At 42.3% G+C, this 144,179-nt stretch overlaps 2 protein-coding genes across 6 annotated transcripts; both read right to left on the bottom strand.

The window, feature by feature from the left end:
• Positions 1-85,531: 85,531 nt before the first annotated feature.
• Positions 85,532-132,466, bottom strand: tet3 (tet methylcytosine dioxygenase 3). Of its 5 annotated transcripts, none has more exons than XM_035910642.2 (11): positions 132,010-132,466; positions 122,202-122,261; positions 103,659-106,593; positions 100,871-100,961; positions 96,419-96,512; positions 94,902-95,110; positions 93,840-93,990; positions 93,558-93,647; positions 93,177-93,314; positions 92,702-93,056; positions 85,532-92,570 (listed from the first exon to the last, which is right to left on the bottom strand). In XM_035910642.2, the coding sequence occupies exons 1-11, from the start codon at positions 132,382-132,384 to the stop codon at positions 90,772-90,774; spliced, it is 6,297 nt and encodes a 2,098-aa protein (XP_035766535.2). In that variant the 5' UTR covers positions 132,385-132,466; the 3' UTR covers positions 85,532-90,771. The 5 variants fall into 5 exon arrangements, with proteins under 5 accessions (XP_035766535.2, XP_006797538.2, XP_087705065.1 ...); XM_006797475.3 differs by lacking the exon at positions 132,010-132,466 and adding an exon at positions 123,023-123,347; XM_087848939.1 differs by lacking the exon at positions 122,202-122,261.
• A 3,888-nt stretch (positions 132,467-136,354) lies between these two features.
• Positions 136,355-143,598, bottom strand: ap3m2 (adaptor related protein complex 3 subunit mu 2). The gene is made up of 9 exons (XM_006797473.3): positions 143,439-143,598; positions 142,459-142,743; positions 142,192-142,363; positions 141,841-141,978; positions 141,344-141,429; positions 139,473-139,606; positions 138,952-139,159; positions 138,650-138,794; positions 136,355-137,996 (listed from the first exon to the last, which is right to left on the bottom strand). The coding sequence occupies exons 2-9, from the start codon at positions 142,729-142,731 to the stop codon at positions 137,896-137,898; spliced, it is 1,257 nt and encodes a 418-aa protein (XP_006797536.1). The 5' UTR covers positions 142,732-142,743; positions 143,439-143,598; the 3' UTR covers positions 136,355-137,895.
• Positions 143,599-144,179: the final 581 nt, after the last annotated feature.

Below are 144,179 nucleotides of genomic sequence, written 5' to 3'. Positions count from 1 at the left end.
GGTAGCCTAGCATTCGGCAAGGAGGCTGCAGCGCTGCATTATGGGCTCTGTAGTTTGTGTGTTATTAGCGCCTCATATCGCCGGGCCATGCATAACAATAACAATAAATCTATAGAAAATGATTTCGCGGGCCAGATATAAATGTCAGATGTGGCCCGCGGGCCTTAAATTTGACACATGTGCTGTAGAGTCATACAAAGGTGGTCCAATAACGCAGGCATCTCTGTAACACCTGGGTGTGGGCAGGGAAACACTTGCCTTTTGAATGTGAAACCAATTAATGGCAAAGTGAAAAAAGTATTCTTAAAGTTGTGTTTTTGCTTTGTGACGCGGTTCTGTGACACAGCAGTGTCAGTGTTTCACCCACAGTATGATGCAGCCTGCACCTCAGACGAGAGGACAGAAACAGGAGCCAAGGAGTGTAGCGCTTATGTCTATTTAAAAATCTGTAATACAAAATGTAATTGTGAGCAAAAGCTTCTTTAACACACACAGTGTGCCCCTTTGGAAGCTGATGGCCACAAAATGTATTTTTGCTGTTTTGGGTTTGAGCATACGGCGGTTTTCATCGTGTCTTTCAAATGAATTCTTCTGTTTCAATAGACTGACAGTGAGTGCTGTCTTTTCTAAGAATTTTCTTTTACTTTATCTTTTTCTTTTACAAGATACTAACCCCATGTTTGCCTACTGGTGGTGGTCAGAGGGCCCGGTGGCGCCAGTGTCCGGTAGCCTCGCCTCTGTCAGTGCGCCCCAGGGCAGCTGTGGCTACAATGTAGCTGCCATCACCAGTGTGTGAATGTGTGTGTTAATAGGTGAATGACTGAATGTAGTGTGAAGCGCTTTGGGGACCTTAGGGACTAGAAAAGCGCTACACAAATGCAGGCCATTTACCATTTTACCATTTTAATGTCATTATGTGTTTTTAGATGATTCATTTGAATCAGTCCAGTCAGGGGAACAAAAGCCAGCAAAACTGATCAGAAGAACAATATTCTTAAAGTCTGTTTGAGAATAAGCAGAACTCATAAATGTAACTGAACGCTCCACATGCAAATTTGGAGTAAAGGACCACTGAGGGGTTTTAGGACTGATGTTTGTTAAAAATGATGTCATGTAACCAGTGACTTGGTTGTAATAAATGTTGTGTTGGATACCTGACTCTGATTTTATTTCACATCTTGGTTAACTTTGAATGAACAGCATGCCTGGTCTCACTAAAAACACAATTAAAATGAAAATGTTAGCCATCTGTCAAAGCAACAAATTCAATCTCATGGAATTTAAAGAAAACACATAATTGACTGATTTAACTGAGTGATTAGTGATTGAATCATGGTTTCAGCTTGATAAGCTGAACAGTCTGGAGTCTTCTCCTTGCACCCACACATACTACAAAGTGCATTTTCAGGAGAGTATGTCTGTGAAGGTTCTCAGTCATCCAGGTCATCGTAGTCAAAGGAGCTTGCAAAGAAAAGCGTCTGGACTTCTTTAAGTTACTTGAAGACGTTTCACCTCTCATCTGAGAAGCTTCTTCAGTTCTAAGGTCAAATGGTGGAGAGTCCCAGATATGGCAAACAGTCATCCTTTGTGTCTTCCCTGGTGGACTGATAAAAACATCAAGTTCACCAGGGAAGACACAAAGGACGACTGTTTGCCTTTCCTGGACTGCACTGTGCACATTGAAGAGAATGGCAACCTCAACATCGAAGTTTACCGGAAGCCCCCACACACGGACCAGTACCTCCTGTTTGACTCCCATCACCCTCTGGAATACAAACTTGGAGTAATTAGGACCCTACACCACCGGGCAGAACATGTTCCCTCTAAGCCTGAAGGGAAAAAGAAGGAACACACACATGTAAAGGAAGCACTCAAAACGTGCGGCTATCCTAAATGGGCGTTCTTAAAGTCAGCAAAGAGGCACAGAAAAGAAGATCAGACACCAGCGAGGGAGGATAAGAAGGACAGACGCAACAACATTGTCATCCCCTATGTAGCCGGTGTATCAGAAAAACTCAGGAGGGTTTTCTCCAAGCATGACATCCCGGTGCATTTCAGACCCAGCAACACACTCAGACAAAAACTGGTTCACCCGAAAGACAAAACGCCAAAACACAGACTTAACAATGTGGTGTATGCTGTACAGTGCAGCGAGGAATGCCCAGACCTCTACATCGGAGAGACCAAACAGCCACTTCACAAGCGCATGGCACAACACAGAAGAGCCACCTCCACAGGACAAGACTCAGCTGTCCATCTGCATCTTAAGGATAAAGGACACTCTTTCGAGGATGCCAATGTTCACATTTTGGACAGAGAGGACAGATGGTTTGAAAGAGGAGTGAAAGAAGCCATCTATGTCCACTGTGAGCGACCATCTTTGAACAGAGGCGGTGGTTTACGACACCAACTCTCTGCCATCTATAATCCAGTTTTGAGATCCCTCCCCAGACGCCTTAACGCCCACTCACACCCTGGGCCATCTGACCTCAGGAATTCGCATGATAAGGTGGGGCCAGGTTTCACAATGAGCTCACCCGAAACAAGTTTTTACTGCTGATTGGGACCCACACCCAGTTTCACACCTTGGCTCAGGCGATTAGAGGATCATCAGGGGGTCCTTTTGTCCCTCTGTGGGGGGAAACTCCCACTAGGTTTATATCTGGGACTCTCCACCATTTGACCTTAGAACTGAAGAAGCTTCTCGGATGAGAGGTGAAACGTCTTCAAGCAACTTAAAGAAGTCCAGACGCTTTTCTTTGCAAGCTCCTTTGACTTTCAGGAGAGTAGCATTAGCTCCCCAACCCATGATGAATAAATAATGATCATTGCAATGCGTATCACATCGTTTTCAGAATGTGCAGCATTATCTAAGACAGATTGTTTTCTTTCTCAGCATATTTTCCAGTATTCTCCTTTTCCACATTCCTCCAGGTGGGGCAGCAGCCAGACCACAAGCTTTCAAAAACACACATCACATTGTTACAGTCGTTACAAAAGGCTGACAATCAATCAAGCACTAAATGAAGGCCTGGACATTGAATTGGACAAACCGTACTGATGGTTCAAAGCATCACAGTGGCTACAAGTTAGGTTTAAAGTTAAGTTATGTGAGAGAAAGACTCTCTTTGATCAGCTCTGTTCTCTTGTTCTCTAGTGTTCCCTGAAAACACAAATTTAGTATCACGCTTCTTCTCATTAATATTCAAAGTGTTTGCTAACACAGGTGTCTGCCTAAAGGCATGGAGCTAATTCAAGCTCTCCCTCTGGAAGTTAGAAATGTCAAACTCAGAAGGAAGCAGAGTTACAGCCTCGCAGTTGTAGCTCTTCTAATATATGAATTGGAGAGTGAAGACATTTAATAGGTGGGCAGCAAAGATAAATGTTACCATGATCAAAAAAACTTTCTTTTGTTTTTTTCCCCCCTTGAAGAATCATCAGGAATTTGACCTTTGAAACTGAGCATCATCCTCAGAACTGTGATAACTCTGAAATAAGAAAACTAATAATATATTTGGTAAATATTTGGTGTATGTATTTTAAAATAAATCAGGCCATCATTCAAACAACGTGGTATCTGTTTTTTTGTGAAAGCTATTCAGAGGAACGAGGAAAGGCAAGCTGCTGCCAGACTGGAGCACTAGGGGTGGGTTTTTATAATCGATTTATCGATTAAAATAGATTCTGGCTTGGATAACTCAAAATCGATTCATTAAAATCCTGAATCGATTTTTTAATATAAATTTATTTTGCCTGAAATGCCACAAAATTTCAACAACCACCAAACAGCTAAGACAGTAAATGAGAGCAGGAACACAGATTCTGCACAAAGATGTCGCCTTTCTCACGGTCGGGCTGAAAGCCGACAGCTCGCTGATTCTGATCTGTCGGCGGGTCCGCGTTTTGTGTTCACGCCCTTAATGCGCTGATTCTAAAGCTGTTAGTTTGATGTCTCTCCAAACAATATTGACCGAACCAGCAGCAAAAGAAGATCCAAACTACGCTTCACATAAACATCGTCATGTATTCACTCTGACTTTTACTGTTTTGCTTTGACCATGATGCACAGCTCTTTCTCTCTCTCTCTCTCTCTCTGTACTTCAAGAACAGTTTCCCGTCTAAAAATCTGTTTTCTTCATTATTTGCTTGCTTGTTATGCATAAGTCTACCGTTGTTTACAGCGCTGTCGGCCAACGTTTTTTTTTTTTTATATATATATACTTCCGAAAAGAAAACCTAATTTCTGCCGTTCAATACTGAACAAATTTAAACTTTTTAAAATTATGCAAAATGCAAAACGCTTAGCCGTGTCTCTAATAAAACCTCTGTAACTTCAGAGGTAATGTTCATGTGTTGATTAATGGTTTTCTTTCGTTTTTGATGTACTGCAGAATATTTTTATAAAATCCCAGGCCAGGAAAATCGCCTTCATGTTTTTCTGTGTTTTATCCTCAGCTACTTTGACACAAAGGCATCTGCTGTGACGCTCACACCTTTGATAAAGTGTGTCAGCTTCCTTTTTATAGATACAAAAATATGTAAATGTACTGATCTGAATTATAATATTTCTGACTGTCAAAATTTCCCAGATTCAAATCGAATTGAATTGAATCGTGGATCAAATAGATTCGGGACCTTGTGAATCGGAATTGAATCGATTCTAGAAATCAGTGACGATACCCAGCCCTATGGAGCACCCTAAGTAAATATGAGCAGGTACAAAATTAATATGTAAACCAGAGGATTATAGAGTTTATAAAATAAATAAATTAATTAATATATACATATATCAGTGCATACAAAGGTTGTTTCAATGCAGTGCAGTAACACAACATTTCCTAATTTGATTTGCTTTCTTCTCACTCTCAGTGACAGACACTGTGATAATTGTGTCTCCCAGATAATAGTAAACCCATATGCTGCTCACTGAGAGTCTTGGAGCAGCTGCTGGGTTACTGTACGAGTAGCCGTGGCAAATTAAATGAAATATGTATGCAGTTGTATACCCGGCAGTGATATTTGACTAATTTGTATGTAAATCTATGTAGCTCTTTATGAGGACTTGATGTGGATTTTGTTTTGTGTTGGATTTTTTTCTTTAGAGTTGAATTTAAATTTGAAATCTTCTATTTTACACTTATTCATGCAATAGTTTGTGATGCAGTCTCATTTAAGGAACAAAAGGGTGTCACACAAAGTGGAAAATAGTGGCAGGTTATCCTTTAAATAAATAGGAAAATCAGATTAACACACGTTGTGTCATTTACTGTCTGTTTGTGTGTGTGTGTGTGTGTGTGTGTCTGGTTGTATTCCAACAGGTTGTGCACATCCATGCCATGTGTAGTTTGTAATAATTAAATTTTGGTTTTCTCTACCACAGCACTGGAAATGAAATGAGAGCCAAATCCTGTCATTTTCTCCTGATACAGCTTGTGCGGTACCAAACTGGGAGCGCACACTGTGTGTAACCTCTGTGACTGCCACTTACTGTTGTGGAGCCTGTTTGAGGGCAGGGCACATAGAAGCTACAAACTCACAGGACTGGAGCTGCATCCAGCAATTAATGTTTATTCACATATGCTGTCTATGGAGGCTGTCAAAGCTGCTGTTTGTATGTATGCTTGAAATGGGTATAAAACACAAAATACACAAAACCCTTTACTGAGAAACACTCCAGTTCACCCCATTCACCTCTTCATTCTTCCTTTTTTCAAACTGGAGAGTGTTTTATAATGAGTTTCTTTTTGGGAGTACATAACGTTTGCAGTCGTCACTGGTCCCATATATTCTAGTTTATCCCGAACTTTTTCACATTATAAAAGATAAATGGGTGACTCAGTTTCATACAGGAGAGCTTGAGATTGACACTGCACTACCATCCACAAGTGCACACCCGTCTCTGACTGAATTGTTTGTTGATGAATTGATGCAGGGACTGAATGTTGGACAAAAAAGGAGGAAAATGCAGGGAATAGAAAGGGTGGAACTTCTAGCTGGGCTGCTTCTGAGTTGTTTTCAGCTCTGCACTGTGAGCACATAAATGCTCATAAGGAACGAGAAATCAGTGAAATCAAAATCCTGCAAAGGCAGTGCATTCAGGGTGCATCTTGCAGTCTTTTTCGTTGTCCAAGTGCAAACACGACTCTGAACAAGTTGGGACGATGTGTAAATGAAAATTGAATGCAGTGATTTGCAAATCTCATAAACCTGCATTTGATGCATAAAAGGATGTAGAACGTTTAAACAGGGAAAATGTACAATTTTAAGACATTTGTTGTAATGTACTGTAGATGATGACATGTTCAAAGTCTTTGCAATTGATCCACAATTTGCACATAGTTCTCTGCAGGTTGGTAAGCATCTGCTCATCTTTACTTCTTTAAAACATCTTCTGGATGCTCTTTTTATACTCGATCATGTTACTGAACTGTTTCCAGCTATTTGCTGCTCCCATCAGCAGCAAGGAATTGAACATCAAATTTTAAATAAGCTTTTCATGAAATGGTAAAATGTTGCAGTTTAAACATCTGAAGCATTTTTGGTGTTCTAATTGTTTTTCATTCAGTTTTTAATTATTTTTTTTTTTTAAATATTTTACACAGAATCCCAACTTTTTGAATTGAGGTTGTGGTAAACGACAACAACAAAACAGATCGCTCGCATTGCTGCATTAAACAGACTTTTCTTTTCAACCTTCTGGCTGTCCCACTTTTATGGATTTTCACTCTACTTTTGCAAAGAATTCATTATTGAAATTCCAGTTAAAATGCCTCAACAGTGATTCTTAGAGGACAGGCAAGAGACCAGACAGTAGAACAGTCCAATGTCAGCTTATTGTCCTTTACTTATGTTTATGCTAACATGCTATTGGCCAAGCACGAGTGAAATGATGAGGAGTTCCCTTGAAGTGTCAAAACAACAACTAGAATTCAATATTAAGGCTGCACTGGGAATCTATTATAATCTACAAGTGTTCACCACTGGTATAAACCTGTTAAGCAACAGAACAGCTTATAAGGTATAAAGTAAAAAGCTTTATAATGTATCACTGAAAAATCTCTGCCCAGCCAGAAAAGTCACATACTTATATTTTGTTGGAAGACAAACTTTGATGGCAACTAATTTCAATAAGTTTATGTAATGTCACAACATGCTTTTCCACCCAGAGTTGCACTAGAGCTTGTACTGATGATTGGAGACTTGGACCACTTCACAAGTCTTCTCCAGCACGTCTCACAGATTCTCAATGAGGTTAAAGGGTGAGAATTTCTTTCAGAGTGTGAGCCTGATGAATCCTGCCATTGTAGAATATGCTTGTGTGGTCCCCTCTGCTTATGCAAGGTGCCCATTTACCTTTTTCCTGAATTTATGATCAAGGTTCAGTCAGTGGGAACACAATATTGACAATAATATGTTATTTAATGTTAATTTAACAAGATAAAAAGTATGAGCTTCAAACTAATACCAATACCCTAAAAAATCAAAGTGATCATCCTGTAGACACAATAAACTTTGGTCTCCAGAGTCCTTGGAGAAAATGGAGATGCTGACTGATTCTCACACAAACAGGTAGTGCTGACATCGACTACAATGCCTCGACTAATGCCACAGCCATGAACAGCAACAGAGCTCTGATCTTCAGCTGTAACATTGTTTCTTCACTTTTTCAGAAACAAATATGCAAATGAAGCTCATCACACCAGTTCACAAGCCTGTTCACCTTTATAACAGGAAATGTCAGAGTTACTGTGAGTAAGATAAGAATCACCGTGTTTAGGCAGAATTACAAAATATATTGGTTAGCATGGGAGCTAGCAGTTTTGTTGAATAAAGACAATGATGAGCTGACACATCCTTGCTGCAGTGCTTACCATTGGGTCTAATTTATTTTAATTTGTTGTGCTCCTTCTCATAAAAGGAGTAATGCCACTTACTTACTAAAGGATTAACCTTCAGCTGGACTCATTTTCTAGAAGGAGCATGTGGAGGGATTATATTAAAAACAAGAACATAAAAAGCAGTCTGGCATATGCAACAGGTTGCTTCAAAAAAGTGCAGTACTGGGGAGATGGTATCATGGTATCAGGAGATGGTATCATCTGTGAAGTGTTTTCTGCTACAGGCAAAGTGAAGCAGCTCAAACAGTTAAGCTAATGGAGTCAATGGATTTTGACTGGGGAGCGTGGCAAGAACAGATGCAGAGCTTTGCTGGGACAACGGGCTGTGCTGCCTCAGCTTTAAAAGATTTACTCACCTGGCACTTGATCCTGGTAATGCCTACTGCATGGGCTACAGCACGGAGGATGTTTTTCTCTGTGTTAATGTCTCACTGGCTGGACTTCTTCTGGCCTTAAAAGATCCAAAGAAGAGAGAAGGCCTTTAGGTCTGCGCTCACAACATTGCATGCAACAGGACCCACAGCAGCTGTGACGATAATCTCCCAACATGTCAAATCAGTGTAACTCTAAAGAAGGAGGAAGAACTCACAACACGGTTCTTTTACTCACAACTTCAGGTAACACAAGCATTTCTGCCATTGGCACAAGCTTCATTAATTATTCATAACTTTTAATTAGTGGAAACAGGAAGGATCAGTCAGCAGAGACTCACAGTGATGTTACAGTTTAAACATTTGTTGCACAGCAGCTGTCTTCAGGAAGATGGGATGTTTTTATTTAAAGGTCTGATGTGTCGACTAAAGTCAAGAATATCATTCTTGATATGTGTTTTTTCCCCCCAATCTGCTGCCATAATTACTGTGCTGTTATTGATGACCTCATCAGTAACTAACAAAACATGGCAACGAGTATCTTGGTAATTCGTTACTAATTAGTTGTCTGGGCTATTAGTATTGTGCTGCCGGTTCTCCTAAAATGTACATCAGTATTCCTCTCTGGGCCGACTGGAAGCTGACAGGCTTCTAGGCAAACATGATAACATGATACATGCCGTTCATTCCCCTCCACAGCCCACAGTGACCATTTTTAGGAAGCCATCATTCCACTTTAAGTTAACCAGAGGGAAGTAGAGATAAACAGCTAAATAGTGTAAAATAACATGGTGCCACTGGTTTTCCTTTTATCCTCAATTCTTTGAGTCACCAGCTTCCAGCCTCCCCAGTAAGACAGCAGCTTTAAGAGCCTGCATTTATGTTCTTTCCTGCAAAGGTAACCTTTACCCGACTTCTTTTCTTTTTAGCAAACAAGTGCAATTTTGACAGTTCGTCTGTTTTTCCTGCTACTGTAGCAAAATATAGAAAGCCATCATGACAGCTCCTGGAACTTAGATTTTAAGTGTTAAATGAGTAAAATTACACAAACATGTTAACTGAAAATGTTCCAGAAAAAAAAGTTAATGTCGGTAAGAATACTGGAAAAACTGACAGAAAAACAGTTAAAAGACCAGAATTGATTTTCTCCTTATTGTAGCTACTTATTGGGGTTGTTGTAGCTCAGGTCAGCCACTAACCAGAAGGTCGGGGGTTCGATCCCAGGCTGCTCCAGGCTGCATGCCAAATATCCTTGGGCAAGATACTAACCCCATGTTTGCCTACTGGTGGTGGTCAGAGGGTCCGGTGGCACCAGTGTCCAGCAGCCTCACCTCTGTCAGTGCGCCCCAGGGGAGCTGTAGCTACAATGTAGCTGCCATCACCAGTGTGTGAATGTGTGTGTGAATGACTGAATGTAGTGTAAATCGCTTTGGGGTCCTTAGTAAGTAAAGTGCTATACAAATGCAGGGCATTTACCATTTTATTTGCAATTACAAAAAATAACCGTTGGGCGAGTTCTGTTGTCTGAGCTGTATGTTTCACACACCTGATTTAAATACAAGACATTCTAGTCCTTTGTGAAGGAGGAACCTGCCAGTCATGCAGCCATCATGACAAGATAATCACAGCCTACCACAGATTAAGCCACACGTGTGCAGGATATTTAGCTTTGTCAACTACAAGCGAGAAGTAGACAATGGGAAAAAAAAGATTGCCTTTTTGTTTCCGATGAGATATTTAGGAATTGCACCTGTCCTCATCATATCATGTCTCTACTGAACTCCTGCCACTTCATTTACAATGTCTCTCTGTAGGCCCAGTGCACAGGATAAACAAAGTATAGTGTGTTACAGCTATCACACTAGATCCTCAGAAGAAGTGAAGCAACAGTTGTGCGACACTAATATTTAACTTCTAAATAATTTACTTGTCAAAACAAAGACATTCACACCATGAATGAAAAGCAGACACAATAAAGAGATATTTGACAGCGATGAAAAGAAAAAATGGGCAACGCTTCGGAGACAAACAAGAAATAAGAAATAAATTAATCATCTGCAAAAATGAAGAAGAAAAAGAAGCCAAAAAAAAAACCATGACATGTGACAAAGCCTCTTTTGTTCAACTGGATCAAACAAAATCAGTGCATTCACTCAAAATCTTGATATTTATGTACTCAGCATTCCCTTCATCAAGTCGCCTTGATGAAGGGAATGCTGATTCCTGTGAGCATTTTAGTGAATATACTAATCCCAGTGATTTCAGAGCGATTAGTTATGGCACGCCTTAGAGAACAAATCGTTCCCTTGAGAGCATCCTTTCAAAAATTCTCCCCATGATCCATTTAATGCAGCTGCTGGTCTTACTTCTGCTGAAGAGGAGCAGGTCATCCAGACAACATCTGAGTCCATCCTCAGGCTGAGGTTGTACAGAAGTAAATGGTAAATGGACTGATTCTTATATAGCGCTTTTCTACTCTCTCGGAGCACTCAAAGCGCTCTATACAACATGCCACATTCACCCAATCACACCCATTCTCACAAGCACTTTATCTATACTTAGTGCTATTTAACTACATTCACACACATTCATACTCCGATGGATGCATCGGAGAGCAACTTGGGGTTAGTATCTTGCCCAAGGATACTTGACATGCAGACTGGAGGAGCCAAGGATCGAACCACCAACCTTCCGATCAGTAGGTGACCTGCTCTACCTCCTGAGCTACAGCCACTCCACACCAAGTCAGAAGTCTGACTTGGTGTGGAGAAGGGGTATTCACACATAGGACAGAGTACTGTAGGCATTCTGCTTGTGTGTCCCACATCTCCAGCAGCTCCAGGCTCAACACTGAGAATGACCTCAGCAGGCACCGACCCTACTGACCTGTTAATGTTCAGTGAAAAAAACCATCCTTGCAGCCAACGACTGCTACAGAAATACATCTTGAACTCTTGATAAAGGACACTTACTGTTACAATTCTGCCAAAGTCAATTTATATTTCCCTTTTCTCTTTTTGAAAAAGCACAAAGCCCACAGATAAATCTAGATGTAGAAAAGAAACTACTGAAGAACGTGTGCTACAGACATGAGGGAAGCGGGTAATTGCCTGTTTTAGAAGTTTTGCCCTTCACTTGTGAAGAAGTGCTGCTCAGTCGGAGTCATCATCCAATCATTCCAACATGCCAGGTTCTTGAAAGCATGCACTTGCGTTTCGTGAGTACATAATATACTGTGAATGCAGTATGCTGGACAGTTTTAAGTACCTCTGAATTGGCAATTCGACTACAGATTGTGGAAAAGGACAAAAAAACATGTGTGTATGTGTTAGTCCCCATAGGGAAATTGCTCCTCTGCATTTAACCCATTCACTGAGTGAAGCAGTGGGCAGCCACCAATGCAGCGCCCGGGAGCAGTGTGTAGGGACGGTGCCTTGCTCAGGGGTACCTCAGGGTAACGGTTCAGTGGAGTCTAACCCCCGACCTTCCGATCATGGGGCCACCACGCTACCTACTGAGCTATCCCTGCCCCCAGAGCATGTCACGGTTCTGGGTCAGGTTCGACCCAGCATTTTGAGTTCTTATGTTTTGGTGTATTTTTGAATGATTGTTTTGTTTCTCTGATGCTATGATGATGATTATTATTAGAGTTCCATGTTTCTGTTTATCCGTGTTTAAGGATTTGTTGTTTCATGTATTGTTTGAGTTGCATGTGTTATATTCTGTCTGCGTCTTTGTTTAGTGGTTTCTTGTTTCCTGTTTTATTGTGAAGGTCTGTGTCTCATGTGAGTGTGTTCAGTTCTACTGCTCCCCTGTCTCGTTAGTCCAGTTTCTCCCAGCTGTGTCTCCCTCCTGTTGCCCATTCCCTGATTACCACCCTGTGTATATTAGCCCTGTGTTTTCCGGTGCTCAGTTTCGCGTTGTACCATCAGATTATGCCTGTGTGTTTCTGTTCTCAGTGTTCACTTCATGTTTTGTCTTCATGCCAGCAATAAAGCTGAGGTTTTGAGTTGTATTTAGTGTCCGAGTCTCGCATTTGGATCCTCCTCTCCATCCGCCTGCACACAGAGCCCTGACAAAACAGCACACCACAAGTAATGCATGGAGAGATGTACAGCGGAAGCTATCATGGGTACAGTGACACAGAACACACTGATTGAAGGAGATGAAAGACTGCCACTAACTTGTTCAGTCTGAAGCAGCAAAACTTGAGGTGGTTTGGCTACATTAGGTCTGACATTCGATTTTTAGTATGAAGAAAATTCTGGTACTTAACTAAAACTGGTCCCCTGACATCTTTACCCAGACTGATGCTGTCTGGAAGCCTTAGTAATTTTGTTTGTATTTGGCAATCCGTGCTTCCATATTTCAGTCCTTGCAAATGTCAGAGCCCCACAGGCTTCTTTTTTCTTTTATTGGAGCCGTGGCATGTTTGCAGTTATCGGCAGTTCATTTATACAGGATAAAGAAAAAGAAAAAAAGCCATGAATGAGCTAATGAATGATTGAATGGATGCACATATTTGTTGGTAGTCAACGATCTGACTAAAGCCACAAAGGGCTGCTGTTTTTTGAAAACCGCAGATAGGAAGAGAAATAAAAATACCTGCACTCCAAACCAGCAAACTGGAGGTGCTGGTGTAACATCGAACACCTTCAGATCCTTTGGTAAGTCTGTGCTGTGCCTTTTTTTAAAAAGGTGAGGCAGTGAATCCGAGAACCTCCACGTATCAGATCGACGAGACTGTTATTCTTTGCATGCAAAGGCTCATAGTCTATTACTTAAGATAACTGCTTAAAGCCACCATGTAACTTCGCATTCTGTGTTTTTTCCTCTTAAATCTCCTGTACTGAACACACACCAAAAGCAAGAAAATTTCTCTCTGACTGTCCTAAATTCATCATCGAAGAGCATGCACAACAAGCCTGCTGCAGCTCGACTTATATATATATAAATAAAAATTTAAAAAAAGCACCAACCAGGTCCTTTTAAATCGCGCCACCAACTTTAATAACGAGATAGATGAATAGAAAGGTAAAGAGTTTGTATTAAATCATTTGATGCAGTGTTTGAAGGTTCACGTTTGAACAAGTTTAACAAACTGCTTTTTTTTAATCGTTTTTCTTAAGCGCATCGAAAGAAACAGATACAGGCAGTAGCGGTTTTTGATACGGGCGACACGGGCGGTTGCCCGGGGCGGCATCGTGGTGGGGAGCAGCATCACGGGCAAAAAATAAAAGTAAAAAAATTGCTCGTACTCAAGCTGCCCCGATGTCATGCCAGCGCATATTGGGTATGACATAGGCACCAATCGGTTTTCTGCCGCCCATTTGCTGAGAGCAAGGGCGCCCTCCGCTCGCTGCACAGGGAGGAGAGGGGCGGGGCAGCGGGGGATTCTCTGGCTGGCTGGAGCAGCATCTAATAACCAACTCGCAAAATAAAACAAAATAAAAACAAACTAACAAACACGAAAACACCAGACATTATATTACAGACTTATAATTTGCACCGATGTTTTTTCGAAATTCTATACGCGAAAAGTGAGCGCGAGAGCCCTCGGTGCGCCTGCTCGCTGCTGAAGTCAAAGTAAACTTTATTGTCATCTCCGCTACATACAGTCCAGTTTATAGAGAGACGAGGCTCCAGTTACAGCAGTGCAAGTAAACAAACAATATATATAAGAAGAGTAAGAAAATAAATATACACTTTAGGACCAGGGGTAAAGGGATCAATAACAATTTAAAATTCATAATTTACAGTTTGATGATTTAAAGTCTCACACACAACCTGTCGAAAGGGGGGGGGGGGGGGGGGCTGCTGCTTCCAAATAGAGCACATTTTATTTATAATGTTGTAAATCCAAGCCCATTATGTATTCGTGATTTGAATCCTGGGTTGTGCGAAATCCTCGAAATAAACCCTAGACAAAGTGAACTAAGGTGTATGTTTATTAGGTTATGTTGTGGTGATCCCTGAGTTGGGGGATGGGTGTTCATACTGGAGTGTAAAATTAAAAACAAGATGGACAAGAAAAGTTCAAAGCCATCAGGTGCTCAGTTTAGAAAAAAGAGAAAAGAAGAGGAGGAGAAATGAGCAAAAGATGCAGGTAAGCAGATGTATCATTGGATAATGGCAGGTCATCCTGAAACAATCAGAATCAGAATACTTTATTAATCCCTAAGGAAATGATGTGGGTTACAGTTGCTCCAAGAACAAATGGTAAAAATAGTAACAGTAACAGACTAAACTCCAAACAATACTATACTATGCGCACTCTCTCTCTCTTCATGTGTGTGTGTGTGTGTTTTTCTGGTGAAATTCAGTATGGTTCTGACAACAGTTTTATGTTAATGTACAATCCGTAATATGTTTTGTGTGTGTGTGTGTGTGTGTGTGTGTGTGTGTGTTGGGGGGGCGCCAAACAGACTAGGACCGCCAATGAATACAGGGGATGTTATCCCCCAACCCCCTTGCTTTTCTTGGCACTGAGGTAAAAGTAAAATATGTGAAAATGAAAACCTACCTCTGTGGTGTCCGGCTCCACTGCTGGAAAAAGAGTCAATAGTAGAGGAGAAGCGACAGAGGTCCTCAGCGTAGTGCGCGGCGCTCAGACATCTAACTGTTTACATAGTTTTAATAAAGAACCTTCAGTAATGTTCCTTCAGAAAAAAAAAAAGTCCGTCTACAGTTCATAGGAAGTTACCGGCGGTCTGCAGCCACGTACTCCAGTCCGACTGACTGCGCGCAACAGAGACAGCGACGTGTGCCGCGGTGAGCAGCACACCTAGTGTCTCATGCCACGAGGTCCATTTATATATTAAACCCGGTTTATATAAGCAAACGTGGCAAATAGTTCCAACAGATCCTCACGATGAAAAGGCAGACAGCAAATGGATTTTATATAAAGTGTAAATACATTTTAACGCTGCAAGTTAGTGCCAAAGATAAGATCAAATTAGTTTATGGTCTTTCACTGGAGACTTAAACTTCAGTGGTATCGCTGCGGCGTAATGAAAGAATGAATGCAGACTTCTGAATAAATAACAAATGAATAATACTAAAAATAATAATGATATAGTCCACTACAATACATTTCCCAAGTCCGCAAAAAGCCGTGTAATAAAACCCCAAAATAAATGTTTTTTGTTTTGTTTTGTTTTGTTTTTGTTTTTTTGACAGGGCCAAAAAGTGTAAGCTACATCAGAAAAGTGCTCCCCTGCAAGAAGAGGGTGTACTTCACATGGGGCGGCATATAAGTGGAGGAAAGTGCACTGGTGGACTACATCTTACAACGGGCTACTTAATCAGAAGGAGGTGGTTAGATGGAGGAAGTTTAAGACGGACGATTGTCGCACATAACTCACATCCCACTATAAACCTCTTCCTTTGCCACCTCTCTTTGCTGGGCCCGTAGCCTCCCAGTACTCTCTTCATCGCGCTGACTATCCACCAGGTTTCCTTCACTTCTTTCCTTTGTCTAGAACCCAACACCAAACAGCTGACCTTGAATCTTGCAGCAAGAGCTGTCCCGCTGACATAGTACTGATTCCTAATCCTGTTACTGATGATGATGATAACCCGGGTGAAAGCCACAAGCTGAAACACATCTGTCAAGCAATTAAGTTGTTCTTGTACACCACAGGTGTTGTTAGAGCTGCTTCACACTCTTGCGGTTACTTCCCACTCAATTCTTCATCTTTAGGTTTCAGTGTATATATGGATATAGTCTTCTTTTTATTGTTCTATTTTTTTTTTTGTTTGAAAATTAAATATTCTGCCCTTCACCATTTTTCTGTGAGATTAAAAGAAAAAAAGTGTATTTGTCACATTTACTGTTTAAATCGTTGTTACACCTGAGACCAAAGTATACAACAGTAGCAGCACTGCTTCCTCGCGATAGTAGCGAGTAAATAAAGAGCAGAGCTTCTACATTAAGCCTGTGGACTGAGGAAGATGAATTTGTGGAGCATAATAATTATATAAAGACACAGAATTGGAGAAAAGAGTTATTCTTACCAACGTCATCTAGTCATCATTTACCTGAGTTGAATTTTCTTTAGTAGCTAAAGCTGGAGTTCTATCAAATTTTATTTTTGATTTTAAAATTGAAGCTACAAAAAGAACTCGCTGTATTGAAAGATGTATTAAAATACTTTAAGGCATGAGTTAAAGGAGATAAATGAAGACTAAGAGAAAAAACAACCACGTGAGCTTAATCTCAAAATGCATGATGGGGAAAGTGAAACATTGCAACTTCAGTTAGAAAATTCTTGTGTCCACATAGGGGGAAAAAACTCACAGTCAGCAGGACTGAGTAAAAAGGATATGGGACTTCATGGTGTTATGAAGAAGTTCTGGCTAGAAACGCATCAGAAACAAAAGATCTCATAATGGCAACCAATTAAAAAGTGATGGATAAAATTATAAAATACAGTATGGAAAAAAAGAGTATGACATAAGAAATATGTCATAAATATGTCCTTAAAAAATGCAACATATTTCTGTATACGTAAGTGGAAATTTACAGAGGTTTTTATTCCTAAATTCTCTCTTTTGGCTGTAAGTTTTCGTTGTTTACTTTTTGAATCATTCGTCTCATGGTCTTGGGCTCATGTTTTCCTTGTCCTCTGCTACTTGTATTGTTCCTAGATTTGTGTAAGCTATAGCTGGTTTCTGCTGTTTATTGTTCTTCCAGGGGTTTTGTATTCCACGGTTGTCCTGAGCTCCTGTTACTTTACTCCTGTGTAAAGTTTATTATGAGTCTTTGTATTTTTGTCTATTCAGACTTCCCCAGTATCCTTTTGCTTCTTGTCAAGCATTGCTCTTTGTGTCAGGTGTTATTGTCATCTTACTTCCTCTTTGATTTTTACAGTCATTTCTCTTTTGTGGTTTCTTTTTAATTTCCTTCCCCAATTCCTGTAATCAGATTTGGTTAGCTGTGAGTTGTTCCCAGAGTGTCTCTGCTCTGCTCTCATCACTTTACTATTATTTGTAAATTCACTGGTATAATTTGAGCTGTTTGAAAATGACCGCTCATATATTGCTTCTCTCTTCCTTATAATAAATATTTTAAGTTAATCGGTTACAGTGACTATCCGGTCAGTGCTGCCCACACTTGTTGCTGAATTGGTGGAGGAGGTCGCACTCAGTCACCCAGACAACTCTGTGTGGTGGTCCACCCTGCCTCCGGCATTCCTATGGCACGATCTTGATGGGTTGCTGCACTCATGTCATTTTCTCCAGATCTGTGGTGTCTTTTTATAGAGTTGGGTGTGTTTGACACAGCAGTGGTAATCTGGGACTTTGTGGGTTATAAAAGCATTGTGTGTTTTGTGACACATAACTACTGAAAATAATCATTCAGGCATGACTAAACACTCTATGATAAATGAACTGATTCTTATAAAGTGCTTTAGACAACATGTCTCGTTGGCTAAATGCTTCTAACATTCACACTTCAATGAATGCACCAGAAGAAGCTGGGGTTCAGGATGTGCAAAAGGATGATTTAGGATGCAGGCTGGAGCATCCAGTGATCAAACTACCAACTTTTCTAACTAGGTAAATTAAAATGAGGTTCTCTCCCACTTCACTGAGTCTGTATTTTGTTGATGCTTTACTGTAAACCTTTAAAGGACAATATGAACGCTTCAGCAGTTGAATTAAATGAATGTTAATGTCAATTAATTGAGGTGTGTGACATCAAGCAGATGATTTTTTTTCTACACTGCCATCAGAGAGCAGTAATATACAGCAGCATTGCCTAAAAGGCCAAATATGAACTAAACTGGCCTAAACGGCGTGCCTTCTTGAGCATAAGTGAAAGGCAAATTTGGGAATAGCTGCAGAGGCAGCTGTCATTTCCTTTGCATCATCGCCTCAGGCAAACCTCTTGTGTGTGGTTTAATTTCTTCCTAAAAAGTGAACTTGTGTACTGATGCTACAATGAAAAGTGAGACTAACAGCACTACTGTGGCCAGGGTTTTAAAGTCAGGAAAACACTTTTCAAGTGCAACACTTGACCAGCAGCACTTTGAGGGAATCCTTGTTTGTGAATTTATTAAGGTTTTTTTTTTTTTTTTTTTTTAAATATTCATGTCATTGGGGGGGAAAATTTAAAAAAAGGGTAGGAAACACCACCAAAGTATCTTTAAGCTATGTTTCTTTGGTTGTTGAGGGATTTTCCACCTATCCATATACCTTCTACTGCTTATCTGGCGCAGGATCATGGGGGCAGCAAGCCCAGACCTCCCTCTCTACGGTTGTCTCCTCCATCTTATCTGGGGGAACACCAAGGCATTCCCAGGATAGTCAAGAGATTTAATCTCCCTAACGTGTCCTGGTCTTGGTCATCCTGCTCAGAACAACTCACCATTGACTTTTAACCTGACCCTCTGTGAATCCTAGGGGCTATATGTTGTCGGTGGTCTTTTGCCCCCTGGTAGGGTCTCCCATGGCAAATTGGTCCTGGGTGAGGGACCAGACAAAGAAGCAAACAGTTCATCCGGCCTGGGATAGGGTAACTGAGGCCCCGCCCTGGAGCCAGGCCTGGGGAGGGTGCCTAAGGGCCCTGTATGCAGAGCCTGAGTCCATGGGGCTTGGCCAGGCAAGGCTCAAAAGGGGGACATGTGCCCACCCTGCGGTAGGCCATAGGGGTCGGGTGCAGTCTGTGCAGGGCGGTGGACAGGGGTGGAGACCCTGGCAGACCGATCCCCTGCTGCTGAAACTAGCTATTGGGACAGGGGTTTTTTTTTTTGCTTTCAATTAGAAAAATGAATCCGTCCATATGAAAATGCACAAAATGCAAGAACAAACAAAAGCAACTGACCCCACTCTAATACTCACTATAGAGAAATGATGGCCAATTAAAAGCCTACAAACAATAACACAGCACTAAATCTGATGCCAAACAAGGAAATACAGGGGGGCATACAGTGTCTTACAAAAGTTAGTGCACCCCTCAAAGCTTTGTAAATATATTGTTATATCATTTGATGCAACAGCACTGAAGATATGACACTTTGGTACAATGTAAAGTAGGCAGTGTGCAGCCTGTATAATAGTGTAAATTTGCTGTCCCCTCTAAATAACTCAACACACACCCATTAATGCCTGAACCACTCGGAACAAAAGTAGGTACACCCTTAAGAGGTCCTTAGGACCAAGTAAAGCGCTATACAAATACAGACCATTTACCATTGTGGAAGAATTTTGTTCCACTCTACTTTACAATATTGCTGCAGTTCATTAAGGTTTGCTGAAGCTGTATATTAAGAAATCTAAAGAAAATACATCTAAAAGTCCAAAATGTACATCCCCACATTTTCCAAAGCCATGCAGTGGGGCTGGATTGGAGGCTTTGCAGGGCCAATCCTGACCCCCAGGTCTTTTGTTTGACACCCCTAAACTAATTCCTGTGGTAGCAGTAATGGTGTACTTAGTTTTTGACACATTGTTTCTGCATTTTGGCTTAGTTCTTGTTAAATAGCATCATGTTGTTGTTGAGTTTGTGTTAGTCTAATAAAAACCAGACGATTTTTATTGTGCCCTGATAAGTAACACGATTAACACGAGTAACTAACACACAATCATATACATACAAACTTTGCAGAAGAACCAAAAGCATTTTGAAATAATTTACAGTGTTGTTCTCTTGACTGATTAAAACTAGCAGCGTGTCTTGTAAGTAACCTTGACATATTATGAGCTTATGTTATCATCTTTATAAATCCTACAAGGACATTACGATCACCCACACGTTGCTCATTGTAACTACAAAGGTTTGTGCATTTTAAAAGTTTCAACAAACAGCCGAGGTTTGGTTCATTTTTTGTTTGTTTTTTTACATAAACCAATGACGCACGTCATTTGTGTATGTGGAAGGTCTTACTCACACATTGGAGAGCTCCGTAAAAGGGTTGACTTATTATTGGTACATTGCACTTATGTTCTGCCCGAATGGAATGACAGTTGCATGAAAGGTGTGCAGCTTGCGTAAGTAGCTGACAAAGAGGTTAAAAAACAAAAGATCCTCCTGTCCGATGCCCCTGTACGTGGAGCTAAGTCACATCCTCCAACAGATAACAAACTATTTCTCATATCATTGTTGGCGGCTTCCAGTCTGCTCCTTTCACTCGGTCTCCTACTGTTCAGCTCAACTACATCAAACTCTGTAACCCCAGGTAACCGCAGAACTTCACACTCTTTTCTCTTTGGAATCAAAAATCCTAGATGTCTTGATTACAAGTGCACTGGAGAAAACAGTTCTAACTAAGTCTGAGGCTGATTATGTCCAGGAAATACCAACCCAGCAGTCAAACCCTCTCCTTTGGTTTGAACTATTGAGAGAGTCATATGGCTGAATTACCCACTCAGTTTTGTTCCCCATTCACAACCAGCTCCTTCACTCATCATGTCCAAATGTTCAGATTCATGTGTCTGCATGGGTTCTCTCCCAGCTTACTCCCAAAGTCCAAAGACATCCAGTTAGTGGGGTTAGGTTTATTAGTGATTCTAAATTGCCCATAGATGTAAATGCATGTCTATTACTCTCTGGTAGACCTGTGACAAACTGGCAAGCTGTCTACGGTGTACCCTCCCTCTTTCTGTATGTTAGCTGGAATATATTTAAGCTCCCCGAGTGACCTTAAGTTGAATAAGAAAAAGAAAACAGATGGATGACTATTTGAGCGTTCCTTTTCTGAGTTTGTCTTTTGTTTTTACTTTCGTCTGCTCTGCCTTGATTGTATTCACCACGACGTCAGGATACAGCAGCCAGACCTTGGATTTGGAGTCACAGAAACGTGTCTGTTGTTTCCATCGCTAAGCTCGAAGAACCAATTTAAATGACAGGGGATTTCTTAAAATCACCCCGCAATTCTTCAGCTGAGACACTTGAGTTAGAAAGCACAAACACTGCAGTTGTCTTTACTTGCAAGGACAAGTGACAGAGCGCTCCTACACAAAAGAGACACTCACGGACTTGTGCTCTGTCACCGTCTGCGTTCTTTATTTATACAAGAGAAATGAATACATTCGTTCAGTGACATGAGCATGTGCGTATGTGATTGTGTGTGTGTGTGTGTGCAAGGTCAGAACTGCTTGTTGAACTTCTTACTATCGCTGTGGAAAGATTCAGATACAAATATCAGAACACGTTTAAAAAACAAACAATCAGTTCTGAGAAATGAAAAGAACAATCAGTTCTAAACAAGGAAAAGGTCATCATGCAGTATTCTATCATCAATAAACTTATATCACTAAAAGCTTATACTGACTACTCAGTACAATTTTCCATTGACACATATATATAGGCATTTGTTGTAATGTCACTAATGGGAGTATCAAGATGATGTTTCAGATTTATTTAATTCTTCCAGCAGCTATTTAATAGTATCATTTTATTTGCTCTGTAAACAACTTGCATGAATCTCTTTCCAGATCCTGTGTTTAAATCTGCACACCACAGCCCCAAGTGTGCACTTATTAGAGAGGAGCTCACATACAAGGTCTTCAAAAATCAGGCCCCATCTTACCTCAATGACCTTGTAGTACCATATCACCCTATTAGAGCACTTTGGTCTCCCACTGCAGGCTTACTTGTTGTTCCTAGAGTATTTAAAAGTAGAATGGGAGGGAGAGCCTTCAGTTTTCAGGCCCCTCTTCTGTGGAACCAGCTTCCAGTTTGGATTCGGGAGACTGACACTATCTCTACTTTTAAGATTAGGCTTCAAACTTTCCTTTTTGCTAAAGCATATAGTTAGGGCTGGACCAGGTGACCCTGAATCCTCCCTTAGTTATGCTGCAATAGGTGTAGGCTGCCGGGGGATTCCCATGATGCATTGAGTTTTTCCTTTCCAGTCACCTTTCTCACTCACTATGTGTTAACAGACTTCTCTGCATTGAATCATATCTGTTATTAACCTCTGTCTCTCTTCCACAACATGTCTTTATCCTGTCTTCCTTCTCTCACCCCAACCGGTCGCAGCAGATGGCCGCCCCTCCCTGAGCCTGGTTCTGCCGGAGGTTTCTTCATGTTAAAAGGGAGTTTTTCCTTCCCACTGTCGCCAAAGTGCTTGCTCATAGGGGGTCATATGATTGTTGGGTTTTTCTCTGTATCTATTATTGTACGATCTACTGTACAATATAAAGCGCCTTGAGGCGACTGTTGTTGTGATTTGGTGCTATATAAATCAAATTGAATTGAATTGAAATGAATTACTTCTCCACATCAGAAAGACACAATTTAGGTTGTTCTGACTAGAATGCTTTCTGGGAGACGTTTTCTTGCCCTGTCATACCAGGAGAAGGCCCCAGGGAAGACCTCGGATGTGCTTGAGAGATTATAGATCTATAGGCTTCTCAGCTTAAGCTGCCAGCCCCACAATCCCACCAACTGGATAAGTGGACGGACGGACGGACAGATAGACAGATAGATAATTTGATAAACTGCTCAGATCATCTTATTTCACCACACTGACTGCATCCAATTACACGCGGACCCCATAATGTAAACAATGTGACACACAGGTGTAAATACAGAATATATTCCCATAATCAAATGTTTCTGAAACAGGGTAACTACGTGAGAATGCTGTTTGTTGATTACAGTTCAGCGTTTAACACAATAGTGCCCTGCAGACTGTTCACAAAGCTGAGGGATCTGGGACTCAACAGCCGTCTGTGTGCATGGGTGTTGGACTTCCTCACTGGCAGAACTCAGGTGGTGAGGGTGGGTAGATGCGTCTCTAACAGCATCACCATCAACACAGGAGCACCTCAGGGATGTGTCCTCTCGCCACTGCTCTACTCCCTCTACACTCAGACTGTGTGGCCACCCATGGCTCCAACACCATTATGAAGTTTGCTGACGACACAGTGGTGTTGGGTGCCATCTCCAACAACGATGAGGCGGCCTACATGGACGAAGTGAAGAATCTGGCATCATGGTGCCAGGACAACCACCTCCAGCTGAACGTCGGCAAGACCAAGGAGCTGGTGGTGGACTTCAGAAGGAGTCAGCACAGAGACTACAAGCCCATTATCATCAATGGAGCTCCAGTGGAGAGGGTGCAGTCCTTCAAGTATCTTGGTGTCCACATCTCCTCAGACCTGACATGGTCTGCCCACATTCAGGTCCAGACCAAAAAGGCTAGGCAGCGCCTGTATCACCTACGACAACTGAGGAAGTTCAGGGTCTCTCCAAAGATCCTCAGGATTTTCTATACAGGCGCTGTGGAGAGCATCCTCACACAGAACATGACATTGTGGTTTGGGAACAGCTGTGTGAAGGACCAAAAAGCTCTCCAGAGAGTGATCCGTACAGCAGAACGCTGCAGCAGGATTGCTCTCCCCCCGCTTCAGGACACCTACACCAGGAGATGCTGGACTAGAGCAGCGCAGATACTGAAGGACCCGTCCCATCCTGGCAACAAACTGTTCCAACTTCTGCAATCTGGTAGAAGGTTCTGCATCATCCGGGCAAGGACAGAGAGACTCAAGAGGAGCTTCTATCCCCAAGCCATCCGGGCCCTAAACACACACACCCACCCTCTCACATCATCTATAATTGACTGAGACAGGACTCTCTTCCAGACACTCTAAACCCAGGCACAATGTACATTCAAAATTCCTTTAATTTTAAATATGTTTATATTGTCTATTCTGTAAAATAGTCAGATGTCTATTCATATCAATGTACAGAATTCACCTGCTTGCTGCTACTACTGCACATTCACCCAATGTATATACTATATATATATATATATATATATATATATATATATATATACTATATGTATATACAATGTATATACTATACAGTGGGGCAAAAAAGTATTTAGTCAGCCACCGATTGTGCAAGTTCCCCCACTTAAAATGATGACAGAGGTCAGTAATTTGCACCAGAGGTACACTTCAACTGTGAGAGACAGAATGTGAAAAAGAAATCCATGAATTCACATGGTAGGATTTGTAAAGAATTTATTCGTAAATCAGGGTGGAAAATAAGTATTTGGTCAATAACAAAAATACAACTCAATACTTTGTAACTTAACCTTTGTTGGCAATAACAGAGGTCAAACGTTTACTATAGGTCTTTACCAGGTTTGCACACACAGTAGCTGGTATTTTGGCCCATTCCTCCATGCAGATCTTCTCAAGAGCAGTGATGTTTTGGGGCTGTCGCCGAGCAACACGGACTTTCAACTCCCGCCACAGATTTTCTATGGGGTTGAGGTCTGGAGACTGGCTAGGCCACTCCAGGACTTTCAAATGCTTCTTACGGAGCCACTCCTTTGTTGCCCGGGCGGTGTGTTTTGGATCATTGTCATGTTGGAAGACCCAGCCTCGTTTCATCTTCAAAGTTCTCACTGATGGAAGGAGGTTTTGGCTCAAAATCTCACGATACTTGGCCCCATTCATTCTGTCCTTAACACGGATCAGTCGTCCTGTCCCCTTGGCAGAAAAACAGCCCCATAGCATGATGTTTCCACCCCCATGCTTCACAGTAGGTATGGTGTTCTTGGGATGCAACTCAGTATTCTTCTTCCTCCAAACACGACGAGTTGAGTTTATACCAAAAAGTTCTACTTTGGTTTCATCTGACCACATGACATTCTCCCAATCCTCTGCTGTATCATCCATGTGCTCTCTGGCAAACTTCAGACGGGCCTGGACATGCACTGGCTTCAGCAGCGGAACACGTCTGGCACTGCGGGATTTGATTCCCTGCCGTTTTAGTGTGTTACTGATGGTGACCTTTGTTACTTTGGTCCCAGCTCTCTGCAGGTCATTCACCAGGTCCCCCCGTGTGGTTCTGGGATCTTTGCTCACCGTTCTCATGATCATTTTGACCCCACGGGATGAGATCTTGCGTGGCGCCCCAGATCGAGGGAGATTATCAGTGGTCTTGTATGTCTTCCATTTTCTGATTGCTCCCACAGTTGATTTTTTCACACCAAGCTGCTTGCCTATTGTAGATTCACTCTTCCCAGTCTGGTGCAGGTGTACAATTCTTTTCCTGGTGTCCTTCGAAAGCTCTTTGGTCTTGGCCATGGTGGAGTTTGGAGTCTGACTGGTTGAGGCTGTGGACAGGTGTCTTTTATACAGATGATGAGGTCAAACAGGTGCCATTCATACAGGTAACGAGTGGGGGACAGAAAAGCTTCTTACAGAAGACGTTACAGGTCTGTGAGAGCCAGGGATTTTCCTTGTTTGAGGTGACCAAATACTTATTTTCCACCCTGATTTACGAATAAATTCTTTACAAATCCTACCATGTGAATTCATGGATTTTTTTTTCACATTCTGTCTCTCACAGTTGAAGTGTACCTCTGGTGCAAATTACTGACCTCTGTCATCATTTTAAGTGGGGGAACTTGCACAATCGGTGGCTGACTAAATACTTTTTTGCCCCACTGTATATATATATAATATAATGCTCTTCCTCTGTGTGTTATACTTGTATAACTATGCATGTGACAAATAAAGAACCTTGAAATATTCCATTATTCTTCCATGTAATGCTTTTATATGATCAGCTGGAAATACTCAGACAGTTATCCACATAAATTACTTCATCCACATACGCCTCTGAGTTATCTCGCTGAAATAACCTGAAACACATGTGTGCATATCCATAGGTGCTACTTCAGTTGCAAAAATGATACCGGGGAGGGTGCTGTTTGTTAAATGCCTAAATTGTTAAATTGCCCACATGCCTTGTTTTTTCAGACTTCGATCCTCCAACCTGATAAACGACACAAAACAAGAGTCAAAAGCAAAATAAGCCATCGAGCAAGAGAAAGACACTCTGGGTGTGTTTAATTTGCTGTACAGTACCGTGCTCAGGACCCAGGAAAAACTAATTCCACTTATCTAACCAAGTAAACACAAAACAAATGGCCCCCTGATGAGTAATTTGTAATTTGACCAGGTTAGTGCTCAGAATTTAACGTATTCAATCACCTCAGTGAGCACTTCAGGACAATAATATATTTCAAAAAGGAGATATTATTTAAAGGATCTATTTAGTGATTAAACTCTAATGAAGTTGCATAGCAAAGTGGAGTCCCGTGACGATAGGAAGGAAGACCTTTTGTCTCTTAACACCAAGCCAGGTGAGACATAATTTCTAACCCTGACACATTTTTTTATCAGTTACCTTCAGGATGAATCACTCTGCACAGCTGATTTCAACCAACCAACAGCATCTGGCAAACCAAGCACACCATTGTTTTTCTTGTGACATTACCAATAAGTTTGATGTGTCACATGGCCCTCTTCCTATTGAAAAAACAAAAGTTGTATCCAAGATGGCCGACTTCTAAATGGCCACCATGGTCACCACCCATCTTGAGGAGTTTGCCCCCTCACATACGAAATGTGCCACAAACACATACCACCAGCCATTCCCATGTTATTACGGTGTATCCATATAAATGGCCCACCCTGTACTTCATTTGCATTGTATTTATAGTCTTTGAGTTTGTTACAGCACAGTGAAGGTAATGGAAGAAAATTGGAGTTAAAAATAAATGAGTCATCCGACATCGGCATCACGACTTTGTCCTGGTTCCCTGATTGTAAATCCATCACCACACAGCGGTGAATCATACTGTTTCCGATGAAATGCTGTCAACCTTCAGATTGCTGGGATATAATATCAGTTTCACATCATTAGGAACATTTTTGAGTTGTTGTGTGAAAGAACTGCCTTCAGTAACAGTGTTTGATGTCTGCCTTCACTGGATAGCAAAATGAATCACAGGAGGGCTAAAGTGCAAAATATGCTTCACTGAGCGAAAATACATTTTCAAAGAAGACTAAATAAGGCTTGTCAGTGGTGTTATGGTGATAATCTAATAAATAGATTGAAGATACTGAATAGTCAGCTCTTGAAGGACATTCAAAGGTCTTATTGGATTTTTTGTCTTTTGTTCCGTTCAGTGTCAAGTTAATAATAATAATGGATTGGATTTATATAGCGCTTTTCAAGGCGCCATCGGCCCCTCTGGCCAACACCAGTGGGCAATAGGGTAAAGTGTCTTGCCCAAGGACACAACGACCAGGATAGAGAGCCCAGGGATCGAACCGGCGACCTTCCGGTTACAGATACGCTTCCCAACCCCCTGAGCCACGGTCGCCCACAGTTGACTCCATCACTGCTTCAACAATGTCGAGGTTCTTGATGTTTCTTCTGTGGAGGTCATTACATGACTGATAGTGACTTAAAAATTATCATTCATCGCTCCATATGACCGATGGCCACTGATTCTCAGCCCAGTTCTTCTCAGTCCACCCCCCAATGCAGTCTATTTCTAATGAGGCTCTCAACAGTAGATGGATCAATTGAAGGACCACATGGATCTCAGGTCTTCAGTCAGGTCTTTGAGGGTTTGTTTGTTTTGTTTTTTTCAGATACTGCTCATCTGCTATAAATAGGATTTTTAAAATGTGTCTAAAGATAGAGCTTAAAATTGGTTCTGTGCTAAGGTATTTTCTATGTGTAGACACAACACTGGTTTAGCTCACGAGTTAGTTGTCATTTCTATGCTTAATGATTCATAGTGTTTTTTTGTTTTTTTTTTAAACAGCATGGTCAGGTCCAAGAACTGGAAATGAGTTAAAAAGCAGTCAAAGTCCAAAGAATAAAACTGAAAGATCTTCAGAAAGCCTGAAGGACTATTGCTTATGACTGTTCTAAAACCTACGAGAAAGTCCGGCTCCTTGGAAGCAAAACATAAACAAATGATGGGTGCCTTAAGACTTTTGCACAGTATTGTATGTTCCAATAACATTTCAGAACGACTTTACTTTCCATGTTCTTAAAACATTTAAAGAATGTCTTTACTTATCTTGTAGCCTTAGAAAAATCCTCAAATGGTCATGATATAGGGTTCCTTCAAAATCCCTTCCTTTAACTTTGATATATATGACAGTTTAATGCTAAACGTTTGCTTCAAACCTTAAGGCTATTGGAGAAAAACACCACACTATTTGATTTCAGATCTGCAGGAGTGTGTAGGAAGATTTGAATCCTCTAATCTTTTTTTTTTTTTTTTTAAACATCCCAGTACATCACAGCATAGGCTGTCTGACACTTTTTTCAGAGTCTTTTATCTGGGTTCTTTGTGTATGATGTGTATTTGTAACACAAGGCATAAGGAAATGGAGGAGGAGATACTCTCATCTGCAAAGGTTTGAATAATTATACATGGTCGTGAAACAAGTCAAACAGATATACAGCAGAAAGTAAGTATTCAAACTCTGGAATGTGTTCAGCAATGAAAATCCCAAATGTAACAGTAAACATACACAGTGTAACAGTGTATGTCAGCTACACAGCACCTCAGCAGATTCAAAGTGGGAGTGTGCCTCTAATTTAAAGTGAGGGTGGCTAGTTGGACATTTGAAAATGATGAACCTATCACCATAAAATAATGCTTACTTCACAGGTATCTATAAACGTGTTTTTTTTTTCTCTCTTTTTAGCATTAGTTCTTGTTTTGACCCCAAATCCTCCCCGGTTTGGTCCAGGTGTCCTACCTTTTGCTGAGCACGAGAAGGGTAAGACGGCAGGATGGCTCCATTAGAAGTTAAGTCTGGTTTTCAAGAAGAAAAGAGAGATGGGTGGAAAAAAACTTACGCCGACATCCATGAAAGAAACTGCTTTACTTTCCTAGTATTAGTTAGTGTTCTTGGTTTCTAACAGAAAATAATGTGTTTGTGTTATTTTAGCCAACATGGAGTCAGTGCAAGCAGACCCTTTGTACACATCTATATTAAATCACTTATCTGCTGACCTGCTGCCAGGACACACAGATCAAACCTTTGGCTTAGGCTTATCTGTCCCACCCCATCTCCCCACACCCACAAACATGACACTGAACCACAGATATCTGAAAAAGAAGGTGACTTCTTCTATGTCGATAACTTGTCTAATTGCAGGAGGCCCCTTAGGAACTTTTTTTTTATTCTATACAGTGCTTATTTAGTATTAACAATACATTATCACTATAAACCACATAAACAGAGATTTTTTTGGTCTGCATATATACGCACACTGCCTATAACTGCAGGTGGTGCAAGCTTTCAGTAAGCTAAATTATATTAAAATCATTTTGAGTTCCACTGTGTCTCAGGACAGAGACATACAAGTGGGCGATAATTTGTATGAAAATAGATATTCAACTTATTATTCATATTAATATAATAATGCATATAGTTCTATTTGCCAATAGTTAATATTATAAATAAATGTTTAAGCAGTAAAAAATATGTTTACACCACTGAAATTTACTTCCATCCAAAAAATTAACGTATATTTAATTTGTATTTGTATTTGGTGTAAGGTACCAATTAGGGCTGCCACAAACAATTATTTTGATAGTCGATTAGTCACCGATTATTTTTGCGATTAGTCGACTAATCAGATTATGCGTCCATTGGACGTAAAACGTACAGCTTGTTGCACCAGCATCTGCTCTTATATAACTATCATTAGCTTACAGCTTTGAGTGTTTAAGGTATGTGCTAACTAAAAATAAAGACAAGAGTTTATTAAACTTTTAATGAGATATGCAGATTGTCTCGGTGGTTTAATAAACTCAGTCGTCTGCTCTTTGCTCCCTAAAATTTAACAGGACATTGGCGTAAAATCTCTACCATCCCACACTTCTGTTTAATCAGTTTTCTGTTTTGCATTTATTCAGCTGTGTAAAAACTATAACTAATCTCAGCCAAACCGATTTACACAGGAACAAATAAAACACAGAAAAAAGCCAAACAATAACATTTTTAAGTTAAGTGACTTATATATATCATGTTTAACTCGAGTAGCGAAAGATCGCAGGGGGTTATCAAAGGACTATCAAAATAAAACAGGAAACACACGAAAAACAGGAAAGCACGGACTTGATACTAACAGAGGGGAACAAGATAATAAACATGAAGGCTGAACAGAATCTACACTAAACATGAGGGGCACAGGAATTAGAAATACAAAGCAGAGAGTAAACACAGGTTAACAGAAATACACGGAAAGGAAGGACTGAGAACACTAAGCATAAACAAAAGATAATCAAAAACCAGGAACAACAATCATCAAATATAATTAAAGTCAGAACGAAAACACAAATGCTCAGTACCGTGACAAAAATAGCTGAATCACATACAGTAGTACCAGGGGCGATTTTAGCAATCAAAGCACCCCCAAAGATTTCATACTTTTTTTGACAATATTTGCTGTTTGTGTGACACACTGCTAAAAATATAAAAATCATACAGTACTTGGTTGAGACATAACATTTTAACAACAAAAGTATAGAGATTGACAGACCACGTGACTTTTGTGCGTTGCATGCCGGGAACTCGTGGCAAAACAATCCAAGTACTGCATCAAACGCAAGCATTTTCAGCACCGCAAAACGTTCATTCTCCGGTTCCAGTACCTTCTTGCTTTTTCTTTGCCCCCCAAAAAGGTATGTACAAAACAAAGGAGAACAATGCCGGTCCGTACAAACACAGACTTGATGAAAAGTCAAAGAAAAGATACGAGGAAAAAATCAAAGGAGTGAAAGGGTTAGACCCTTACGAGCACACAGAGTGGACAAAATACGTTAGCGTGCTGCCCAACTTTCACCACGCTCATATTTATAATTATACGGTTCTTGGAGTGAGCGCATACACTCATGAAGTTTAGTAACTTCAGGTCACTGTAACAAGCCCAGGTACAGTTTACCGACGGATGGGTACAGGACCATGAAATGCATCGTGTAGAACGAAAGACCATCGTACGAAGTTTACCAGTCTCACAAATCGTCTTCATAAATAAAAATTCGTTAACCGTTTATTAATAGGACCTTTGAGCTCAATGGTAATTAATTAGCAGTGGAAATAATTTCTGGTACGCGTTACAGAAATGTAGCAGTGACAATAATATTGTATGCTGTAATCCTACTGTGCAATTCGTGATACAAAAACACTGTTTTATCCTGTGAATGAAAGTATATGTTTTTGTCAATGTACCATGGTAATAACAGAAGCGAACCTATATCACCAATTATGTTATAAAAAATGACGTATTAACTACAACAGAAGACTGACCTTTGTGGAAATGCTTGGAGCAGACTAACCTGTGAGCTGGAGTGTTCTGGGACGTTCTATTTGGTCTTTGAATGGCTGCAATCCAGGCCATCCGTGGCTCTTTGTTACTTTGGAAACATGGCTCGAACAATTTCTCTTCAACGACGTAATCCGATAACAACCGATCTCTTTACCCGTCGGCTTCCCGTGGCTGTCATGCGACCGGCTATTGCAGTTAATAATACAACAGCTTCTTGCCATTTTTTGTTTTTCTTTTTATCGCTGTTTAACTGATTTCATTTGACATTTGACCGTCCTGTTGCTCCCATTGAAATTTATACAGCCTATTTAAAACCTAAAACTTAAAATTGTCCGTAGCCCACTGTTGTTACCACTGTCCTGTTTTAAATGGATACTAACTAGCTAACTGACCGCATGCCCATTAACCTTATAACTCCTGTTGTGTGTGTGTGTGTGTGTGTGTGTGTGTGTTTTGGGGCCACCCAGGGTGGCTGTGGCTACAATGTATATATAAGGAAGTTGTTTTTTTTTTTTTAAAAAAAGGAGCCACATTCAGGTAAAAGTGTAAAATGAAATGATCCATCAATCAAGAATAATGTTGGATCAGTGTTTCAATATTTATATCTTTTATTAGATGTTCATGTGGTTTGGTTATTTTCCTTTTGGTTGAAAGTACACTGAGAGTGGACTTTTTGTTAGTGATTTTGATAGAATTTTTTTTTCATATTCATGTAATATTTTTATCTAATTGAATACAATCTATTTGTGTATGATTGTCAGTCCAAAGAGGGAGAGAGGAAAGAGGGGAATGTGAGGAGAAAGGGCAAGGTCAGGAAGAACCAGGTAAGAAAACAGACAGGGAACAGTGACAGGCAAAACAGAAACTATTAAACTGACGAAGAGAAAAAAAATGATTTTACTCACACAATCTGGAAGTTGTGTCCTCCCTATAATAAAGCTGCTGTACAGAATCTGCAAAACAAACTGGGTTGAAACATTTTTGACCCTCTTTAACAACATTCCAACATAACATTATCATTGATCGGGGAGATTAAAATTAATAATATATTTTTATGTGGTTCAGCCACAACTCTACTAAAACCTCAGCCAGTAATAGGTAGGCCAACTTTTGGACCGTCCAGTTGTCTGTATGACTGCCGCAGTACGTGCATCACATTTGCACACTATCAGAAAGTGCCAAACGGTGCCCTGGTGGAGTGAGGAGCTGTAAAGAGAAGCAGATGCTCTGTTTCTAAAAATGTTTTAAGCTTGTTTCAAAGATTCTGTACTGCAGCTTTAAATGTTTTCCAAAAGCACACATACACTTATCAGTGTTTCTCAAACTTTTTACAGTGTGGACCACCTGATAAAAATGTCAAGCTCTCCCAAGGACCACTATGAAAGCATGAAAATCATAAATCTTACAACACCAAATTAGTATTATTAAATTAGTCAAATTAGTGTCTGCAGTAAAGATTTTTATTAATAATATTTTTTTCTGTTTTGGGAGTGTTTTTATGTATCTGTATTATATTATACATACACATTAAAAGTGAATCTCTGTCCAAAAAATGCACTCCGTTTACTTTTTACTATGAGCATCATTCATTATTCTCTCCCAGTTTAGGATATGTATTTTTTTTTTTTTTAATTCCAATCCATTCTTCTTTTGAAGCATTTAAATCACCTTTATCAGATTTGATGGTTTTGTTACAGACTTTTCAAAAAAGTGTTTTGCTTTTCTTTCACAAATGTGGGGATTAAATTGTGTTAAAATGTACAAAACAGTGATGTCATGTTTTGAGACGAGGACCCAGGCACAGAGAGACTTGATGAATTTAAGAATCATATGATTTATCGTGCCTGACTGGGCAGCTCTCTGGGTGCTCAACACCCCCAAAGCTCTAATTCTAGAATCGCCCCCGAGTAGTACTAAAGTAGAGGAACTTAAAAAGTTGCATGGTCTAGAGAACCTCACCTCACCAGGTTACAAAAGCAGCTTTGTCAGCAGGTAACTCTTCTCAGCTACCCTGTCAATGATCATGTCGGAGTCCAATGACATGAGAATGTCCTTGTCAGTTTCCATCAGCATAAACATCTCCAGCCTGTTTGCAGACAGCTGCTTTGGAGTCTGCTTTTAATGAACTTGAGTGTAGACAATGTTCTTTCACAGGCAAGAGAGAAGAGGGTCAGCAGGTACAGCCCAAGGAGACGACAGGCATCAGACAGCATGTTGAACCGCCTGAGAATTTGATAGCTGCACAGTCTGCAATTTTTGCAAGAATCACAGCTTTTGGTCACAATTTCACTTTCTTCGTCCCATTCTTCGTCCTTTGCTCTTCTGGTCCTGTAGTCATCTTTATGTGATGTCTTAAGCCTTTCCCACTGTCCAGCAAAACTTTTCAGTTCTGACTAAAGGTTATTTACTGTAGCTCTGCTGTCAAATTGGAGGACACATGTTGCAATTTTGTTACTAGGAAGAGAAACTGTTCTGATCTGGCTAAACGTCCTGGGGTCCAACCATGCCAAATCCACCAGAAAAGGGCCATGTGTGACAAATCGTCTTTGGATTGCTTCAGTAACTGTGTCCAGGATGGTGTTGTGCACTTTCATCTCATTTGATTTCTCAGCACTGATTTGCAACTCATCTTCAGTCATCTCTTCGGCCATGCCTTTTCTCTACTTGGCTGTCTTTTCAGGTAGTCCATCCTCCACTTCCATGTCTGTGTTGTCCTCCCTCTCCTCGAGTTTTTGATTTGTCTCTTTCACAAATGTGTCTGCAGCTGCCATCACAGTTGGAAAGTCTCTTGAGATACTTTTGAGTCTATCTTGTTGGGTAGTCACCATATAATGGGCAGAGAGAACATCCATCCATCCATCCCATGACTGGAGGTACTTCAACAGAGGAGTTGCTCAAACACTCAAACACAAATAAAGTGGTTCCCAAAGTGGAGGGGAGCTATTACAGGGGGGGCGCGGTATTACTAAAAACAAAAAGAATGCTTGGACACTGCTAGCATAATTGACAGGTTTTTGACGGGGCTCCCACACAAACGCAAAGCAGAAGATGAAGCAACTATGTTTCCAAACCAACTTCCTTCCACGCCAAAGACTAGAAAATATGATGAAGCATATCTTGCCTTTGGCTTCACCTGCACAATGGTGGTGCCAAGGTAGGTATCTCCGACAGAATTTGTTTCCCCTGTGTCAGAACACAAGCTAGACTGTCCAAATCACGGGCAAGCAGTATCCCACATTGTTGATTTTGAGTTCACAAACACAAAGACTAACTACTCCTGAAATTTTGGAGATCTTAGCTCTTGTACAATAAAGTTACAGTGGGAAACAAATAATATCAGGCTGATCCTGACAAAGTTTGTTCCTCCTGTCCAAATCACGGATAAACAGTATCCCACAGTTGATTATGTTTTTAAACCCATTTTGGACAAAGAGGCGTTTATTTAAAAAATGTATTGATAGCAATGTTGAATATTATTACACAGGGAAAAAACAACAACACAATAAATAATTAAGCTATAAAGATGTTTGTTTGCTTTTCTGTTACGTCCACACGTACACGGGTATTTTTGAAAATGTGCAGTTTTAAAAAAATATCTCCATCCACATGTAAACACAAAAAATGAAGTCAAACGCTGTCAAGAACATGCCAAATCCTAACTGTGTAGAAATGATGGTGATTCAAAACGCTGTTTACGTGTGGACGAAAGGCCCAAACACATGGAAAAAGCTGCATTTTCAAAAATACCCGTGTAGGTGTGGACGTAGCGGGAAAGAAGTAGTAGTTTATTTTATTCCAGTTTACTTGTATTTTTTAATTGTTTACAAAAGGTTTGAGGTGTGAAATAAAATGCAATGGAGTTTGAAAACAGTAAAGATTTTCTTGTAAAACAAAGGGGGGCCTAGCAAAAAAAAAGTTTGGGAACCACTGTTCTAAGAAATATCTGTGCTGTTAACAGTTTCATGCTTTAAGAGAAACTCTTTAAAGCATTGCACTTTGGCATGAATAGCTGGCTTTTCAGGCCATCATCTGGTTTTCCAAAATGTCCAAAGATTTTTTTGGAGGGCATCACTCTTGGGTTTGTTTCTCCCTGTGATAGGACTCCTTGACAAACACAGCTATGTCATTAAGTAAATTGAAGAGTGATTCATTTTCAATGACACTTGACATGTTGACATGTTGTGTCAGCAAGCACTACATTAAGCATGTGTGCATAGCACCATACATGCACATGAGTTGGATACTTGGCAGTCATAAGTGCCAAAAAGCCTTTTTACTGGCCCTGCATATTTGAAGCACTATCTTTTCCATTTCCAATGCACAATGGCATTGTCCAGATTCAGATGCTTTAAAACTCCACAGAAGCCAGTTTACAAAGTACTGCCCTGTGGATCCTTCGCACCTCACTATGGAGTCAAACCTCTCCTGCACAGCCTCAGTAACATACCTGATGATTACGGAACACGGATCATAACCTGTGATGTCTGGGGTTGTGTCTAGCTGAACAGAGAACATCCCAACTTTCTGGAAATTACTGGCAATGCTCTCTTGTATGAGATGGCCAAGTGCGTCAGTCACTGAGTTGACAGTTGTTTTGGAGAGTAGGGTGATGAGAGACCCTCTAGTTCTTGATCCATTGGACTGATGCAACATTGCTTTTCTCAGTGCATTCAGTCAAACGTTCTCCAAGGCACATATCATACCAAAGCACGTATCATACTTGCACACAATCAGTTCCAGAAAGTTACCATGATCAATGGTGTTATCAGCCAAAGTGTATGCAGGCACATTCTCTACATGCCTATAGCCGAGTCCCCTCTTCCCAAGTACTTTGACCACATCCACTATGACAGGGTCGGCAACCCTGGGCACGTGTGCCACAGCTGGCACGCGAAGGGTTAACTGTTGGCACGACCATAACTGAACTGGCCATCAGGTATACCGGGCATTTATCCGGGCCGATGATTTTTTTTTCTCTTGTAATAGCATAAACAATGAAAGGCAGTGGATTGGCCAGATGCTGGCCAATGTGTATAACTCAGTTGTTTGGTGGTGGCTATGGCGGAGCTTCCACAGAGGCCAGCGGGTGGATGAGGGAAAGGGGAGGCAGGAGGAGGAGAGACCCGAGGCGGCCGACGGTCCGAGTGTCAGGTGAACTTAACTTCAGGTAAGAAGTTATGACTTGCAGTCTATCTGGGTCAGATATAAACCAAGTTTAGGTGTAGTTTATTTTCGTTGTGCTGATTTTTTACATTTTACAGTCAATAACTCGTACTGCATACTAGCTAGCATGACGGAGTTTCTATACAGCTGGGTGGGTGCTATGATGTTCCTGATAGTGAACTTTATTTTATTTATAAAGTTAGTTAGTAGAGTTGCCAACTTTCCCCTAAAGAACTGAATCGTCCCTCATTCAGAGAAAATATTACACGTTTCGTGTTGAGCTGAAAAGGAACACAGATTGTCCCGTACTTCAGCTAGGATGAAAATAAGAGAAATAATACTCTTTAGCATTTATGGAGCCTAACTTCTTCAAAGGGATAGAAAAGGTGATAGAGAGAAGTAAGACGAAAGGGACAAGATAAGAGAGAGCAGAGAGGAGAGCCGGAAGGGGGGCACCTGATCTGGCTTCCCACACCTCCCCACCGGATCGGGCTGTACGCTCTACCTCCCCACTGCCTCACAGAAAAGGGAAGAAGAGCAGAGGGGAGAAGAGCGTAATATTTTTTTTTCTCGTGGTTAGCTGACTGCCTGGTCCTCTCAGCAGTGCTAGCTAGATCTCTTATAGCCTGCCGTTGCGCCTGTCCTCTGATCCCAATCTCTCTAAGCAGTTTTGCTGTTGTACTGGCAACAAAGCCCCTGCACCCCACTTCCACCGGGCACACCTTGATCTTCCAGCCTCTGTCCTCTGCCTCAGCTGCCAAGTTGGCATAGCGCAGCTTCTTACGCTCAAATGCTTCCTCAATTGCTTCCTCCCATGGTACCGTCAGCTCAATGATGTACGCAAGTTTTCGGGAGTTAGACCAAGGGATGAGGTCTGGTCGCAGAGTAGTTGTTACGATCTCTGTGGAAAAAATTAGCCTCTGGCGGAATTCTCTCACCATGGCATCATCGAGAATTGCGGACCGCGGCACACAGGAACGCTCTTCCGGACCCTACCCATCCCAATCCACCAAAAACTGACGCCAGGCATCCATAATGCGGGTGATGGAGTATGCCGGGGCGCCGTCGATAATCTGGGCGGGTGGCGGTGGCCCGGGAGGCGGGCACAGCGGGTTGGTCCGAACAGGTCTCACCTGAGAGACATGAAAAGCATCGTGAGTTCTCATGTTACGAGGCAGGTTCAGCCGAACCGTCACAGGGTTCAACACAGCCTGGATAGAGAAAGGCCCAATGAACCGGGGAGCAAGCTTCTTTCATTCAGTTCTGAGGGGAATGTGTTTGGTCAAGAGCCATACCTGCTGGCCCACCTGGTAGTCCGGTTCCAGGGAGCGGCGGCGATCGGCCAGTTTCTTGCACGCAGCATCGCCTCCAGCGCCTGATTAGCCCGTTCAGTCTGACCGTTGGTTTGAGGATGGAAGCCTGATGACAAACTAACTAACTAAGCCCCTAGCTCAGCACACTCCCTCCACACTTGGAAAGTTAACTCGGGACCCCGGTCAGAAACGATGTCCCAAGGGATGCTGTGGAGCTGGAACACATGCTGGGTAAGTAGTCGGGCTGTCTCGCAAACTGGTGCAACAGCGCATCCACCTTGGCATTGCGGGATCCAGGTCTGTATGTGATGGTGAGATTAAAACGAGTGAAGAACAGGGCCCACCTGGCTTGTCAAGGGTTGAGGTGTTTCGCAGCTTGGAGGTATGCCAAGTTCTTGTGGTCAGTCCACACCACCACGGGGCACTTGCCCCCTTCAATGCAATGTCACCACTCCTCCAGGGCCAGTAGTAGCTCCTGGTCTCCAACGTCATAATTCCGTTCTGCGGACGACAACCGGCGAGAGAAAAAGGCGCACGGGTGCATTTTACCCTCCACCTGCTGCGAGAGGACAGCCCCACCCCGGAATCTGAAGTGTCAACTTCCACAAAGAATGGACGTTCAAGGTCAGCCTGCACCAGCACCGGTGCTGACGAAAACAGATCCTTTAGCCGTGTGAAAGCCTGCCGGGCGTCCGGAGACCAATGAAACAGCAACTTGGGAGAGGTGAGGTTAGTCAAAGGTAAGGCTATCTTGCTGAAGTTACGAATGAAGCGCCTGTAACAGTTAGCAAACCCCAGGAACTTTTGCAACTCCCTGCGATTTTTGGGCTCTGGCCACTCGACCACCACCTTGACCTTAGCTGGATCCGCACGCAGGCACCCCTGTTCCACGATAAAGCCAAGGAAAGACACAGACGGAATATGGAACTCAGATTTCTCGGCCTTCACAAACAGACAATTCTCCAACAGGTGCTGCAGCACGAGCCTCACATGCACCACATGTTCCGGGAATACACGAGAATGTCATCTAGGTAGACAAAGACATGGTTAATGAGATCCCGCAACACATGATTAATCATGGCCTGGAAAACGGCAGGGGCATCGGTGAGCCCAAAAGGCATCACCAGGTATTCAAAGTGCCCAAGGTGAGTGTTGAACGCCGTTTTCCATTCATCTCCCTCATAAATCCGCACCAGGTGGTAAGTATTGCAGAGGTCCAGTTTGGGAAAAGACCGTGGCACCCTGAAGGAGTTTAAAGGCGGAAGCAAGCAAAGGCAAGGGATACTTGTTCTTGATAGTGATCTTATTGCACGGCCGAAGCGTCTTGTCCTTCTTCGCCACACAAAAAAATCCTGCGCCCAAGGGTGACGTGGAGGGTGGAATGATGCCGTTCCATCGACTCCCACTTGGGCTTAGAGATGTTATAAAGCCGACTGATGGGCAAGGGAGTGCCGGGAATTAAATCAATTCCACAATTGTACGGTTGATGGAGCGGAAGCGAGGAGGCTTTGTCCTTGCTGAAAACCTGGGCCAGGTTGTGATATTCAGGTGGGACACCAGACAAATCAAGGGGTTCAACAGGCTCCGCGGAGTTAGCAACTGCCGCACCCAGAGTGGCAAAGCGTAAGCACAAAGCATGACACTGACTGCTCCACCCAGAAATACGGCCCTTTGCCCAGTCAATCTGCGGGTTATGCTGCTGCAGCCAAGCATAACCCGCAGAGCACAAGCAGACCCGCCTAGCACAAGCGGAGCATCAGGAGATTTAAAAAGAAACAAACTAAGCTGCTCCGAGTGATTGCCAGAGAGAGTGAGTGTGGTGGTCTGTGTGCAGTGAGTAACCGTAGTCAGCGGGCTGCCATCAAGAGCTGAAACTTGAAGAGGTTTGGGGAGAAGAACAGTGGGTAAGGTTAATTTACGAGCTAGCGATTCATCCAAAAAGCTCTGCTCAGCTCCAGAGACAATTAGCGCACTACACTGGTGAGTGAGGGAATGAAAAATCAATTTGGAAGGACAGCTGAGATGAGGGACAGAGTTAGCAGTGGCACCCACCAGTATTCCCACCGCTACTGACGGGTGGATTCTTTTACTCGCTTCGGGCATGTGTCGGCCCAGTGTCCCCTTTTCCCACACACAAAGCACTCACCCGTGCACTGTCTCCTCCTCCGGTGGGAAGCACTGAATCGAGCTCGACCCAGCTGCATCGGTTGTTCCTCATCCTCCGCTGGTTCTTCTTCTCCTTCTCTCCACTGAGAAGAAAGCAGTCCGATAGGCGTGCTAGCGCCCCCTGCCGGTCGCCGTACCTCTCCTGTCTGCAGGAGGCAATTCAGGAAGGCTCCCCGGAGCGCGTTCTCCGCCCAGCCCGTCTCCTCGGCCAGGATCCAAAAGTCTATGGAGAAATCCGCCACACTCTTACATCCCAGCTTCAGGGTAAACAAACGGTTAGCGGCACCATCTGGGTCTGTCCCCTTATCAAACACACAAACAAACTTGGTTAGAAAATCTTGATAGGAGATATTAGGTTGAACATTCAAAACAGCTTGCGCCCACTGCAATGCTCAGCCAGTCATTAATTCCACCATAAGAGTATTCTTAGCATCTGAGCCTTAAGCCTGTGTCTGTTGTCTGAAGATTAATGAACATTGCATCAGAAGCCTCTACTCTTAGTCAGGTCCCCATCAAACTTCTCCGGGACCGGTAATGTGTGTTCTCGCCTAGGTGGAGGTGGCGGCAAAGGAGGTAGTGGGTAAGCCGCGGACACACTTACTGATGGAGTGGGTTGTGGATCTTTAGCTGAAGTGCCGGGAGCAGTGAGTAACATACCTTGGAGGTCTGCTAGCACCTGTCGCATCGCCGTTTGTTCCATCATAAAATGCTTCATCATGCTCTCATGGCGGTCCAAAACTTTGCCCTGAACAGAGAGCTCTCGTTGGACAGGATTAGAGTCCGCTGAGTCCATGGCTGGCTGGAGTATTTTGTCACGGTTGTTTACTGAGTGGACTCAGGCGCGGAGCTCAGAATAAAGGCAGTACGTTTATTTACAGTGAAACAAGGTTGACAACAGTTTGAATGTGCAATAATGATTATAGGTGCGTCCTTCTTCCCGTGCTCAGACCGTGCTTGGTAGTGAGTGCCTGTCTCTCCTCCGAGAGCTTCCTTGTGCCAATGAATCCACCTCCCAGTTACCTAGGTGCACACAAACAACAGCAGAGATAAATACGTTGAGCAGTCGACACTGAGAGAACGCAAGCAGCTCGTAACACTACCAGGCTTGGTGCAATACTCCAGCGCTGTCTGCCACTCAGCCACACCATTGAATAGCCCTGCCCAAGATGGTAGATGATTGGCAGCAGCTGGTGAATTGATTGCAGGTGAGGCAGCTCAGGGCGACAGCACTTCCGGGTCAGAGATCCCTTGTTGCTAGGCGACCCCCGTAAACACCACAGCGAAGCCGGAGGGAAAATACAAACCGAGAGAGGAAACACACACACACATATATACACACCGGCAGGACGACCAGTCGGGGCACCGTCCGACCCTGACAGAAAAAGACACAAAGGTGGAGTTTTTCTGTGTCTTTATGCTGCAGCTGCCTCTTCTCCTCTCATTCTCTCCCCCTCCCTCTCCTGTTATTACTTCAATCATGAAACTGATCAGTGATCAGCTGATCGGCTTTTCTCTCTTGTTTGTTTATCGCCCACTTTGCGCCACAAAGAGGAAAACAGCGGATGTTGCGCTAAACAACAGCGGTACGTTTAAGCTTGATCAGCTGTTGTTAGAATTTATTTAATATTAATTTCTAGTGTCAGCTGATGTTTGCTGGAGCCACAGCTGTAAAAGCTGCTGGTCATGATATCGGTTCGGATGAGAGGGAAACATGAAGATGAAACCAGGAGATGTCCTTACTGAATCATCAGAGCTGAACAGGTGATGGAGAAACGGATTTACCTTTTAGGTGACATGAATGAGTTGAAGGGAAGTTATGAACTGTTCCTGAGAGACAAATAGCACCAGGATCCTTTTCTACGTAGCTGACAGCTGGTAACTGTGCAGGGGCGGGTCTAGCAAAGTTTTGCCAGGGGGGCCATGTAGGGCATTAACAGGGTGAGGGGGGCACAAAGAAATACTTTTCTTTCTTATTCTCATTTAAAATGTCTAGCTTGTAATAAATAATGATCTAAATCTTACAACCAAAGTTTTTATCTGATGTAACATGTATAGAAATGAAACCAACAAGACTGTGTACATCACTGTCACAACAGCATCTGTTTTCATTCAAAGGCTTTGTGGCTTTTCCTATAATACCTGGTGGGCCGGTCTCTAGTCAAAATGCCCGGGCTGATTTTTTTGTCCCAGTCCAGCCCTGGGCACGACACGCAGTGAGTTAATCTGAGAAGGTGCATTAAAAAATAAATGGCTGGCCAGCGGTGCACATCGCAAATTAGCTCGCATAAACACATTAATTGTGCCGCTTCTGATGGTATCTTAGCTAACAACCCCAACTACCAGATTCAACTTGTAATTGGCTAAAAATAACTTAGCCCACCTGTGAGAGGGACGTTGCTAGCTGACAGTCTTTTCAAGAGATGTTAAAATTTCCACATTCTGACACTTTCCGTTCAGCGCAGCATCAGCACAACATAAATACATGGATACATCCGAACACTCGAGACAGAATTCACAATGCGTTTTCAGGACTTTCAGGTCTATGGACCAATGTTTTCTTTTCTGATCAAACCAGAAAGCTTTAATGAGCAGCTGGATTTGTCTCGCATTAACTGGCTGAGTTAATGCCAGTTAATGCAACATTGAAATGCAGCTGATTGAAATAAAAACCTCGACTCTGTGGGGGTCAAAGTTTGCAGACCTACAAACGTAGATGGAATCCACAGCTGTGCGTGTTCATGGAGCTTGCATTTTCACCAGCTGGACATCACTACCTGACAAGTTTAACTGTCTTCAGAACATTGCCTTATTGGCCTTATTGACAGTATTTGGCTCTACATCTGTGTGAGCAGATTTTCTCTCACATGAGTGTCCTCAGGTAGCCGTCTGAATGCTGGACACTCGGAGACCTGTGTCTCTGAGTGGGAGACCAGAGATCACATTAACATGTGTATCTCTGTATTAACAAACACTTCTCCGGGACCGGTAATGTGTGTTCTCGCCTAGGTGGAAGTGGTGGCGAAGGAGGTAGTGGGTAAGCTATGCAGATGACACCCAGCTCTATCTGTCCATGAAGCCAGATAACACACACCAATTAGTTAAACTGCAGGAATGTCTTAAAGACATAAAGACTTGGATGGCCACTAACTTTCTGCTTCTTAACTCAGATAAAACTGAGGTCATTGTACTCTGCGCTGAAAAGCTTAGAAATATGGTATCTAACCAGATTCTTACTCTGGATGGCATTACCTTGGCCTCCAGTAACACTGTGAGGAACCTTGGAGTCATTTTTGACCAGGATATGTCCTTCAACGCACATATTAAACAAATATGTAAGACTGCGTTCTTCCATTTGCGCAACATCTCTAAAATTAGAAATATCCTGTCTCAGAGTGACGCTGAAAAACTAGTTCATGCATTTATTACTTCCAGGCTGGACTACTGCAATTCATTATTATCAGGATGTCCAAAAAACTCACTGAAAAGCCTTCAGTTAATCCAAAATGCTGCAGCAAGAGTACTGACAGGGACTAGAAAGAGAGAGCATATTTCTCCTGTTTTGGCTTCCCTTCATTGGCTTCCTGTTAAATCCAGAATTGAATTCAAAATCCTGCTCCTCACATACAAGGTCTTAAATAATCAGGCCCCATCTTATCTTAATGACCTTGTAGTACCATATTACCCTATTAGAGCACTTCGCTCTCGCTCTGCAGGCCTACTTGTTGTTCCTAGAGTATTTAAAAGTAGAATGGGAGGGAGAGCCTTCAGTTTTCAGGCCCCTCTTCTGTGGAACCAGCTTCCAGTTTGGATTCGGGAGACAGACACTATCTCTACTTTTAAGATTAGGCTTAAAACTTTCCTTTTTGCTAAAGCATATAGTTAGGGCTGGACCATGTGACCCTGAATCCTCCCTTAGTTATGCTGCAATAGATGTAGGCTGCCGGGGGATTCCCATGATGCATTGAGTTGTTCCTTTCCAGTCACCTTTCTCATTCACTATGTATTAACAGACCTCTCTGTATTGAATCATATCTGTTATTAATCTCTGTCTCTCTTCCACAGCATGTCTTTATCCTGTCTTCCTTCTCTCACCCCAACCGGTCGCAGCAGATGGTGCCCCTCCCTGAGCCTGGTTCTGCCGGAGGTTTCTTCCTGTTAAAAGGGAGTTTTTCCTTCCCACTGTCGCCAAAGTGCTTGCTCATAGGGGGTCATATGATTGTTGGGCTTTTCTCTGTATCTATGAAGCGCCTTGAGGCGACATTTGTTGTGATTTGGCGCTATATAAATAAAATTGAATTGAATTGAATTGAATTGAATTAAGCCACGGCCACACTTACTGATGGAGTGGGTTGTGGATCTTTAGCTGAAGTGCCGTGAGCAGTGAGTAACATACCTTGGAGGTCTTATTGGAGGAACATTGCCTTATTGGCTTTATTGACAGTATTTGGCTCTACATCTGTGTGAGCAGATTTTCTCTCACATGAGTGTCCTCAGGTAGCCGTCTGAATACACATTAACATGTGTATCTCTGTATTAACAAACATGCCATATTGGCCCAGTTCATTTTTCTTATCATTGTTGTGAGGAGAACATAAATAGCATTTTTATTTTCTGTTGTACAGTTCATTTGCTGTTATGGATAAAGTGTCTTTTTTTGTTTCAAAATAGCTGATAACTATTCGCTGATAGCTGCCAACATCTGCATACAAATATAATTCTATAAAGTTGTTGTAGATAGTGTGTAACTGTTAATATAGAGTGTTATTAAATTTATTGCTAATGCAGTCATATGGCACACTGACTTCTGAGGAAATTTTAGATTGTACTCATCAACAGAAAGATTGCCTACCCCTGCACTATGGGCTCTAAAACTTGCCGTCTCTTTTAACTTGTGCTCTGTGAGCTGACACCTGACTGCAAGCAAACAAACTGCTCATGTTGCCTTTTGAGCACCTTAAGAAAAAACCTTCAGCACAGGTCTGATGTGTAGTGCTCTTTTCATGCTCCTCTGTGCACAGATGTACATGTCGCCAGTCAATCATGCCTGTTATAAATGCGCTGGTGTCAGTCTGCCTTGCAAATCCCAGACACACAAAGCAGAACAACAAATGGCGTTCTTTGCAATACGTAAGCCACTTCCTGTTGGTGCCATCTTTACAGCTATACACCCTCATCACAACTGCACTGCTGGTGTTCAGCTGTGGGTGGTAATAGATAAAATAATCTCAGGTCTCTCCTCCTGCCTCCCTTCTCCCTCATCCACATGCTGGCCTCCACCACTTGCTAATGTTACTGAATCTGTGGAAGCTCCACCACAGCCACACATTTAGCAGCCTCTGTCTGAAGGGCTTGTTTCTTTTTGGCCCTAAATTTTTCTGCACCTGCTTTCCGTTATTTGTTTTCCATTTTCTTCTTCATTTTCTTTCAGGGCCGTTGCCCAAGCAAGGAGGAGGGTACATCCGACCTCCTCACCTTTCATTGTTTATACCGTTACATAAAAAGAGAGAGAGGAAAAAAAACATCAGACCATAAAAACTAAAAATCACCATCAGCCGATGGCCACTCCAGCTGTGGTGTCTGCACAGTATTATACTTTAAGGCTGGCATATTTTGTAATATTAAAGTGGTGGGGCACAAAGTGATTTATTTCTCATGGGGCCCTAAATCCCTGGCAACCTTAACTCTTGTTTTGTGTGATTTCATCCAGGAAGCATTGCGCCTACATTCTGGTTCAGTCTAGTCCTTCAGTCTGCTCAATAAGAATACAGATGTGTCTGACAAAGAGATTGGGATAGTACTTTCCCAGAACTGTGGCAGTTGTTATCTAGACAGATCACAAGATCTTACAGTCAAACATCTCTACCCCTGCCAAGCACCTCAGGTTCTCTTCTCTGGTCAGTTCAGCTTCATCTGCACTATCTTCTAAAAACATTTAACCTGATGATCTCTACTGCCAGCATGATTTAGTGTAGTCGCCCTTTCACTCTGACCCCATTTTTCAGCCTTCTTGCACCATAGCATCATTTTCTTTGAAGACAGAATCAGGTCAGCAGGAGTTTAACCCATTTTTGTGCTGACAGAAAAGCTGTATGTGCTTTGATGTTGGTGAAAGTCCCCAGGACTGTACTGAGGGGTTTAAATGTTACTCTTCCAAAAGATGTTTCTCGTTTTCTTTTAATAATGACTGTAAAGGGTGCTTGCTAATGTGTTAGCCCAGCAGAGTTGCAATATTGTCATTGTACAAGTCATGTTAACATGTTACTGACATACTTACTGACTCCTTGTATCATATGAGTGAAAACATTGTTATATCAGAAGAGACGACTCCCATTATGACAGAAGTCTTTGATCTGAATGGATGTTATTTTGGGACTTTAAGATAAGATAAGATAAGATAAGATAGAACTTTATTAATCCCTCGGGTGGATTTCTCTGGGAAATTCGGTTTTCAAATAGCACAGCACCAACAGAAGTTACAGAATGTGAGCAGAATACTATATATACACATATATAAATAAAGAGTATACAAAAGGGATAAATAGAATAAATAGGAATAAGAACACAAGGGAATTGCATATTTCAAGTATTGAAGTCCATTGCACCGTTGGTTATTAACAAAAAGTATTGCACAGTGAAGAGGCACTGCATCTTAGTTGTCCTCCTGTTTCCCCTCCCTCTCCCCCCCAGAGAGGAGTTAAACAGTTTGATGGCGTGTGGGACAAAGGAGTTTTTAAGTCTGTTGGTTCTTGTCTTTGGGAGAAGCAACCTGTCACTGAACAGACTCTTCTGGTTGTTTATGGCCGTGTGCAGAGGATGCCCAGCATCGTCCATAATGTCCAGCAGTTTCTTTAGTGTCCTTTTCTCTGCCACTGTCATCAGAGTGTCCAGCTTCATGTCGACCACAGAGCCAGCCTTCCTGATCAGTTTTTCCAGCCTGGATGAGTCCTTCTTTGCTGTGCTGCTCCCCCAGCACACCACAGCATAGATGAGAGATGAGATGAGATAGCCTTTATTTGTCAGTTGCAGGTCTTTTGCCCACAACCGAGATGACAGACCTTGCCAACCGTACATACAGTACAAACATCACATTGGGGAGACAGGTCAGGCCAGGTAGCGAGGAAAAAACATCGAAATGTGCAACACAAAAGGATAATACAGGAATGAACAGGTATCAACACACCATAACACAAACACAGACAAGCAACATGGGAAAGTGTTCCAGTGTGTACATCTGATCTGGGAGCGCTGCAATCTTCGGCTGCGCCTCCAACTGACCCGATGTCCACATCATAGACATCTGGGCACTCAGGTTCTCCTGAGCCCAGACTTCTCGTTAAAGGGTGTCAATAGCATTCAGAGACCAGTTGATCTGTAGAAAAGTTCTCCAGCAACCACCGACTGATAAAACATCCTCAGGAGGATCCTCATCCTGCACATGTTAAAAGACCTCAACCTCCTGAGGAAGAACAGTTGGCTTTGAGCTTTTTTATACAGGTGCTCTGTGTTGCATGACCAGTCCAGTTTGTTGTCCACCCACAACCCGAGGTACTTGTACTTGTTGACCACCTCCACCTCCTCTCCCTCTATCTGAACCGGCAGTGGACCTGCTCTGGACCTCCCGAAGTCCACAACCAGTTCCTTAGTCTTTGAGGTGTTGAGTTGCAGGTGGTTTGTGTGACTCCATGCGACAAAGTTCCTCACCAGACTTCTGTACTCCTCTTCCTGATCATCCCAGATACACCCCATGATGGCTGTGTCGTCTGCAAACTTCTGAATATGGCATAATTCAGAGTTGTAGCAGAAGTCAGAGGTGTACAGGGTGAAGAGAAGAGGGGAAAGCACAGTTCCCTGTTGTGCTCCTGTGCTGCTGACCACAGTGTCAGACAGGGGCGATTTTAGCACATTTTGAAAATGAATCAGGGCACCCCCAAAGATTCCTTACTTTTTTTGACAATATTTGCTGTTTGTGTGACACACTGCTAAAAATATAAAAAGCATACAGTACTTGGTTGAAACATAACATTTTAACAACAAAAGTATAGAGATTGACAGACCACGTGACTTTTGTGCATTGCATGCCGGGAACTCGTGGCAAAACAATCCAAGTACTGCATCAAACGCAAGCATTTTCAGCACCGCAAAACGTTCATTCTCCAGTTTCAATACCTTCTTGCTTTTTCTTTGCCCCCCAAAAAGGTATGTACAAAACGAAGGAGAACAATGCCGGTCCGTACAAACACAGACTTGATGAAAAGTCAAAGAAAAGATACGAGGAAAAAAATCAAAAGAGTGAAAGGGTTAGACCCTTACGAGCACACAGAGTGGACAAAATACGTTAGCGTGCTGCCCAACTTTCACCACGCTCATATTTATAATCATACGGTTCTTGGAGTGAGTGCATACACTCATGAAGTTTATTAACTTCAGGTTCACTGCAACAAGCCCAGGTACAGTTTACCGACGGATGGGTACAGGACCTTGAAATGCACCGTGTAGAACGAAAGACCTACACGGTGCACTTATGTTTTCATAAGTTTACCAGTCTCACAAATCATCTTCATAAATACACATTCGTTAACCGTTTATTAATAGGACCTTTGAGCTCAACGGTAATTAATTAGTAGTGGAAATTATTTCTGGTACGCGTTACAGAAATGTAGCAGTGACAACAATGTTGTATGCTGTAATCGTACTGGGCAATTAGTGATACAAAAAAACTGTTTTACCCTGTGAATAAAAGTATATGTTTTTGTCAATGTACCATGGTAATAACAGAAGCAAAACGCAATATTGTGTCAGGACAATTCACTATTTATGCACAATAAACAAAGGAGCATAGCGCGACAATTTCTGTTCAGCGCCAGACTTGCTTGTAACCTATATCACCAATTATGTTAAGAAAAATGACGTATTAACTACAACAAAACACTGACCTTTGTGGAAATGCTTGGAGCAGACTAACCTGTGAGCTGGAGTGTTCTGGGACGTTATATTTGGTCTTTGAATGGCTGCAATCCAGGCCATCCGTCGCCTGTTTGTTACTTCGGAAACATGGCTCGAACAATTTCTCTTCAACGACGTAATCCGATAACAACTGATCTCTTTACCCGTCGGCTTCCCGTGGCTGTCATGCGACCGGCTATTGCAGTTAATAATACAACAGCTTCTTGCCATTTTATGTTTCTTTTTATCGCTGTGTAACTGATTTCAATTGAAAGCCTGCGTGCGCTAGTACCTCTTGCCACGAGTTCCCAGAATTCTTTGCGGTTTTACCCCTGAATGACGTCACATTTTCAATCTCTATAGATAACCCTCCCAAAATGGTTTGTTCCACCTCCCCTCTCCCATACTCTGGCTCTAGCGCCGTTGCTGCCAGAGCACTGGTGGCTGAGACGCAGCGGAGTTAGTGCCTGGCTTAAAACAGGACATATTAGCTGCATTTAACCTTCAGTTACTCTTTATATAGTTAGGTAGGAGTCAGACCATGTTTCTTTTTAGCTGAAAAACATTAAACCCAGGTAACCTGGGTGTAAAAAAACTTGTTTTCCGGCGATGTTTGCTACCCTACAATTCTTCCTACACTGCAAATTATTATTTTCCATCTTTTCTTTATTAAAAAGTTAATTGTAAGTCTGTCAAGACAGCGCGCGTTTGCACTGTGAGGGAGCTACAATTACTGGTACCATCAGAAGACACCTGTTGAGTGTGTTTTATGTCTTCTGCAGGAATAAACCGTGAAAAGCCAACCTTTCTGAGCGTCTGTGATTTTTGAAGACCTGGAAGCGTTACACTATCCTGTGTGAGGCCAATGAGGATCAATCAACCAGGAAAGTTCAGTGGTGTGTTAAGTCTTTATGTCCTATGATAAACAGTCTATTCACAACTGTTAATTTTTAACAGGAGAAATGGCTCCACACAAACCAACACTGTGGTCCTGTAACGAAGTGGAGACGCTTATCATCGGTTTAGCAGCAGGTATCCCATAGTCGTGATGTCCTCCATTGTTGTGTTATTTGTCTGCATACAAATGACATCACAGGACTTACAGCCATGTTGCCATAACAACCCCAAGCACATTGAAGTAGTACTCAAGTCTAATGGAAAATGACAGAAACCATGTAGAATACAGTCGAGAGGAGTAGGCACTAATGCAAAAGAGGCATTAGTGAATACCTCAGGCAGCAGGACCCTAAGAAAGAAGAGGAGCAAGAACAGAAACCACAGTGGAAGGACAGGCCCCTGCATGTACCACCGGTAGATAGAAGAAGTGGCTGATATCGAAAAATCCTATCAATAGCTGGACAAAGCTAGATTGAAGACAGCACAAAAGGTACTAAGCATGGCAGTGGAGGAGCAAACTCTAAACACAAGATCGATAGAGGTTGAGGTCTACCACGCTTGGCATGACCCCAGGTGCAGGCTGTGCAAAGATGCCCCTGAGACACATAGCAGCAGGGTGCAAGATGCTAGCAGGCAGGGTATATACTGTATGGAAAGCCATAACCAAGTGGCCACTAATATGAACAGGAACATTTGTGCCAAGAAATGGCCTGGAAGTCCCATGGTCAAAATGGGATACACACCCTAGAGTGGCTGAGAATGACCAAGCTACGATCCTGTTGGAGTACCAGATGCAGATTGACAAACAAGGCTAAGGCTAACCAACCAGACATAGTGGTGGTGAACAAGCAGATGATGACAGCAATAATGATAAATGTAGGTGTATCAAGTCAAGTGAAGAAACACAAGAAGCTTAAGAAATACTAAGGCCTGAGAGAAGATCGGGAGAAGATGTAGAAGGTAAAGGCAAGAGTGGTCCCCATGGTAACTGGAAGACTTGAGGCAGTGACCCGCAAGCTGGGCGAGCAGATCCCAGGAACGACATCAGATCTGTCCAGTATTCAGGAACAGCAGATATACTGCACAGGACCCTCAAGCTCCAAGGTCTCTATGGCTCATAAGATGCAAGGAGTAGAAGAGGTGAAGTAAGGAAGCTGAAGGCTAAATATTTAAAACAACAGACGGCCCGTGAAGAAAAGAGTGGGCATTGTGGCGACACATGACCGAAGCAGCTGAAACAAGAAGTTACATAAGACTTAAATCTCTGTGCAAGGTACTCATGGCCTTTGATCAATGGTCATGAACATTTGCATATTAATGTTCAAGGAACTGACCTCACAGCCCATTTTTCGTTGAGTGGGTTACTTTGAGTTATTGTGCAAATATACTGTTTTTAAGGTTGGAGAAGCCTGCAGTCAGATGAGTATGAAGATATGACGAAACATTTCTCCCACTTAAAACACTACGTCCACGTGAACAGAATCAACCTTTGGGATTTACTTACCTGAATGACTGAGTATACATCAAGACATAAGACCTAAGGAGAAATAATTAAAGAGTAGTCAATAAAAGCTTACCTTGCTGTAGTAACATAAAGTAGCACTGGGAATTTCAGTTGCAGTTGGGCTACTTCAAAATTCATCCATGAAAAGAAATATCCACAGTTTTATTATTTGAAGTCCATGAGAAAAGTGGAAACATAAAGGTCACGCCAGAGACACGCAGCAGACAACTTTAATGACAGAGCTACAATTAGCAATTGGTGCAATTGCTAATTATGTTGTGTGATGGACCAGTGGAGCAGCAGCTCACACAGAGCAACCAAGAACACATAGAGACAGTGGGGAGGTTACATTGTCACTACCAACATGAACAGAAAAAAGCTGTGGTTATAAGTTTAAGGTTTAATAATCTAGCATGTCTGCTATTCATTTCCAAGCACATCGGTTTGGCTGCTGGCAAACAAAAGGTTGATTACCCTGCTGAGGTAAACATCAGAGCTAGGTGGACTTTTAGAAGGATTTCCTGAAATGACTTATTTAAGCCAAATAACATGTGAGGCATGTTGCTTTATCCTCTCTAATGAAACTTTGCATCTTCTAAAATGTCCAGTAGGTGCTACCTTGATAAATAATAACTCACAATTAGTTTATAAAAGTTTCCTACTTAGACTCCTTGAAAAAGAAGTTACAGCTGGATTTTAGAAATGATAAATTCTTGGTTTTTTTCTACATTTACTTACCTCCTTCAACAAAGTATTGTGTTTTTCATTAAGCACGCACACAAGGAAGCTCCATCTCACTTCCATTTTCCAACCACCTGATTGGGCTGTACCACCGAGGGTAGAAGGAGAGGATCAGACGATTTGTTAAAGTCTTTGTATGATTTGTTTAATTTTTTTTGTCTATTTATTCTAGGGTTATATATGAGCAACTTGAGATATTTATACTGAAATTGTAAATGGACTGCTTCTTATATTCTTATCTCGCAAAACTTTTGCGAGATCTCACAAAACAAACTCGGGATCTCGCAAAACTTTTGCAAGATCTTGCAAAAGTTGAATTCCAACAATGGCGGCAGCTACTTAGTTGTAATATTACTCTTTCTGGGTCACAAAATACACTTTTAAGATATTTTGAGGCGTGAATGTAGTTGTGTAAACGTCAGATACCTGCTCGGTTTACAAGACATCACATATTTGCAAAAGTGCTCCGACGTTTTCGGAGATCTGACACCCACTAGCTCGAAGCTAACGGGACCTACTACAGCCGGGAGTAACAACGCTTTCCCGGCACATCGTGCCTCGACCTCCCGGTCAGCTTCGAGCTGGCAGCCTCCAAAGAATGCGGCTAAAACTTTTGCGAGATCTCGCAAAACTTAAACGAGAGCCCGAGTTTGTTTTGCGAGATCTCGCAAAAGTCCGTCTTCATTTTTTTTTTTCTCCCATGTCCCCTGCGGGGCTCCGTAGATAACACTCTGGAAACCTGGTACAGGTGTTATAAAAAAGTTTAATGGCAGCGTTCTCACAAAATAAATAACCTGAATTCAAGCAACAAATGTGGGGGAGAAAGGGACAGTTAGGTTGTGCCAAAAAAAAAAAAAAAAAACACCAAAAAGACAAAACCAAAACTTAGCTGAGCTATTACCCTAGAAAAACAAACACAGGGGGAAAAGACCCTAAACCTCAACTCAAAATAAGCTCAAAATTACATGGGTGGCACCAACCTACTTACCTAGTGTTTCTAACAAAAAGACTCTACGTGAGTAAGTGTATGGGGTCCCCAAACTTACCTACTCCACTTTACTCCCACCACAACCATCAAACAAAAGAAATACAGCAGAGGCGCTTTACACATGTGCCAAACAATTCGAAGGAGGGAAGAGAGCCGCACCCAGCCACAGGTGAGTCTCCTTATCAAGGGGTGCATTCCTGGTTTGTCCAATCAGAGCCTCCTCCACTCCTCCTCTCCAATTAACTGGAGATCCCCAAATTGACACCAGCCTGCAATCTGTGTACCTGAGGGAATGGCAAATAAAAGGAGAGGGAAAGAAAATATGCAACCTGCAGACACGTAACAGCTATATATCTATAACCTAACTATAGTCTAAATTAGGGCTGCCACAAACGATTATTTTATTATTTTGATAGTCGATTAATCAGATCATGCATCCACTGGACGTAAAACGTACAGCTTATTGTACCAGCATGCATCTGCTCTTATTTAACTATCATTAGCTTACAGCTTTAAGTGTTTAAGCTATGTGCTAACTAAAAATAAAGACAAGATGATAGTTTATTAAATTTTAATTAAATTTGCAGATTGTTTCGGTGAAGTTTAATAAACTCAGCCGTCTGCTCCTTGCTATCTAAAATATAACACCTGAAAATATGTTAAACGTTTATTTTGTGACCCAGAAAGAATAATAAGAGTAATATTAAAACTAACTAGCTGCCGCCATTGTTGGAAACTGAGCAGGGCCACGCTATGAATTCTGGGATAGGTTAGGCCACGAAGCAACCCATCCTTCAAATCTGGGGAAATCAAGGGCGCATTTATCAGTCTTTGAGTTCAGACAGTTGTGTCGCTGTAACGTAAACGGTCTACAAATGCTGGCACAGGAGGATGCGGTTCCTGAATTTGGACACAGCTACGATACCGGACACTGCTTCTTCTTCTTCTCGGGGTTTAACGGCAGCTGGCATCCTTGTACATGCAGTGCTGCCATCTTCTGTTTCAGTCCGTTATTACACTCTTAAATCCTACTACTTATTCCTGCGTCTTTTGGGATCTTACAAAGCTTCAAACAACGTGTCGACTATTAAATTATTCGTCGATGATTTTGATAGTTGACGTAGTTGTGACTAGTCGACTAATCGTGGCAGCCCTAGTCTGAATAAATGTCATTTTGGGGCACTATATATTAAAATGCAGTGTTGACAAGAAGCAAATCTCCCTCCCTTTAGTTGCAGGTCTAAGGTAGATGTGTCTGCGATTGTAAGGGGTTAGAGTCCAAAATAATAAAGTGCCCTTGGGAAAGACACCAATTAATAAAATGTGTGTGTGCTAAAGTGTGTTATTATGTAGACCAGGGGTAGGCAACGCCAGGCCTCGAGTGCCAGTGTCCTGCAAGTTTTAGATCTCACCCTGGGTCAACACACCTGAATCAAATGATTAGTTCATTACCAGCCCCCTGGAGAACTTCAAGACATGTTGAGGAGGTAATTTAGCCATTTGAATCAGCTGTGTTTGATCAAGGACACATCTAAAACCTGCAGGACACCGGCACTCGAGGCCTGGAGTTGCCTACCCCTGATGTAGACAGTAACAAGTGCTATATAACTGTATATAAAAACAGGTGTTTGTGGCTTCAAATGGGCAAAAGCACTACACATAAGTATTCATCATAACTTCAGTGGTTACCCTTAAAAAATGAAAAATCTGCTCTTTGTTCTTCAGAGGTTTGCTGCTGCATTGTGAGCCAGCTGCAGAAAACACAGGGCTGACTGACTTGTTTAGAGAAAACTGCAAGAGACAGAGAGTTAGAATAAAAGCATGAACTGTAGCTGCCAAATCTTTCACAAGCAGGAAAGAATTACATTTTGCAAACAAGATGGAAAGGGGTTTTTTGCCATGCGGTTTTATTTTCAGAAGCAAACTGGATGTAGTGATTGAGTTGTGTGCAGTGTCAAACATTTAAATGCTTGTTTTCATTCAGATGTAGGAAAGTTTTTGTCAGTAACAGCCTCAATGCTATGAAAAAGGGAATAAACCCTGCCTTGATCCTCAGGTTTGAGCGCAGTATTAAGAGCAAAAAAATGGAAGGAGATTTACTTTCTCAGAAACCACCTCAAAGGGTTCATATACAGGCTTCTGTCTAGCCTTGTAGAGAAACAAACTGCCTTTTCAGCTGAAACGTTACTTTGATCTCCCTTTGTGGTAGAAGTACAATGAACAGCACACTTCCTGCATGCCAACAACATCCTTGAGCCAGCCTAGGATGACGGAGTGAACAGCTGTGTCAAAGAAAGAAATGTAAGAATTCAGAATGCAGTTTCCTTGTAGTAAAGATGAGAATAAACCAGTGTTACTTTTAATCATCACTGGAATCAAAATAGTTTATGAATCAGAGAGGAAAATATCTAAAGGCCTTTACACATCAAGTATATTGCAAAAAACGACATGAAATTCCAAATTTCTCAGATTGCTAAGTTGTTGTGTAACGTATGTAAAGTGTGCTGTTTTTGAGAATTCTTTGTCGTCAAAAAATACATTGTAAAGTCCACATCAAGCCATAATGGGTTTCTAAAGGAAGAAACTGGGATTATGGGTTCATCCAGTTCTCAAGAGAAAGCAACAGCAGGGAGAATTTCATAAAAGAGAAATAATTTCAGCGGCCGGTTGAGCTGGAGCAGTTTCTAGATGTGTGTCCGAGGTAAACTTGGTACAAAAAATGAGGGAATTTGTGTTTGTGTGGTTATTTTTTGTTGTTGTAACAATGCTTCTTGGCGATAAATCTTAGACTCATGGAAAATCTGTTTATTCCGCCTTAAATATAATAATATTAACAATAATAATAATAACAATAATAATAATAATAATAATAATGAGGAAAATGTATTTATGGGTTGAGCAGGAGAGTTGAGTTTGTGGGTTGAGTCCATTAAAAAAGTGCCAATTTTTTTCTGTCAATGTTAAACAGTTATTCTGCAATTGACTCTTGTTTGGTGTTGCTTAATGGACGAGATGATCAACGTCTGAACAAGACACGTTGGCACTTTTGACCATTTATTCATTTACCAAACAGGGGCCTCTGTACTTTGTGGAGGAAGAATACAGTCACAGCAGCCTGGCAATTCATGTTGTCATCTTGTCTCAGCTCAGTAATCTCTCTGTACTGAGATTGCCTCCAATGATCGATCAGTTTCATGACTGAAGTAGCAAAGGGAGAGGGAGGGGAGAGAATGAGAGAAGAAGAGGCAGCTGTGCAGCGTAAACACACTGAATAAATCCAGCTTTGTGTCTTTTTCCATTCTAGCTAAAGTAAAAAACTGCGTCCCTTCTCAGCTTAATACGAAACGCGTAATATTTTCTCTGAATGAGGGACCATTCCAATTTTTAGGGAGCCATTGGCAACTCTACTAACTAACCTTATGAATAAAATAAAGTTCACTATCAGTAACATCATAGCACCCAGCTGTATATAAACTCCATCATGCTAGCTAGCAGAGATGGGCAGTAACGCGTTACTTGTAACGCGTTACTGTAATCCAATTACTTTTTTCAAGTAACGAGTAAAGTAAGGGATTACTATTGCAAAAACGGTAATTAGATTACCGTTACTTTCCCGTAGGAACGCTGTGTTACTGCGTTACTAAAACCGTGATTTTCTTGCGAGAATGTCTCATGACAGTGACGTAAGCGAGTGTGATGTTCGTGACAACAGCTGTGTGCAGATCAACAATGGATCATATATCGAGTGCGGGAGAGAGTATGAGCGTGCAGCGTTTAAAGCGTGGAAGTACTGACCTTACTTTGAGTTTGATTCCGTAAAAAGTGACAAAAACATTAGTGTCCGCTGTGCGTGGGAAGAAAACTTCTTTTTACAACGAAAAAAACCCCCTAAACTTCCAAGCTAGCACCGAGTAGCTACGACGTAATGAGAAACTCACAGAGAAACTGCGGTATCCTTCCACTGACCGCTGCGGCACACCTGCACCAGGGTAAACCTCCGCCTACTCTACTCCTGCTTTACAGGTGAAAATAGAGCAACAGGACTGCTAGTCTTTGACTTTATTTATTTTCTACTGTGTTTTACTTGCATCTGAAAGAGTGAGTGTAAACACAAAAAAAAAAAAATGTATATATATATATATATAATATATATATATATATATATATATATATATATATATATATATATATATTATGTGCTGGAATGTGCAGAAAATAGGTTTAAATGTTAAACTAATTTCTTCCAGTCAGAGAATGGTGCATATAATTAAAATTTTGCTTCATGCATAAAGTTAAAAGATTAAAACTAACAAAACAAGTTTTAAAAAAGAGACTTTTCCATTTGATTACATTTTGTATGATGGATTATGTAGAAAAAGTAGAATTGGGCTGAAAGATCTATCGCTTTATCACCTATTCAGGTTGTAAATCATATTTTTAAAAAGTAACTAAGTAACTAAGTAATTAATTACTTTTGAAAATAAGTAATCAGTAAAGTAACGGGATTACTTTTTGGGGGAAGTAATCAGTAATTAATTATTGATTACTTTTTTCAAGTAACTTGACCAACACTGCTAGCTAGTACCCAGTACGAGTGTAACTGACGGTAAAAAGTCAGCACAACGAAAATAAACTACAACTAAACTTGGTTTATATCTGACCCAGACAGACTGCAGGTCATAACTTCTTACCTGAAGTTCAGTTCACCTGACACTCAGACCAGTGCCCGCCTCGGGTCTCTCCTCCTCCTTTCTCCCCTTCCCTCATCCACCTGCTGGCCTCTGTGGAAGATCCGCCATAGCCACCACCAAACAACTGAGTTATTTTTACACATCGTCCAGCATCTGGCCAATCCACCACCTCTCATTGTTTATGCTGATTAGGGCTGCCACAAACGATTATTTTGATAGTCGACTAGTCACCGATTAGTCGACTAATCAGATTGACCCTACTGTGCCTACTGCTGTGGGCAAAATGTGGACTTATTGCTGAACATAATGTTCCTTCATATGTTCAGGTTCTGTACATGTTACTAAAACCAGAGAAAACAGGCCTGGCAGAGACAGGCCTTCAGAGCATCCCTCCTGGCAGCCCCATGAGCCTGCAGATCATCTGTGGGCAGTCAGCAGTGGCGTGTCTAGAAAATTTTTGTTGGGGGGGCCAGGTAGGGGCACAGATTTGGAGAAGGGTGGCAGATGTAATTGGCAGATAATGTTAAAAAAAATCTACCAATCGTTAACCATAATTCAATAACCCTATAGACCTAATAACCGAATGCGCTTTTAACTGTTATTAGAATGAGATTTTAACCACTACGGTGCAAAGTTTTTAGATACTGCACTGATAAAGTACAAGAGATACAATCAGTTTTTTGTCAGTGTTTATTCAGCAGTCAAGGACATCAATATTTGCATAGTATTTTTATTGACATATAGTGCACATATGTTTTGGGCAAAAACATTTTTGAATATTAAAATATGAACATTTTAACATACAACTGCCAAATTAGCCAGTGCAAAATTTTATCTGCCTATTAAAAAAAGAAGATAATCTTCTCACAAACTGGCATTTGATTTTGAAACAGGAAAAAAGTGGGGAAACAAATCAAAGCAAGTAAATACTTTCTATGCTGCCTTATACATTTTACGTCAGATAAAAACGTTGTTCGCAAGATTCAGATAATTATTTAATAAAAGCTAGACATTTTAAATGAGAATAAGAAAGAAAAGTATTTCCTTGTGCCCCCCTCTCCCTGTTAATGTCCTACCTGCCTCCTGGCAAAACTTTGCAAGACCCGCCCCTGCACAGTTACCAGCTGTCAGCTACTTAGAAAAAGATCCTGGTGCTATTTGTCTCTCAGAAACAGTTCATAACTTCCCTTCAACTCATTCATGTCACCTAAAAGGTAAACCTGTTTCTCCATCACCTGTTCAGCTCTGATGATTCAATAAGGACATCTCTTGGTTTCATCTTCATGTTTCCCTCTCACCACATATCCAAACCGACATCATGACCAGCAGCTTTTACAGCTGTGGCTCCAGCAAACATCAGCTGATACTAGAAATTAATATTAAATACATTCTAACAACAGCTGATCAAGCTTAAACGTACTGCTGTTGTTTAGCGTGACATCCGCTGGTTTCCTGTTTCTGGCGCAAAGTGATAAACAAGCAAGAGAGAAAAGCCGATCAGCTGATCATCGATCAGTTTCATGATTGAAGTAGCGAAGGGAGAGGGAAGGGAGAGAATGAGAGAAGAAGAGGCAGCTGTGCAGCAAAGACACAGAATAAATCCAGCTTTGTGTCTTTTTCCATTCTAGCTAAAGTAAAAAACTGCGTCCCTTCTCAGCTTAATACGAAACGCGTAATATTTTCTCTGAATGAGGGACCATTCCAATTTTTAGGGAGCCATTGGCAACTCTACTAACTAACCTTATGAATAAAATAAAGTTCACTATCAGTAACATCATAGCACCCACCCAGCTGTATATAAACTCCGTCATGCTAGCCAGTACCCAGTACGAGTGTAACTGACGGTAAAAAGTCAGCACAACGAAAATTAACAAAATTACTTGAAGTTCAGTTCACCTGACAGTCAGACCAGTGCCCGCCTCGGGTCTCTCCTCCTCCTGCCTCCCCTTCCCTCATCCACCTGCTGGCCTCTGTGGAAGATTCGCCATAGCCACCACCAAACAACTGAGTTATTTTTACACACTGGGCAGCATCTGGCCAATCCACCACCTCTCTTTTTTTATGCCGATACCCAAAAAAAAAAAAAAAAATCATAAATAAATAAGTCATCAGCCCACCGGGCAAATGCCCGGTGTGCCCGATGGCCAGTCCAGCTATGTTAACCTGCAACCAAATCTGCAGCTCCATACAGCAATGTTACGACTTGGATTATATCTTATAACTTATAACTCTTATGCTAGCTCCCCCCAGTTAGGGATGGGTACCGGTATCCGGTGCCATGGCACCGGATAGCAGCGCACATTTCGGTGTTTTTTTTTCCTGAGACGTGATACACTTTGGATTCTAGCCAGTCATTTTACCTTTCCGAGGATAGTAGGCGGGCCCAGGTACTACGTTCTTTTAGAGCAGAGCTACAGATTAAAAATGCCCAAGGTGAAGCGGTCAAAGTCTGGCTGTACTTCACAGCAAAAGAAGTTGCAAACTGAGCAGCCTGCAACAAGTGCTTTAAGGTGATACTGTGCAAAGGAGGTAACTCCTCGAATCTGATGAAACACCTGGCGACGCATAGCGTTTTGTTAAAAGCCGAGAAATGCACCGTATTTGATAGCTTGGTGCGAGACCTCACAACGAGCACATCTACTGCGGGTGGGTTGCCTGTTATCGGACCCGGAGTTAGCAACATCCCCCAAAAACCCGAAGAGGAGAGTCCTGGCCCCTAGCCCTGCCAGTGTAGCAGAAATGATGAGGATGATGATGCAGCAGCAGCCGTTCTTCTCTGCGTGAGTAGCTTAATGTTGTTCGTGTGTAATTTACGTTGAGTAGGCTAACCACGTTATTACATTAATGCAGTAAGGTGAACTAGCAAACACTGTCGTAGCTACATGCGGCTGTCTTCTTGTTTGATGGCGGGTACTCCCGTCACCCTGGCCAAAAAGGCTAAAATGACCAAAGAAAAAGTGGAAAACAGCTAAACATAAGAGATTTTTGGACAAAGTTTGTGTTTTTTCCATTGTTTAAGCACTGCTTCCAGCCAAGAGTGATACCATATATGCCCCGTAGCTGCAGAAAAGGCTAACATTGTTATCTTTTTACAAAAAAACAGCTGAACATGAGAGGTTTTTGGACCAATTTTGTGTTCTCCATTCTTTAAGCACCGGTTCGAGCACCGTTTAAGCACCGGCACCGTTTCAAAAGTACCGGTTTGGTACTGGTATCGGATAAATCCTAAACGATACCCATCCCTACCCCCAGTAGCCTACTGTCTGAAATATTCAACGGTTGCAATAATTCTTTAAGTATTATTTTTTCCTTGGTATTCTAATTTCACCGAAGTTTACTAAACTCAACAAACTTAACATTACTTACCAGGACATTTATTCTCTCCTCATTTTCTTTTGCCAAAAAATTTTCTGTGGTGCCTCTTTCGTAGGTGATGCTCATAGTGCAGAAGCCGATGCTGCATTCACTTACACTCGGATATCTGAGCTTCACTGTGAAAACATAATCGTACATTTGATATTTGATTGAATTTTATTGTTTTAGCTTCGGAGTGGCCAGTCTGGTTGGGGGGGGTGGCCTGTGCCCCCCAGGCCACCCCGCTGGACACGCCACTGGCAGTCAGTTCTCCATATTGTCCTGCAAATCTGTAGAAGACCGCCTGCGGTTCGTAAGTGCTGAGAAGGTGAGGAAACAGTCTTCTTGTGATTCGTTTTCTTGGCATGCTCACTTCACAGCCTGTGTTTGATATCCCCTGTTATATGGAAGTTGGCCTTCAATTTGGTGATGGTATTACGGCTCACTCCAAATAATCCTACAACTTGGTTTTGGAGAACACCAGTTTGAAGTTCCTCTGAGGTACAGGCCACATCCAGATCAGCCAAACGTGGTATACTTGGAACATACAGACCGCTGCAGCAGGGTCCATGCTCATAGCCTGGAAAGCCTCACCAGCGGGTCCTACCCCTCCCTCATCCGGTGCAATGTCACTGACATCAAGTTGCCTAAATGCTCTGGTCCTTGCTTTACTGCACCATGATACACTCTCACCACTTCTGCCTTCTGTGCTCAGTGGACTGATGACTGTATAATAGCTGTAGTTACCTTTTTATTCATTGCCTCCACATCTTTTGAGTACCCAATAACTCTGAAAAATTTGCTTCACTTAGAGTTTAGAACGTATGCTGGTCCATCTATGAGCTATATTTGTAGCAAAACAGTTTGTGCATTTCAATCCGTGTGTCATGTTTACATATCTTTGTGGGGACCAAAAATCGGAAATTTACTCTATGCGTTCGAAGGCATTTTTGAGACTCAAAATGTGGTTTTAGTGTCAGGGTTACAATTAGTTTATGGCTAGGTATTCATTCATTTGGTGGTTAGAGTTGGGGTAAGTGGCTAAAGGAAAGTATTATGTTGGTTAGATGTCCCCAGAAAGATATGAAAACAGCTGTAGGTGTTTGTAGTTTTGTTACAGTAATATTCCCACACCGCTCCACTTCGCCTAACTTCCATCATGGTCAATGTGACCGTCAAGTTCTGTTTATTCTAAACTATTACTGTCATGTACTGTGAGACAAGTAGGAATAAAAATGCAGACTCTCAGACAAAAACTAGACTCAAAAGGCAGCTTTATTGCTGGACTTAAGAATTACAACAACCAGACAAGGTTGGACTGGACACTAAGGAAAGAGCAGAACACACAGTCAAGGAACGAGGGAGACGCAGGCACCAAATACACGAGGGAATCAGGGCAAAGAGGAAACACCTGGTGAACACAGCTGGCAACAGACAGATGGGACAGTGGCAAGCAAAACTGAACATGACGCACAAAACACAGGAAACTATCACAGTAAAACTAGATATGAAGGAACTGAGACGCAGACTGATGGAACAGCATGGGAGGAGAGAGAGGATGAGAGAGCACACAGGGACATGACTGTTAGGCAACATCAGAATCAAAATACTTTATTAATCCCTAAGGAAATACGTGAGTTACAGTTGGATTAAATCATAAAATATTACAATGTTTACAAGTTTAAGAAATAGCACTAATATTTACAAATGCCTCAACTATAAATATCCAAAATATTACAGAGGTGAAATATATATGATTCACATTTAACTTTGTCATTATTGCACTGTGTACTGTGCATTAGATGGAGGAGTTGTACAGGGAGATGGTGGAGTGTAAGCAAACTAAACTAGGAAATATAAGACACACAGAGAACATAACGGACTCCAAAACACTAAAACCATTACAAACTCAGTTCTAAAAGGTCAGGGACACTTGAACTAAAAGCAGAATGCAATTATTTTCCAATCTTGTAAAACTTTATTAAATTCACAATAGAAAATAGAGCACATATGAAATGTTTAAACTGAGAAAATATACAACTGAGATGAGAATTCTCATATTAGACAACAGAACATTAAATAATAGAGAATCGATGTTTTCTGTCCAGTCCATATCAGTATCCAGCATAGATCCAGCATGATTTTCTGATGTGTTTTCCTTTCATTGCTCACTGCTGAATAACACAAACAAAACTATTTCATTGACATAGGGCTCACTTTTTTTGAGAAAGTGTTTCTTGGCTTCGGTAATAAATTCTTAACAAACACTTTATTATCTGATTTCCCTGTGCCAGCTTATCTACATCGTAATACCCACCATTCTGACTAGTGAAGTGTCGGTCGAGAACTTCAGTGAACGACGCGAGCCGGCTCCTTATTGGGAGCTGTGGAGTTTATGGTGGCCCCTAGAGACAAAACACGTACAAAACACAACAGAAGTGCTCCAGGATGCTAGGGCGCAGTGTTGAGTATTTGTTAACTAGTGGCTACACAAGCCAGGAAGTACCAACGACCAGATTTGGTGTGTGGTAGTAACAGGTAAATGAACATTTTTTTTAAATTATTTGAATATATATGAGTGCTTGTGTATAAAATACACAAACAATACACATATGCTTTCAATTGTGTAATTTAAGTGATCTAGGTAGCTCTGTTTTGAAAGTTCAGTTAACGCTAGAAATGTGTTTTGGAGTTTGTACGTGTTTTGTCTCTAGGGGACACCACATATATTTATACATAAACATATATAAATACAACCACAGGTTTTTTTACATTAGTAATTCCTTTTGTGCATAATTTTATATTGTTGTTAATAATAAATTATTTAAAGCAACAAAACAACCTGCAGAGCCGGTTGGGAGCCAAAAGAGCCGGCTCTTTTTAGTGAGCTGAGCTGCAAGAGCCAGAAATCCCATCAGTAATTCTGACCCTCAGGACCTTTCATTCATGCAAGTACAGACAAAAGCTAAATCCTCCTGGCTCGTGTCCAGGAACCAGAAGCATGATGCTGGGACATCATATAGGAGAAGAGAGAAGTCTTCTTGTCTCCAGAACTTTATCTGAATGAAGGAAGTTCAGATTTTGTTGTGGATGTTGGGACTTGTCAAGCACAACTTTGGAGGAATTATTTTACAATTTTGAGAAATGTCTTTATTTTTTACCTTGACTACCTGCTTCTGTTTTTGCTAAGTTATACTAATGCCTCGATATGCAGCCAATATATAGCCAGTTGAAAGAAATGTGTATTCTCTGACCAGCTGGGGAGTGGTTCCTGATGGTTTGTGTTAGGGATGCAACGATACCAATTTTTTCAAACCGATACGATACCGATACTTGAATCTGAGTACTTGCCGATACCGAGTACAAAAACCGATACTTCTACCACACACACACACAAATGCAATGAATTGGAAGACAGGTTTTATTTTATTCTCTGCCGATAATAAAGAATATCTTAATAAAAATGACCACAAAAAATTTCAAGTGAAAAATAAGCACTTCTGTTAAATTATTGCAGAGTCTCCACATTGTAATTTAACAAAATATCACTGAACTATTGGCACTGTCCCGAGCTTTCAGAATAATAAATAAACACTTCTGTTTGGAATAAAATAAATACAAATTAGGTTTGAGAATAAAATAAACTTTTAAATTATTGCAGAGTGTCCATATTATAAACAAACAAACAAAATAACGAAAGTATTTGGCATTGACGAACGAACTCCCCATCTGCCCGTGGATCATCAGTCCACTGTGCCGTTAAACCAAGGACTGACATCGCACACACACTGCTTGTCTTTACCTCTTTAGAAAGTTTTGGCACCATTATCTCCCTGATGTGTGGGCGGCTGGGAATTTCATATCGCAGCTCGAGTATGCTGAGAAGACGGTGCAATCCTATGTTTTCCACGACCGGCATTGGCTGGTCATCCAGAGCGATAAAATGAGTCAGAGCCTCTGTTATTTTAACTGCCCGTGGATTTTCTCTTGACATTTTTCATCGCTTTTCCAAAACCCAAATTAAAGTTGGCTGTTCCGGTCCACACTGCTGACATTTTGTTTAGCCTAGCTACAGCAGCCTCCAGTTTCTCTTTTTTTATCTGGAGCCGCCAGTCTCACTCGCCTAACCCTGTGCCTGTTTAGCGCGGGATGTCCCCCTAGTGGCCAATCTAAAAAACTACAACAAAAATGACAATCCATCCTCTGATTAATGAAATAAGTTAGTATCGGTTCGTGGTATCGGTTAACTTTTACGAGTTAACCGATACCACATTTTACAGTATCGGTCCCGATACCCGATACCAGTATCAGTATCGGTGCATCCCTAGTTTGTGTCTATTGCTGTTGTTGATATCGTAAAGAGGGTTCTGCACCCAAATAAACCTCCTTCTGATCTTTTGGTCACTAGCAGATTGCTGCAGTTTGCATGGAAGACGCAGACTTGTCTAGAAACACTTGTTAACTAACCACCGAACGCAAGCTGACATAATTGTCAAAATATGATGTCAGTTGAAAATGAAGAATTTTCCTCCTTAGAGTAAAAGTTGTGCCTTACAACTGAAACCAGCGCCGTTCAAAAGGTGAAACTTTTGCACTCTTCATGGATTCACTACTGTTTAGCAAGTAGTTGGCATACCATTTCTTCTCCTGATGTTTTCAAGTGCACATGGATATGATGGTAGAGAGGAGAAAGCGCACTGGACCCAGATAATTTTTAAGGTTTTACTTTTTTTTAATCTCGTTGTTTAAATCTAAACTTACAAGATAATTTAAGTTATCAAAAGTGGGAGTAAAAGAAACGAAATCCCAACACACACATCATACCAAAAGTTAAAGTCTAACAAAATAAGAAGAAAACCTAAATGAAAAGAAAAAAATGCATTGAAAAGAAATTAAAAAACAGAAATAACAATGATTTTTTTAAAGACCTTAAAAAAATCAAAAATGTAATGAATCACATATGTAAGTATAATTTATTGTGAAAGATTTATTTGGTTTAACTTCTTTTTTTTAACAACAGCAACCCATATTTGTGTGAATGCTTGTAAAGCATTTCTCTTTATTCTTTATCCTTCATTATTCTAGTTGCTTCCGTACGTTTTTTGGACTTTAACAACTTCCACAATTTTTGTGCTATTTTCACCATTCAAATGTCACAATATTCTGCTATTTCTGCCTCTCTTTTTTTTTTAAACTATTCTTCTTCTTTAAACAAGAATTTCACTTCAACATGAAACATTAAACTCTTATTAATCCATTTTTAGATTGCTACAAACTTTACCTCAAATGTAATCGCTATAACTGCACGTTCATCATTTGTCCCATATACTGAACATATTTTGCAGTTTTTCTACACATAAAGATCTCACACTGCAGTACAGTCTTTCTATGAACATAGGATAAATACATTTACATGTTAACCTCTTAAGCCCCAAGCCTACCTGATCTCCTGCTTTTTGCCCCAGTATCAGGGGGCGTTGGGGCTTAAGAGGTTAATATACTAAGAGCTCAGTCTACTGGTATGTAATTACCATAACAACCTCAGGTGTAGGTAAACCTAACACCCCTTCAGTCCCATGAATCTTCTGTGCACATTCCAAGAGACCACTGCCTTCTCTTTTTCTTTACTCCAAATTATTGTGGTCTGAATAAGAGTGATTTATAAATGCGATTTATAAATGCAGACAGATTGCTGAGGCAGAGCATCTCTTTGCAACAGAGGATACAACAGCTGGTTGTATTTTATGAACAGCCTATAAACAGATTGCATGTAAATGCAACAGGCAGCAACAGATTCTTCGCTTTAATGTGTTTGCATGTCATCCCGGTGCTACACACAATATCTCTGGGAGCTCTGGTTTCTCCTGCCTCTTTTAAAACTATTGTGCACAGCTTCTATAACAATAATAGCAAATGGTTGGGAATAATATCAGAAACGCAACGAGCTGAAGCAGCATGAATTTGAGTTCTGCACAAATTAACTTTTTCTTTTCACAGTTAAACTTAATGAAATCTGTATCAAGCTGGTGTTGCATGTAACATGGATCTTTTTTATGAAAGTTTTACACGTTATATATTATTGTGAATAAAATAAAGCATAAAACATGGCTGCCAGTAAAAATCTGGAGATCTTTCCTCATAGTTGTGTTGTAATAAAACATATGTAATAACTGTCCTTTCCCATCTCTCTAATAATGTTTGGTATGAAGTGCCTTTTAAATTATCCTTTTAAATTATGGAGCTTTTAAATTATCCTTTTATCAATTTAATGTAAATCTACGCTTCATAACAGTAACATCCAGCATCATTATGCTACCTTGGCCTTTCTGGGTCGAGTTATGGAGTCCTGTTTTTCGCTCTAGTGTTTCGTTTACAGTGTGACTGACGAATAAAACAAAAGAGGTGAGTTAGAAATGTAAATCTTGAGATAGCATTTGCCTAGCAAGGACACATCTTGTAAAAGCCACAGGTATATTCCATCTTAATGGTGCCCCAGTGTCAATATGGACTTCAAAAGGTACAATCTAAAAGTCTGATTTATGAATAAAATGCCATAGAGGATTGCATATCAATGATTGCTTTTGAAATTCTGTTCTCTCTCTTCCTCAGGGTAACTCTTAAACTTGAGGCTGTTAGAAAACTAAGAACCTTGATGGATAAAGTCAAAGGAGCTTGCAAAGAAAAAGAGAAAACTTCTTGATGGACAAAGAAGTTTTCTGGTACTTGGGAAAGCATGACGCAGCTTTTGATATCCTTATGAATCTTTCTGTTAATGGAAGAGAACAAAGAACGAAGATTGTGAACTTGCTTCAAGTTTCATCTGTAGTTTGACTTTTACATAAGCATTAGTGTGACAATTCTCTAGTTATTAATTATCATGTGAGCCTCCTTCATGGTCTTAATCATTTATTTCTCATTATTTTATGTTATTTAATTTAAAACATACTGAAAATAGATGAGAAACATGCCATTTATGCTCTGAAAAAAGGTGAAATTCAGTGTAAAGGCACTTCGTGCCTCTTTTTTTTTAACTGCGCCAAGAATGTAATACCATTCTTGGTATTACAGAGATTCATCACATCACATCTTCTCGAGCTCTTCTCGGAGCCCTTGGTGCTTCTCCACCTTCTGGTGTTCCTTCCTCCTGATGTTTCTGTCACAGTTTGCCAGGGCAAGCCGTGGGGAATGTTGGAGAAAAGACCCAAACGCTGGACTTAGTGCAATGAACAGTGCATTTATTTACAGTGGGGGTAAATGTACACCACACAATAAGTCTCCAGAGTGCTCCCTCAACTCCTGTGTCGTGCCTTCTCCCGAGTGCTGGTATTCCGTGCTCTCTGCTCCTGTGCCTACGCACACCCCGTGCGTCCTGCAGTCCCGTGTTCTGCTCTCCTGAGGAAAAAAACAACAGACGCAGCTGTTATGGCACCACTCCAGCAGGCATACACTTAACAGTACTTGAGACACTGACATGGAGTCTAACTCAACGATCCTGCGCCGGAGGAAGCTCCATCGCTCTGTTAAGTAGCTCCCCCGACGAGCCTGATCAGAAGCAGGTGTGTGGGAACCTAGGCGTGACCAGCAGCTGGCAGGGCCACACCCATCAGGCCTGCAGGTGGCTGTCCTTCATCCTCCAGCCACACCCGCAGACACACACACACACACACACACACGTACACACACCAGCATGGAACACAAGAGCACAGTGCAGCAAACATACACCCAATAATAATAATAATAATCATAATAATCATAATAAAGGTCCACACTGTTCACGGACCCCGAGTCCCCAGAACCGGGTCCATGACAGTTTCTGTTATTCATTATAACAACGACCATCTGCCTCTTGTTGTGGAAGTTTTTCCACTTAAATAAAGCCTGCAGACGAGCGGTGAGCGGTAGCTAACATTCTTTAATCCAAGCACACAAAGACAACATACAAACAAGCTTGTGGAGCCCCCATGGCCGCGGGACAGACGGTCAGCAGAGTCTCTCTGAGCCTAGCATGGCTCTCAGTTAAATACCTTCTCCAGGAACAAAAGGCAGTACACAGCTGTTTCACACCTCAAGGTTTACACTCCCTTGCTACTTCCCAGAATCCTCGAAGAGACAAAGACTGGTCCTCTGGAGTTCCTGTTTCCCCCCAACATCCTTGCTACACCCCCTACCATTTGTCTTACAGTATGAGTGTCAGACATGTTAATACAATAATGTCATTAATATCTAGGTGAAAGAAATTCCTATACACTCTGTAATCTCCTTATGTTTTTTCTAAAATTATAGCTTATTCTTCTATTGTAAACTGACTTTCAGCCCAAATGTTTGGCCAAATTCCTATACAATCCCACCCTTTGATTCTAAAATCAAGAATCACATTAAAACCAGAATTTCTTTCCTGATATTCTGTATATCACATCAACATTATTGTACACTTAAAGGAGTTTCACACTGTGTATCCTCACTTCACTGTTCTCCCACCACCCTTTGTTCATTTTTTAATCTTCCCCACAATCTAAGCTCCCACATGCAAATGAAAACAACAATGACACAGAGGAAAGGTCTTCTCCAGAGTGTCAAAGTACTTTGCATGGCAAAGTGAAACAGCATTAGGTGGTCATTCTCTGTCACAGTCATGGCTCCTGGTGTCTGTGCCATTTACAGAGTCATAACTCCAACGCTGATCTTCCTTGCGCTGTCACTTTTGGAGCTTGGCACGCTCTCTCCATCCCTCGATTTCTGTTCCAACGCGGCTGTGGATTTAAGGCAGAGCACGTCGTACACCTTAGTTGTCTTCCTCAGCGTCAACGACGAAAGTCTTTCATTTTATTTTAAGATTTTGCTGTTCAAAATCTCCTCGTGATAATCCTTTGGAAGTCCAGTGGTGCAGCCTACTGTCGTTTGTCTGTTGTCCTGCAGATGGTCCCTGCTTCTCAGTGGTCCTCTTGAAGCGTTCTCTCCTAGTCATAGTTTGCGTCTGCGCCTCAGTCAATTCTTCCATATCCCTCATGTCACGGTTCCTGCAATTTAAAAATGAAAACTTCCCTGGAAAACCCTCTTTTGCCCTATGTCAGCTTATCACCATTAGACATGCACAATAAAGTTGTGCATTGTCTCTTAAAAATTCTCAGGGCTTCTCCCCTGAAGTAGCTTCACTTCAGGCCCTGTCGTAAAAAAAAAACATTAGCCAGTGGTGTGTCCTGCTGCAAATCATGTGATTAGATCATATGATTAACCCTTTGCTGTGGAAAAAAGTGATATAGATGTTAGCGCAGCGCGTCTGTATGCACACTTTCTCACAGTGACCTCTGCACTGTAAACAATACAAGGTCATGAATAACACACCGCTGGCAAATTCACAAAGACACAGAAAGTGGCATTTAAAAGGTTAAGTCAGCACGGCTCAAAAGCCCATGCAACCCAGGATGTTGCTGTCACCTTTCTGCTCCTGTAAAAAGAAACATACATACATCCACCCTTTTGTCAGGTCAAGGTGGAGGTGCAATCTTGCATACTGGTGTCAACTTAGTCAAAGCTTTTGTCAGTCCAGTCAGTCCCCATTTTTATTTGCTGACAGTAGAACCTCTCGTGACGCAATAAGTTTCTACTGCCAGCAATGACGTCATTTCACAAAAAAAAAAAAAAGAATTTAGACTGGATTACCTCGCTGAATCCTTTTTGCCAGGGACTTGTTTTCTGATTGTCCCAAATAAGTGGCTTTCTCCCGAGCCCATTTTAATTTTGGAGAAGCTCACTTGCAATTGATCAACATGTTGTGTAGCGCTTTCGATTCTGATCTTGCAGGCCTGCTTGAAAATTGCCAAACAAAAATCTCAGTGCACTGTTAAAAATCAAAAAATATGAAGGCCTAGTTTTAGGACTTGTCTAAGCATACTCTGTTAGAATGATGAAAAAACAAAACTAATTGGCAGGTTCAAAGTGGTACCAAAAGAAAATGCATCAGCCACGTAAATCTCCAAAACTTTCATCCACCAGTCACACACCTCACACAACAGCAATATTCTATTAGAAAATGAGTTTTTGTTTTCCCCATGTAGCCAGATGTGTGTCATGATAAGACCTCCCTCACACATCAGAAACCAGAAACTCAATAATCTATTAGTCCCCACTCATCTGACCCTCCCGCAGCATTCTGTTCACCGCTGATTCAATCATCCTTCCCCAAAAATAATACTAGTTCACTAGTCTATGTATCACTTCTTAACCTACTAAGTGAACCGGACAAGATGATGGTAACAGAAATGCATGCTTAAAATGCTATTTGGTCTTCATGAGCTTCATTGCATGTGTGTTTGTGTTAGTAGGATTAATGCATTTTTCTGTTTGTGTAATTTTTGTGTACCTCTCCTCTTTGCGGTGCTCCAGACACTTTTCAATTCTCCAAGCAAGGCAGTCGTTTTTTTCTTCCCAGTTTCCTAAACCCAAATTTTATTCCCACACTACAACAGCCTTCCTCCATGTTGTCCCCTTCTCCTTTGACTGTGGTCTCATCCCATCTCTCCCCCTTGCAGTAGTCCAGTGAGAGTCAGTTGTCTTTCAGCTTTGTCCTGTGTTTTCCACTGTCTCATTTTGCCATTTTTGTGCCGAAAGTGGCAAATGTCCAACTCAAGCAGTCTTTTCAAAAGTCCATTCACACACAGTGAAGTTGCAGCTCCTTGGAAATGCACATCCATCCATCCAGTCATGATGATGCCATTTTTCTCCTTGCTGTCGCTGTCTTGCACAGCTGTTGCTGCTGGACCTTTTCTTCACTGCTCAGGATACTGCTGTGAGCTCTCGAGATCCATCTCGTTGTTCTGAAACTGCATTTCTTGTCTTCAGGGAGAGATTCTTGGAGCTTGTGTTCTCAGGGTGACAAACACATGGAAGTTAAGCTGTAAAATAATTCAGCCAAAACTTGGCTTGAGTGTTTCTAATCATGTTAACCTATACTTTTCTTCCGACTGCTGCACGTGGAAAATTGATCCAGGTCTGCTCTTCACCTGCAAGTGACACACTGAGACATTTTGATCATTCTTCTCATTGCTTAAAACAACACATCTCCCCTCTCTGGTTCTGAACTCCCCTTTCTTAAAAACCCAGAGAGATTTTAGTTGTTCTACGTTGAAAACCACCAAACCCTCTTCCTATTTTTTGCTTATTTTTATCAACATTTCTGCTAAAACAGAAATTTTCGTGTGTGTCCACCCTAGGGGAGCTGGTGGTCTGCAGTACCACCCTCTCCCTCTAGTTGGAAACAACTGTTACACACATTTCTACACTCCTCTCTTTTTTTTTTCTTTTTTTTTCTTGTTTTTGTTCCCCATTTTCAACATTTTGTAACCCAATTTTTCACTGTTTTTACACACACATCAACGTTTCCCACACAACCATTCTCTGCAATCTTACACACCACACATTTACTCAATTCTTACCATACAGTCACGTATTGAGTTTTGTCTCTGGTCGCCCGGTGGAAGGCCTGCCGCTTTACTGGATCCAGCTTCCCTTTACATTCAGAGCGTCCTCTGCAATGGCCTTCTTCCCTTACCGGCAGAAAAGTGCTAAAATACCATCATTTCACGCACTGTAGTATGCAGAAATGATTCCCGACAGTGTACCTGAACCGCCGTTCCTGTGGCGTACTTGGACCGAACACAGGTCTGGGCCGGCTTCTCCCCAACAGCGCACTCGAGCCAATGTCCTTGTGATGGACCGTACCCAACACAAGCCTGGGGCCTCAAACCACCAGGTTTTTCTCCCGGAGACTCGAACTCCGGGGTCGGCCAGCGTTCCCCCCCTCGGCCAGACAAAAAAACTCTCCATGACTGTATACAAGTTAGCTACAACTCACCCATCTGCAGAGGTCCCCTCAAAATCAATGATCTCGGTGGTGACTGAAACACACGGCTCCGTGACTCCTCCATTTCCTTCGCTTCAACAGCTGGTAGGACAAAGGTACCTTTTCCCTCAAGGGTGATCAGCCTGTCCACGGAACCGTTGTTCAGCGACCACACGGACCATCCTGCTCACAGCGCCATTTTGTTGTGGAAGTTTTTCCACTTAAATAAAGCCTGCAGACGAGCGGTGAGCGGTAGCTAACATTCTTTAATCCAAGCACACAAAGACAACATACAAACAAGCTTGTGGAGCCCCCATGGCCGCGGGACAGACGGTCAGCAGAGTCTCTCTGAGCCTAGCATGGCTCTCAGTTAAATACCTTCTCCAGGAACAAAAGGCAGTACACAGCTGTTTCACACCTCAAGGTTCACACTCCCTTGCTACTTCCCAGAATCCTCGAAGAGACAAAGACTGGTCCTCTGGAGTTCCTGTTTCCCCCCAACATCCTTGCTACACCCCCTACCATTTGTCTTACAGTATGAGTGTCAGACATGTTAATACAATAATGTCATTAATATCTAGGTGAAAGAAATTCCTATACACTCTGTAATCTCCTTATGTTTTTTCTAAAATTATAGCTTATTCTTCTATTGTAAACTGACTTTCAGCCCAAATGTTTGGCCAAATGTTGCCAGTGCCAACCCTTTCATGTGTTAATTGGGAAACCCTTCATCCAGATCCCTGTTGATTTAAAGATGGCTGAACTACAAGACTTTACTGATGGTGGAGTAATATATAACTGGAGGTAGATTGTAAGTGGAGACTTAAGTAACATTTCACCAGGTGATGCTTGCTCAGGTTTTGATTTACAGGTTTGCTGCTGAGCTCATTGCTGACATCACTAGTCTAGTTCAATTAACTTTCTGCCCATGTCAAAGGAAAATTGTTTTTATATAATGTGATCAGCTCCATGAAATGTGCTTTTTATTGATCACTAAGCAATCTACATGTCTACGTGACTTTTCACCTAATAACTTTTGTGATGATGAACTTATTCAGCTACTAACCACTTCCTGTCTTCAGAGAACATTCAGATGTAGAGAAGAGAAACCTCAGCTCTTTTACATGAACATACAGATGTAGAAAAGGGAAAAACCCGTTGCTCTGAATAACTTTGTTACCTTTGTACACACGTACACACACACACACACACACACACACACACACACAGACAAGTATAAATAAAGCACGCAGACAGTGATGAGACGCAGGTCGTGCGTCCATGACTGCCCTCGCGAGTGAAAGACAACTGCAGTGTTTGTGTTTTCTAACTCAGGTGTCTTAGCTGAAGAACTACGGGGTGATTTAAAGAAATCCCCTGTCATTTAAATTGGTCCTTCGAGCTTAGCGATGGAAACAACAGACACGTTTCTGTGACTCCAATGAGGTCTGACTGCTGTATCCTGACGTCGTGGGAAGCCAGCACCGAAGTCTGTCGACAGCCCTCTCCAGGTAGAGGTGAAAGACCTGGGACGTGAAATTCGGGTCCATTGTTTTTTTATTGTTTTCTTTGTGTTCCTGCAAAAGCCCAAGTACTGGTGACAAAGGGGAAAGGTTGAGTTTCGCCTCATAAAACTGACACCGCTCCGTGAATAGCGCGGAGTAGAAGGGCGTGTCAGCCACCACCCCCGAGTCTAGTACCAGAGAAGGCTCCGCAGTTCTGTGATAATGGGCAATCAGCCCACAAAACTCACTGCTGACGAGCAGTGGCTAGAAAAGCAAAGTCCAGGCACCGGACAAATCAGTGCTAATAGATTGAGAAATCCTAAGAAAATAAAAAGTAGTCCTTCAGCGTTAACACATCTGAAGGAGGCTCTTTAAAAGAAGCAGTTAGGCAAGACGAAAACAAAAAGAAAAAACAAGAGAAAAAGATAAACAACCAGAAAAAAAAACAGAACTTAACTGCCAGTTTAGTAAAACCAGAAGACGAGACACTGTGCAGTCCTCGCAATCCTTTTATTAATCCACCACCTGTCCCTGCAGCCGCAGCTGCAGCACCACCCATTATACACTCACCCATATCAGGATGAACATAATAATCCCTAACAAAGTGAGAAATTAGAGATCAAAGTAGAAGTTTAAAAAGGGCTGGATACAGACCCAACTGAATACATATAAATACAAGTGGAATAAAGTGGAATAAACGAGGCTAAATTAAATTAGAGCTTATCTCTAACATATTCAAGCTAATAATTTGCAAGGATAACAAACTGTAAATTGGTATTAACAATGAAACATAGTTTGAATGACGACCATGCCCAGAATGAATAGAATGAATGAAAGCAGATAATTCACAGAGAGACATATTAAATGAAATAGAGAGATGCATAAGGTACATTAAGGTTGTGTTAATTGTTCAGCCAAGGAAAGTGTGTGAAAAGGTAAATGTCTCCAGCTTGGGAAAGGGTGAAACTGCAGATCACCCGAAGCCCTTGATGGATACAAAATAAAATATAAATAAAATATTGTAATAAACTGGCTGGTTCGCCATGCAACAGAGAGAACGAATGTGACCGAAGGTTGGATCTGATATGAGGCAAACAGAAGACCGGCCTTCAGTTAATCCAAAATGCTGCAGCAAGAGTACTGACAGGGACTAGAAAGAGAGAGCAGATTTCTCCTGTTTTGGCTTCCCTTCATTGGCTTCCTGTTAAATCCAGAATTGAATTCAAAATCCTGCTCCTCACATATAAGGTCTTAAATAATCAGGCCCCATCTTATCTTAATGACCTTGTAGTACCATATCACCCTATTAGAGCACTTCGCTCCCGCTCTGCAGGCCTACTTGTTGTTCCTAGAGTATTTAAAAGTAGAATGGGAGGGAGAGCCTTCAGTTTTCAGGCCCCTCTTCTGTGGAACCAGCTTCCAGTTTGGATTCGGGAGACAGACACTATCTCTACTTTTAAGATTAGGCTTAAAACTTTCCTTTTTGCTAAAGCATATAGTTAGGGCTGGACCAGGTGACCCTGAATCCTCCCTTAGTTATGCTGCAATAGACGTAGGCTGCTGGGGGATTCCCATGATGCATTGAGTTTTTCCTTTCCAGTCACCTTTCTCACTCACTATGTGTTAATAGACCTCTCTGCATTGAATCATATCTGTTATTAATCTCTGTCTCTCTTCCACAGCATGTCTTTTATCCTGTCTTCCTTCTCTCACCCCAACCGGTCGCAGCAGATGGCCGCCCCTCCCTGAGCCTGGTTCTGCCGGAGGTTTCTTCCTGTTAAAAGGGAGTTTTTCCTTCCCACTGTCGCCAAAGTGCTTGCTCATAGGGGGTCATATGATTGTTGGGCTTTTCTCTGTATCTATGAAGCGCCTTGAGGCGACATTTGTTGTGATTTGGCGCTATATAAATAAAATTGAAAATTGAATTGAACTGAAATTAAAAAGGTAGGCACAAACCTGTTCAGAGAAAAAGCAAATGTGTGCAGATTGGATGAATTATAAATTATCTGTTTGCTGAGTAAGATGATCCTAACTGTCAAATTGGCTCAGTAGTAGTGTATTGTAATACACTAATAAAATATTGTAATATACTATTGCTGTTATAAAAAAAAAGATAATAACATTAATAATGACATAATGTTAATATGAAGAGGCACCTTGGTCAGTTACGATGTGAGGTGGATAATTGTTAAGAAGTAGTCTGAATCAAGCTTAAGGTTGCTCAAACTCAGTACAATGATATATGAGACGAAGAAATTAAAGAAAATACCTAAACAAATCAGGTGCATAGAGGCACTTGACCTGCTTGAAAACCTGTCATCCTAGATGAGACTTTGCTGAGATATAGAGCAAACCTATAATAACAACTAACAAGCTAAACCCTGTAGACAACAGCTAAAGCTACAGGATTGAGAAGTTGAATTAAATATGTGGACACTACCAAGTTAATGAGCAAGTTACACATTTTTTATTTTTTAGAGCAGAAGCTGCATGATATTAAAAGCTCACACATGCAGCTGTCTGTGAGCTCAGTTTTTTTCCTCACACTTCTGCTTTGTTTCTGGCAGCATTTTTTCTTTTTGACTCATGTATGTTTTTTGTTTTTGTTTGATTATTTTGTTGGTTTGGAAACAAATTTGTGACCATACTTGTGGATCACAGTGATACATAGTGATTAGGCATATGATTTACTAGTGCCTAGTTTTAGAGCTGTGAGCAATGCAAAGTTTTCTTTTTGAAATCCTAACTTAAAAGTTTGAAATATGTAAGATGTGTGAGATGGGTGAATTCTTTGAAAAAATAGAAATTATCTAAAATGCCTTAAGTAAAAATGTAGTGTTGCATCTACAAAGAAATAACACAGAAGAAGCATCCAGTAACTTGAAACTAGCTTTTCTACTTACATGTAGATGGAGGAGCAGGTTACATGAAAGCAGTTTTAACACAGGCATTTGGAGAAAAACAACGCCCGCTTGCATTTTACTCGTGCAAATTAGACTCTGTTGCGTCAGGACTGCCTAGATGTGTGCAAACCTGTGCAGCCGCAGCAGAGGCAGTAAAAAAGTCAGGTGGCACTGTTTTAGGGCACACTTTGATCATCAGAGTACCCCACGCAGTGACTTCAATTCTACTCCAAGCCAATTTGACCTACCTCACACATGCGAGACAGCTCTCATATGTTGGAATCTTACTGTCGCATTCACACATTAAAATTGAGAAGTGTGGTCAGCCGAACCCGAGCACACTTTTGGCCTCACCCGAAGAAGGTCATCTACACTGCTGTATGAAAAAATTAGACGAGGAAACAAAGCCACGTGCTGACATTTACAGCACACCACAACCCGGTTTCGCTGACATTTTTGCCTAGGACAAAACTGTGTAGGTTACGCAGTAACCAGTAGAGGTTTTAGATACGGGCGACATGGGCGGTTGCCCGGGGCGGCATCGTGGTGGGGGGCGGCATCACAGGCATCGGTAAAAAAAAAAAAATTGCTCGTACTCATGCTGCCCTGACATCATGCGAGCGCATATTGGGAATGGCATAGGCACCAATCGGTTTTCTATCACCCATTTGCTGGGAGGAAGGGCGCCCTCCGTTTGCAAGGTGCGCCTGCTGCTTGCGGCACAGGGAGGAGAGGGCGGGGCTCTGGGATTCTCTGGCTGGCTGGAGCAGCATCTAATAACCAACTCGCAAAATAAAACAACATAAAAACAAACAACAAACACGAAAACACCAGACATTATGATACAGACTTTTTCGAAATTGTATACGTGAAAAGTGAGCGCGAGAGCCCTCGGTGCGCCTGCTCGCTGCTGAAGTCAAAGTAAATACAGTCCAGTATATAGAGAGACGACGAGGCTCCAGTTACAGCAGTGCAAGAAAACAAACAATAAATATTTAAGAGTAAAAAAAAATAAATATATACTTTAGGACTCGGGGTAAAGGGATCAATAACAATTTAAAATTTATATTTTATATTTTGTTGATTTAAAGTCTCACACACAACCCGTTTTTAAATTTTAAAAACAGAGAAAAGAAGAGGAGGAGTGTAGCGACTTCCACAGTTGCTAGAGGTCGGGGATGGAGCCTGCCTATTTGCCTGACGCGCTGTCAACTTTACGCAATAATGCGAGAGGTGGAATTGCTTGCTTGTTTATTAAAGTGCTTGAAAAGTTTACAGAGCAATAAAACATCACAGGCTCTAATGCAACAAGGGGAAACTCGTTGTGCTGCGGTCAACAAAAACTACTGCTACCCAGCCCTCCTCTCTGTCAAAATCAAACCAGTGAATGACAGACTGACAAGCCCTCTTAATGTCACCGTTAGCACCCACGTGAATCCCGTTACACATCACCATAGCAACCAAACAAATGAAAACCAAGTGATCCTTAAAATTCAATATATTTAATAATGGCTCCTACAAGGAGAAACGAGCAAAAGATGCAGGTAAGCAGATGTGTGATTGGATAATGGCAGGTCATCCTGAAACAATCAGAGTCAGAATCAGGGGCGATTTTAGCCCAGTTTTGGAGGTGCTTCAGCACCCCCAAAATGAATCAAAGCACCCCCAAAGATGTCTTACTTTTTTTGAAAATATTTGCTGTTTGTGGGACACACTACTAAAAGTATAAAAAGCATACAGTACTTAATTGAGATGGAACATTTTAACAACAAAAGTATAGATAACCCCTCCCCCCTCCCAAAATGGTTTGTTCCAGCTTGGCTCTTTCCTACTTGCTTTAGCACCGTTGCTGTCAGAGCGATGGTGGCTGAGACGCAGCGGAGCAGAGGTGGAAGTGTCTGGCTTAAAACAGGACATATTAGCTGCATTTAACTTTCAGTTACTCTTTATATAGTTAGGTAGGAGTCAGACCGTGTTTCTTTTTAACTGAAAAACATTACACCAGGTAACCTGCTGTGTTGAAAATAGGGCTGCCACGATTAGTCGACTAGTCACGATTACGTCGACTATCAAAATCATCAACGACTGATTTAATAGTGACGTTTGAAGCTTTGTAAGATCACAAAAGACGCAGGAACAAGTAGTAGAATTTAAGAGTGTAATAACGGACTGAAACAGAAGATGGCAGCACTGCATGTACAAGGATGCCAGCTGCCGTTAAACCCCGAAGAAGAAGGAGCTGTGTCCCAGAATTCATAGCGCAGCCCAGCTCAGTTTCCAACAATGGTGGCAGCTAGTTAGTTTTAATATTACTCTTATTATTCTTTCTGGGTCACAAAATAAAGGTTTAGCATATTTTCAGGCGAGAATGTAGCTGTGTAAACCTCAAATATCTACTCAGTTTATCAAGACACCACATATTTTCAAAAGCACTCCGACGTTTTCGGAGACGTCTGTTACCCACTAGCTCGATAGCTAGCCGGGGGCAAGGCTCACTAGAGCCGTGAGAACACCGGACTCCCGGCAAATCGTTTTCAAACCCACTGCGGTCTTTCGCTACTCAGGTTAAACATATATAAGTCACTTAGATAACTTAAAAATGTTATTGTTTGGCTTTTTTTAGTATTTTATTTGTTCCTGAGTAAATCGGTTAGGCTGAGATTAAAGTTATAGTTTTAACACAGCTGAATAAACGTCAAGCAGACTACTGATTATCAGAAGTATGAGATGCTCGAGAATATACTCCGGTGTCCCGTTATATTTTAGATAGCAAGGGGTTTATTAAACTTCACCAAAACAATCTGCAAATTTCATTCAAATTTAAGAAACTATCATCTTGTCTTTATTTTTAGTTAGCACATACCTTAAACACTTAAAGCTGTAAGCTAATGATAGTTATATGAGAGCAGATGCTGCTGGTGCAATAAGCTGTACGCTGTACATCCAATGGATGCATGATCTGATTAGTCAACTAATTGCAAAAATAATCGGTGACTAGTCGACTATCAAAATAATTGTTTGTGGCAGCCCTAGTTGAAAACGTGTTTTCCGACGATGTTTGCTCTGTAGTAAAATTAGCGATATTTGACTGCCCTGTTGATCTCATTGAAATGTATACAGCCTATTTAAAATCTAAAACTTAACATTGTCCGTAGCCTGCTGTTGTTACCACTGTCCTGTTTGAAATGTAATGAGAGAAACTGGTTATTTTGCCATATGTGCATGTGCCGATATTGAACCCAAGGTACTAACTAGCTAACTGACTGGATGCCCATTAACCTTATAACTCCTGTTGTGTGTGTGTGTGTACAGATTGTCAGTCCAAAGAGGGAGAGAGGAAAGAGGGGAACATGAGGACAAAGTACAAGATCAGGAAGTACCAGGTAAGAAAACAGACAGGGAGTACTAACAGGCAAAACAGTAACTGTTTAACTGGCAAAGAAAAAGAAAGACAAACAACTAATACAAACAACTCATACAATCTGGAAGTTGTGTTCTCCCTATATTAAAGCTGCTATACAGAATCTGCAAAACAAACTGGGTTGTCAGCCCTGGCACTGCATTACCATATTGAGCTTCAGTCAGAGGAAGTCACGGTTGCCAAAGACTTTATAAAGCTCAAGAGTGAAGCTGGTGCCATTCCAGATATGTTAACATTGTACAATCTTCTGGATAATCAGATCTTCCCCACACTGAAAACTGTTATTCAGGTTGCCCTAACAAACCCAGTTAGCAGCTGTAGCTGTGAGAGGTCTTTTAGTGTCTTGAGTCAGCTCCATACCTGGCTGAGAAGGACCATGGGTCAAAGCAGACTCCAGCACCTGGCTGTGATGTCAGTTGAGAAAGAGATGCGTGAGAGACTTGACCACCAAAATGTGATAGACAGATTTACCAACCTCAAGGTGAGGCGACATAGGTTAAAAGAAAAGAAAAAATCTGCAGAGCCATAGTAGTATCTGCAGTAAACATCTTTTCATACTTTGTATACATTGTACCAAAGGCCAAGTATCTCCATTTTCTAATAATATTTTGTATATTTCAAGGACTCTTCTATTTTTGGAGTGTATTTTTTATGTATCTGTATTGTATTATACAGACACTTTAGAAGTGAATCTCTGTCCAAAAAATGCACACAGTTTACTTTTTACTCACTATGAGCATCATTTATCATTTTTCCCCAGTAATTAAGGTTAGGATATGTTTGTTTTTGTTTTTTTTAATTCCAATCCATTCTTCTTTGGCAGCATTTTAATAACCTTGATCAGATTTGATGGTTTTGTTACAGACTTTTCAAAAAAGTGTTTTGCTATTCTTTCAAAAATGTGGGGATTAAATTGTGTTAAAATGTACAAAACAGTGATGTCATGTTTTGTGACGAGGACCCAGGCACAGAGAGACTTGATGAATTTAAGAAACTTATGATTTAATAAAGAAATTTGCAGACTTGCACAGAGAGGGGAAAATTATGATGACTGATAATGGAGATGAAGACAACAGACGATGAGGACAGGGAGGAACAGGGGTTTAAATGCACCAAGGAGGCAGTCAGAGAGAACTCGGGACAACTAGAGGTTTATAGGGATGCAGGGACTGACAGAGACGGGGAAGAAGTCTCATTGTGATGAGTAAAGTTTACCTTGCCTGGATGGGCAACTCTCTGGGTGCTCAGCACCCCCAAAGCTCTGATCCTAGAATCGCCCCTGGTCAGAATACTTTATTAATCCCTAAGGAAATGATGCGGGTTACAGCTGCTCCAAGAAGAAATGGTAAAAATAGTAACAGTAACAGACTAAACTCCAAACAATATATACAATAATATAATATTAATTAGTCAGTGTCAATTGTTGATTTGTCCTGTTCTCATTGTATGACGAAGTATGATGTCTGTTTAGTAGCCGTTTGCATACTATGCATACTCTCTCCCTCTTCATATGTAGTAGCGGTTTTAGATACGGGCGACACGGGCGGTTGCCCGGGGCGGCATCGTGGTGGGGGGGCGGCATCACAGGCATCGGCAAAAAAATTTAAAAAAAAATGCTCGTACTCATGCTGCCCCGACATCAACCAGCGAATATTGGGAATGTCACAGGCACCGATCGGCTTTCTATCGCCCATTTACTGCGAGTAAGGGCGCCCTTCGTTTGCGAGGTGCGCCTGCTGCTTGCGGCGCAGAGAGGAGAGGGCGGGGCGGCGGGGGATTTTCTGACCGGCTGGAGCAGCATCTAATAACCAACTCGCAAAATAAAACAAAATATAAACAAACCAATAAACACGAAAACACCAGACATTATATTACAGACTTATAATTTGCACCGATGTTTTTTTCGAAATTCTATACTCGAAAAGTGAGCGAGAGAGCCCTCGGTGCGCCTGCTCGCTGCTGAAGTCAAAGTAAACTTTATTGTCATCTCCGCTACATACAGTCCAGTTTATAGAGAGACGACGAGGCTCCAGTTACAACAGTGCAAGTAAACAAACAATAAATATAAGAAGAGTAAGAAAATAAATATACACTTTAGGACTCGGGGTAAAGGGATCAATAACAATTTAAAATTTATAATTTACAGTTTGATGATTTAAAGTCTCACACACAACCCGTCGAAAGGGGGGGGGGGGGGGGGGGCTGCTACTTCCACATAGAGCACATGTATTCAGAATTTGAATCCTGGGTTGTGTGAAATCCCAGAAATAAACCCTAGACAAAGTGAATCTGTGAACTAAGGTGTAGGTGTGTTAGATCATGTTGTGGTGATCCTTGGGTTGAGATGGGTGTTCATACTGGAGTGCAAAATTAAAACCAGTGGAAGATGGACAAGAAAAGCTCAAAGCCATCATGTCTTCAGTTTAGAAAAAAGAGAAAAGAAGAGGAGGAGAAACGAGCAAAAGATGCAGGTAAGCAGATGTGTGACTGGATAACGGCAGGTCATCCTGAAACAATCAGAATCAGAATACTTTATTAATCCCTAAGGAAATGATGTGGGTTACAGTTGCTCCAAGAAGAAATGGTAAAAATAGTAACAGTAACAGACTAAACTCCAAACAATACATTATGTTACAGATTTTAATATTAATTAGTCATTGTCAATTGTTAAATTGGCCTTTTCTCATTGTATGACGAATTATGATGGCTGTTTGGTAGCCGTTTGCATACTATGCGCACACTCTCTCGTCATATATGTGTGTGTGTGTGTGTGTGTGTACAACAGTTTTATGTTAATGTACAATCCTTAATATGTTTTTTTTGTTTTGTTTTGGGGTTTTTGTGTGTGTGTGTGTGGGTGTGTGTGTGTGTGGGTGTGTGGGTGTGTGGGTGGGTGGGTGGGGGGCGCCAGAGGGAGTGTTCGCCCAGGGCGCCAAACAGGCTAGGACCGCCACTGCCCATTCCTACCAATCAGCCTCCTTTAAATCTCATCACTCCCATTTTCCCCTGAAGACACTGAAATGGATGGGTGGATGGATGGATAGCATAATTGTTTATATTAAATTTGCAGTGTTTTTTGGTATTAGTGTAATATTGCAGCTAGATTGTCTATCCTGAGATCTGTTCTATAGCAAATGCAGAAAAAAATGTTTTAAGAAAGCAAATAAGTTGGTATTGTAAAGAATATGATTGTTTTCTTGCAGGATGCCAGGAGGTGGTGTGGTCACCTGCAGGTTCAAGGTCATTGTATTCCGAACCCAGATCCACTGGGTTGTGACAAAGGAAAGTTGCAACAATGCTAAAGACTTTCTTCAGGCCATTGCATTTGGATTCAGACAGTAATGCCAGGACTGGAAGCAAACCATCCTTAAAATAAACATTTCAAGCTTCTGTGTTTGAATGCAAAACAAATGTGTTTGAGCTAAAAACCGCACTTGTGGCTCAACGATAAATTGGCAGGGAGGTGTGGCCATTGGCTCCACTGCAGAGGAGGGGTGGTGCAGCGGGCTTGAGGGGCAGTGTCAGAGAGGCTGAGGTCCAGGTGGAGGGAATTAGCCTGATGAACTCTGCCCTGCCATTATAATCCAATGGCATTGCATGTGGGTATTGATAGAACTCTGGAGCGAATAATGGCCTGATTTTATTGGTCGGGCATCTGAGTGGATGTGCGCCGATGGTGCGCGTACCGCCTGGATTGTCAGCTGGTTTACCAACCGGCCATCCCAAAAGTACCTTTTCATGAGAAAATTTGCTCCAGGCACAGGAACATCAACAGTGCCTGCACAACAGAAGGGCTAGACTCAAGCAATTTTCACCGGGAGACAAAGTCCTTCCAGCCCAAAGTGACTCACCAAGTTGCAAGGGCCCTTCGTGGTCACACAGCCGGTGTGCGATGTTGACTATGAGGTGGTACAGTCAGACAGGGGAGGAGCCACACAGGACACATCACCTGAACCTTCTTAAAGCATGGAGGCTGAAACCACTTCTCTTGTGAGCCCGGTGAAGGAGAAAGATGAGTTGGAGCCGGAGGTGCCAAATTCCACAATTCCCACCTCCCTCCATTGTGATAACCATCTCACACAGGCCCAGAGAGCAGCTGTTGCTGCAGGGTTTTGCAGACGTGTCCTCCCCCCTGCCCGGCTGTACGACTCTCATAGGGCACCATTAGAAAAAAATGACAGCCTTGAAAAAACATGTAAACCTTTCAATTCATTGGTCTGAAGTTATAGAGGCGTTCATGCACAAAAGGAGACCAGACATACCAATATAAGCTGAAAAAAGCTGCCTTGGACCCCTCAAAAGGACTACTCTCACTCCCGCAAAGACATTTTTTGAGAACCTAGCCAATATGTTTTTATTGAATTGAAAGAAAATGGTCACCACTTTCTCTCTTAACCCTTGTCCACTCTATGATGCCCTCACATTTTTCCGCAGCTGCACTTTCAATGGCTGAAAGAATAGAACACACTGAATATTTACAGTTTTCCCTTTTTAGATCCATGATGCATGGAGTGCTTAGATCCATGAGCACTCTGGTCGACTTTGTTGTTTTAAAGTGCTATATAAATAAAGTTGAATTGGATTGGAGTGGATGAGATGAGCCTTCACTGAGCAGGCTGATCAAAGCAGAGGCCAGGACTCAGTGATCCTCACTGCACTTGGAAACAGAATCAAATACAACTTGACCAAGAAATGAAATCACTAAGAAGAACACGTGTTTCACTTCAATTTTATTATTTATCGCGCAACATAAAACAATATTGTGGGTTGGTTTTTTATTCTTTTTTTCTTTTTTTAACCACATACACTATGTATTCACATAATACACCATACAGCTACAAAGAGAGAGAGAGACTGAACAAAAACACTTTTTTTTTCTCCTTTTTTTTTTACATACTGCATCCTTGACATGAAAAATAAAGAACCAAGAACAATCCTCAAACTTAACGGAATGTAGCTGCCAGTTGTGTTGGTTCACTTTCTTTTTCTTTCTTTTCCTTTTATTTAATTTTATGGGTCAGGGTCCAAGTCACTATCCCAAATTTCAAGTGTTCGTTAAATTAGGACTGTGGGCCATACACAGTTAGATGCAAATATATGTGTGTTTATCTATGTGTGTCACAAACTATACAAAATTTAGAAGAAAGAGAGGGAGTGAGTAAAGGAAGTGCATCACTTGGGAGAGGAACAGGGAGGCAGTACGCAATTTTTTTTTTTTTTTGTGTCGTTCAAATATCTTAGCATTCAGTTAACATGAACATGTACAACATACTCAAAAGATCATTTGAATAGCCTCTGGTACTTGCACAGTACCAAATGTAAAACCCAGCTAACAGTCTTCATATAATATGATTCTATATCTCGTCCTATTTTAAATGAATTCAAGTACAGTATGGAATGAAGATTAATAGAGAATGTAATCAACAGTTTGAGTGCACCACCTGCCCTCAAAAAGAGATGTAAATTTGTAGCGTTGTAACAAAAGACTTTTCATAAAGTCAGCACCAGGGCAGCTTCCTTTCCTGTGAAACTGCTTTAATCAAAAGTATAGTTCTCTTGACATTCGAAGAGCTCAGAAAAATATTTGTGGTAATTATTTATCCCTCGCTTTTTTTTCCTTTTTTGTATTTTTTTTTTTTAACACAGTGAATTTTTAAGGTATAGCATCATAGCACCGACTGAACCGACTCACCCCCCAGGATCTCAGTACTTGTCCGCTTGGGAGGTGGTGCCTCTCATGAGAACCATCCACCAAAGTTATGAAGCATTTAGAAATGTACAAAGTCACCAAGATATCATATGCACCATATCCTCAGCACCCTTTTGTTGTTTCGGTAATTGTTTGTGTTGTGTGTGTGTGTGTGTGACTAATATATGGGCAAGTCTTAAGCTCAATAAGTAAAATGGGTCTTGTTACTGCACTATCAAACTACTGTTAGACATGGCGTGGGTCACCTAATTATCATGGCAAATGAAAGATCTGCAGTCTTCCGCGGGGGAGCTGTGATTTTTCTGCCACGTGCATACTTGGCTATTACAAAAGCTGGAGCGAATAATAATGATGACACATCTAAGCAAGCAGGGCGGTGGTAACACAACTGACAGACTGCTGGGCAGTAACTCATTAAAGCGTCGCCCAATGTTTCACCTCAGACTGGCTCCGTGGCAGTCAGTATAGTTATAGGGGGGTGTTTGATAGTAAATAATAGTTCATCACTGAAAAACTTCCCATTCTCTCTCCTGTTGACACTCAGAAGAAAAACTCTGCACTGTTCTAACGTCTGTACGATAAATATGAAGCCGCAGCTATCAGACAGCTGAGATCAGCATAAAGACCGGGCACACGGGAAGCAACATAGGTGACAAAATCTGCCCGCCAGCATCTTTAAAGCTCACTCTGTTTCCTTTTTGTTTTGTTATTTTTTTCTTTTCAGAGGACTTTGTACCAGACGGTTCCCAGGCTGGAAGCAGTGATTCTTTTTTATTTTTTATGAAATATCTGCTGGTGGTCTTGTTAGCCTGGGATGTAACCCCCTGTAAAACCAATGTGACAATGGTGTTGACAAACCTTACTTAACGTGTGTTAAAGAGGTTTAAAGTGCCGGCAGTTCGATTTTAGTTAGGCTAGCTGTTTCCCCATGTTTTCAGCCACTCTGCTAAGCTAAGCTAAGCTAATCAGCTGCTTAAGTCAAGCTAGTAAACTAGCCAAGAGGTAACTCTTATCACGCTCGTGGGAATGTGGGAATCACATTATTCCGATTTTGGCGTTTGTTTGGGGTTTTTTTTAAATACGATGCTGTCATGAATCTGTCACAGAGTTTGAGAATGTCAACAAAATTGAAAATAACTACTGAACGCTATCAAGCTAAAACTCTAAATTCATACATTAGCACAACTGCAACACGGGGGATCTCTTATTTTCACTTTACTGTTGCCAGTGAGTCAGCTGAGTGTGGTTTCATGTTACAGAATTGGGCTGACTAAATAGTTTTCAGAAATTTCTGGGGCTCTGTCAGTCGCATGCCGACAGGGGGTACAGTATTAGGAAAGCAAAAACAGCAGAGTGACTAAGCACAGATTTGCACACAACACATTGGGGCCAAGTGTTGTTTACTGATGTTCAGGGCTGTCAGAGACTTCAAAAATACCCCCATGTCATTCGTGGTTTTGTTACTTTCCTCACAAGTTAAATAATCTTACCTAAATAGTTTGATATTTACATTTTTTATCTCTCTCTTGAGGAAATAAAAAAAAAAAAGCTTCAAGTTGTCAATAATCGGCTCTTTCTGTGTCATTAAAATCAAGATTAAAAGTGCTTTTATAAATCTTTTCTTCTTTATGTACAATTTGTATTAGCTATATAAAAAATGATGAAAAAAAAACAATAACATCAAAGACAATCATTATCATTATCACCATGTAGTAATAAATAAGAGTCAAAAAAAAAAAAAAAGCAGGTTAAAATGAGTGTGGAGATCTAGAGCACACAAAGGGACATGCATGATTCTCTGCCCTCAGTAGCAAGTCGTGATTGTGACCAGTGTCTCTACAGCGTGAGGTAGAGAGCTGGAGAAAATCGGGAGAGGTAACAGGGTCTTTCACAGATGACCAGGGCCTTGGCCCAAACGACCGCCCAGCAGCTGGGAGTCGGCTTGCATCAGCAGTCTCTCATTTTCATTTCTGACACATGTTGCAGGTGAACCATGTGACCACAAAGGAAAATAAAAACAGGACTCTCACCAGGCTATCAAATAGTCTCTCTCTTTGGCTCTTTTCAGACACGCACGCACGCAAAGTGAGAGATTCATCGATCTGTTGCGCTCACGTTCGGCGCCAAACCCTGGAAGCTACAGAAATTTTCTACGGTTTCCCTTTTATCTCTCAGTACTGTTTTCTCTGTGAAAAGCACTGCTAAATGGGTTACCAAGAAATGCAGTGAATGACTGTGCTTTCTCTGCCCTGTACAGTGTACTTTTCTTTTTGTTTGAGACAAAAATCACTACATGCCACAACAAACTGCAAAAAATAAAATAAAATAAAAACTCCTCTAAAGGAAACCAGTTTTTGAGCCCAGTGTGGAGCTGAACCACACGGTGGCCACTTTGATTGGCTGGCTCTGCGGTGACAAGGTGCCTGCGGAAGGACACGCCTCGCTCTGCTCAAAGATGACAGCACCATGCAGAGAAAGGAGTGGGCCCTTCACAGTAAATCAAGTGTAATAGGAGAGCACCAGAGTGTGTGTGTGAGCACCAAAAGCACTGCTGTCCCAACACTGTTTCCTGCTGCTCTAACCCACGATGGGTTTCCGGTTCACATCTGTGGCACATTTGTAATGTCAGCTTTGTCTCCAGCTGTTTTATCAAGTCCAATCTATGGTCAGCGAGCAGGGTGGAGAGCCCCCTCTAGTGGCCATGGATGGTTAAAGCAACAATGAGACAAGGCTGCCATCTAAATGAATCCCAAGTGCTTATAGGTTTGTTTGTACACACCACTTTGAAACAGCAGTCGACGCTGCCCTCTAGAGTTTACACTGGGAAGTGCTCACTCCTACTTGAATGTTATAGGAAGATAAAAGAGTGCCACCTGTGGGAATAGCAGATCTGGGTTAAATGGCTTGCACAAGTAGTATCGCTTGTTTTGGCCTCTGTGGAGCACCGGGTATGAGAACTTCAGTTCTCCGCACAGAGCACAGGAAAGCTTCTGTGAGATAACTCGTTAGGACTTTTCCCTAGCACCTGCAGTTCTGCACCTTTGTGTTAAAAGCAGTAAATCCCAGTGTTCTGGTATCCCACCTGGGCCGAAACACAAACGTTTTAGTTGCAAATACTACTTGAGCTGAATTTGAGTTAGAGCACCTAAATACAGCATCGAGTGCCATGAAGAGTAGCGGAATGGAAATCGATCAGAGCAAGAAGCTGAGCACCAGTCAGAAGCTAGAAGGGAGAGTAGGAGGAGCGCATCATCTCATCATCACGACAAGGCAAGCTGCGAAGGTTTCTCGCAGTAATGGTTAAGAGTTATTCTGAGCCCGGGGACTATTTTCTTCCTTCAGCGTGACACTTGAAACCAATCGCTGCGCTTTTTCTAGGTGCCTGGAGCAAAAGGGCTTTGGTGATTTCCCTCCTTACTCTTATCTTTTGTAATATTTGTGTAGATGGTTGTTTGCTATAATGAAAAAAAACATACTCTCAGTGGCGTATTTGACAGTGGTGATGCTGGTACTGATTCATTAAAAATCAAAGCTTTTGATCAGGATCTTCATAATGGTGATTATTATGATTACTCTTTAAAAAGGCCCAGAAATGGCTTTATAAACTAAAAGAAATGATTGTGGTTACTATATTGTTGATTTTTCTGCCGTATCAGGGAGATAATGGCTCCTCCTCATCTAAGTACAGCTTTAAGATTGATAAGAACAAAGTCAAATGGGGGGGAAGGGTGCATGTTTTCCAAACATGGAAAAAGCAAGTGTCCAAGTCTGTCAAACTCAGACTGATTGATTTAACAAAAATATAAAACCAAAACAAAACAGGTCACCTTATTAATAATAACATTAATGAAAAGAGCAATAATTAAAAAAAAAAAAGTCTTCATCATAATAATACCTGTAATAACAACATTGACAGTAACAATCATAATAATATTGATAATAATAGCAATAATTAGAATCATTAAAATTCTATAAACAAGAAAAAGCAATGGAGTTCCTCTCCGGGGAAAAGAGAGGAAGAGCACCACAGGCAGTGTGTCTGAAGCCCAAACCACTGCCTGACATGAGGTAAAAAACAATAAAAATGTCCCCCTCCTCCAAGTGGACTGTAGAGGGAGGCAGGATGGAGGGATGCCAGACTGCGGGACGGCTGAGAGACATTGATTCTGCTCAGTGCTCTCTCTCCAGCCCTCCACTGCACCACTCTGTAGCTATCAGTCACTCTGTGTCTATGTGTCCTCACACAAAGTGGCTGTAGGGCCCAGTGACGACGGTGGAGGCATAGGGAGACACAGTAACCGTAGAGGTGGTGTAGAACGAGGGGCATAATCGCGTCACCGGCCCCTCCTTCTTGTCTTTAGATTGTCCAGGTCCTGGACTAGCGCCTGCCGCCGTAGCGCCCCATTTGCGTTTCTTCCCGAGTGCCTTGATATCCTCCTGGGAGAGGCCAAGGAGAGCCGCTTCCTGCTGCCTCTGCAGTGCTCGCTCTGCCAGCAGCTTCATTTTGGCCTCCCAAAGAGCCAGGCCATGCATGGGCTGGTTGAGGTTCTTGTGCTGGTAGAAGACCAGGGAGATGCGGGAGGGGTGGGAGCGGTCAGGCTTTTTGAGTGGAGTGGTAGCATGTAGTTCCCGACGAGCACATTCGATTAGGATGGAGCCGTGGGCTGGTGCCACTGCTACCCCGCCTATGTAAGGGTCCAGGAAGTTGTGCTCACTATCAGACCAGATCTCATCCTCGTCCTCTTCGCAATTCTTGGTGCTCTCGGCGTCGCTCTCTGCTCGGCTGGGCGTGTAGCAGGCCTGATCTGATTGCTGCAGGGCATCGGGGAAGAGGCGACCCTCTGGAGCAGGGGAAGGGGTGTTACTTGCCACAGAACCTCCAAAAGACTTCCAGGCCTTTTCCTGGGGCCCAACCGGAGTGGAACACCGACTTTCTCCAGTCTTGGACCAGATCTTGTCGGGATAGGCCCCTGCAGGATTGCTGTGCTTCATACCAGGGCTATAAGGCCCCATGCCCCATGTTTGCGGCTGTGGGCTAGCAACGGGGCTCGCCCAGTGCCTGGGGGTGCCTGGATGTGGGGTACTTGGCCGTGGTGTAAGTGGGCCTGCGTGAGAGACACCGGGCTGTGGGGTTACTGGGTGAGGGGTGCTTGGGCGTGGGGTGCCAGGGCGTGGGGAAGATTGATGTATGTTACCTTGGACCACTGTGCCTAGCTGAGGGGATGGAGATAGAGAGGGAGGTACCTGGAGTGACGGTGATGGGGCAGGGGAAGCCCTCATAGTGTTTAAGCCAAGGAAGGGTGACCACTGCTGCGGGTAAGGAGAGGTCTGCCGCTGCTGGAGATGCTGGTGAAACTGCTGCTGTTTCTCCGATGAGGCCTCGGAACTTTGTTTATGCTTCTGATGGGCATCCCAAGTGGTGGGAATAAAACTTCCATTAAGCTTGTGCCCAGGCCAGGTCACAGGTTGCGGGGGGCTTCTTGATGTGTTGGCTCCGACCTGGTTCGGAAGCGTGCCTTCATAGACCGGCACATCCATAGGCTCCTGTTTGATGACCGGCGTGCCTCTGTTGGAGGACTCAGAGGAGGCAGAGGAAGGACGGGATTGGCTATAAACTGGGGCCTGGGTGTAAGTCGTGTGATTTGGTTGGTTGGTTTGCTCTGCTTGGCTGGAGCAGGAAAGGGCCACCCTGGACTGAAAGTTTTGAATGTCAGGCTTCTGATCTACCTGGACAGCTTTACAGCCAGCTCTGGGCGAAGAGCCATTTCGACCCTCGTAGGTCCTCAGTACAGGGGGGAAAAGTGTATTGGGTGAGCACCTGTAGTAGGCATAATCCATTGGGGGCAAACTGGTGTGGAAACCATTTACTGTATCAGGTGCAGAGGGCTGGCCAGTTGTGGGGAGGCCTCCCCTTGCATAGAAGATGGGGTTTGTATACATGGGATTTACTGGGTCTACTGCTTGCACAGAATATCCATCCATCGATCCGTTTAAGGGTTCCTTTTTGATGTTGGGCTTCACCTCTTGTTTTATCATTGCTGTTTGTTTGACACAAAAGAAAAGTAAAGAAAACGGGTTACAAACAAGTCAAAATCTTAAAGTATTTCAGCTTTTACAATCCGGTGATAACAGGTAAACACAAAGGACACAAAACACAACAGTAACTAACCTTTATTGCCTTGGGGTTGAGGGGAACTGCTAATGCAGACCTCGGCTTTGATCCCCGTCTTCTCCGGCGTCTCTCCTGCTTGCTGGATGAGTTTATTTTTCTTCTTCTCTGAGGCAGCCTTCTTTGCCTCTAGTCGGCGCTGTCGGCATGATTTGGCAGGTTCGGGCAACTTGCGCACCTCACGGCGGAAAGCGTTAAGCACCTGGATAGCTCCTGTGTCCATCTTGCGGTTCTGGGCCTCCTCGCTGCCAAACTCATCTGTCGGGGATAACGTGTAAAGAGGCAACACGTGGAGCTGCTCGTCCTCTGGGATTTCTCCCACTGTTCGGTTGTCCTCCTTTGTCAAAGTACACACCTGGCAGAACGTGGCACAGAGTGTGTGATAAAACAGCCGCACTTTTTATGTAGCATTTTCAGCTCATTAACAATGTAGCCATCATTCAGTGCAAAAAAGAGAAAGGTTTAATGATCTTACCACTGTGCATCCATTGTACAGGTTGTGCTGGTCCTTATGAGCGTGAGCACAAAAGTCCATGCAAGCAGTGATTCCAGAGAATGGACGGCCTTCCTTCAAGCCCAGCCTGCATTCAGGAGCTTTGGACTCTGTCTGGCACTGAAGTAAAGGACAGAGATAGCATTAAACCAGCTATAGGAAGTGACTAATTTCTGCATTCTTAAAATACACAGAAACACAACACTTAAGATTGCTTCCTTTCTCAAAGCCAAGTCCTCACAGGTGTACTAAATCATAAGGTAATAATGTGTGCGAGTTGGTTTTGCGTCTTTAGAAACATCTCCTGCTGAGATCTTCTTTCCTATGTTGGTTTGCTAATAGACATGTGCCTGTACAACACACCTGGTTACTGTAGGCTTGTGGTGCTAGTTGCTTGTACACAGGAGCCACCTCAGTTGCCAGATGCTGGAAGTTATCCCTGAGTTTTCCCTCCTGATGATGAAAACATGAATCACAGGTCAGACAAAACTATAAAGTGGTATCTTAAAATTTACAGATACTATTCTGAAAAGAACAAGAAGAGAAAAGAATTTTGAAATAAAAAAAATAATATTAATCTTCTCATTTGCATACATATGTACTCATACAATGCTCGTAAAAAGGCAGCTTTCGCGTGATGAGTACCTCTTCAGGGTGTTCTCCCTGTAACCTGAACTTTCGCGGCATTTTGCTTCGTGCGTACTTGCAGCCGTTAAAGTACATACTCCATGAGCAACCAAAAGAGAAGGAAGCACCACAAGTTTCAGGATCCTTGCCTTGACAGGCACAAGTACGGCTGTAGGGGGAGACAGAGAGCACACTGAGCTTCATTCATAGAAGACGTGCAGTCTGGCATGTTTTACTACCTCGTGTGCACCACTGTAATTGAGAGTGTTAGCGAGACGGTTTCATTTGAAGCAATCAATGTTGAATGGTGTTACAGCAGATCATCTTAGACTTAAGCCACACATTTTAATAATGTCCGGTTTTATTAAAATTGCTTTATATGTCAAAGTTACTGTATGTTACACACATATTGGGGGGAAACATAAAGGCAGCTTCAGTGCCTACACAGAAGATATTTCTCCATCCCAGATGGTGAGTGGTTCACATATCTAAGCCACCAGACACGGGGGTGTGTTAACATGTACTCATGGTTAGCTGAAGGGCTGGGTACTAGGTGAACAGTGTAACACAGAACAAAATGTACACATTTCATTTTTGTCTTAAAATTCACTTTTATGTCATGAATATGAACTTTGGACAAATTTGATCCGGTCAGGATATTTTCCACACTTCTCCACTGCTTCTGACTTATTCCCACTACTGGAAATATAAATACAACAATAGTGTTGTTAAAGTGAGGAAGCATTCTGAACATGCAAAGAGGCTGGACACATGACTGACTAGCAGTGAATGTAATGAACAATAACCTGTGCTTTCACACATGGGTGAAACGCCACTCTGCCTTTGTACTAGAGAGTTGGGAGGTTTAAGGCAGACATTACTGTTGTCACACGCACTTCTGTCTAAGGATGTTTATAAATGTTCAGGACAACCATGTGTGGCATGTGTGAAAAAGATACCCAGAGTTTAAACACCATCTGCTTCAAAAATCAATATATTCAAAAGTCCATCCATTTGCTGACAGACATCCAGACTGTTTCTCTACATATTCACATGAAAAACTAGCCATCCCCTACTCACTCTTCATTGAGGCCACAGCGTCGGCTGGTGGGGTTGCCATGTTTGGTGAGCGTGTCTGTGACCTCTCTGTACAGTTGGTCAGCCAGGGCCCTCGGTACACCTTCCCAGGCTATAATGACGACGATGATGACAGCATTGTCACAGCGATGGCCTGCACGTTGCCTCACCAGACACAGCAGCTTCTCTTTCTCGCTGCCTCTACGGATCACCTGACAGGAAACAAAGCTTGTGAGCTTTTACTCGCACACAAAAATCCAATAAAGTCAAATACAATTTCATGTTCCAAGAGCTCCTTGTAGTTCCTGCATTTGGCCAGCAGATGTCCAGCACACCCATACATTTTGATATAGTGACAAACAGACATAGTTGAGGGTTACATTGTATTTAAGAAGGATATTTACTCCTTGAACTAAAGTCTGACCCACTTCTGTGACTGAATACCAGTTCTTTAAGTCAGCTTCCTAGTCTTTCTGTCTTAAAACACACCCAAACAGTCACCCTCCCTCAGCAGGGTGGTTGTTTTGAATCCATAAAGTCATTAGCAGGATGTGTCAGGGGTGACACAGGAGAGGAGGCCAGGCAGTTGTCACAGAGTGAGACCTCCTACTGATTTGCTCACTGGGGGTGGCAACTCGCCTGTGTGTCTCCCCAGGGCCCCTCACTATACAAACATGCACACACACTCACACGCCACATAAATTGCTTGTTGACAGGCTGTCAGTGTTGTCAGGTGGGATAAACACTGAAAAAAAACTCTCACTCTCACTTTTTTATCTTTCACTTGAACTGACACAAATGTTAGCACCCGGTCAGCCTCTCTTTACTCTTAGGGCCTTCGTTGGTCAAAGCTCATTGGTCGCTTTGTGCACTGCTGGAGATACCATCGGAAAGCGTCACAGGTGCCTGCTGCAGTATTCTCCTGAACAACAGGCGTCGCTCCACATCAGCGCTGATACAGGAGAAGACGAAGGCAAAACTGGAAGCAATGCCTCATCTTTTCAAACTGCTGCAGCATATCCCACGGTATAATCTATGTACCGCTGAGCTTCTGTATTCATCATTAAAACCTAGGTAAAAATGACACGATTGTACATGCGTGTCTTCAACCTGATTGCAGCTGTAGCACCATGTAACAAGAGTCAAGAGGTGCACAACAGCAGCTAGGGCGTTAACTCTTTTTGACCGGTGCTGTTCACCACATACACATAGGGTATAACAGGCTCTTTAGTGGAACATTCATTTATAAAATTAACATCATTTTTACTGATGCATGAATCAAACAAGCAGTAAACTTCTTATAGACTTCAGCTCAAGATACTACTCCCCTGGCTGTTAGAAAGGCACTTAGCACTGGTTTCACTTTTCAGACCCAAAAGCTATGATATGTCCCTCCTTTATATACAGTGTAGGGACATGTCTCTCAACACTATTGCTTACTGTCTGTTGTAGGCATCTATGTTGGAAGTTATCCAGCATTTTTCAAAACCGCAGTTTGGATGTGCTGTGATGCTACTTACCCACTTAGCAATAGGGCATCCGTGGGAACTCTTTCCCTCTTTGCCTGTGTAAACCACCTTCTCAATCCGGATGGCTTCCCCCTTCTCTCCAAACCTGCATACAGAGAGAAGCAATTCACTGTTTTACTGCATGTCTGACTTTAGTGTTGTGACACAAAAACCTGACACTCTCATTGTCCTGCATATAAAAACACACTGCAGTCACTTCTATGTTTTGTCTCCGTAGAGAAACCAAACCAACCACGAGGAACTGGGGCATTTAAATACTGAACCTTCATGTTTTGCTGCAGGGGACTTGTTATGCTCATTTCCAGCTTCATGTAACTAGAAAAGTTACATTTCAAAATATTCCTTGTTTATCTCAAGTCAGACTTGATGAAGACTCCTAAATCCATTCACTGTGTGGAACAAACTGTTCAGCTTCCCTTAAGCCAGCTTTACTCTGAATAGCTACCGTCTCACAAACAGAAGGCCTAAATCTCAGGTGGGTGTGGCGTTCATGCAGCCAGTTCTCTGTACCTGTGAGATGGTCATATTCAGGATATCCACTCTCACTGACATCACACAGATCCAAAAGTAGAAAAATGGTGTGAAAAGGAGCATTCAGAGAAGCGTGAACGCCTGAACCTTCAAAAAGAAACTGCATATTCTGACCTTATTCTTTGAATTTTACAGAACTGACTGTAACAGCAACCAAGGAAGGTCGCCTTTAAGAGCTATACTCAAACCCTCCAAAAGACTACACACATGTAGTTAGGTGCAGGTACAATTTCTAAAGGTACTGTGTTTCAAAAAATGTTGTAAAACTGGGAAAACTTTCCAGTTTGTCCGTGTGTTCAAAAACCACGGAAAAGTGTGACATTGCTGATTAAGAGAGCAGAAAAATATGCTGGTCAAATGCTATTGGTACCAAAACACAATAACTATGGACAATGAACTCAGTAGCACTTCCAGCAGCACCTGATCAGTAACAGGAGATTTCAGATTTCCACTGAGGGATATTATTGGCACAAGTGACCTCACCAACAGTGGTTCTTAAGTCTTTATTCCAAATGTTCGTTTTGCCTTTCTCATTTTTCTCTGCCTCTAAGTAGTCTGAGGGAGTAGCTTTATATGTCAATCCTGACAAAAACAAGTCAACTTGATTAGGAGTGCATGTTCACAGTCCTCTGCTGAGATTCACACAAGCATGGCAAAGTAAATCTGATCCCTTAGCTTCCAAAACAACTCGGGCCAAAAGGACTTCTCTTGGACATATTTCTGTGCTGATAGGAGCTTGAATGCATTAGCAATTGTACACAAACATTTCTGTTTGTTTTCGTGTCCTAATGGTGCGTGGTGTGTATTTCTGCAGGTCTGTTTGTAGTTGCACAGGAGGACAGAGGGGGTCAGAGGTTGCACCGGGGCGCGGGTATGTCACTGGGCCTTGTCAGATGTTTGTTCACAGATCATATCAGGTCTCCTGTCAGCCAGATACCTGCCATTGTGAAAGCCTCAGCCTTGAGCAGATTTGGCATGGCAGTGAATACGCCGTGCACCTCCTGAATAGGAATCACCCTGAGGTGGCTGAGAAAGTGGGAGGGGATTAGGCTCTGTCACCACAGGGGTGGCTGGCTAGGGTGAGGGGTAGGTCAAAGGTCAGCCAGGGACTATAGGGGCTTAACATCTTGCGTCATCTTTCAAATAACAAAAAGTGGACTCTGGTTGAACAGTCCCTCCCCTCACCTACTCAAGCTGCGCTCTCTGGGAGCTAATGGCTCATTGGCCCTACAGAAACCCAGCCTCTCAATGAATAGCAACTAGTACAGCATTCAGCATTGTGAAAATGAAGCTTAACACAAGTTAAAAAAAAAAGAAAAAAGGTTAAAGTGTGTTTACATTCTGCAGAGAAAGATATTCATTAATTCAACCTTGAAAAGAGTTGTTTCGTGGCATGTTTCTGCAAGATAACCCAACAGCAATTTCATTACTGAGGCTGCAGCTGCAGTTTGCTTATTAAGGGTTTTATACATGAGATTACAGGAGCAAGCAATTATTTGTGGTGTAAAGATCAAGTGGAGTAATGGTGTTTCTATCAGAAAAGGAAGTCACACTTCCTCCGTGTGTTGCAATTTGAGCTTCTCTTTTCAGTGGTTAGGTAGCCGGTCTGGCTGCACATGATTCCCCCTCCCTCTAATGGGCTCATTATGCGCGTCCACCCAGCCTCTTGCGAATGGTACCGAAGACAAAAAGCGCCATCAAGTCCTCTGGCATAAGCTGCACTTTAGTGTCATTTTGGTTTCAGCTGGTCAAGCACTCGTCAGCTTTTGCAATATTCCCCAAGTTGAAGACACGAGTGCACGATGTCAGTTTTGACCTCCAATTCAGTGATCTATCAGTACAGGAGAGTTACAGATATTATGCAGTCTGAGGCTTTCTGGAAAAACTTTACCTTTGCTTCCAGTTTTCACTTCTTCTACCCATACACCTGACGTAAAGGTTTAGTATGGGTGTCGCTATCGCTCAGGATAACACTGCAGCGAGTACTCGCAACCTCAGTACTGGTATAAATGGTATGTGTGGATACTTTGCTGTTTGTGTGCAATACTGCCAATACGTGGAGCATAATGGGCCCGTAAAGGTGTTCTACCTTCCCATCCTCCCTGCATTTATAAAGGGAATACGAGTATTTAAAATCACATTACTTTGCTCTCTAAAATGCCCTTTAAAAATAAAAGCATTTAGAAAAAAAGATCTTTAATAATGTTATTTACCTAATTTATATGCACATCTACACATATACCATCTATTTATACAGATGCACATGTGACAACACATTTTTTTTATCTTTAATTTGTGACATTTCTTGTGAAATTCTAAGTTTCCCACAAACCAAACTCATTTTTATATCTACATTATTCATAAATAAGGTTACCCATCTCTCTGTCTCCCCTCACTGCTTCAATGTTCATTTTTTCCTCCATATTTTATTGTATTTTGTCATCAGTTGTTCTTCCTTCTGTGTTCTTCCCATTATCAGCTGTCATCTGCTGCTAATCCTGTGCTTTTTGCTCTGCCTGTGATATGCTGATGATGCTGATATTTCCTGTTCCTTCTACTAGATTCTAGGTCACAGATTCCCTAAGGACAAAATGTGAGGAGGAGGACTCGTGAGAGAAGAGAAGAGAAGAGAAGAGAAGAGAAGAGAAGAGAAGAGAAGAGAAGAGAAGAGAAGAGAAGAGAAGAGTGGAGAGGAGAAGAGAAGAGTGGAGAAGAGAAGAGAAGAGAAGAGTGGAGAAGAGAAGAGAAGAGAGAAGAGAAGAGAAGAGAAGAGAAGAGAAGAGAAGAGAAGAGAAGAGAAGAGAAGAGTGGAGAGGAGAAGAGAAGAGTGGAGAAGAGAAGAGAAGAGAAGAGTGGAGAAGAGAAGAGAAGAGAGGAGAAGAGAGGAGAAGAGAAGAGAAGAGAGGAGAAGAGAGGAGAAGAGTGGAGAAGAGAAGAGAAGAGAAGAGAGGAGAAGAGTGGAGAGGAGAAGAGAAGAGAAGAGAAGAGAAGAGAAGAGAAAAGAGGAGAAGAGTGGAGAAGAAAAGAGAGGAGAAGAGTGGAGAAGAGAAGAGAAGAGAGGAGAAGAGAAGAGTGGAGAAGAGAAGAGAAGAGAAGAGTAGAGAAGAGAAGAGAAGAGAAGAGAAGAGAAGAGTAGAGAAGAGAAGAGAAGAGAAGAGAAGAGAGGAGAAGACTGGAGAAGAGAAGAGAAGAGAGGAGAAGAGAAGAGTGGAGAAGAGAAGAGAAGAGAGGAGAAGAGAAGAGTGGAGAAGAGAAGAGAAGAGAAGAGTAGAGAAGAGAAGAGAAGAGAAGAGAAGAGAAGAGAAGAGAAGAGAAGAGAAGAGAAGAGAAGAGAGGAGAAGACTGGAGAAGAGAAGAGAAGAGAGGAGAAGAGAAGAGTGGAGAAGAGAAGAGAAGAGAAGAGAAGAGAAGAGAAGAGAGGAGAAGAGAGGAGAAGACTGGAGAAGAGAAGAGAAGAGAGGAGAAGAGAAGAGTGGAGAAGAGAAGAGAAGAGAGGAGAAGAGAAGAGAAGAGAAGAGAGGAGAAGACTGGAGAAGAGAAGAGAAGAGAGGAGAAGAGAAGAGAAGAGAAGAGAAGAGAAGAGAAGAGAGGAGAAGACTGGAGAAGAGAAGAGAAGAGAGGAGAAGAGAAGAGTGGAGAAGAGAAGAGAAGAGAAGAGAAGAGAAGAGAAGAGAAGAGAAGAGAGGAGAAGACTGGAGAAGAGAAGAGAAGAGAGGAGAAGAGAAGAGTGGAGAAGAGAAGAGAGGAGAGGAGAAGAGAAGAGAAGAGAAGAGAAGAGAAGAGAAGAGAAGAGAAGAGAAGAGAAGAGAGGAGAAGAGAAGAGTGGAGAAGAGAAGAGAAGAGAAGAGAAGAGAAGAGAAGAGAAGAGAAGAGAAGAGAAGAGAAGAGAAGAGAGAAGAGGAGAGAATATACCTTGTCTCCATCAGGGTTCGTATGGAAGTTACAGTAGGTCCAGATCCCAAGTGATTGTAGTAGGGCCCTTCATCTTTTTCAATTATGTGCTCTGGGGGGGAAGACAGTACAGAGTAAGAACACAACATTTTATCTGAAAAAATGACATCTTGCATCATCAATTGACAATAAACACTGGATTTTTACAGTGCATCAGTGATTCCACTACAGTATGAATTCAACACAGAATCAGAACAAGATTGGGTAATATAGTCACTGCTGTTCAAATCTATAGCTTTGGTGGTAATGTCCCCTAACATCAGCCTATTTAAAACAGTTTCTCTTTTGAATTTGAATCTTTGGTTTTAAAAACATTTTTGCCTTTCACATTGACCAAAAATTTTACATCTAAGCCCCAATTCCTACTGAACAAACTCTTGGATCTGAGTGTCACTTAAATTGCACACAGAGAAGACTTGAAAAGTACAGCGTGGCTTTGCATGTTCTCACATGTTGTAGTGTTTTGTAAAAGGACAAAGGTACAGCGGATGTGCTTTGATGTATTTCTGGCGAAACTCAAAGTATTTTCTTTGTAGGTAAAGCCAGATCTTCTATGAGAAGCATGTGAAAGTAGAGCTCATTGCGACATCCAGTTCAAACACACGTTCACACACATGAACGCACACACACAGGGAGTGGTGTGGGGAGCAAAACATGGTGAAGCAGAAGCTTTTTGAGGTAGTGTGTGACTCAGTATGTAGGGATGTTTAGAGGGAGTGTTAGTGTGTGTGTTTTGTGTACATCTGAGGTGATGTTGTGCATGAGTATGTGTGAGCATTTGACCATTCCCCTGCACAAAACCTATGGTTTTAAACCACACCCTATGACTTCAGTGTTACATTTTCTATGAGATACTGTGCAGATTAATGGTATGACGGCCTCGAGGAATTTCACATTGCCCAGCTGTATCAGCTAACTGTGAGTTGTTAAACTAACATCGTGTTGTTCTTGCTCTTGTATCATTTCTAAAGTACAACTGTGGATGACAACGTTACCAAAAATGCCCTTAATGCGCTCCACACTATCAGATGACTATCTGAAATGCGGTCTTCCACTCTGTGTGTGTGTTGTGTTTGTATGTATGTGTGGTTGTGTCCAGAGGCAACATGAGGTCACATTCTGCTGCTGGTGAAAGGAGGCTCCAGGGCGTGGTTCATGGCAGGAAATGGAGTAGTCATAGTCCATTTATGTGCAAAGAAAAAAAATGTGTCTGTGTATGTATATACTGTATCCTGTCTGTGTTAAAAACAACCCATTCCTATGCAGTGTTATGCTATACTGCTTAGAAAAGGAAATGTGTAACATAATTATGAAGGTTTGTTGTTTGTTGGTCTTTACCCCTAGTAACACCACATGGTTAGCAAGTGTGTGTCATTGACGCTGCTCTTCCCACTGCTGTGCACTCCTTTTAGTGCTCAGATGCAACACAATTTTATGGACCAGGCCTTAATCCATCCCAAATCCACACCCAGCAAACTGACAGCTGAATAACTGTCAGTTTACCCGTTTTCTCCACGTCTAGTCTTGGTTGTAAAACAAGTCGTCCGACCAGCCAACCTAACCCCTGGATACACTTCTTGGGCTTTCTGAGTCAGTCACACAACAGGCATAAAAGGCTGTGCAATGCATGCAATACAATGTACGTGCAATACAAAAGATTCCATAAATTACACATGCATATGCGTAAATAACATAAACATATTTATATTTGTTTGAAAAATGGGAGTGCTAAAACTAGTCTGTGTACATCGAGTGGCTGTTGTGTGGCTGTTAGATCAAAACAGATTTTTAATCAAAGTTGTCAATCAAATGTTGCAGTAAAAAAAGCTTTCTGTATTATGCTTATATCACAAAAATGATTTTTTGCCTTGCTGTTGTAGGCGGAAACAGTGACAACATCTATCTGTCTATGGTATAGTTTTGCCATCATACAGTGACAAGTGTTGACTGGGTGATAAAATCAATGTGGGCAACTGGTACACAGTAACTCCAAGAAACAGGTTGTCATTTCTTAGCCTGTCTGAGAACACAGTCTCTCGTTATTTGGTTTGTGTGTCGAGTTAATAAACTATTATCCACATTAGCTAACGCAGCAATATTCAGATTTACTGAGTTATTAATTAATGACTTACTGAGACACTATGCATTAGAATAATGTGAGTGTAGTCTAACAAATTAAATCTCCAGCATATAATGTCTTTAAATGAAACATTTCAACTGTAGGACCACCTACTTGGTTGTAAATAAATAGGCTTCCCTAAGCAGGGTGCTACCCAAACTATGGGACTGAACTCCATTCTGTCTAACAAAGGCTCTGTTCTGCTTGCTTGCAAGACCCAAACCCACACAAAAGAGTCCTTCTGCCACCACTGCTATTGTTCCTGCATGTTGCCTTTATTGCCCCTCACTGTCACAGTCTAGATGGTCACTACCACGCACCCTGGCAACTTGCACATTCTTTCTTAGCTGCAACCAACCAGAAAACCAGAAAGAACTGGGTCGGGAAAGGGGTGAAAAAATCTAAAAGTCAATCTGTTTAGATCAATAAGCAAAGTGAAACGCTTGCAATGGCCACATAATATGCGGATTATTTTAGTGGAGGAATAAAACATTTCCAAAGACAACAAAATGTGCTCAAATTGACTGATTATTGTTAGACTATTTCTAATTTGTGTCTGAAATGCACTTTGTGGATGGAAAGTAAGCTGTGTGACCATAAGCAGAGGCTGAGACTGATGCAAAAACTTACCCACGCAGGTGCAGGTGGGAAACTCTGCCTGAAGATCCTTGGAAGGAGTACTTAGCAAGCTCTTAGTGGGTGTGTCAAGATAGCGTAAAGGAGAGTCCAGGAAGCCTTTGAGAGATGGAGAAGAGGGCACACCTTCCTTAGTTGGTGTGTCCTCCTCAGAAAAGCAGGTGGTGGACAATACTGTTATATCACCCGAGGATTCAATTTTCATTCGTTTTGACAGCGGAGAAGCTGGCAAGCTAAAGGTATCCTGCACCACTCTGGACTGCTGCTGCCTCTCCACTATATCTTCCTGTTTCAGAGGAACTTGAACAGACTCCCTGTGCTGCATCTCCATAGGGCGTTCTGTAGATGCCTGGCTCAAGGATGCCTCACTTTGGGTCCTGGACTCATCTTTGCTCATTCCCATCTGATGATCTCGATGAGGTGTGGGGGTGGGTTGACTTGTGGAAATTAAGGGAAGTGGCTGGGAGGTGGATGATGATGCAGGACTGAGGTCCTGAGGACTGCTCAGGGATTCATTCCCTGACTTTGGGGCTGTAGCAGTCTCCTCCACGGGCTGACTGGCAGATATGTCTGGAACTGAGTCCCCAAATTCAGCCTCAAACTGGCGGATCAACTCTTCGTACTTCGGGTCCAAGTTAAAGACGCTTGGTACATTTGAGGTGCTGGGTGAGGATGTGGAGGTCATAGGTGTCATGGTGCTGGTATTACTGGAGGCCAGGCTGCCCATCTCTTCTGACTTATTGTGAGCTGCAAGGCCCACAGGTGGGAGTAGAGGGCCCAGCTGGGCTGGAGTGTTTTCTGATGGAACAGAAACAGTGGAAGTGGGTGTCATTGAGGAATTGAAAATGGATACCTGAGATTGGGCTGGGGCAGGGAGGCCTGCAGCAGCAGCAGCCTGAGTGAAGTTACTGTGGAGGGGAAGTTGGTCGAGTGGACCTAGTTGCAGTTTGGCCAGGGGTGCGGATCTGTCCATCATGTGGACCGGTGGTTTCTGTATGCTGATCTGAGTCTGAGGCAGAAAGGTTGGCATGGAGGCTTTCTGTTTGGGCTTCTTGATGATTATCTGTTTGGGTTTGGGGAGGGGAGGACCCAAAAACGTCTCAGTCATAGCTTTAAGACCAGGAGATCCTTGGCTGATTTTTTTCCTCTTGGGTTCCTGTTTGATGGCCAGATGTGACAGGGCCTCTGCATCCATCTGTGGCCACCATTTTTTCAAATTTTGGCAAGCCAGAGGCCCACGTGGGCCAACGCCTCCAAAGCCAGAGGGGTGGTTTGAGAAAAGATTCCTCTTGTAGTGAAGGTGCTGTTGTAGAGCTGCCTGAGTGGAGTGGCTAATGGCTGCTTGGCCAGGAGAGATGGGAGTGCCAGGGTAGTGCTGACCCTGGTGCTGACCATTAGCCATACCATAATGTCCCATGGAGGCAGGGTGATGATAGTGGTCAGCAGAGTCTGACTCTTGTTTTATCCTGACCAATGCCGGGTTATCCTGGGCCTGGACAGTCCCATTCTGGTTCAAGCTAAGTTGTTGCGAAGCTGGAAGCTTAAAAGGAATTTTGCTAAACTTGCTACTTGTGTCACCAAGCAGCTGTTTGAGCTCTGACATGGGGTCTGAGCTACTATGAGGTGCAGTGGCAAGGTGAGACTGAGGCTCAGACTTCACACACATCCATGGATTTCTGTGTTCAGATCCTGTGCCTGAGGCTTGCTGCCACTGCTGGAGATTCGGGTTGAAGCCTGGTGGTTTTCCCTGACACGGGAAGGGAGAGGTAGAGGACTGGACAGGGGTAACATGGGGTGGATGGCCCTGGGATTGGGGTCTGTGGTGCTCACATGACTCTAGGGCCTGCTGGCTAGTTTGTAGTCCTGGAGGGACAGACTGAGAGCGTGAAGAAGATGAGTAGGTGCCAGAAGAGGATGGGATCATGCCAATGCCATTAAGAGGCTGAGATGCGGTGTTTTGGTTGTGTTGATGGTGATGGAGGTTATTTGTGTAGGGGGTTTGACCTGGGGAAGAGGCAGTTTGTGGGTTAGTACCAGATAACTGTGTCAGAGCATCTATGGCGATGGCTGTCTGAAGACTGATGTTCTTCTCCTTGGCTATGGAGAGCACCTGTGGCGAGCAAGGAATCGGTGGTTTGGAGCAGGACACTTGATCTGGGTGAGGGCCTCGGGTTTCCTGTTGCTGCTGGGAGCATGAAATAGACAGACGGTGGCCACCATTTACTTGTTGGTAGGTCTGAGAGTGATGCAGCAAATGGGGTTGCTCTATGCGAGGTTGTAAATGTGAGGGAGTATCAACCAGTTTGTGGGAGCCTTGATCCTCATTGGTTGCTAATTTTATCTTCTTTTCCAGCCATTCAAGGTAGTCTGGACAGTCAGGCCCATCACAGTCACAATTGGGAGGCTTGTGTCCATGTTTTGCTTGGCTCAGTGCTTTCTGTAAGGTCTCCAGGTCTTCTGAAGGTGGGCAGCTACCCTCGGGAGCCCCTGCAGAGATTCTAGCTTGAGCCTTCCCAGCGCCTGTTTCCTGGGTAAACTTCTCATACAAATAGGCTGTAGTAGCCTGCAAGAGGTGGCAGGAAGAGGAGGAAGAATGAGGCAGTGAGCCAGCAATAGCAGAAAAAGCCACCAGATTGTGAGCATCCTCCATGTCTGCATGGTGTACAGGTTCAGCAGGGGTTGCGCCACACGTTTGCTGTTGTTGGGTGTTGCTGACCTTGCCATGTCCAGGCACCCAGCACTGCCTTGGCAGCACGCTTTCTGCACACTGCTGCTCTGTTTCTATAGATGGCTCACCATCATTAGGGTACTGATTCACCCCATTGGCCAGTTCCAGGCTCAGCGCGCCTTCCTGGAGGCGGTCATGTGACCCAATTTCCATCTGGCCTCCACTTCTGGGGCCATCCACTGAAGTAACTTTGTGAACAGTCTGAAAGACAAACACAGAGCACAGGTAATGAGGATGTGAAAAACAATGGATTCAGATGCACATCGTACACATTAGGTATGGCTTTAGAATAGTAATTGTGCTAAACTAGATTATGCTTTACTAAATGTACTCATGGCATTCATTAGTTACTATTACAGCATTCCTTGGATGAGTATCAACCCAGTAATCCAGGACTCCATTCCCTTCTTTCCAGCTCTTATCCAGAGTTTGCCACCCACCTCTCACACATGCATAGCATAAAGTTTCTCCGGGTCACACCAGTAAGGCTGGTGTAAACTGAATTAACTCTTCCCATATTCAGTGGGCTTATTTTACAACTGGTAAGTCACAGGTCACATGACAAAATTCCACAGTTGTTTATAAATGGACATTCTACTTGAGATCCGCTGGGCTATACAAAGCAGGCAGTGGTGTTAGGAGACATTGTGAGCCAGATGTGGGAAGCACAGAGAAAAGAAAATGCAGTACAAATCCACATCCTTGGACTCTGTTTTCATAATTTATTACTGGAAATATATATATATAAAAAAAAAACACTGAGGACTTATCAGCATTTTACTCTTTTATCTCAAGAAACCAACAAGGGAAACAAGTCAAATGCTTAGTGTAGCTTTTCAGAAACACAATTACCTAATTAGAACATGTAAATGTTTATAATTTATAAATGTAAATTATAAAACAATAAATCAAATCAGATAGTGAAGAAGTGGATTCCTTATGGCCTTCACTTCAAGAAATGTCTTCAGTTCTTTTATATACTAAGTGTCTGGATGTGTGCAGCACAGCTGTTTACTGGGTTTGTAGACTCATTTTTTTACAAGACCAAAATTCATTTCCTCTGAAACAAGACCTTAAATGGTAAACCCAAATTGGCCTGAATATCTAAAGATAATCTCCTGTCTAACAGCTACTCATCAGTAGATGTAAATCAAGCTGAGCAAAGATCAAACTGCTATGGATGTTGAAAGTACAGTCATGAGATTTATCTGAGAGAACTGCTGACCAAGTGTGGATTTACAAAATACTGGTGTCCTTTGTTCAAGAGTGAAGGGACATTTTAACACAACCTCATGATTGAACAATAGTTATTTTGTCATGACACCAACACAGAGGGTTTTAACCCCTGTATGTATGCACTGGCGTTTAGTTTGAATACACACTGGATATGCTCACAGTGAACACATGTATCATATGATAAATGCTTATTTAAAGACCCATTCTATTTTTAGGAAGTTGGGGAAGGTCAAATAGTGAAAGCAGAAGCAAACTGAAAACAATCTACTTCCATGTCACCGCTTCTTTTCTATCTATATCTATATATATCTTCTATCTTTTGGTGGCAGTCCTATGTCCTACACCTAGAGATGTACAGGAACAGGAATATCAGGAGACCATGTTTTGCATCTTATTTGAATCTTTCATACTGTGTGCTGCTTTGTTGTCCCTTTAATTCATTTCGTTGCGCTCTCTTTTCATCTTTGCTTCCACTTATTGGATAAGTGTAACAGAAGTCCTTGTTAACATTTAGGAAAAGAATGTGATTTGTGTTAAAAGACACACTTCACAACAGAAACCCTGCACATCAAAAAAGTGAAGTCTGCCTGGTGTGTTTAAATGTGATGCAAAGAGGTCTCATGAAAACAGGCTGCAAAAAGACAACTCATACATTTGTGAGTCAGACTTTAAGCCTTCACTTAAAGTAAGAGGTTTTCCATCTGAGTGACCACATGCAACATTAATCATGTGATTATTGATTAGTTCTATGATTCAGATTATAGATTGTTATCATGTGGTCTTTTGGCTTGATCACGCGCGCTTAGTAGATTAAGCAGGCACAATACTTCCCAAGTCAGGTTTCACAGTTGATTTGATGCTGGGCTGGGTTTAATTCAATAATTTACAGACACTCCCAAGCATCAAGCACCCCACAGCTATAGGAGGATAGCTTAAGTTATCATTTATACAGTAAATGCGCATTACTAATGGCCACATATTGCACAGAACACTGCACAGAAATTGACCCATGAAAGCACTTTTTTAATTCAATAACATAAACAGTCCCATGAGTCTTTGCTTTCTCTGACACAAAACTGTCCAGAATCCCAAGTGACTGCCCCTCTCAGCTTGCTACAGTACAGAGGGTCGACTCAGATACAGGACAATTAAAACACTGCTGCAGTTTTAAATCTGTGCTTTATTGTTTCTGCATTAGTTACTATGACATCCATCTCAAGTCAGAGCAAGCCATTTTTAGGGACATTTTGTGTGATGATTACTCATTTTAAGCTTTCAGTGTTTCCACTGTTGAAACGTGATCACTGAGCATGTATATATATGTAGTGACACTGGCTTGTGCTATAAACCATGTGCTTTTCAAACATTAGTGTAGCAGTTCAGGAATTTGATTCACTAGTTTTCATTTCTGGTTTCTCCATATCTAAAATGACTGTAGGCTGTGAGGTTTTTCATAGTTTGACTTCCTTTTTTCAGAGATTGCAGCTCTATACTGTTATCTCTTTTCCTCCAAGTCAAAATGCCAACCTGCTCATCTTGAAATACATCTTCAAACTTTTTATTTTAGTCTGCTTGAACAATGGAACAAAATGTAAAGCGGTGTCGATCTTTCAAAAGTTATGTTGTTAAATTTGTCTAAATCTCAGTGATCTTAATACATTAAGTCCAGATGTGGTTTGCAAATAAAACCAGTGAGTGTACAATCCATTCAGTCTTCAGGTTAGTTCCTTGTAGATTATATTATAATGAATCCAGCAGAGAAGAAAAGCAAACAAAGATAATCCAAGGGCAGCTTCAGAAATCATTGACAGAGTTCATGTTGTTGCATTTGAACTTGCTCAGAGGTTCACGAGAGGGGGAAACAGTGGCACTATATGACTACATTAGATGTGCTAACAACACAGAGGGAAGTCTGCAGGCTGTATTACTGTAAATAGTAGCACCTGCTGCATGCTTTGTGCAGTTGTGTTCAGTTTAAAGAGCCCAAAAAACTAGAAGATGCTTGAAGATCATGTCGCAGAGAAAGATGTTATTTGTTTTATGCATACACTTTTAAATATATAATGTAAGTAGATCTGAATCACCCGGTATTAGATCATCCCCACCAGAAGAAAAGAAAGAAAGAAAAGGGCTTCAGTTTGTAGATCCATTAGTGTGCGGTAGCAGAAGTGAGCCTGATGTCCAGCTTCCCCATCATTTGAATATTATTGAAATGAGCCTTTGAAGTGGCTAATTACTGGACATTCTGTAAGCCTTCTGAATTCACTTTCTGTACTGGGTGTCTAGCAGGGGGCTCCCAGGGGGGGGGTTGCTGGTGTTATGGGTGAGAGGTGAAGCGGGTTTGGAAACCGGAGAGTTTTAGAGGAGGGTGCAGCGAACAGCCGGCATGCAATACGTGAGAGGCCCCATGTTTTTACTATCAGTAGCATCAGATGGGAAAGAGGAAGGGGGGGTGGAGGTAGCTGCGTGCAGTTATGAGAACTGCAGTGTGTTGAAACAGAGTGACTGCAAGACTGCATAACCTACGAACCCACAATCACGCACAGTCACACACTGACACTCTCTTTTCCTCCTTTTTTCACAGTTGTGCACACAAAACGCAGCAAAAGAAAGGTCAGAGGGGTTCGACGCTGAACACCCGGAACAAATGGACTTCGCTGAGCTTTGACGCCAAACAAACCCAAACCCTCCTCCACCGCACACACACACACACACACATTAAAGGCTCTTTTGACAAAACTTAGTCGATCTAAAACCAGTCCAGATTGTGAAATGTTGCGCTGACACCTGCACCGCTTCACACCTACCCGGCTGCCCAAACTGCACAAACCACGTGCTTTTGCAAATATTTACACCACGACATAGCCTGTTGTATTCTCTCTGTGTCGCACACAAACACACTTGTGCAGACTTGACACACAAAAACGGCACAAAGTGTATCCAAAAACACCAACCAGCCCAACTGGCTTAGACCTCGTAGAACCTGGTAGACCAGACACTTGAGTCTGGGAGCCCTTTAAACGAGACAAGCCTGTGCAGTTTTGTTTGTGAGGGTGCTCTTTAACCCTGACACTGGAGGGAGGAGACAGAATATGCGAGGATAGTAGAGGTGGCGGCGGCGGCGGTGGCGAGAGCCTGTGAGTAGACAGCTGAACCTAAATCCAACACCAACCCATCCTCCCTCTTATCCTCCTCCTTCTTCTCCCACCCCCTCCCCTTCCCCTTTTTGCTGTCGTGCCGAACATGAAGCAGAGACCCTGACAATATGAAGCTGGCTGAGAGCCTCTAGGACAGCAGCAAACGCGTACTTACGTCGTCCTGGACGTCCAGACGGGGCTGCCGGTCGAAGAGTGGGGAGCAGAAGAGGAAACAGAGAGTAGCATGAGAATTGCTTGCCGGTGCAGCAGCAGTCCACGAGCGATCTGGCCTTGTTGGGGGGTTGTATTCCTCGTTTTTTTTTTTTTTTCTTTTTCTATTTCTCCCAGCCCGGGCGGCGCGCAGACAGAGCGAGCGGTGACACACACATAAATGCACTCACACACGGCCAGCCGCACGCACAGCGCACACCTCCCCCCAGCACACCGCACTCGTTTCTCATTCTCTTGCCTATTCTTATGACCAGCGCTTTCTGTTCTCTGCTTTTTCCTTTCTCATTATCTCTGTCTGCTCCTCCCTTCCCTTTTTCAATATCCTCTTTCTTTCTCTTCACTACAGATGCAGTCGGCTTCTCCTCGCAGCCCCCACCTTCACCTCCCCTCCTCCTCCTCCCCTCTCTCTTTCCCTCCCTCCATTGCCCTCCCTCTCGCGCAGCCTCTCCCTCCATCTCCTCTCCCCTCTCTCTCTCTCGCGCTTTTCAGTGTGTGTTTAGAGCGAGAGGCCATTATCTAAGCCACAGCGGGCACGTACGAATGGAATGGAGGAGTGCGCAGTGAGCAGAAACACAGAGAGCGGTGGGGGGATAGTTGCTAGCAGCAGCAGCAGCAGCCTTGGAAACAGTGCAGCAGAGCTCCTTACCAGTGAGAAAACCCCTCTCGGTCTCTATCCACACCCATTCCACATTATGTGCTCTGCTGCATTAGATTATGCTACATATAAGGCTCTATCTCTGTCTGTGTGTGTGTTTTGTTTATCGCCATAAGCCCAATACTGGCAATTCTGAGTGTGACACAGCTTCTCTGCTTTCGACCGCAGAGGCAAACCAGCGGCTTGCAAGCGAAAACGCAATCTCATCGCGCAATGGCATCAACACAGGGGGAAAAAAAGAAAGAGAGAAAAGGGAGCAGAGAAAAGCATCATTACACTCCTTGTTTATGCCGTTTGTAAACGACATCCGTTTTTTTTCCTCCGCGGACATTTTTGCTCCATCTAGATTGGGCTCCACCGCGGGCCGAAGGAGAAACCACCGATGATGGTTGTTCCATCTCCATTTTCGTTCCCGTCCGCATTCACATCGCTTCCCTGTTCCTCGTGTGACAGGAAAAGCTTCAGACCTACACCTGTGACTGATAACAGATCCTCTAGGATGCTCTCGCAAGAGAGGGAGAGGCTTGCTGGCGCTCTTGCCGGCCCTTTAATCCAAGATCCAAAGGACGCGAACAAAGTAGAAGGCTTCCGACTGCAGGAAGCTCAGGGTCACTTGGTTTAAAAGAAATCACCAACACTCTATGATGTCAACTCACTCCTGCAGATGTTGGGAAGCAAACGAAAGAAGACCTGTATACTCAGGAGTAAAGCAGCAAGACGGCCGGATTGGGCAATGGAGAGTGAGAAGGGCACGACTCTTCAACATCGGTGAGCAAGAGGAACAGAGTGGAGCTAGGAAGAGGGAAATCTGTGGAGTACACAGTTGAAACGTGCAGAGTTGATCAGCTGTTCGTGTGATACTGATTCTGTAACCAGAGGTACGAGAGTGGCACAAACAGAAAAAGGGTCAGGAGGTTGCTGCCGAATGAAGACCGCGAGGAGCCGACTAATCACAGTTCGTCGATGGCTTCTGTCCTGCCCGTCCGCCAGCGTGTGACAACGTTCTCCCATTCCTCACCATTGTCGCCTTTCCTTGCTGTCACTGGCATTATCATTATGAACGCCGTCATCGCCTCTGGCTGACCGGCTCTGCGGTCCTCTCTTCGCTCCTACATTGCTGGAGTTTTGGAGAAGATTTAACCAGGAAGAGGAGGAGGAGGTTGGGTATTATGGCCGTCTCCCTCATGCAGATCGCTGTCAGCTCCTGCGTAGTGTTTTTCTCTTATATTACTGAGCATGTGTGAGCTACACTGCACTGTGGCTGGATTAACTTCTGTAGCCCTTCCCTGCTTCACTTCCTTTGGCTTTCCCTGTCTCTCCTGGTCTCTCATTTTCTCTGGCATCTTCAATCTGCCATTGCCTGTCTCTCTCTCTCTCTCTCTTTCTCAATTCGTCTCTACTGTTTTGTTTCCCGAGCTTTTTGCCTCCATCCAGCATCGCTTATTGCATTACCGTTCCAACACTTTTCTCACGCGCTCGCTCTCTGGCGCTGTAAAATTGCACACACGGTCTGTCTCGTTGTTGCCGCACAATTTCATATGTACACACGCAGATGAGCGTCAATCCCAAAGAGAAACACAGCCCGAGCCGTCTAAAAAGGAAGGGGAAGGAGAAGTAGAGCATTAAGGTCACGTGACCAGGGAGGGCCAATGAGTGGGAAGGGAGAGTATAGTGAGCGAGAGAGGTAGGAAACACATGTGGCGGTGACGTAGCTGTGCCGTCACCGTCATCGTCATCGGTGTCTCCCACCAGGACGCTTGCCTCCACCACTGGGTGGGCGCGTGTCATCCCGAGCACATGCCCACCATCACCAAAACCACACCAAAAAAACTGAAGCTCAGAAAGCACGCTCTTTTTATTCACCCGGCTGGCTGGTGTTCACTCGCTCACTCCCCTGACTGTAGTGACACAGCGTTTCTCGCTCAGCATTTGGCTTAACCCCTGAATCTGTTCTGTACGCACACTTCCTCATCTTAGACATCTCCCGAACACGACAGGCTCCTTAAATAGTCCCGTCTTATGTGAAGTTAGCGCTTCCATAGTTTATATCCAAAATTTGGAGAGCGAGGCAAAGAGGATGAAAGAGAACTTAATAAACATGAACTCTGCCTGACTCTGTCCACGTTCACAGCTGAGTAAAACAAAGAAACCCTGTTTGACCAAAACACCAACATGAGGGAAGGGATTCAGCTGTTTCCGACACATGATGCACCCACACTGTAAATACAGCATGTAAGCTGACACAGTTTGCTCCATGTCAGAAGGCACGAGTAATTTACAGTAAGAGTGCTCTTGATTCAAGCACATGTCCTCTTTGATGACTCATATCAGCTTACATCGGTGTCATTTCACATAAGACATTGCTCAAAATTTCTTCACCACCATCGGATTGGCCATCTCTGACAAAAAGAATAGAAATCTACCGAAGCGAAGCAGCAATGGCAGAAAAGCGCGTTGTCGCTTTAAGATGCTGGCGTGCGATTCGTGGATTCCAATGCTGCCATTCAGGTTTGTTCAACAGAGCTGGTGTGAAGTCACCTCGTGAGCACAACTGTAGCGTGGTGAAAGAGAACGTTAGAAGTGCAGGGCAGTCGTGCCTTTAAGCGAAGTTTTGAGTCATCGAGGTTACCCGATATTTGAAATGACAACAACAATCCACGCAGCTTGACATTTAAGTGAAAATGAAATCACACTTACGGTAAACCTGTAATTCGGCATTGAGAGACACACAGGAGAGGTAACGAAGATCCTCATCGATCACTTCATTTCACGGTGTAGTCACATTTATCATCCAAGATGAGCTACTGCACGCCCTCATCGCTCTCTCTCCCTCTCAATTCTCAGGCTCTCGCTCTTTTTCTCAGCAGCACGGAGGAAAGGTCTAGGTTGTAGGAGGGATGACTGACAACAAAAGTCCATCCTCAGCAGTGTGTGTGCTCGCTTATGAGTAAAGCTTGAGTCATCCTCTTCTTTTCAACGAAGTCCTGACACAGAACCCTCAAACAGTGAAACGAGCTTTTCAATTTACTTTTTTTTTTTGCCAGCACCTCGCTAGTGGGAGGTGTACGTGAATGAAGCATACCGACAGAGAACAAAATGTTTGCTTTTCAGGCAGTCGAATTCTTGCGATTTCACTGTTAGACGTGCTTTAAAAAAGACATTTGTTTCCAGCAGTGACCAAACTCACAGGAGCATGACACAAGGGTCCTTTGCCTCTCCTAACATCACTTCCTGTCAGCTGATTCCATTTCCTCTATCCACCTCTGTGCGCCCCCATCCCCAGCACACATTGTCCCGCATTCTAATGGCATCAAGGTCATCGGATCTGACACACTGTGTGCACCCCCCCCTCCTTCCCTTTCTCCCTTTTTTTTGCTCCACATCTCTTTATCTTTCACTTCCCGCCCCCCCTCCAAACTGCTCACATGCACGCAGACGCTCCAGTGCATGCACACACACTGTCAACAAATGCAGAGGCATGCTTTAATGAGCTCTCTCCACTCTCTCCACACACACACACACAGAGTACACACTAGTATGCACACAGTCCACTGTGGGTCACTGGGTTTATTGGTGGGGAGGGGCCAGAGACCATAGGGCACATTATATTTAGCACCAACGTCGTAATCATAACATATTTTGGAGGGGAGACTTTTAAATGTGTTCTGTATCCTTTCTATCTAGAGACAGAGAACAGATACAGCAACATATGGAGAATTTATGTGAACTTTTATTTACATAATAAGTCCTGTATGTATATTCTAATGCTTCTCTTATGATTCAAAACACTACACTACTTTCCGTGTACTTTAGTCATTTTTTACAATACAATTTACAAAATGCGTGCGCATGTGTGTGTGTGGCACGATCTGATATCCTCGTGTTGGTGTTGTTCCCAGATCATCATACTAAAGGTTGTTCCAGGATCAACATTGCAAGTGACCAATCAGAATGTTGTGATGTCATACTTTTGCGACTTCGGGAAAAACCGGCGTAAAACAAAAAACTGTACTTAAGCTGCGAGAAACCGCCTTTGTCCGCCGATCAACGGACCCTAACCCTAACCCTAACCCTTTAATAAACGCTAAGCAGAATTGATATTGTCCTTGCAACATTGGAATTTCATAAATGCACGAATGGGTTGGTGCGCAAAAGAATAACGTCACAATAATGTGATTGGTCACTTGCAATGTTGAACCTGGAACAACATTTTCATGATGATCTGGGAACAACACCAACACGACGATATCAGATCATCCGTGTGTGTGCATGTGTGTGCGTGTGCATGTGTGTGTGTGTGTGTGTGCATGTGTGTGCGTGAGCGTGTGGGTTTAGTTTTTTTTAGTCATAACTGGTTTTCTGAAAAACACATAAAAACAGTAATGAGAAAACTGCCTGTTTGAGTATGTGTAACTGCATCTGTAACTGTAACTTGAGCAAGACTCTTTACCTATTGTTCATTTTCAAGCATCACCTAATTTCATCTGTGCACCTGTCCGTTTGGCTGTTTTTCTCTCTTTGTTTTAGCTTGGTGTCCAAACACACTCGTGCCAAACCCCCACTCAGCCAGGACGGTGTTAAGTTCAGGGTATGTTTAGGTGTAGATTGCACCACGGCGTAGTGTATATCAAGTCTGAGTCATACCTCCTGACATTTGGCACGTGCAAGTCAGCACGAATTGCCCAGCTGGGGGAAGGCCTACCCGCCTATCCCCCGTCAAACCCCACCCCTCGCTATTCCTCACAAAGAGAAATGGAGGAGTGGCTTGCGAAGGAGGAGAGGAGGAAAAAAATGGGAAAGGTGGTGCCGGGTAAGAGGCTGTTAAGCAGGGTGGAGCCACAAAAAGAAGAGGAAGGGGGGGGGCTGTTTTTAAGAGACAGCTCTTTGTGCTTCAGGATTTGAACAACAGCAGGATCAATGAGCAGAACAGAATGTGCTATCAGAAAGTTTTTGGACCTGAGACAAACAGGGTGAAGGGAAATGAATGAAAAACAAGTGAGTTCAGAACGGTTTGGACCTGTGAAAGAACACTGCGTACCGCTACCTGCTCGCCTTTTGTATGCCAAGTGCTGAAAAAGAGCTGAGTGGTCAGATTTGTTTGGACAGTGATGTAATCATTAACAGAACGCAGCAGTAAAGATGGACAGAGTGTTTTCTGACAGGTGAAACACTGACTGAGAGGCTTGGTAATGGCTTTTGGGTTGCAATATTAATTTTTAAGACTCAAGAGCGAGAACGACATAAAGCAACAGAAACCTGCCTCAGTCCCTGCACGGTGGCTGGTTGCCAGCCTTGTCTCTCTCTCAGGACTCGGGCTAAGATTAGCTTCCCATATGTTCAAGTCAGGCGTAGCCAGACTTAAAGGGCCAGTGCTCGACCGTGGCAAAACAAGAAAGCCTTCACTGTGTTTGCTGATGGTCTACATCAACACACATGTGAAGGTTCAGCGTGTATTTTTAATCATTCCGGTGAAAGCTGAGCTCATAACAGATAACTACTGGAAACTGGGAAGATGCGGTGCTTTTATTGTATGTTTCCAGTTATAGACTTTGTTCTTTAATATCGTCCTTTTTCGTGCGTGTGTTTTGATACTATGGCATGAAAACTCCCACAGCTGTTGGGCTGTATTACATAAAACCTGGCAGCGTCTGGCAGCAGTGGGATTCAGGATTGTTTAAACTGGGTGCCCAGTGGGAGCAGCAGAGCAGCCGCCAGAGAGGCGAGAGTTCGAGCTCAAGCTCAAGCAACAGCTGATGACTCCTCCCCCTTCTCCCTCCATTCATTTTTTATTAACTGCGGCACCGTGCGGATGACAACCTCGCTCTAACATCAGACACCACCAACGATGCCACCGACTGCAACTCATCGCGCTCGCAGGATACCAATCGAGGCCCCCGCCAGGTTTGGTCACTAGTAACAGAAACCCAAAGCAGCACGGCGAGGCAGTGCCGAGAGAAATGTCTGCTAATTGTCATTAATTAGAAATGAAACATGACAACAGTTCAGGGTTTTGCAAGTCCTTAATGACTGCATACAAGTGAGGCAATTATTGGTGACTGTATAAATTAAAATGTCACATCAAATTCCACAAGGACCAATGAGATGTGATGTTTTGAAATCCTGGGAGTGCTTTTTCTTTTACAATCTCGGCGAACATTTACTTTTCAACCAGTGCATCTAAAGTAGAGCAGGGCGATATGACCAAAAATATTTATCACGATATACATTTGAAAATTTGCGATAACGATATAACTGACGATGTAATTGACACTAGACAAAACACTTTACAACTCCACAACTTTATTCGTGCAAAAAAAAAAAAAAATCAATGTATTTTCACTTAAACAAGCAGCTGCTTTTTATGTGCATTAAAGTTATATAAAAATTTAACAGTGCAAATGCAAATTCTTTGCTGACAGTTTAACCAAAAGGCATTTCCAGTGGAAACTGGCCGACATATCCTCAGCATAACCATGTATAATATCCACAAAACTTAAAAAGAGGTTATACACACACAATACGGTAACATTATGTTGAGGGACAGTACGTATCACTCCGCGAGGCTCCTGACTACGATAGCCGTAATGCTCCGACAATCCATCCAGCGGTGCGGCTTTGTAGCTTTTTAATGAGTCGCACTAAAACATTTGACAGATTTTCGAGCGCCGTGTAATTAAATAGTTTCGAGGTCAGTAAACACAACGAGAATTCATACATAAGGCACACGGGATTATAAGGGGCACTGTCGATTTTCAGAAAAATCAAAGGATTTATTTTAGGTGTGTTGTATTTTCCAAACAACACGGTTATAACGACGGCCCGCTAGCATGCTCTACCAAAAATAGTGCTTTGTTGTGTATCTGACGGACGAAAGCCAAACCAGTTCCACACCACTGAAGTTGCAGCATTTTTTCAAACCAATTCTGGTTCATCCGTTTCATTCAACGATCCACTTTCTCCCTTCTCCCTTCTCCCTTCTCCGTCACCGCCATGCTTTTTCCGCCATGTGTGTATGAAAACAAAGGCACTGCGCATGCGCGTTTTACCCATATTCTATCGCGACATTTCATTTTCTTATTTGCCCAACATTATACAGGTATTACCGTGAACGGTATGATATGGCCCAGCCCTAATCTAAAGTGACTTGTGAAGCAGCCTGTCCTCAGTGTAAGACCAGAGATGTGTTAAGTGATTATGCGGACTGTACACTGGGTAATTATTTATCTGTCTTTTTGTAGACAGTCTATGTGCTGCACAGTGTGTGTCCAGCTTGTTTTGATGAAAACTTGCTTCAAGCTCGCTGTCTAATTCAGAACATTGAGAAAGAGGCTTTACTCATGAGGTATCCATCTCAAAAGTTCCCTAAAACTGAGGTTGTTAAAAGCTTAACAGTCAATATTTGGTATGGCCATCTTTATTCTTTCTTGCTTCTAGCTTTCTTATCATTTCTTTAAGTAGTCTTCAGGAATAGTTCTCCAGGTTTCTTGAATGACATTCAGATCACTTTTATGGATGTTTCTACTTTTTGTGTTCTACTTCCATTATGTGTCTTTCTATCCAGGTATGTTTTTACTGCATTGGCAGTGTGTTTGGGATCGTTGTAATTGTCTGCAGAGTATTGCATGGTGGATTAAAAATGAAACATACTTTTCTGTGTTCATATTATGATCAATTTTGACAAGATCCCTAACATTGCTGACTGAAATGCAGCCTCAAACCATGACAGAGCCTCAAACCATGACAGAGCCTCAAACCATGACAGAGCCTCTAACGTGTTTTACAGATAAAGTAGACGCTCACTGCTGTACCTTTCTCCTGACCTCCTGTATCCATATTGATGGTGTGAAAAAGTTGGATTTATTATTTTATAAGACATTTCAGGACTAGATGCATCTCTCAGGTCTTGTGTTAGGTCTTTGCTGGATTTTTTTCCTTGCCTTTGGCTGATGGCTCTTGGGAATCTGCTATTGGTACAAAAATACTATTTTTTCCCAGTCAAACTGTGCTATTCTCGACATTTTTTATAGATTCAACTCACAAAATGTGAACAAATTGGGTCATATTGTGACAGGCTGCCTACAAACAATTTAAAATTTGCTCTTTCTAACTAGATATAATACTCAACCTTTTTTATGCTGAAAAAATAAGTGAAAAAGCAGCTTCTGTCCAAACAAACCCTTTCTGAAATTCTGGAGAACTATTGCATTTTTAAAGACCGCTTTAAAAAAAAATACTACAAAGTCTGGCAAAACACAAAGAAAGGAGGAGTGGCTTGTTTCACAATAATGTGCATTTGATTGCAGAAGCTATGTTATTATTAACCCATTTGGTAGTTTTGTTTAAATAGTCTTTACTTCCCATAATACAATTTGTATTTTCAGGAAGTAAAGATGCATCTTTCATTTCTTGGAAAAAAAAAACTAATATTGTTACATAACATAACAAATGCCCAAAATAAAGCATCAACAAGTTTAAAAGAAAGATCTGTTCAAAGTAGGCCAGGCTACCAACTACGGGAATTCTTCACAGTCACAGTTTACACAAATTTGAATAAACCATTAGCTGCTCTTCTTTACTGACTGAGTGGAAACCTCACAGAACAGTAAATACATCGAAAGCTAACACTGAATGGAAGAGGTGATGTCAAACCCTCCACTTCCTGAGTTTGTACTATACACCAAACCACTTACTACACAAACACACACACTATACGCACATGTGGTGCCGGCTAGCTTGTCACGTGACCAACCTTGGACGCCGAACGCCAGCTAAAATTAAAGCAATGATGTCATCAGACATTCAGTGTTGCCACGGAAACTAGGTCAGTATTAACCCTTTGCCGATGAGGCCGGGGATTCCAAAGCTCGACGAGTGATTAATAAACATTCCATGTGCCGTCACGTACACAGCAGCGTCAGGGTTTCTACTCTGTCTCTGACTCGTTTCCCACCTGTGTGAAGTTCGCCTCGTGCATAAAGAGGAAATCCTGTGCATAGGCGTGGAAAAAAAAAAGAAAAAGAAAAGAAAGAAATCAAACGAGCGCAGTCTGTCTGTCTGTAACCCACTGTGGTACACCTCTCAATTCAGCTTTGCTTCCTGAACAGCAGAAAAACAAACTTGCTATCAAACTCACTTCAAACCATTTTGTTTAATGTTCTTGGGGCTGTACATGCCTAATGATACTCTGTAACTGCTTATTTTAGTTTTCTAAAATGGTGCCCTCGGTCTGTTGGGTGTAGACTGTGTTTGCCTGTGTGCGACCAGGGAAATGTTTGACAAGGAAACAGATCTTGGTCGAGATAAACACTCCACCCAGGATACGCACAGCAACCATGACCCTCTGCAAACAGGAGCTCAGGACAACTATAAAGGCAGAGAAACTTGTTAAACACAAAAAAGATTATATTCCCCCTTTAAACCAGATGGTCGTATATACCTTGCAGATAAAGAGCTTGCCCACATATGGATTGGGATTAAAGCAGCTTAGAGGTAAGCTAAAGTCGACCATAGAACCATGCTAACCCTATTTATGACATTTGAAACTCACTGACATATATCACTGCAGATGTGGAGGTGAATCTATTTCGCTCGTCTAGGATTTCAGGTCGCTCTCGGCGCACGTGACAGAAGTCAGATCAAAGCTGTCTTTTTTCCCCTTTTGGGAGAGGACTTCACAAGATTCTTAGAACTCAGACAATTGTTTGATGTTCAGTAAATTCCTTTATGAAACTTCGCACGCCGCCCGTCCACATGTCTTTCCACATAAACAGACGAGTGTGCCCCGGACCGGCGAACTGAGGCAACAGCAGCACTCAGCAGCGACACGCCACAGGTTACTACGCCCGACAATCATCTGCGTATACGCATGCGTGACCCACTAACTTTTACTCCCTTTACCTCATTTGACTCCAGAACCTAGGAGAAGCAGGACGGCCTCCACAGCTCATGAGCCAACGTGCAGAGTTCCTCCTCCTCCTCCTCCCCTCCTCCTTTCCCCGGCCTCTTGTATCTACACATGCCTTGCTCTGGCACCAATCAGCGGGCAGCGTGGGACGCTTTAAACTGAGGATGCCGCCACTTCATCAGTAAGGGCGCTTTAACTTGGCGCGCCTCAGAGATAAACTCGGAGCGACTGTATTAAACAGAGTCAGTTTCCAGGCGGCAAAGACGGGGTGTGAAGACGAGACGAGGGATCTGGCACAACTATATTCCACTTAGAGATGATACGAGGGATAACGCGGCATCCGCCGGGGAGAGGAGCATGACATACCGGCGACAGAGCGAGGACAATCACAGCTGTGTAACAGTTACAACTGGTTAAAGCAACTCTTACAAACACATGCGTAATCAAGTTTTTTTTGTTTGGTTTTTAAAGAACAGGCAAACAGATACAGACAGACTGAGAAGAGGAAGTGATCACTGGGCTGACTAACCATGACATTAACACCTCATCCAACAGCAGCAAACGGGCAGTGATTATGCATAGACGCAGACGACAGACATGGGCACAAACACTATTTCAAACCCACCCATCAAGTGTCATCTCTTACCTCAGCTGCCAGTTCTGGGCTTCCCAAGCAGCCTTGACCGTTGTCGTCCAAATATTCCACCTTTACAGTCATTCAACAGAACAGGGATTGGGGGGGGCAGAGAGAGAGATAGAGAGAGAGAGAGAGAGGGAGGGAGGGAGGGGAAGAATAAGAATCAATAGAATAATGCGACAAGGGCCTGTTCAAAAAGACTCATCATTGAGCATTAATGTGCCACCTTTACAGCTGTGCACAACGGCACACGGGCTCTGCCATCCGCAGTCTCTTCATCCCATTCCTGTCAACCTCAGCGACCATCAAAAAGCGCAAATCTGTTTTCTTTGATTTGTGCTCAAACAGTGAGCCGGCACTTCCCTCTGCTGCCGGGACGGCGAATGAGAGACGCAAAATAGATTCGATTTCAGTTATAGAATTATGTAATGTCTGTATCCCGACTTGGTGCAACCTTTCTAATATAGATATGTCTGATCATCTGATGTCAGCATACCCCCCCCCCCCTTAATCTTAAGGCGAAAGAATCCAAAGTGGACGGGTTAAGTGAGAGAGGCATGGAATAGATGGAAACGGTAGATCAAAGCAGGGCTGATCATTATTATTATTGGAAAACAATAGCAACCCACCCACCCCCCCTCAAAGAAAAAACCTTCTTGTCTACACGACCCCGATGTTAAATTGTGTGTTGTGTCTCGAGCTGAGTCCCGCCAACCTCCGATACCCCCCCACCCCCCCACCCCAAATCCCCACCACCCCCACCACACCACTCCACGCCCCCACCCACCCACCTATCAATCCTAAAATAGTCTGGAGTGATGAATATTTACCCTCCAAGCCTCTGAGCTGCCTCGGTTTGTACTCCTCCGTCCGCTGGCCGAATCCCCATCAGAAGACTCCGGCTCCCTCTCTCTCTCTCTCTCTCTCTCCTTCAGCCCTATCTCTCTCTCTCGCTCTCTTTCTTCTCTCTCTCCTTCTCTCGTTCTCTATCGCTCCACTCCTCTTTCTCGGTCTCTCGGTCTCTCTCTCTCCCGTCTGTGTTGCAGCAGCCCATTCAGGAAGCCATCTTGTGTTTTTATTCTGGCTTTACATGAGCCCTCGTACGCACGTTCTCTCTCCCTCTCTCTCACTTATTCTCTTGCTCTACCCCCGTCCTCCCTCCCTCCCTCTCTCTCTCACTCCTGCTCGTATGCCAATAGGTCTACCGCACACACACACACACACACGTTCATATGCATACACACATACACACACATACACGAGGGATTTTTTTTCTAAACGATCTCTATCGCTCTTTCCTTCCTGCTGATATTTCTCCCTCTCTTCTCTTCTCTTTCTGTGAATGTCCCCTCGACCACCCCCTCCCCCCTCTCTATTTCTATACAAACATATACACTTGTGATAAATGCACACACACACATATACACAGCTCGCCGGAGAGACGTCACACTAGAGATAGCACACAAAGGCAGCACGTCCACCAATCAGAGGCCCGGCTGGGCTGCTGCTAGGGTGAAACCGAAGGAGAGCGTGTGAGGGTGGCGAGAGAGGGAGAGAGGGAGAGATCGGAGTGAGAGAAAAAAAATAAGAGCAGGTCAAAAAAAAAAAAAAAAGAAAAAGAAAGGGTCTGCGTTTTCATGTGTGTGTTTGTGTGTGTGCAGCACCATATAAGAATGGCAGACATAAAGAAACAAAGTGAAGGTGGGCGGGTGGTGTGTGTCTGGCTGTGTGTGTGTGTGTGTGTGTGATGTGGGGGGGATGGGTCCTCTCTATGCCTGTCAATTATCTCCTGAAACTGGCCTTCCCTAAACAATGCCTCTGGTATGTGGTATTGCCGAGCACCATCTGTGTCAGGGCTGCCTGCAATAAGTGGACTGGACTGCACAGTGCACAGTGCACGCATGCATGCACCCACACACACTCTCACACACACAAACACTCTCGGAGACAGCAGACACCCCCGCTCTGATGGGCAAAATTACACAGCAAAGCCCAGTGTGCTGACTCAAAGCAAGAGAAGTGCTGTTGTTAAAAGCGATGCTGTTGTGCGCTCCTGTAACAGCATCGAAAATCATCACCTGCAGCTGTGTTCGCATGCAAACGTGAGCTTAAAGGGCTGCCAGGAACTTGCGTTTCCTTTTTACGGTCTCTGTGTAAAAGACACGCCGAGCATATTTCGAAGGCCTGCGCTCATAATGTTTATATTCTGCGTATGAAAGATCATCTCTGGATTGGATCTTTTTAAACTCGACATCGGCACGAGTCCTGAACATCATCACCGAAAAGCAACAGGATCGGAGAGTGCGCGCGTGCGCGTGCGTGGGAACTGTTCGGTCTAAATCAGCGATCGGATACCACAACCAGAATGCACTTTCACCAATCAACTTTATATGAAACGGGAAGTTAAGCAACGACTAAAAAGAAGAAGAGGGCAGCGATGTATTTCTGCATATAGGCAATGATATGAGACAGTGGGGGGGAAAAGAAAAAAGGCAGCTGATGGATTAGAAAACTGTGCAAAGACGGGACAAAGCGAGCGAAAGTTCAGGCAGCCTGGTGAAAATGGACAGACAGCGAGAGGTGGGCAGAGATGGAGGGAGAGTCGAGAGAAAAAGGCAGAGAGGGAGCTGAAGGGCGGCGCGGCGCGGTGAGGCGAGGCAAGGCGAGGCAGCCACACGGTGACACAGCATTTTGTAGTGTTTGCGCACTCGTATGGCACGGGAAATCCCCTCTGCTTACGTCAGATGGGGGGCCACGTGTGTGGATGAATGTGTGTGTTTATGTCAGAGCAGAGTGGTGTTGGTCGCGAGCTGGACACCGCGAGTGGCTGCTTGGCTTTAATTTGCTTCGTTACAGGTAGGCCAGCATAGGAGACGCACTTTAGCCAGTAGTAGGTAGCACAAGGTGTATTAGTGAAGGCAGGAATACGAGTAAGCGTGGTGAGACAGATAGTAGATGATGGAATCTGTTTCTGTGGGAATAAAGAAAACGCCTATAAAGAACAAAGCAAAAGCATTGATTATAGTAGAAATATTAGCAGAGCTGTAAAGAAGTTCATCCTCTGCTATATCGTGCCAAGCTTTGACTGAATTGGATGGATGTTTCCTTAAACAATGAAGAGGAAGAAGATAATCCACCACATCTCTCCAAACACCAAACCTTCCTCCCCCCTTTAGTCTTTACCATCCTCCAGCAGACACCTGGTAGTCGCTGACAGAGCATAATCACAGCCCCAGACAGTGCCATAATCCCAAACTATACATGCCTTCATTTAACTTTGCTTCATTCACACAGGTCCTGCCTCTCGCTGCCACCTGCAATTAGAGTCATACAAACACACTTATTTCACAGACAGACCACAGAAAGGCTCATTAAAGCTCCTCTGATTGTGTGTTGTCTAAATTTCACGAGGTTGCAGGTGGAGGGCAGAGCTGGCCTGCAATTAGACAAAGTCTAGTTAATAGCATTGATTGGGCTAGGCACTCCAGCTCTTTATGCTCCACATCCTTCTATGAACCCTAATCCTCTACTTCATTCACATGAACAATAACAGTCACCTGTCTCGAGGGGTTTAAAAGGGAAAGAAAGCCTTTAAAGCACATTATCCACATGCAACAGTGAGCTGCAGTTTCGCGGGAGAGAATGGAGGATGCGGTTCGCAGCCAGTCAGGAACTCAGCTGCTGCATCCATACAGAAGATAGACGGCAGAGATAGAGGGACTGCGGGGGAGGGATACTGACGAATGAATGATGAGTGGATGGCCACATCTTTTGCACATCTTCTGAGCCTCCAGAAGAGATCATTTTTGAATGAATCTGTGGAAAACACTGCATATCCTTATAGCTTTGAAGGCTACATGGAATCTCGGCCCTTGCCGTGTTGCTGTCTTGGCGAAAAATGAAGAAATATAAACCACGTAACTGTGGCTCTTCTATGTAGCAGTCAACACATTATCCACAAGCTAGTGTATCTTTAGTGTCAAGGGGTCACCACCTAGTGTAACCCTTGTGCTGGTCCCAATCTTGGATAATGGGAGGATTATGTCAGGAAAGGCATCTGGTAGAAAATCTGTGCCAACATGCAGATCCATCCACTGTGGTCACCCCGTGGGAAATAAAGGAGTAGCTAAAAGTACTGAAAAATGTAAACATAAACTGGTAGTACCTCCTAATTCATGCTACATATACACTTTGTTTACTCGCTGACATTTGACACTTTCAATAATGCATACCCCCACGACCAATAAGATCTGGTTCCAGTTTTACACACATGCCTTTTTTAACGAGTCTAGTCCTTCTAGCAGCTCTGCTAGGCTGAGCTTTGACCTGCAATGCTAATGCCGACACGCTGATCTTTAGAGGAAAAGTCACCGTTTTACAATGCAGTGACTAGGAAAAAAATATGCAAATGATTACACCACAACATCAAGATTTTTGTGGCTTTTAATGATTTCTAAACTGTTCCTTTTCCAGGGTGGAAAATGTCCAGCATACATTTTTAATGATTTAAAGAAACACAAGAATTTATTGATTTCATTGATTTACTCTATCTTGAATTTTGTGGGTGCACAAAGGTATTTTTTGAACTACACTACTGGCTAAAGACATGGATCAGTGAACCTGTCACTTTGCCAAGGTCTGAAAGAAGACCCAAACTGTCACTCTGACAGGAAACTAGTAAGGATGTTTATGAACAACCCAGGAAACATCAATCAAGGCACAAGCCTGCCATTAACTCAAGACTGTTCATAGTGAAGCGAGTTTTACATTCATCATGAACGGAGAGGAAGCTGACCAAGAAAGAAGGCAATGCTCCAAAATCTACATCTTCAAGGCTTAACTAAAATTTGCAGGTGTCCACGTGGGCAAGCCAAACGCCTTCTGGAGAAAGGTTTTAGGGTCAGATGAGGCAAAGATCATAATGACAACACTAATGTTTAGAGGAGTAAAAGTAAAGCTTTCAAAACTAAGAACACCGTACCAACTGTCAAGTATGGTGGTGGTAGCATCATGCTCAGGTGCTATTTTGCTGCCAGTGGTACTGCACAAAGTGGTTGGAATAATAAAGAAGGAGGAGAATCTCCACATACTTTGCCTCAAATGCACAGCTAGATGGTTGAAAGTTGAACATACTTGAACGTCATGGGACAATCATCCCAAACACACATTAAAACTGGTTTTTGAATGGGTCAAACATGCTAAAATTAAGCTTGTGGAACCCCTTCCTAAAGCCCCAACCTCAACACAACTGAAACATTTGTGTTTTGTTCTAAAGTCTGTAAGGAAACCAAACAATTTAAAGGAACCCTAGCAGTTCTTCAAGGAAAAGAGGTCAAATATCCAGCCAGAATTATGCCAGAAACATTAAATTTATATATTTAAGCTTGTATGTCCTGTGTGGATTAGAGAAAATCCCAAATAAATCCAACCCGTGTGCCCAATTTTTATTATTTAAGGTCAGTAAAGATGTGTGCTGTATAATTATTCCACCCTGGAGAAAGAACAGTTGAAAGAAATCATTTAAAAAATTACCAAGACATTAGTTACCATGATGAGTGTATGTATGTAAAATCATAATAATGGATAGTGCTTTTCAAGGCACCCAAAGCGCTTTACAATGCCACTATTCATTCACTCTCGCATTCACACACTGGCAGAGGCAGCTACAGTTGTAGCCACAGCTGCCCTGGGGCAGACTGACAGAAGCGAGGCTGCCATATCGCACCATCAGCCCGATAGTGTCTTGCCCAAGGACACAACGACCAGGACAGAGAGCCCGGGGATCGAACCGCCGATCTTCTGGTTACAGATACGCTTCCCAACCCCCTGAGGCGGAGGTGGTGCTCCAGTAAGCAGAAAAAATGTCTGAAACACTGTTTAGAGCTGTCTGAAGTCTGAGCTTTTAGCTGCCAGAGATTACGTTTACGCAGACTGATCTCACTATTTGAACTTGTATTAACAGGTTTCAAATAGTGATGTTTAATTCAACATTGAAACAGTACTTATATGACCTAATAAGTGCGCACTAAAAACTTAACAATCCATCCACTGGCTGCTGAAATCCATCAGTCTGGACCAAAATGGACTGACCAAAGCACAGATCAATATATGCATGTTTTCAGCCACTAGTGTGGCTCAGAAAATACAGGCAGAGTAAATTAGTGAAATGGGTGGTTGAACAATAAGTGTGAGAGAATTTAGAGAAATGGCACATATAGACTTCTATTGCCCTAAAAGACAAATAGATAAACTTCTCCACCAAAGTTATTTCTCTGTCAGTTTAACGTACATGGTAAAGTTCATTGTTAGCAAGGATGTGAATGGTATGAGACACTTTTGTAGTGTGACTTTTCCACAGTGCACAGCAACGGGAGGTCAGCTAAATTAAATTGTGCACCCTATGTAATATTTGCTAGTAGAATGCATAAGGATCTCAGCTAAGCTTTAGCTCAGCTGTTCTGCTGGAATTGTGGGATGATCTTGACTTTGTTGTCTGCCTGTAGTAAGATCGTACCTGACCATGACGCTATGCTCAGATATAAAGTTTAAAAAGTTTCCCGTCATATCTTTGTCTCAAAGGCATGCACTTTTTTCTCCAAACAGTGGCATCATAAAACACTGAGTCATTTGTCTGTTTTCATGCTCAGCTGCAGTGTTGCATGGTTTTTGTTCATGGGTTGTTGCTGCCACTTCAGAAGCCATTTAACAGACAAGACAGGCCAGGCCAGAAGAGTGCTGATAGTAACCATTATTTTGTGTTTGTGGCTAAGCAAACATCATACCTTTTCCTCTAGATTTTGATTGTCAGTTGAAACTCCTAGACAAACTGTCTGCGGTGTGTTATTTACATAGTATGTGCCAAAACAACAGCAAAAATCCCATCACGGAGAGTTTTGTATGCGCAAATGGAGGCATATCAAGCAGATTACAGTCTATAGGAACCTGGTTATTATGAGTGGGGTGCTATCATTCCAACACTATAAGACAGTGTGCAGTTTAAACACTACAATCTGTTGCTTGTGCAATATATGATTAATTTTTAATTCTATTATTTTAGTGTGCAAATTCTTCTCTCTCATAATGATCTTAAAGCATATGAAAACAAATCCAATTGTCTTTCTAGGCATATTTGTTGGGAAAAATTCAAAAAATTCAAGGTGCTTGTTTTGACGCAGTGTGTTTTCCTTCCTCGGTCATGCTTTTGTAGCCTATTCAGGTTTTTCCTGCTTCTCCCCCTCCAATACTGCTGACCATTTACTGCATCTTCCCGTCCTCCTCTTACTTGACTTTACGGCCCATCCCCCTGGGTTAAGATGCTGGTGCATGTAAAAACACACATAGTCACACGCGCGCACTTCCATTAACACACACAAGTGAGCACTTTTAAAAGCCCGCACTCTGTCTCTCTCTTTCTTTACACACACATGCACCCCCACGCACACACAAATAGAAAAAACGGCCCAAGGTTAACCCCCACCCTCATTTGAAAACCTCAAGAGGTCAAAGGACAAAGCACAGGCAACTGCCGGAATCTTGGGTAACCGTCACAGTTAGTCCACTCGGTCTGCTCAACTGTCTTGTTGACTTTTTCACTGCCTTATCTTACGGAGAATATTCATGTAAACTGCAACACTTGCAAAACCTTGATGGTTTCAACATTACCCATCAGTATCACACACAACATATATACACTCCCACTGTGGAACTACATTTAAAGTAGATAAAGATCCCCCTCTACTTTTCTGACTACTCAAAACAGAGTGAACAATTTAGTTCCAATAGAATAGTTTCCAGTGGGGCTGTTGTCCAGGAGTTGTTCTTTTTACTTCTAAAATTAACAAAATATATATAATTTGTCCAAATTTTTGCAAATAAATGCTTTGGCATTTTTTCTACCGAGCAGTTTGTTTTGTTTGTTATAATACAAAGCATTGCATCACTTTATAAAATGTAGTACCTCGAGATATCTGGGTCATTTGAGGCTGATTTGCACATTGTGAGGAATTTTACCTCTAAAGTAACTAATTTAACATGAACTCTCCATATATGATGCATGCAACTGTCCGTCCCTTTATAGTCCAGCAAAGGTTCCTTCTATCCGTCTGAACGGACATCACTAAGAAGACATTTGTGATCATGTAATGATCTGTAATAAATGCTCGCTCTTTTATGCTTCTCTGGCTAAAAAGCAGAACAAGTTGCAGTGTGAAAACCCTCTAATGGAAGTTTGCAATCTAATCCGGTTGTTAAGTCTGACGTCACTAGCCGTGTCTGGGCCTAAACTCCGCTGCAGGTCCATATATCAAACGATCACTATGGCATTACTGAGAGTTGAAAAACTGTCTAAAGTCTTTCATCTTTAATAAAATGATCAGAGTTCTGCTCTACCAGGTGTAACAATTGAGTTTAACATCCAGGCATCCATGAAAACGGAATTTATGACATTTAACAGAGTTAGAAGTTAGCAGGAAGTTAGCTCGCTATACAATATAGCATGTCCTGACTGCGGGGTTTTGGAAACAAATTAAAACGTACAGCTCTGTTATCACTTCCAACATAAATGAAGACAGAAAACTAAACAGCAGTGACGTTTGTAGGGTTACTGAAGTTTGGCTAGCTGCTATATAATGATGTGCTACGTGACCGCTAGCGACACAGCTATGTTAGCATAATATAAACAAGCTAACTTTTTTCCACTCGATAAAAGTTAACGTGAGTGTTCTCAGTGGTCAGGAACAAATGTAATCACATGGCAGGATGCTGTAAAAGGACCAAACTTCAGCCAGGAGAACAACTGAGATAATCCATCCACAATACGAGGTTAGTCATTCATATACTGCTGCATGGGCTGGGCTGTAGTTACATCCTAAGGTTTTAAAAACTGAGCTTAAATAAATGATTAGCGGTAATAAAAGCCGAGGGAGGTCAACAGTGATCACTGACTGTTTTAGGAGCTTTTTGAGAGTAAATAGAAGAAAATACAAAACATTAAACATGTTAACAACACAAAAGCCATATTAAACGCAGACTACTTTAGGCCCGGAAGTAGGATTCGTCACGTCATCACTTAACGACCGGATGATGTTGGTGTATATTAGGCAGACAATCAGAAAACACTCTCAGGCAAACAAAAGAAAAACTGTTTTTGTGCTTCCCTACTTGATGTCCTATGAACGAACGTTCCCATGAAATGCACTGAAATGGATGGATGTTAATCGATATGATAATATTTGTATGATAATTTGCCCATAATTTTACCGTTGTGGTCAGGTTTTTTCAGCCTGCCTTTAGGAAGAAAAAAAACATTTTACACAGAGCACGTTGATACTTCTGGTATTCTAAATCTACAGTATAAGCAGTATTACGATAACTCACGTTAAGAGACAAGATGTTTTCACTCCCAACTTGTCATATACTGATGCTTGATTAGGAATCCTTTTTCCTTACTATTTACTCCTGTAAAATCTTTTATTTACATGCTGGGTAAGGCTTCAGAATGCAGTTTTGAAAGATGATGGTGAATAACAACGGTCACTTGGCTCTTTCTGTCACAGTAAGGTTAAGTTAGGTTGGGTTAAGAAAAAAACTCTTGGTTTGGGTTTAAACATTCCTTCCTATCAACACATTTACCATCCTTCCATTTCTTTAGTTACCTACAACAGTAATGACACTGGCTCTCAGCTTCCTTTTCAGACTTTAAAGGAGTTTTACTGAAGTCCTTGCACACTAAGCTAATCCTATAGGTCCTGACCAAGCATCAGAATTTGATGGGTTGGAAGTGCTAACGGTTTGTATGAGATTGCAAGCGTTTCAGTACCTCGACCACTTCCCACTCGTCCCGCCTCTTCTTCAGCTGTTCACATTTGCGCAGCTTGCAAATCTGTTTGCCCGTCTTACGGTTCAAACAGTTTGCGCAGGTACCGCAATTCTCTTTGCGGAGACAAGGAGTGCAGGCTCCACATTTCTTTCTTCTTTTCTTCTGGAGGTCAAGCGTGGCTTCCAGCGAGGCGTCCAATGGAGACAGAGAGAAGAGCCCTGCTTCCTGGTGCTCAGCTTCGATATATTTGCTCAATGGGGATGTTGTTTCTATGCATTTCCTTTGCAACTGAAGAGACTGAGCATCCTCCATATCTGCGGGGAACTCGTAAACATTCTCAGGTGCCAGACTCTTTCCTCCCTTCGGCCTGGGCATAATGACTGTCCTGCTTTATTTGTTCAGTTCTATTATTTAAAAAGACTGAAAACAGTCAATATACACGCAGTTAAGTTTAAAAAGTAGAGTTTAAAAGCAACATCTGCTAAAATCTCAATATGGCATAATCATTTGGCTGCTCTTAAAAAGAGATTGGGAGATGGATAACTTGTCTTGGATTAGTCTTTGAAGATAACTTAACTTGGATATTAAACCAGCTGCTGCTACACAAGTTAGATTGATGCTCATTTTGTCTACAGGTAAGATGGCATTATCAATGTAATGCTTGTGCTGCTGGTCACAGGAATGGCCCTGGAGAATCTGTGTGGTAACTTCCAGTCTGGAGTCCATCTATCCCAGCTTCCCTGTGGTATGGCCGGCAGCCCACTCATGGCTTTGTGTACGGAAGCCAGGCTCTGTCTAAGTGTGCAGAGACAACAAAGGCAAAGAGGGAGAGGACAAAACATTTAAAATCAACATTAAAACACAAAAAGAAGTTTTCATACATTTCTCATTGCGAGGTTTAAAGCGTGGGGCCCAAAAGTCTGAATGTGTTATTGCCTACTCTTACACATTTATTTATATACAACTGGCGGCTTCACATTAAATGCCCAACATTAGAGTTCAGCCTGACTGCTGTCTGGATATCGTCTGGTTTCTGAACACAGCTGTCGGTGCTGTGCATCCAGTTGGCTCATAGCCATACAAGCCTACGTGAGCAGTTTGAGAAGATACTGTGTTATAATGGCAGGCCCCACATGGACAGGGGGGCTTATGTCTCCCTGAATGAAAGGAGGGGGGTGATAAGTTGAAGCCAGGGACAGTCTTCTTTGTCTTGTAGTCGCATGCTCCAGTCAACCATCAGTAAAGTGAATTGTGCTGAGAAAACCCACGGTTTCTTTGCTACTGCCTGGTTTCACAGCCTGCTCACAAGGTGCTTTTAGCACATATCAAAGGCAACCTAAACCACTTTACCTCCAATGAACATGCTGTTTATTGTAACTTTTAGATGATCTCTAATATATACGAGTGCCTTTAAGGGTGGGGAAATTTAAAAAGAGGTCACAATGATTTTCTGGGGAGATATAAAGTGACAACCTCTGAGACGGAGAAGTAAAGTGGAGATGCTAAAAAACTGCAATTCATCTAATGGCCACTTGAGACCACTAGATGAACTGCCTCAAAAACAAGTCATTCCCCATAGACTCCATGATAAAAAGCAACCTTCAGAGCTTTAAAAAGGAGCTTTTATACAACCTGATACAACAAACATTTGTTTGCTTCTTATGGACAGTTCCCCCTTTAATAAATAATCTATAGTAACGCTGTTATTTTATAACTGGACAATCGTCCATCTGGATACTTGGATTAGGGACGTGACCTCCTCTAATTGGAGGTTCACTGAACTGTTGCATTCCAGGATCCTGTGTTGTTTGCGCCTTTTGGAACATTTTAATCCACTTATTTGAGAAATAATATTACTGGCTGTGTAGCAGTCCTACAAACGGTTCACAAAGGTGGTGTTTCCCTTGTGGTAAGTGAAATTCTGATATTTTATTAGTCTGTTACTAAGCACCTATAAGTAAACATGTGAGTCTGTCCATTGCACTAGTACAGTTAATGAGCAGAGCTTGCTAACCGAACTAGCTAGCATTAGCTGATGACTAAATACTGCTCCCTCATCCAAGTATGGCCAAAAACTAAAATCAGTTTGCAAAATGTGGAGTTTATGGAAGATAAACAAACTACTTACAACCTGTAAATCTAGGTCTATGAGACATTTATAGTACCCTTATATTTGAAGTTTTGCTAGTTGGCAGCTTTGTTTCCTAGCTAACCTTAACTAGATAGCACCCTTAAGCTACCAAACAGATTTATTCCGCGTAAAAATTTTAGCAATTACTTCTATAACATTTGATGTAAAGACAAACCTATAGATGTCATCTGCAGCAAGGCAGCGTAGAGTTAACATTAAAGTAACATGAAGTTGGAATAACAGCTAATGTCATTACAGTGGCACTACTTTTTAAGGACACAATGGCAGTCGCTCACGTAGCTGTCAGTTAGCTGATAAGCAACAGCTGGAAGTTGATAAGCGGCGACAATGTTGCAGAAGAGTTTTATTGAAGTGCCATTATCTGTGTAAACTTGCAACAGTGTAAATAAACTCTGACTCATAGCTTGGATATTAAACTACAAACACTGCGCTGCACAGCTGCAGCACGCGCTCCGGCAACTACTCAAGAAGCACGTGGTTAATCAGCAGTTGTGTCGTCTCTTTAATGTGCTGCGGCCAGTGTCAAGTCTGCATGAGCGCCCCTCCCCACCCAGGCTGCTGTTATTACTGTTACTGTATGTCCACGTGCTTACCGACAGGGACCACTGCAGGGCGCCCGGCCGGCCAACACCGATCAAAGCAATCAGATAAACACTTAACAGCCATCCTTAGATTTACATTACGATAATGCCCATTATCTGGCCTTCAATACACAAAGCGCAGATTGGGCTGTAAGCGAGGACACGCGGTTAATTGCCCCGGGTGCCAAAAACGGCACGTTAGCCGAGCTTCAATACACATTTTTGATTTATATTCATGTTTAAAACTTACCTGCTGTGGGCAATTAATGCGAAGCCGCACATTTATTTTTTATTTTTATTTTTTTGGAAAGCGTTATTTTGGTATATAACATATAACGTGTGCTGCTCAGAATTTTTCGTTTCTCGGTTGTTAAAACAAACAAACAATCAAAATCGCCGCTGTGAGGGGAAAAAAAAACATCCACATGATTATAATGGCGAGCGATAACTTACCACTAAATGCCGCGATATTCCTCTGCCGCGACAGCCTTTAAAGTGTTTGAAAATGGACATAAAGTTAAGCGAAAGAAAAAAATAAAAATAAAAATGTGAATATTCGAAATGATAAAAAGAAAAGAAAAGGAGAAAAAGAGGTTTAGAAAGAAGTTTAGAAATGTGCTAAAAAAAAAAGCGATGCACGAAGGAGAAGAGTGGGGACAAAGTTGGACCCAAATGACATAACTGACTTTAAACGGCTCAGTCTGGTCGATTGGGGGGGGAGGGAGGGAGGAAAAGGTAGTAGATTGTCTTTTGGAGGGGTTAAAGTAAATTATGGACTGGAGTCCAGCCAGATGGAGCAAAGACACAGGGCTGATGTCACACATCTGGAAGTGTAAGTCACCATAAGATAATCCAAAGAGTCTTACCTTTAAAAATGATGTTTTATATAAGATCTTGAGAAGCAGTTAGTGTGTTTCAAACCAGATGAAAAAACCCAACAATACTTTAATCCCATTTAGAAAAAAACAGGACTGTTATTATCAGTAATTTCTGAGCAACAAAACATTGCCATCTTATCTAACAAATTGGCACTCCTCCTATCTTTGCTTAAATGGAAATGTGTTTTTAAATATTTACATATTTTAGAAACCTACATCCACAACTCACCTACAGCTGAGCATGTCTGATAGTTACGCTGGGTGTACGTGCAACATTTAATGTTGGTTAACTTTAAAACTGGACGCATTTTCTGTATATGCAGTCAAGAGAATCTTTCATTTATTTTTTTAATTTCACTTTGTCATAAAAAACCACACTCCAAGACTGCAATCCTTCACCAAAAAACTTGATATTCCCTAAATACAATGCATTAAATTTTATTTGATGTAAGAGTTCCTGGATCCAGAAGGATGTGTGAATCTGCATTAGCTTGTGACATTAAGCCAGTGTCTTCTAATTTCTCTTAATTTACTTTGAAGATATGCCAAATGTTATTTTCTTGTTCTATATAAGTGAAGCCACTGAATACAGAAACTGGCATCTGTTTTTGGTTGCCAATCATCCTGGGCTAAGCCCCTCCTCTATGAACAATTTCATATAGGGTTGCTCATAATAGTTCCAGTAATCGCACGCGTACACGCAAACAGACAACCTTAAACCAATTGCTTCATTGATGGATGTAATCATAACTTCAAAGGACAGTTTGACTCTTGTAACACAATATCATATGTGGAAAACACCACATTATACACATCGAGTAATCAGTGTTATTGCTCGGTTATAACACATCAAATTCTTTATTTTTTTTCACCGTTTTTACACTCCATTGGAGGCTGTGTAAGAAACACAAACATTTTGCTGTAAACACAAAGCATTTCTTCTGAGGTACCGCGCTGTTATACCTTAACACACTTTTGTTTTTGTTCTACTCTGAGCTGATAACACCAAACTGTATCTGTAGCAACCATGACTCTCCATGCCAGCTTTATGAGACCACAATGTGATGGTGGGCTGATTCCAGCCGAGACCCTGAGGCACAGATGCATCACTTTATTACACTCTTATTGATTCATCCAGCTCACCAGTTTCCATGGCGACAATCATAATCTTATGTTTATACAATGTATGCAAAGACAAACTTAAAACAAGAATGCAAATCATACTATAAAGGCTGAGATAACATTTATGGAGCATTTGGACCATAGGGTTAAGCACCAAACTGTCAGGATCAACCTTATTTTCCAAGAAATTTAATGACAACATTCTGTAATTAATCACAATTACAGCTGAATAAAAAGAGGTGAACATGCGTGGCTTTCTGGTAATAAATAGCTAAAAAAAAAACAACAAAAAAAATGTCACTGTATTGTTCTTATTTGCAAACAAACAAACAAACAAACAAAAAACTTCAAAGATTGAGGACCGTTCCAGAGACACATCTAATACATCAGCATGCTGACTCCAGTGTTGCAGACAATATCATCAAACTGCGGCAAAGAAGAAACAAAGAACAGAATAAACAGTAAAAAGAAGGCCCAGGGTGCTGGGAAAAAAAAGAAAACCTGGACAGCAGGATAAGAAGTATAGTGTGGATTTTCACTGGCAGTAACAACTCTTTGGGACTCTTTGGAGCTCAGACCGTTATTGTAGGTCGTGCCATTTCATTTGAATTTAACTGCTTAAATGTGCTACAGCACTGTCAAACAATACCTTTTACCTTGCAGAGTCATCTGAACCTAGAATAGTAGATTCCTGGCATAATGTACAGGTCACTACTTCATAATTAATTCTAATTTCTTTGTGTAGAAGCTCAGTTTTAATATACTCTAGGGTCCATTTATCCAGTAATCCAGCCTTATCTAAATACATGGATTTGGTTTGTTAACACTGTCAGTGAAAATCCTGTAAACGGTGTATTATATGGACAAATCTTTATTGGGTTAGTGTGGTTTGTCTGAGTTCAGCAAGGACAGTGTTGGAAATGTTTTAGGACACTTGTTTCAAACTTGCCTGATTTTGGCAAAGTTCTACAACAGAGGTTTCATGTCTATGTGTAATAGTCCACTCAGAACTGCTACAAGGAGCCTCCAGTTTGTATTGGTAAGCCTTCATGGGTAAATGCATAAGCACAAGGAATGTACCAACTCCTCTTTCCCATCACATCACCCCTTAGTCTCATGGTGGCTCAGTCCGGTTGTCACAGAGAAGCAGTCTTTAAGTCCGGACCTGGAACTTACCAGCCTTGGTCATGTACTTGATGCCTTTGAAAGGTTTATACTTCTCACCATACATGTCCAGCCGATTCACTTTCAGTCCTGATGAAGGAGAGAAAAACATCAAGAATTTATTAGACGTGTGTGTTTCTGGAACAGAACAAATACCAGGGTTAACTATCTGGCTAGACAGCTTGATGGTGGAGGGCTCTTCTAGAGATGTTTCAACTAAAACCTCTACAGAGATTTCAACAAGAGATTCCTAAAGCTCCAAAGGCTTTGTTTGCTCCGAGTTTAGTATTACCGTTACATTCTGTGTCACACTGTAAAACATCATATTTTCATAAATGTGTCAACACTTGGTGAAACTTGAAAAACTAAGATGGTTGTTTTATACTTCACTGAAAATAAAATCTATTTCCTGGTGTCATGCAAGGAGGTTTATTTATGGGTGTAGCGCCATCTAGTGGTCACCATCTCACTGTTCCCCTACAATGGGACTGTCAGGTGGTTGTCAGCTGACCAGACTGAGCCTTACTGTGTGGGGGTTGAATTAACTTTTCTGCAGTTTAAAAGGCAAAGTGGAGTTCACTGTAATCATTTTCATTATTACAGTGAAACTGTGAATCTCATTCAATGTTCAGCTTGGTCACTAAGTGCAAGAAGAGAGAGGATCACAAATAAGAAATGAAGGAATTCTTGAAAGGCAACAGTCACATGTACATGAACATGAGGTTCAGATGGTGTGTGTGTACCTGAGATGGCCATCTGTTGGATCTTGAACTGAATATTGATGGTGGGGTTCTCATCAGGTTTGGATGCTCCAGCCTGCAGGCTCATGGTGCCCTTCAGACTGGGAAGCTTCTGTGGGTTGATCTTGCCAACATCCCATGTCAACAACTGGTTTAAAAAGAAAAAAAATGCACCAAGATGACAGATTTAAATATTTTGTCTCTTAAACATATTCAGATAATTCGGGTTTATATATTTATTCATTCTATTATTTAAACTTCCCTTCATCTGTGTTTTTGTGATATAAAGATTGCTGCAAAGTTACCTTTGTGACTGGGTCAAAGGTGTATGTTCCCTGGGAGGGGTTCAGGTTGGCATTGAGGACACCCCGGGGCAGCTGGCTGCTGACTAGCACCGACTCCACGGCCTTTCCCATCGTCTGTTTGGGGCCCAGGGTCAAATCAAAACGCCCCTGGGAACTTCCCTCCCGGAAGGTGATGTTGTGTTTCACGTACACTGGGATGGCTACCAAACTGAAGGTGATAAAACAACATCAGCTATTAGACAGTGGAATCCTACTTTATGGATTAGCATTTCTGTTTATATCCTAATTAGATATATGTAATGAGTCAACTATGGGATTAAATGTTGCTACTAGCCAGTTAAGCTAATTATTCATATTTTAGGACACTGACTATAGTTAATAGTTTTGTCCATCTATCACTGGGGGCTGCAACACCCCTCTCTGGTGAACAAGAAAGTAAGACAGATTCCACAAACTAAAGCAGGATTCTGAACTAGAAAATGAACGGTTGTATGTTGCCTGTGTCACAGCAAAGTACTAACTTCTGAGAGCTGACGTGGTAGGAGAGCAACCGGAAGTTTCCATCGGGTGGGATGAAGGAGAGGATCCGCTCAGCTTCCCAGCGCTTGAACCGAACACATGGGTGGAAACTGACATCATCCAGCAGCCGTGGGTTCTGCGAAAGAAATGCAGTGGGTCAGGAAGATTAGTGGTGAAGTTTCAAAAACATTAAAATACTATTAATATCTTTCCATTTCTTTTTGGTATTTACCCAGTGTACCCTGTAAGAACACAGCACTTATTCCAGCAACACTTTACACAGTTGTGATGTTACTGCATGAAACGTGGGATTTTCGTCAGCAAGTTTCACTGTAACTTTTTGTGGACATTCAGATTAGACACTCTTCAAAGGAATTTGCACTGAATATTTCAAACTGTTGGATGCAACAATTAAACCTTGTAAATAAAGTAGGCAGGAGAGTAACCTAAAACAAAAACTCAGTTGAGTCTGACTTACACTAACCTTTCCTCTAGTCAAAACTGGCTGTGCTATGATAGCAGAGCTACGCTATAAACAGACAGGTTGACTGTTGTTTTAAAGTCCAATAGAGGTCCAGTCATAATATCGATCAGATTGTTGCAATGAAATAATCAAATGCGCACGTCGTTGTTTTTATTAAATTCATAATGGAATGATCCTCCACATATCAAAGCCTATTTCTTTCAACATATTTCTACCTTCTACCATATAATCTACCTATAAAATCAGTCTCATCTGCTGCACAGTGAACTACCACATCTGGATGGTTGCCTCTCTGAGAAGCAGACCTCGAGTCAGCAGACGTCAAAGTCTCAGAGAGCGTTTCAGTTGCCCTTATGGGGCATGTTTTTTCTTGACCTCCTTAGTTTCATTTTTTTCCTGTTCTAAAGGATAACAAAAACCACATCATGATCACAAACTCTTGCTAGAGACTTCAACAAGGACCTCCGGGCAAGAGTCAGAAAGAACAAAGAGACGGGAAGAAAGAGGCAATGCAGGGGGAGAGAGGGAGAAGCTGATCACTTGAGCTGAAGTTTGATTACTGAAGTGTGTTTCTGTCTTGCATTGGAGAACTGCACGATTAAATTTTTGACTTTGTACTAAAAAAGGTTTTGCCCAAAATAGAGTATAACTAAAGAAATAAATATGCCATCACAGAATGAGAAAAAAATAAGTGCATGGTAACAATGTCAGCTTTTAGCACAAGCAATTTGCTCTTGTTAACATCACTGTAACGTACATTTACTTGTCCAGACTAGTCGAGGAAACGTCACATGGCGTGGTGCAGGAAATAGCTATGACGGGCTCATGTAGGCAAATCGTCAGGCAGTGATTTTTGGAGAGCTTGATTTGCTTTGGCTTTGTGCTCTTTTGGCAGAGCACACATTTTCAGTGTTGGACAGCTGTGTTTTTACTCCCAATTGTGGGAAGCCAAAATTGTAATCAAGATTAAAATGTGATTACTTGTGCAGCCCTACTTGCATATTACAGGAAGCTTTTATCAGGAAGTTTTATCATCAAAACTGTGAAGCAAAGTGCAGATACTCTGGAAAATCAGCTCCCTGCATGCTGCAGGAATAAAAGAAAATAAATACATTCTCTGGCAGCTGAGCTCCTCTCAGTACTCGGGCCCAAAATGTGCACAGTGTGGGTATGACATATTTGGAAGTAAATGTTACTGTATGTTTGACTTTTACTGTGAATATTAATTGTAATGTACAGCACACTGATTTAAATGTTTCCAAGCTGCACCTTGGAGAACGCCCTGCTTGCTATACAGTTATGACCATTTGTAATCATCTGTTATTTGTCTGGAGACTTCACAGGCTTAAAATATAACAATATAGAGTTTGTGGGAAAAAAGAAACTCACCATGAATGAGAGGGTGAGATCAGGCATGCCCGTCAATTTAACGCAGGCATCGATGACTCCCTGTATTTCTGCTGTGATGGTGGAGCCTATGGGGGTGGAGTTGATTAGAGACAGCAACAGAAAGCAAAAAAACATGTTAGAAGAGAAGGCAAGTACAAATAATTGTGTTGTAAAGCTGACATTTGATGTATTGTATCGGCCATTTTCTTTATTTTTTGACAGATTGACTAGAAACTCCTTTCAGGTTCTTCCTGATTCACAAGGGGTCACCACAGCAGGTAGCTCTGCGTGTGTGATTTGGCAGAGATTTTACACCCATCCTGATGCAGCCCCAAAAGGAATGAACCAGAGATCTTTCACTTGTTAAGCAAATGTGCAAACTACTACACTATGGAGCCTTTCCGATTAAATGCGGATTAATAATTACTATGTCTCCCATGCGTTATAATGCAAGCAAACAGTGACATGTTTCACAACAAACAGTTGAAAAGAAATACCAGATTTATCGATGATCGCATCGATCTCCTCCACCACGTCGAAATAAGCTTCATTGTTTGTGTACTTGACCCCAGTGCGCCGCCAGGGGACTACAGACAGCTGGCCTGTAGGGAGCTGTTCACCCACATTGGTGCTGCCTGGAAGCAGAAATTAACAACAGTATAGGATCGTGCACACAGAGTCAAACAGCTGCTGTAATATCCAAGGCTCACACTGTCAATTGAATTCATTCAGTGCTATTTAGATGAACTGTAAGTGTTACTGAAAGAAGTCTCAGCTGTGTATGAACAAAGCATTAATGTTGCCTGAAATCAGGAAGTAAAAGCAGCACAAATAAAAGACTGAAAGACCTGTGATGGTGTTGACCATGGTGCGGAGGATGGTAGGAGGCTTAATGAGCTCTTTAAGAATGTTGGACTCTGTGGCCAGAGGAAACCCGTTATCCAGCATCTCCTCCAGTAGTTCATAGACCACTACCACATTGTCCTTGATGGCCGCCTCTGTACACACTCCAAAATAGTCCTGAGAACAAAGCAGACAAGCAGGATATGCACTTTTAGTTAACTACAAATAATGATAAAAGTAAACAGAAACATGCATGAGAGGGGAGGAACAACCTGAAAGGTGTCTACGACTCTGTGCAGGAACTCGATGACAAACAGCGGCGGGACCTCACTCTGGATGACCGCCACAAAGTAGATGTGATGCCTGAGCACACTGATAAGGTAGTGATGAGGCGTGGGGATAACTGGTGGGACATTCTCTGGCTCAGTAGCTCGCTCCTGGGCCTCAAAGAAGTAGTCGCACACGGAGCGGCTGACCACACTTTTCCAGTGCTTCTCCAGGAAAATATCCCCTGAAGCATTAATTAGGAACAAGCTGTGGATCATTGTGGCTAAAGGCTGTTGGGAGGGAAAAACAAGAGACCACCAGAGGTTTTTAAATGAGAAAATGCTAAGACCAAAACACCATGCCTTCTGTTAACATAAACAACAGAATAAGAAGGTTATTTAAGTGTCGCAGTAAACCATCAAGTGTGACAGTGAGGTGGCAGGCGCAATGGAGAATTTTACCCGAAGACAGACCCTATTCTCACATGACACTGGGAGTACCATGCTCTGCTCTCCGGATAATACTGTCTATACACTGTGCTTAGTTTATAAAAGAGAACGGCTCAAGTAACAGAGTAGGTCTACTGAGCTGAGACTAAAGTTCAGGGTTTCAAAAATTAAGAAACTAACTTACGATGGCTGAGAAATGTGACTCCAGAATATAAATTATACATGCGGCAAAGCTATCAAGTTTTAACCGGATATAACTCTACAACTAAAATAATTGCAACGGCTAAACTGTCAAGTTTAAGAAAAACAGGCGTGTAACTAGCGAGCTAGCTAGCTGTTTCTATTAGATTGTAGATGAAGGCCTCCATCTCTCTGTACGAGATGCTACCTCCGTCCCTCCTCCTGCTTCAGTCTTATGACAGAAAGCTCCGTCACTGGGTCCAGGGGGTTAAAATACGTTAAAATAACGATGCTTTTTTGACGAATAAAATTGTAAGTTGCCGCTGGAACCATTTCTAAAATTGCAAGTGACTCACCGAAGACAATTTTCTGACGTTTTCGTCTCGCCTTTCACCTTTTTTTTCTCTCAATGAAAGATTAAGCCGACGTTGCTTCCCGTTAGGTGGAGCAGCAGATCCTGAGTGAGGAAGGATGGCAGAGCAGAGCGAACCAATCAGAAGACAGACCGAGCGTAAAATCCCGCCTTCTTAATAGAGGCATAGGCCAACACTGCGGAAACTGGTGGCTCGTGACTTGGCTGTGATTGGTTCATAGCGGGAGAACGACGGTAAACACCAGTAAAAATCACCCGCTGATTGGTTTTAAGATGTACCTGGTCTGACATTTTGTTTGCGGGATCAGATTTCATCTTGTGGAGCTCTTTTTCGATTCAAACAAATATAGGAATATTTACATAAGGAAGGGACTACACCAGCCTCCACAATACAATGCACTATAGTCTGCCTCTTATTATTCATTTTTACGTGTATTAAAAAAAAACCCACAGTGAAATTGTAAAGGCAAAGACACATAATAGCCCACAATCTGATATCCATTAGGGGGGTTAGGTATACTTGCATGCCTTATACTAACGTTCACTGTAAAGATTATCAAATATGATTTAGACAAACAAAGAACCCATGCACAAGAGCAACATTGGGCTCATTCTTATTCTTAATAACATGTTAATTACAAGTCGTGTTCACAGTGCAGTGAATACACAGATTAAAAAAACTAACACTATCATCTTTGCCACAGCAAAGACATATAACTGTATA

The sequence above is a fragment of the Neolamprologus brichardi genome, chromosome 12 (genome assembly GCF_056152115.1).
Source record: "Neolamprologus brichardi isolate AB-2024 chromosome 12, ASM5615211v1, whole genome shotgun sequence".
Taxonomy (NCBI): Eukaryota; Metazoa; Chordata; class Actinopteri; order Cichliformes; family Cichlidae; genus Neolamprologus; species Neolamprologus brichardi.
Note: the sequence above shows the minus strand (reverse complement) of the source record. Positions and strands in the feature narration are given on the sequence as shown.

Coding starts and splice junctions, on each gene's coding strand:
- tet3 (XM_035910642.2), bottom strand. CDS start 132,384: ATGCCCAGGCCGAAGGGAGGAAAGAGTCTGGCACCTGAGAATGTTTAC. Junction 93,991..94,901: donor CGCTGTGGCCTCAATGAAGA/GTGAGTAGGGGA, acceptor CTCCCCCTACAG/CCGTACTTGTGCCTGTCAAG. Junction 93,315..93,557: donor CACAAGCCTACAGTAACCAG/GTGTGTTGTACA, acceptor CCTTTACTTCAG/TGCCAGACAGAGTCCAAAGC.
- ap3m2 (XM_006797473.3), bottom strand. CDS start 142,731: ATGATCCACAGCTTGTTCCTAATTAATGCTTCAGGGGATATTTTCCTG. Junction 141,979..142,191: donor CATGGTCAACACCATCACAG/GTCTTTCAGTCT, acceptor TTCTGCTTCCAG/GCAGCACCAATGTGGGTGAA. Junction 138,795..138,951: donor CCTTTGACCCAGTCACAAAG/GTAACTTTGCAG, acceptor TTTTTAAACCAG/TTGTTGACATGGGATGTTGG.